The sequence below is a fragment of the Mytilus edulis genome, chromosome 14, assembly GCF_963676685.1.
Source record: "Mytilus edulis chromosome 14, xbMytEdul2.2, whole genome shotgun sequence".
In the NCBI taxonomy this organism is placed as follows: Eukaryota; Metazoa; Mollusca; class Bivalvia; order Mytilida; family Mytilidae; genus Mytilus; species Mytilus edulis.
In genome coordinates, this window is record NC_092357.1 from 64,931,846 (window position 1) to 65,076,024 (window position 144,179).

At 32.5% G+C, this 144,179-nt stretch overlaps 2 protein-coding genes and 1 long non-coding RNA gene across 6 annotated transcripts; 1 reads left to right on the forward strand and 2 right to left on the reverse strand.

The window, feature by feature from the left end:
• The first annotated feature begins 3,222 nt into the window (after positions 1-3,222).
• On the forward strand, positions 3,223-65,566 carry LOC139503845 (uncharacterized). Of its 4 annotated transcripts, XM_071293786.1 has the most exons (4): positions 3,226-3,351; positions 5,821-5,916; positions 7,815-8,471; positions 10,286-10,766. In XM_071293786.1, the coding sequence occupies exons 1-4, from the start codon at positions 3,309-3,311 to the stop codon at positions 10,747-10,749; spliced, it is 1,260 nt and encodes a 419-aa protein (XP_071149887.1). In that variant the 5' UTR covers positions 3,226-3,308; the 3' UTR covers positions 10,750-10,766. The 4 variants fall into 4 exon arrangements, with proteins under 4 accessions (XP_071149890.1, XP_071149887.1, XP_071149889.1 ...); XM_071293789.1 differs by lacking the exon at positions 5,821-5,916 and having other exon boundaries at positions 3,223-3,351; XM_071293788.1 differs by lacking the exons at positions 5,821-5,916; positions 7,815-8,471; positions 10,286-10,766 and adding exons at positions 62,525-63,181; positions 65,084-65,566 and having other exon boundaries at positions 3,227-3,351.
• LOC139503846 (uncharacterized protein KIAA1958-like) lies at positions 14,257-16,635 on the reverse strand. The gene is made up of 4 exons (XM_071293791.1): positions 16,267-16,635; positions 15,796-15,953; positions 15,347-15,493; positions 14,257-15,064 (listed from the first exon to the last, which is right to left on the reverse strand). The coding sequence occupies exons 1-4, from the start codon at positions 16,458-16,460 to the stop codon at positions 14,370-14,372; spliced, it is 1,194 nt and encodes a 397-aa protein (XP_071149892.1). The 5' UTR covers positions 16,461-16,635; the 3' UTR covers positions 14,257-14,369.
• Positions 65,567-131,434: 65,868 nt separating the features above from the next.
• LOC139502626 (uncharacterized) lies at positions 131,435-140,327 on the reverse strand. The gene is made up of 3 exons (XR_011658900.1): positions 140,229-140,327; positions 133,925-134,275; positions 131,435-131,507 (listed from the first exon to the last, which is right to left on the reverse strand). It is a non-coding gene; the product is annotated as an uncharacterized lncRNA (long non-coding RNA).
• Positions 140,328-144,179: the final 3,852 nt, after the last annotated feature.

The following is a 144,179-nucleotide window of genomic DNA, read 5'->3' on the forward strand; positions in this document are numbered from 1 at the left end:
CTTCACAGCTGAGGCAAGATCTATGGTTAATCAATTCAAAATTATATATATATTAATCTTTTATATTCTTTTAAAGTTTATAGTTTTACGTTTGAATGTCATGAGTAGTCCGCTAGCTCTTTCTATTAAAAAAAAAGAGGCGGAAGATCTTAAGCGGACATCCCAAGCTCTAGAGAAACTGACAAAGTCATTGCAAAAAAAAGATAATATATAGATATGATCAAATTTAAAAGAAAATTAAATAACGAAATATTCACACCAAAGGAAAGAAAAGGGAGTCTATGCCATTAAGCGCCAAATTATGAAAAAATTGTCTGGACAAAAAAATTCACAATTTGTCTTCATACAAAAAATCCGTCATCATTGGAATAAACGAGACATCTGATATAATGCATTTTATTAAAAACAAAACTCTCATAGACGCAAATATAAGAGATGGGGTGCTTACAAAATGTGATCAATGATATGTGGTTATCTCCTTATATATTAGAAGTATATGTACTATGCGGGAGTTTATCAAAGAATGTACTTTATGATAACGCGACAAGTGGACAATGCAAACAAACACGGCATCATGTATAAATATATATACAAATCAATGATGTTACTTTGAAAAGAACCTCAAAATTGTTTGCAAATAATTTAACATTACGAAAAAGTGTTCCTATAAAATTGTTTATTGAAATATTCATGAAAATTAAATATAAATACGAAAGAGCGTATGGGTTGAATGTAGTTATCTATAAACATATAATTACATTAGATGTATGTTTCGTTATAATACGTTATTCTGATTGGATAATTAGCAATCTCGTGATATTCCTTAATCGATTGCATTACACAATGCAACTTTTCATTCATGATGACACGAGGTCCCACAATAAAGTGCACAGGTAAATGAAATAAAAACTTGATAAAAGGCGTGTTTTCATGATTCTATAGGTAAACATGTAATTATAAGTATTGAATGCTTTTTTTTTGTAACTTTATAGGGTTGTAAAAGCGTTGACCGTGCGCACATTTTTAGTATGAAGCGCTTCCGCGCTTCATACTAAATGTACTTCGGTCAACGCTTGTACACCCCAATAAATTTACAAAAAAGAGCATTCAATTCTTAAAATGAATGCCACAACGAAATAAACAGGCGTATTCGTTCTAGGTGGAATTTTAAAGAAAGGATGAGACACCAATTTTCTTCTCTTGTGGAGATAGATTATGTACATGTATTTCATTCCCTCCATTTGAAAAACAATTCTTCTATCAACAAATTTGTAAGAAAAAAATATTTACTTTACAGATTTTTTTTTAATTTGAAGAATAAAAATCAAGGCATAAAAGTGTCAAAGCGTATAGGGCAAAAAAAAAGGCTACTATTTTATTATAATATGTGGATTCTTAAAATATTACCCTATACCCTTTTAAGCATATATCTGTTAGAAGAGCTTTCATATTTGAAGCAGATGCTATATATATGGTATAAACGGTAACAGAGAATCTCTTATTGATAAAACTGCTTGTCCACCATGTCCACTATTTCAAACAAGTTCCGAGTTTGAATGTTTAATAAATAAATGGAAATTGTACGTCTTTATATAACCAGTAAAGGAATGGTCAGTTCGTTTTCAACTAACTAACATAATTTTAAGTGGTTTTGAATTTCAAAGAGAGGACACACTTAAACTTCATCCAAACTAAGGTTAAATGCCTAACTTTCTTTTCTCTATTTTTCCGGGAATAAGTCGTTCAACTCTGCATTCATTTGGTAAGATTTCTCTTTGTGGAACAATTCTCTCTTCTTTTATAAATCTTTTCTGTCCAAAGCACAACTCTCTCCAATTGATTTCCTTTTTTATAGTACGTAATTGCATATGACGCGTCATCGTCGATTTTCAGTTATAAAATGTAACATAACTTATAATACGGTTAATCTTTTGCCGATATTTCAGATAAATGTCATTTTTATTATCATTTTCCTATTCTGCACACATAATTTCTGACACTCTATCGGCTAAGTCGACCACCTACTCTTAAAATTGAGTATGGAAATGGGGAATGTGTCAAAGAGACAACAACCCGACCAAATAAAAAACAACAGCAGAGGGTCACCAACACGTTTATCATGTTTATTATGTCTATACGTGTACCTGAAACTCTCTTTGACATGTTTTAATTAACAAATCTAAACTTTATTGATGCGTGTGTGTGTAATCTAATCACGGAGGAAACAATATTGCATGATTATTATTTTTATTAAAACGACAGTATAAAACATTTGAAAATATTCGTTTAAATTTAAACATATTGCCTATTTTGCGTTTTATTTTATTCGAATGTAACAGGTATATGCATTAATTGTGTATTGCAACGAGTCTTTTCCTCGCTAAATACATACGATCAAGATTTTATGTCATGCTTGTTGAATCATTTCAGTTTATCAATACTGTTGAGGTGACGTCGTATTTGTCAATATATTTACATTGAATCAATAATATAAATCAAAACATAAAGTTATTCCTGATTAAAATTTCGAACTAATTTAATATTAAAGGCGTAAAGAACCTTAGGTGACCCCACAGTTTAAATTCTATAATAAGTAAGTAGTGAGCAGTTGTCGTTACAGACACACGTTCACCTAATCTGCCCCAGTCAATGGGATAATTTAAGGTTGTCAATCAATGGCCACAGCTACACTGTTTTGAATATGATTCTATATAATTCAAATTATGTAACAACTATTATGTGTGTAATTGATACAAAAAAAGTCATATCAATTTTTTTTTGCCGTGAAATTAACGCAATTTCAGAATGGCGGGTTTTAATATCAGTCCCATTGTTGTCTTAAGAAAGTAGCAACAACTGTCGTTTCTAAGGGCTTGCTTTCCGACTGAGCAAAGATGTAATACCCATCTATCTATGACATATTAGTCATGAAGTAAACATTGTAATACTTTTTTGAAAAATATTGATTTTAGTGAAAATGATAGGATTTTTTTTTTAGTGGTAACTCATTTTGAGATACAAATCGGGATATCTATGTACATGTACATAGTTTTAGCATAATTTGTTGTTATAATTTAAATAATTAATTAAATATATAACAGAAACTTCCTTAAAACATCACGTTATTTTGGAACAAATTCAGCAAAACTAAAAACAAATCTTATTATTTTAAATTGTTATTTTAAGGTCTAGTCAACCTGTTTTAACCCCCTGAATAATGTTACGCGCCAAATATTTCATGTAAATTACGTGCATGGCATTTAATAGGATACTAGAAATAAACAAAATCGTAACCGATACTGCCCAGGATGTCGTGCGTAAGAGTTATATTCGCTCTATGTTTCGTGGAAGGTTAGTTCTACTGTATCTTGTTAGAATATATATATTGTATAATAATGACTTTGTATTCATTATGTTCCTTGTGGGACCATGATTTGATTAAACTTTAACATATTTTAATAATAATAATTACCAAATGCCTTTTACATGTGTTGCCCCGTCTGTATGTAGATGAGAACGCAGAAGCTGAAACAGTTTTGAAAAGGGAGTGTGGGGGGAACTTGTCAATGTTACTTAGGAGCTTGACATGTTAAAATGCATTTACCATATATGTTGCTCCATAAGAATAGCCTGGGCCCCTGTCCCTTCCTTTATGCACTTGAAAGGTGTAGAGGACATTTACCTTCAGTAATGCTTAATGTTCATAATTACTATTAGTGTCGGATCCAGGGGGCCGTAAAGATCGTACATCCACTTATGATACCCCCCCCCCCCCCCCTTCCAAATATCCTTGCGTTATTAGACAAAACTGATTAGACAAAAATGATTGTTTGAGTACAGACCAGTCAGGAGTCTACTTCGTCAAAATTATCTCCCCATTACGCCAGTTCATTTTCACAATCGTAGAAATGGAAGCCATTGTAGGGATGACGCGCTACTAATATTGCTCTTGGAAACCGATAAATTTATCCATATTGCACCATTACGATCCTTATATGTCAGTTATATTTTAAAAGACAAATGTATCAACTAGCTAATGAGCATCAGTTAATAATCTTGTCTGCATTGATTCAACTTAAAACTATTGTCTGATCGGTTGTCAGGTGGAATTTTCGAAAATTCATAAACATTTAAAAAAATTCTAATTAAATATTTCGTGGAAGGGCAGACGAGATTTTTTTAGTGTATAAGACTATAAACCCTAGTAATCACATACAAAAAATTAGAATTTTTCGAAGATATGCAACTTGAAAGACTGTCGTCAAGTACTTTCAGTAAAAAAATAGCTATTCGAACACACCTTCTCTGTTTTTGTGACTCATTAAATAGGTATTTCACTTGATCCATATATTTCATCTTTTAGTACTGTGATTTTTTTGTGTTATAAAGTCAACCTGTAGCTTTAATATATAAAAATGATAGAATCTGAGGCGAGACGATGTATGAAATATTCTTACTTTGTACGATATCAAGACAAAATACTCAACTCAAACACGCCCTTACTTAAAAAGGTGCACTCGATTTTCTCTTTTCGATACAATTGTTACCCATTTTTGGAATTTTTTCTTCAGTCACACAATGGAAGGGCAGACACGAAAATTACTGAACTAATAGATTGATATGTTTTCAGTCCGTGGTAATTTTTTCATAAAAATCGGAGGTTATGCATTTTCTTCATCCAACTTGAAAGATACCCATGTCGTCGACTTGATATCTAGTTGTTCTGCTTAACTATGTACTAGATAAATTGAAAAATTATGCAAATGGTGTTTTGAAAATTAAAACACCTCGTAATTGAGAAGAAAATTGCAATTTTGTTTGTTTCTATTAACTTTTAAAAATTTTGTCACTATAGTAAACAATACAGTAAACATTTATCGCCTTCTCTAACAAAGAGCTTCGATTCTTTTGTTCTATTTCAACCTGGTTTCCGACTGAGACACACCTATGCAACTAGAAAATATATTTCCATTTGATACGGTCCACTCGATTAGTTTAAATCGCCTATAATAGTTGTGTAACTGAATTCCTATTGACCCAACGCTCATGCACTGCAATTATCAAATAATCAATAAAAACAAATACAAACTTATCTATATTGGCATCAACCGTAATGAACGAACAAAGACGCAATAGTTGCTGAAATCAGCTTCATTTTGGTCTAGGTCGGACTTTTTATTGGTTTTGCTATTTTCTATTTATATTTTTTTGCACAACTATCAAAAAATAACACGGATTAAATAAGATTTAAAAAAGTCTTTTTCAACAATATAAATAGAAATTACGAAAAGAAAAGTAAGGGTTAGTGGGCAAAATTTGTATTGGCAATATCATGCATAAAAATCAGAAATTCCTAATATCTGACAAAGTAGACCGAATTCTTCTGTCCCTATAATGCATATATTTCCTAATTTACAATTGCTTTTTATTGATTTTGCTATTTTGCTATTTTTTATTTTTTTATATTGCACAACATATGCATTATAGGGACAGAAGAATTCGGTCTACTGACAAAGTAAAACAAAAACAATAATAGCGAACCTTTAACTTTTGTTCTGCATCCGGACAATAAGCAAATAAAACTTAATCCATAATTTATTCATATGCATGTAAGATGAAATTCCTCGTATAAATTTGACATTGATGCATTGATTTACATTGTCCAATTTATTTCTGGTTATTACTGGATAATTTATACATCCTCTTGCATAAATTAAAGATACACCATTACAACAGATGTGGGTTTTATTTCATACGCAATTGTATATATACTAAGATGACATATGAGAAATAATATGAGAAATTTAATTATTTTCTTAGTTTTCGGCCTACTTTTCATGATTGGAATCAAACAATTTGGAATTAATTTAGAACTATTTGATGCACGAGCGGAACAGTCCATATTTGACATAAGGGGTAAGTATCCAGGTTTTATTTTTCAAAAGTGGAGGAATCATATTTGTTCCTCAATATTATTTATTTTTTAAACCTATATTATGAAAACTAGTATTTGAAATAATTAAAAAGCATAATTCATTAATGACTCTAAAAAAATTCTGAATTTGTAGATCGGATGTAGTGACTGCTGTATACCAAATTATTTTCGCGGACACTTTTTTTTTCACTTCGCCCTTTCCAGTCTACCGGGGCACGAGTTGATATCGCAAATGTTTTATCTTCGTGGTGTATTTATTTGAGGAAACTTTTTAAGATCCTACAGTGATTGATTTTTTATTTATTTTTTTATTCGCGAAAGTCGCAAAAATAAATCACACGCGAAAATTAGTTGGCTTACTGTACATGCTAGAAGCACACAAATAGACATCAACAGTGCCACTGCTCCTCTTTTTTTAAAAGTAGTCTAAAGGAGTTACCTCACTGTGAAATTAGTTGATTACAGCTATTTCCCTAATGCATGTAGTTTAAAGGTTTGATTGGCTTGCTTGCATTGTTTTTATACCTATTTGCTTTTAATTGAGTTTTAAATTATAATTAACAGATAGATTTGAGGTTAGTTTGTTTGATGTTATTGAATGCTTGAGCAAATATTGATACAAACAAAGCAAGTAAGCCAACCAAACCTTCAACCTACATATTACGTTAGGAAAACAGCTGTAAGTATAATTGCCAATGTGTCAGTAAATATTTAGCAAAGAGCACCGATAACGCATCAGAACAGATGTTCGTCTAATTTCCCATGCATTATGTTCATGCACACAATGGCCGTTTCCAAAATGCTTTTGAATCTGTTCTAAAAATAATTAAAATTACAACTTCTTGTTTATGTTACGACGCGACCTCACTTTGGCATCACTCGATAACTTAAGTATGTTACATGTAACACGATGACATATAGATTCCATCACTGCAACAAGTCTGTACGATATTTCACCACTCGAGACAGTTAATTTTGATATTTAAACCACGAGGCTTGCCTTTAAACTGGACAATACTGGCAAATAATTAAAGCCGTACATCAAATACAGATAACAGATTTATATGGGAAAAAAGGTTATGAATACAATAGATTTTCTTTTCAGATAGTCATGAATATGCATATATATCTTGCCACAAGACTTTAAGGAAAACGAAAACAAATTATGATGATCAAAATTAATTTGGTTTCATTCATAATTTTAACAAAAATATGTCATCCGGATTGTCTTTTAAATGAGTTTTTTTTTGTATTATCACATGGTTAAACGTGAAGGTATTCAGTATTTTGTATAATATATCAGTCAGATTGTCTATTTCCTTCTCTTTTTCATACATATTTTCTCTTTCCTTCTCTCTCTGATATCTATTTTCTTGTTTCAGATAACCAGAGGGCTCTAGATAGTGCGTTCCATTTTTATCTTTTTTATATCATGGTTTTAATTATGTCAAATTATTTGGTATTTTGTTCAATATATCAGTCAGATTGTCTATTTCCTTCTCTTGTTCATATATGTTTCAGATAACCAGAGAGCTCCTGATTGTAGTTCCAGTTTTATTTATTCTATTTTATGGTTATCATAGTTATATATAAAATTATGTAGCATTTTGTATAATATATCAGTCGCATTTTCTATTTCCTTCTCTGTTTCATATATATTTTCTCTTTCCTTCTCTCTCTCATATCTTTTTTCTTGTTTTAGATAAACAGAGAGCTCTTGATTGTTGTTTCAGTTTTATTTTTCTATTTTATGGTTATCATAGTTATATATAAAATTATGTAGCATTTTGTTTAATTTTGTATCAGTCGCATTTTCTATTTCCTACTCTGTTTCATATATATTTTCTCTTCCATTCTCTCTCTCATATCTATTTTCTAGTTTCAGATAACCAGAGAGCTTCAGATGGTGGTTCCACTCCTGTACGCGTATCTAACAACACTGCTTTGTTAAGGGACAAGACATATGAACCAAAGAACACTACTTTAACCAATCATGTTCATGAAGAAAGAACAAAAAATCAAACTTCGTTTAGATGTCCGGAGGAAAATTCGGATAACTGGAATTTTAATTGTAAAATACCATGCGCAAATATGCCGGATAAAATAAATGTGTCGGAGCATGCGCAACCTCGTATCAATTGTCAGACGATGCAGCCTGTTATGGAACTTGAAAATGTGACTGGAATGGAACCAGTTCAGGTTTTTCCAGAAAATTCCGAATGCCTCCAGACATTTGTAATGGAGAATTGTCACGATAAAGAACCGGTCCCAAACTTAGTTCATTACATTTGGTTTTCTAAACGAGAAATGAATTTTTATCATTTTCTTAGCTTTCTTAGTGCAAGTAGATTTTTAGACCCGTGTCTTATTTTGGTACATGGAGACCATCTTCCATTCGGAAGATACTGGGAATATCTATTGACTTTGGTGCCAAATATGGTGCATGTTCAAAGAAGTCCCCCGGAAGATATATTCGGAAAACCGTTTGGCTATATTGAACACAAAGCTGATATCGCCAGAATACAGGCTTTACAGAGTGAGTACATGGTGGCACATACCTATTATTTTCACACCGATCACTCATACGTATTTGCCTCACACCGATAGCACATACATGTACCTATATTGCCTCACACCGTTCGCACATACCTTTGTTTGCCTCACACCGTTCGCCCAAACCTTTTTTTCTCACAACGATCGCACAAACCTTGTGGCCTCAAACCGATCGCACATACATACTTGCCTCACATCAATCACACATAACTATTTGTCTCACACCGATCACACATACATATTTGCTTCACACCGATCGCACATACCTTTTTTGTCTCACAACGAAAGCACATACTTTTTTCTCAACGATCGCACAAACCTATTTGTCTCACACCGATCAAACATACCTATTTGTCTCGCACAGGTTGCACATACCTACTTGCCTCACACCGATACTTTGTAGCACATACCTATTTGCCTTCAAACCGATCACACATACCTATTTGTCTCACACCGGTCACACATACATACTTTCCTCACATCGATCACACATACCTATTTGTCTCACATTGGTCGTCGCACATACCTACTTGCCTCACACCGATACATTATAGCACATACCTATTTGCCTCAAATCGATCGCACATACCTATATGCCTCACACCAATCACACATATCTATTTGACCTCATACCGATCACACATACCAATTTGTCTCACACCGATCACACATACATATTTGCCTCACACCGATCACACATAAATATTTCTCACACCGATAGCACATACCTACTTGTCTCATACCGATCGCACATACCTATTTACCTCATACTGATCACACATACCTATTTACCTCATACCGATCACTCATACATATTTGCCTCACACCGATCTCACATACATATTTGCTTCACAACGATCGCACATACCAATTTGCCTCTCACCGATCACACATACCTATTCGCCTTCACACCAGTCAGATATACATATATGTCTCACACCGATCACAAAAACCTATTTGTCTCACACCGATCAAACATACCTATTTGCCTTCATACCGATCACACATACCTATTTGCCTTCACACAGATCGAACATATCCATTGTCTCACATCGATCACAAAAACCTATTTGTCTCACATCGATCACACATACCTATTTGTCTCACACCGATCACACATACCTATTTGTCTCACACCTATCACACATACCTATTTGTCTCACACCTATCACACATACCTATTTGCCTTCACACCGATCGCACATACATATTTGTCTCACACCAGTCACACATACCTATATGTCTCACACCAATCACACACACCCATTTGTCTCACACTGATCACACATACCGATTTGTCTCACATCGGTCGCACACACCGATTACACATACCTATTTGCCTCATAGCGATCGCACATACCATTTTGTCTTTAACGAGTCGCACTTACCTTTTTGACTTCACAGCGATCGCACACTTTTTTTTCTCTCACAACGATCGCACATACATATTGGCCTTACACCGATCACACATACCTATTTACCTCACACCGATCATGCAATAACGTTACGAAAAGGCATGCGATAATAACCGGAAGCAGTTAATTTATATGTTGATAGTATGATAAAATCATTACATTTCCAAAATGATGCTTAGTGGGTGGACTCGACGCGTATGATAGAAGAGATCATAGAAAATGTGATTGTTTTTATTGATTAATTTTTCACCTCATTTTAATATTCAACTTTGTTCTACTGAAATGACTTATCAAACTATGTCTGTGTGCATATGACATCTTCTTGTATCACGTGACACCTACTTGTATCACTTGACATCTACTTATATTATCTCTGTTGCAGGGTTTGGAGGAATTTACATTGACACAGATGAGATTATACTTCGATCTCTGGATCCACTACGAAAATATCCAGTTACTTTGAGTCGTGCAGTTGATTATAATCTCAGTAATGGTCTAATTCTTGCAGAGAGAAACGCAACTTTCCTAAACATTTGGTATTCCCAATACAAAACGTACGACAAAAGTCAGTGGGGATATCATTCAACAATTGTGCCTTTTTTGTTATCTAAAAAGTACCCGGACTTAATTCATGTTGAAAATAAAACGTTTGTAAGACCTAGTTGGCAACAGCTTCCGCTGCTGTTTGAGAAGAATTTCGATTGGTCGAAAAACTATGGTATACATTTATATATTCGATTTTATAAATTTACACACGATTTTAATGATATCAAATATCTAAATACAACAGTTGGATCAGTAGGCAGACATGTGTTGTATGGAAGTAAAGAACTCTGTGAAAAATAATAATAAAAAAAAAACTATATTGAAGTTGCTCTTGTGGATATATATGTACTAGTATGCTGTATTATAGGTATCACTTTTTTTGCTATCTGTATAAAAGAAGGACGAAAGATACCAAAGGGACAGTCAACCTCTTAAATCGAAAATAAACCAACAACGCCTTGCTAGAAATGAAAAAAGACAAACAGACACTCATTAGAACACATGACACAACATAGAAAACTTAAAGAAAAAACAACACGAACCCCACCAAAACTAGGGGATATCTCAGGTGCTCCGGAAGGGTAAGCAGATCCTGCTCTACATGTGGCACTCTTCGTGTTTCTTATGTGATAGCAAATATACACGGGTCAATTTGTGAAATAAAACTTTAGCTAGTCTTCTTTTCGTTGAACGGCATATCTATATTTTGTACTAGCTGGGATATGCACGTGGCTCATGAACAGGTCGAGAACTCTAGATTTCTTTACGTCAGAATATATTTGCATAGTAATTTCCCAAACACAAGGCCAATACGGCCTTGACAAACTGACCAATCGACTCACTGAGCTACAATGCATTGTGGGCTACTACGAGTTTACTACATACTTAAAGCACGTGGAATTAGTGGAAGAACTGTCAACTAATATAGTGTCTGTGATTCTCAAAATATATGTTTTTGTTCTGCGAATGTGATCATTGTAAAATATATAACATAATCTTCAATTTACATGTTCAGATTAAAAAATTATTGTTTACGGGCTTCACTATTCGACTTTCTTTTTCGCCTTGTTAAAGTTGTGGAACAGGTTTTTTCCATAGTACCTGTGCAATAATTTTACGGAAATTTCAGATGATATGACCACTGTCCACTATGAAATTTTTTTGAGCTCTTTTAAACCTGTATAATGTCATTCCAAAATCATTTCTGCCTAGAAAAACACGAAAACTTTCATTGAAACACTTCTTTCTGTACTGGATGTGTAATATTTTTTTTTATCAGGACCTGAACTAAAAGTAAGAACATCATACTATTCAGTATGCTAAAAATAAGTGTTATGAAAGCGGCAGGGGCGGATCCAGCCATTTTAAAAAAGGGGGTCCTAACCCTGGACAAAAAAAAAGGGGGGTTCCAACTACATGTCCACATCCAAATGACATCCAAATGCATTGATCGTCCAAAAATAAGGGGTCCATCCACCGGAATCCCCCCTGGATCCGCCACTGAGCAGATACGGTATATAGCTCAATACATTTTGTATAGTTTCATCCATCGATAATGTCCGTTTGTTGCTAATTTCATCACAAAATATACCTCAGAGGTTTTTCATCGTTCGGCTGCTGTCCTGTTGACATATGTAAAATATCTCCAATATTTAGTCTCTGGATAATAGTGGGTGCTATATTACCTATTATTTTTTTCTTCTAAAACGTGCTTTGTATGTAGAAATAAAAAGATGATGTACGAGTGCCAAATGAGACATCTTTCAAACAAAGACATAATCTAGTAAAGTAAATAGTTATAGGTTCAATGATGAAAAGTAAGCTATAAATGACCCCAAAATTACTTGTGTAAAACAATCCAAACAAAAAAACAAAAACAAAACAAAAAACCGGCCCAATTAAATATAGAAAAGGAGAAGAAATCTATCCCATCAAAAAAAAAAAATATATAGGTTTGTATAAGAGCCTGTAATTCAGTGGTTGTCGTTTGTTAATGTGTTGTTTTTCGTTCATTTTTTTTTATATAATTAAGGCCGTTAGTTCTAGTTTGATTTGTTTTACATTGTCATATCGGGGCCTTTTATGGCTGACTATGCGGTATGGGCTTTGCTCATTGTTGAAGGCCATACGATGATCTATAAATGTTAATTTCTGTGTCATTTTGGTCTCTTGCGGACAGGTGTCTCATTCAAGGGGGGGGGGGGGGGTATCTACGTCATCACGCAGGGTGTCGGCGATTGAAATTGGACCACCATTTTGTCGCTTCAAGGTAAGAATGTTACTTATTATGGTGTCGGCGATTGAAATTGGACCACCATTTTGTCGCTTCAAGGTAAGAATGTTACTTATTATGCCAGTTATATGAGGGTTATGATTATACAAAATAGTCCACCAAAGACTATATAAAGTAGGAAAATAAATGAGCCATCGCTCAATATTATTGGTTATCTCAATTTTGCAAACACTTCGATACCAGTTTTAGGAATTGGGTCAACATGCAGGATATCGGCAAAAATGGTGGTCCAATTTCAATCGCCGACACCCTGCATGATGACGTAGATTCCCCCCCCCCCCCACTTGTCATTGGCAATCGTACCGCATCTTCTTTTTTATTATAGATCCAACGCTTCAATTTTCACAGAACATATCAGATTTTCCACCATGTCGCAAATACATATGGATAACATCATTACAGCTTATTTACTATTGCATGTAGAGCAAATCTTTGGTAAGCTTGCTTGTTTTGTTTGTGATATTGTACAAAATATAAAATATACAAGTTAAACTATGCCTATAGATATAGTTTGAAGATGTCAATTTTATTTCCAAAGCTTGTATAGACAACTATACAAACAAAGCAAGCAAGCCATCCAAAGTTTTACTTTGCAGGGATAAGAAATCAGCTGTTATGATTTTATTCAGTTTGGTAAATGTCCGAGCCCGTTAAAAAAAGAAAACAAACTGAAACTACAGTTGCTGACTTCACTACCTTCAAAACAAAGGGAACAGTTTGGAAGTCCCATATACTGAAATGTGACAAAATAAATACTTATAGATTTTTTTAACACTGCCATGTATGTAAATATTTCTTCGCCTTTTTCACGGCCGACACTCGGCTAACCGAGAGATTGGTCGGTTAATCTATATTGAGTATGCGGCTATATGGGCGATTGGTCTGTTAATCAGGTTGGTTATACGTCTGTTAAGAGTAAAACGCTTAAATTAATGTTAAACTCTATTAAATATACAGATTTTTGGCATGTTATAAGAACTAAATCAAAAAAAGAAAAGTGTCTGACAAAATGTTATCTATCATAGAACATTTTGCACTTGTAAAAACATTTCATAGTCTCGGCAGTTTTCAGTAAAACTAAAAGGCGTCGCGCAAGCATGTAGTATTAATGCTTATACGCATAGCAATTTTTTTTAATAAAAGGCGAAACAAACAAATTTAGATATCATTTAAAGGACAACAAATAGTACTGTGGTTCTAAAAAATAAATTGTAAAATAACGTGAATAATACCACGTTTTAGTGAAAATTATTGGAATAATATGGTATTATTGCGTAACAATTTTCATATTGGCTTAGTTATAGGTCCGAGGGTACCATATTGGCCTGAGGCGAAGCCGAAGGCCAATATGGCTGCCCGAGGACCTATAACTAAGCCAATATGAAAATTGTTACGCAATGATACCTTTATTAATTAACCAGTCCAATATGAACTCTAGCCGGGCCAATATGAAGATTGAAAATAGTGTGAAAATCTGACATTCAGGGCTTCAATAGTAGTGATTTGAATATGTATCAATGAAAATTGAGGATTTTAATCAAAACAATAAAATAGTAACAATTTTATTAAATAATCAACAGTAAATAAACACAACAAGTAAAAAACATGTTTTTATCTAGTTTTCAGATTAAAGCTCTTGGCTGCAGTTTATAGTATTCTTTCTTTCCCCTGAGTATATGTTAATATTGAAAACACCACCTGTTATAGTTGCACCTGCAAACATGGCCATTGGGTTGTCATGTTTGTTAGCAGTTTGATTATTTGTATTTGATACATTTGCATTTAAATTATTATGAACTAATGTATTTGAGTTTGAAAGTTCACAAGGTTCCTCTGAATCTGATGTCGTCTGTAAATCTGAGTTCGGCAACATGACCTTAGATATTGTGTGAGAAGCTTGTTGCTGTTGTTCAATAGACGGTACTGAATAATGAGTTAAGGTACTAATGCCTTTCCAGCCTCCTAATTGAGCAACTTCATTGGCAGGTCTACCATTTTGAAGTAGTGTGGTAGCAAAAGTTTTACGTCCCGAATGATTAACCTTTCTTCCTTGAAGATCTCCTTTTTCTGCCATATTTTTTACCATTTTACCTAATTTATCTTTGCCTATGGTTTGGCGAGTGTACCATATTTCCTCATGTTTATTATCTAAAGGCCTCAAATAAAATCTATGTTCATCAGTTAATGTGTCTTGAGGTCTATGCCGTTTGTATTCCTTGTAAACATGAATAGGGCAATTACTTCCTCCTTCCCCGAAAATCTTTGGCGTAATATCCCGGAAATCCCTGCTTTTTGCTCCACTACGGGTTTTGGTGCTTCTTTCTGAAAAAAGTATGCTTATGTCAATATTTAAAGAAGAATTATCCTTCCTGTCTGTACAAAACTTTCACTTTTATATAACAAAAAACATGTATTGCATAGTAAATAAGATTTGTTTTGATAAATATAAAACAATGGTTAATATCCTTAAAAGCACAAATTACCAACTTTTGTCAGGACTGTTGTACATGTACATCCATTATCCACAGAAGTATATATTCTGTGATTTCTAAAAGATTTAAAATATCAACTATTTAAATGATGGAAATCATAACATAATCTCACCATTAAATTCCAAATACTCCTTTCCATCAGATGTAGCTTTTAACTTGACATCTCCCCATGTCATGTTAACATGGTCTTGTCGACCTCGTAGACCAAAGTATGTTGCATTATTTAAAAACACAGCATTCAGTAATGCATCAGGGTTTTCTGGAAAAAGAAAAAAAAAGAACTTAACTAAAATACATGTATCTTAATGTAAATATCCAACTTAAAATAGTATTTAAAGGACAAATACTGTATCAAAATGCAAAAGACCTCTGGAGACACTCTCATTGTTCAAGACCTTATGTGTATTTTAAACATTTTTTATTAGAACAACCATTTAATAATCAGGGATGGATAGAGGGCGACAAGGAAATAAAATAATTTGTTTGCCACAAGGTTAGAAAAATGTTTAATTAAAAGTTACTGACTGACACGCTGGAATACAACATTTTTTTTAAACTTACGTGTTCCAATAACGCCTTTCTCCCTCAAGATTTGGATTTCCTCAGTCGTCAAAGGTTCAGCTCTGTTTGGCTTACTGCCCTTGCCCAATGACTTTAATGCCTTTCGCTTCGCTTCTAATACCCGTCTTGTGTGGTTGAACTCAGGATCCTTTTTAATACTGAAACATTAAAGAAAAGATATGCATAATATCTGACATGTAATTTTTGTATGTACATGTTTTATACTTATAGCAAAGAGAAACCAAGGAATATTCATTGTACACAAGCTTAAGATCATCAAAACCACATTGACCCAGATGATATATATAGTTTTTACCAAAAAAAATGACACAAGGCTAAAATTAAAATATTGGCACTGAATATTCGAGTCATAATGCTTGACAGAATAATGCAAAGGCTATCATGCTATATCAAGACAAGGGAGTTACATGTCTCACAGATATCAAATAATCTACATGAAAATAATCGTACCTTATACTACTTTTTGAGTCCTTCAAATGTCTATCCAAGCTGTTGAACATAGAGGATAAAGAGTCAGGCTCATATTCGTCACCATTTTTCTTCAGGACTCCAAGAAAAAATCTTGATAACAGACTGTCCAAGTCTTTGGCAGGTATTTCCACTGAATCACGCATTTCTCCAACAGATATGAAAAAATCCAGCATCACTTTCAAGTCACTCTTTGTTTTAGTTTTTGTGTTCTTGTTAACACTTAAAGCTAGAAAAGAGTCAGTGTCTTCATCAGTGACAGAGCGAAACCTCTTGCTACTCGAGCTATTTTCTTTGTCTGATTCGTCAATCTCATGATTCTGTGCATTTTCAATGTCCTGCAGAATTTCATTTGGGAGTCTTTAGTCTTTAGTAAGTGTCCCAAATGACACTGTAAACACTTGTGTACGTTTCCTCTTTTGTAGTTTCTTCACATATGTAATGTTCACTCATGTACTTAATTGAAATTGTGGCTGCTGCTTAAAAAATTTTGACTTAATTTTGATATAGATTTATAGTGTTTTTTGCTGTATAGTGTTTTTGAATCTACCAGACTCCGTTAAATAATTTTCCAGATGGCACAATATCTCATTTCGATTGTCTCTATTAATGTCTTCTTCATCGATTCCTAATAAGGTGTCTAAATCCATGTGTATATTTCCTGTAATAAAGTAAATAGATGTTCTCATTCTCTCTCTAGCCTCCTCATAGTTAGAACAATGTAAAAGATAGTGTTCTACAGTTTCTGGCTCTCCACAGGAACAGTTTTTGTCTGATGATGGTATAATTTTGGATTTATAATCATTTAGATCACAATAACCTGTTCTCAAACTAGTAGTAATTGAAAACGACCATTTGGATGGTAAATCTTTTGGTATTTTCTGACAGACATTTTGATGATAATTGTAATAATTTCTGCCACGTTGACTTGATTCCCATTGGTTCTGCCATTTTCTTAAAACACTTTCTCTTGCTGCACGTTTTATATCCTGCCTGGTTACTTCTGATGGTTCTTCTATTTTTTCAGCTTCTTTAGCTCCTTTTTTGGCCAGTGAATCAGCAATGTCATTTCCTTGGATATCAGCATGACCAGGTGTCCATTCAAAATTTAATGGAATTCCATTCATCTTTAATACTTTCATGTTTTTCTTAATTTCTCTTATGACTTTGATGTAATTCTCTGATTTCCAGTTTAAAGTTAAAATTCCAATTGAGGTCTGACTATCTGAAAAAAGTGTAATTGAGTCTGTGTTTTGTCTGTTTTCTGATATTAAAAAGTGGTCAACAACAAGTTTAATGGCGATCAGTTCTCCGAGTAGTATTGATCCTTTCTTGGATACAGCTTTACTAATTTCAATTTGTGGTTGATTATTTGATGGAAAGATGACAGCACCTGCTCCTACAGGGCCAGGACTACCAAGACAGGACCCATCATTAAATGCTATACATGAATTTGCAGGAAGATGACTTAGTTTTTCCATTATAATGAGTTTTCCAACATTTTTTTGGTCTGTTGATCTTGATTTGGAATTTCCAAGGTTTTTCCAATAATCTGGAGGAGATTTATATCTTCGTATCCCATTAAACTCAAATTCTGCTTCTATACCATTTACATCAACACCTGTACATACCTTCATGTCTTCTGCCTGAAGAATCATTTTTCCCACTGGAGATACATATTTTTCAGGGATGTCAATTGTTTTCCAGTCATCCAGGATTTGTTTTATTGGAATGGAGATATCATACGAATTAATTTTTGCAAGTGTACGAGTTGCAATTTCTTCTCTACGCAGATGTATTGGTAGGATTCCAGAAACTACTTCCAAAGTCTCTACACTTGATGTTGGAGTAACATTAAGGCATATAGCTAATCCCTTTCGTTGAATTTTGTTCAGTTTGTCTGTTATATTGGTTTCACAGGTCTGCCAAACACTACTTGCATATTCTAAGCTGGAAAGGACAATACTTTGGTAAATTTGAAGTAGAATTTTTGTAGAAACTTTTGCAACTCCTTTGATCATTCTAAGTAGGCTAATTGCTTTATGTGCCTTTTGTTCCACATTTTCGATGTGTTTGAGAAATGATAGTTTTTCATCTAACGTGACTCCTAATATTTTTGGATTACAGTTATATTTTAACAATTTACCTTCTAGTTGTAAATTCATTTTCTTTATTGGACCATTCCTTGAAAAGATACAATATTCTGTTTTCTCAATACTCAAATTAATTCTCCATTTTTTGGTCCAATCCTGGATTATGTTAAGATCCTTTTGTACCTGTTTCTCCATGTCATTCAAGTTCTTTCCATTTATCCATACAGTACCATCATCAGCAAATTTACACTTTTTACATGATAGGTTAGCAAAAATGTCTTTGATAAAGATATTAAAAAGAAGTGGAGCTATAACTGATCCTTGTGGGAGACCTATTTTGGTTTCAAACCAGCTTCCTTTATGGTTGTTAATCACACACCTTGCTTGTCTTTCCTTTAAAAAATTGTTAATCCAATTCCAGATGTTACCTTTAACACCGTTATCATAAAGTTTTGTGAGAAGTCCTTCCCTCCAAACACTGTCGTATGCTTTTTCAAGATCAATAAAGACTGCTAATATAAATTCGTTGTTATTGAAGGCATTAAAGATGTTTTGAGTTAAACTTAACAAGGCATTTTCAGTAGAGCGATAGTGGCGAAACCCTTCTTGTTCTGGATCCAATATGGAGTTGGTCTCTATATAACCTTCTAGTCTAGATGTTACTACTCTTTCCATAACTTTACCCAGTATACTTGTGAGACTAATTGGACGATATGAAGAAGGGTTATTATATGTTGACTTTCCCATTTTCCTTATAAATTTAACATTTGCTAGTTTCCAAGGTTTTGGAAGTTTTCCTTCTTCCCAAGATTTGTTAAACACATATGACAACACATTGTATAAGCTACCATAACACTTTTTACATGATAGGTTAGCAAAAATGTCTTTGATAAAGATATTAAAAAGAATATTAATAAGCTACCATAACTCTTAGTTCTCTAGAAATTAATAAATTTAAATTTGTCACTGGACAATCAAATTTCCTTCCCCATTGACATCCGCGAGATTTCTCTTGATGTACTCTGCCTCCCTATTAGATAAATCGTCGTAGTGAAAATAGTCTTCAACTAACGCATCCATCGCATCATCTATATTTTTTATAGAGCTATTGCTCCATCGTTTTGTTGTCATTTTCTCCTGTCAGACGACACTAGCCGTAGTTCTCTAGAGTTATCGGGATTTCAACCGATTAGTCTAGAGCTAATCGAATATGCTAATATTGGGCTTGCTAAACCCGGGCCAATACGGAAAAATCCGTATTGGCCTTATAGGACAAAATTATCGATTTGGCAGTTTTACTCGTATTTAGTCAAATAAGCTCCAGTTAATTAATAAAGTCTGTTAATGGGTTGGACAATTGAAGTTGTGTCAGTTAAGAGTTATTTAGCCACGACAATAATTTTGCTACCTTTATATTTTCCCCTTGAAAAATTTAAGAATGAGATGTTACTGAGTAAACAAAAATGACAATACGGTGCCACAGTATCCTAGAAAGAGCATTTTTATTTTGACTTTCTTTGCATTTTATTGAAGGGTGTGTCACTTCAATAAAGCGTGATATGGATTGGCCTCTAGAATATGCATGAATTTTTTATTGACGTTTTCAATCAGCCTTACTTTTTGTTTCTGTTCGAAGTAGCACGTTCTCAATTCCGACTGAAAGTGTCTTTCTAATACAACACAGGGTACATATAACGTGTTCTCGTTCACATATGAACATGGTATTTGTCACTGGACGTTAAACCCTGATTCGTCAGCATCATCCAATTTGTTCTTTTCTTCTATTACTTAATCATATGTTGTTTACAAATCACTCTAAAGAAGTAAACGGAAAGGAGCGAATGCAGCTACATTTGGTTATTTTAAGTTTCAATTTATTTTATTCCGTTTAGTTCCTTTCTACATAAGTGCAGAGGAGTACTACAGTTGTCTATGGTGGCCGGTGAAGTCCATTTCGCCTTTTCGCGATTTCGGCTGTCATATTCTATAGGGCGAAAACGCGAAATCGCGAAGTCTAAAACGCGAAGTCGAAAACGAGAAATCGGTTTCGCGTTTTTGCGTTTTCGACTTTGCAATTTCGCGTTTTCGCCATATAGAATATGTAAGGCGAAAACGCTAAAGCGCTAAAACGCAAAATGGCATTAACCTGTCACCATAGTTGTCCGCATGTAAACTTCTAGATTTTGTCACCAATATAAGTACATCGCAATCCGTTACTGTTTCAACAGCCATCGGTGTTTCATGTGTGTGTTCTTAAACAAGTATTATTTTTCTCTCGTTTTAGCAATGTACATGTATCACTCTCTACTGTCCTTAAATAATTATTCTATATTCTGCGTTTCCATCCAGATTCTCGTGTATACTAGAGGGTCCGGATTGGGGGTATTGTTTATTTCTGTATTCTTTAAATTGTTATGTCATTTTTTTTTACATTTTATTTATCTTACTCATTATTCTTTCTTTATTTTTCATATTTTGTCATCCCAATATATGTTACTTACTGATGTTTAGTTACATTACGACGTTTATCTCTGATTTATATAAGTTGGTTACCAATGTAGATGACAAATTTGTGTCATTCATGACAATTAAACAGAATCAACATGATATATGCGATCATTCTTGGATGAAATTAATATTACTTTAATATTACACTTTTTGAAACCATTTTTATCAATTTTCAATTTCATGAGTTGTTTCCGTATATGTTATGTTTCATTGCTCGTGTGTTGTTTTCGTATATTGTAGCCGCTCGCCTTGAGCCTACTCATTTGATCCGATAACACCCTGTATATCAATAAAATTATACTTTTATTGTCATTCATAACTCTTAACAGACCAATTAACAGACCGGGTTTTATACATCCGACCCATTAACAGACCAGGTTTAAAATAAAGATTGATTTATGTCACCAAAATACAGATTTTCGTGTAGATTTTTCACACAATGATATCAATATGGTTAACAAACATAATGCCTTTCTTTTTTCGATGTTCAAAATATTGAATACAACTAAATTTAACCAATGTGTCATTTTGTGTACATTTTATGTGTGTGAAATATGTATAAATTTATTGATGAGTAACCCGCCTTTTCATTTTATAGATCGTACATCGAAGCTAGAAAAATAATAATTACACCACTGAATTCAGTGCATTGAACTGTTTTGTTAGACATGAATACTTTTTATGATTGAAATATATTTAGAAAGTTATACAATGAAACAAGCTGAAATTGCAATGATTTTCTCGACCACCTGATTAACAGACTTTAGCCAACCCGATTAACAAACCAACCGCCGATATAGCCGCATACTCAATATAGATTAACCGACCAATCTCTCGGTTAGCCGAGTGTCGGCCGTGTTTTTTACGAACATAAAATTCAAGGATCACACATTTGCCTTTAATTATCTATACGAAAATTGCTGTACTCGCGAAAATTAGAACAGGCTGTTATCGACGGCTTACTTTACACGAGTAAGATGGTCTCATGGGTAATTGTGTTTTTCGCTGTTGTTTCGTTGCTGTCTGGTGGACGAATAAATGAAATCTCTGTGCCACCATCAAACATGTTAATGGCTTTATATCAAGCAATTCAAACCCTTTTTTCTTCGCATAGAAACAACTCTTTGTTAATCTGAGCATGGAAGTAATACTTTATATCACGAACTATAAATGAGGATACACAAAATGAAACACTAAGCGATATTGTGAATCCCGCATGGCACGAAAAAATGTGTTGTAGTTCAGTAAATAACACGTGTTCTTGGTTGATTGTAAACACGTAGCAGTCCATCATGCATTGTGACTCATTTAGTGGATTGGTCAAAAACCAAGGTAAAAATAAATTGCGTCACATGTAAATAAACAATTACATGTGCGAGAACATAATTATGCTAATTTATGCATTTCCATATAAGGTAGTGGTCCCGACCTGATAAAGTCTTCTAAGTTTTCATCCAAGTCATAGTATATTTCAAATTTCCACCCTTTGTGTTTGATTGTTCTTCGATGATGACAATAGCCAATCATACTGGTATTGTGTCATACAACCACTTTAAATAAAATAAAATAGACCAAAATAGCCAGTAAATTAACGAAACTAATAGCATTCACTTTTTAAACGCTCTGCTTTGGTGTTACACACTGTTTGACAGTTCAGTTGTATATATTTACTAAGACGTCAGAAGTATATATTTTGGGAAGTTTGTTTTATTGGGTATAGTTTCAGCATTTAATCTGGCTACATCTTGTTGATGAGTCACATGTTTAAAGTTAGAAATAATCTTTTCAAAAAACATAAAATCATAAATTCCGCCATTTGGTGATTCTTATACCACATAAGAAGCTTTGATTAATCTTTATTACAAGATTCTATGAACCCCGTCAACAATGAAAATTCGCAAGCCAATTTTAAGGAATGCATATACAATTTATGTATGGTGTCAACATGAGCAACACGACGGTTGCAACATGTGTGATAGAAACTGCTAACTCAACCGGACCATCTGAGATCACCCCATGTTGTTAGTGGGGTTCGTGTGGTGTTGCTTAGTCTTTAGTTTTCTTTGTTGTGTCTTGTGTACTGTTTGTCTTTTTCATGTTTAGCCATGGCGTTGTCAGTTTATTTTCGATCTATGAGTTTGACTGTCCCCCTGGGATCTTTCGTCCCTCTTGTCGCGTGGAAAAAAATGATACGTTCATTTAATGTTTTCCTCTGACTTATTAATCTCAATATACATTATCTTGTTGTCCTTTGCTTATGTTTGTTGTTTGGTTGCTGTAGTATTGACATGATTGACTTCGACTACAAACCTGGTAGAATATTATTTTTCAAGTCCGATCTCAAATGATTTTGAATCTTTTAGAAATATTTTGAAATTTAGAGTTCATGTTTGAACACACATCAGTTTCTGTAATTGATAATTTTAAAATAGATTCTCCTTGGCAATTATACAACATCTACCCATTAGTATATTGTAAAATTGATCAACAAGAGTAAACGGTTAAGTTTACTCTACATTATTATCTTTGAAGGGTGTTGAACTATCACTGTGGGGTACATGTATCTATATACAAACAAGAATGACTATATATATATTGTCTCTTTTGAAAAACATCAAAAAAGATGGTAACTTTTTACAAACAGATTTGAATTGTCTCCCCTATCATACAAAATTGCGTTAAAAGTCTATTGAGAAGGCTTACCCTGACGTCAAAAAGTTTTGAATGATTTTTCTTCTTAATAAAAAGGACATGAAATGTTTTTCTTGATAAATTTTTATTTGTTCGTTGTTATACAAGGATGCCAATCATACGTGTGACAAATAAACATCATAAACAACAAGAAAAGAGGTTTGAATGCAGCACATGTATATTTATAGCAATTATAGCATGTCCTCACTCAGAAACTGTTTTATAGAGGGACCTGTTTTCAATAAAACCATGTATTTAAACAATGGTCACCCTAAGCACAACAAATGTGTACCCCTTACGCAATTTAAGGTTTGAATGACTATTAAGTGGATTTCTGGTTTTAACAATGTATTGGTTGGTTGTTATCAGCTCAGCTTTCATGGTCGATTTATCATTTAAAATATTAGATAATGTATTATAGGTAAATTATGTGTAATTTGTTAATTGATGGACACATCTTAGATATCATTGTGAGTAGTACATGAAGTAGGGGAAGCGGGTGTTTTGGCAACTTTTTGTTAATGTTTTACCTTTGGGAGAGGATACCCACGAGCATAGTACCCTCTGACGTCATCATTAGATTGATTGATTGATTGCTGTTTGCTTTACGCCGCATGAGTGCAAAACGGCTATATCAAATATTTTTACAATTTACAGTTTTAAAATCAGACAAAATGTCTATCAATAAACTTTTATATTTTACAATATATTCGAACTTTCTTCAAGAATGAAAAATATTTGTAATTGGAACACTATTAAATAAATCATACATATTGTTGACATTGAAATGCTTCATACGAATATAAAAAAAATTCAATACAATTTATGACACAAATTTATTGAGTTTATTCATTTGTTTGAAGGATAATATAAAAAAAAAAGAAGATGTGGTATGATTGCCAATGAGACAACTCTCCACAAGAGACCAAAAATGACACAGAAATTAACAACTATAGGTCACCGTTCGGCATTCAACAATGAGCAAAGCCCATACCGCATAGTCCGCTATAAAGGCCCCGAAATAACGATGTACAAAAAAACAATTAAAACGAGAAACTAACGGCCTTTTATGAAAGGTCATTATAAAGTGTTACTAATTACGGCTAATAACGTGGTGTTATTGTTTTATATGCAGATCTTTATCATCTTTCTATGTTTTATTTATACTAGAACACACCCGCTAAATCGCGGGCATATACAGCTTGTAGACTGTTGTAGGATGATTTTTTGTAAAAGATATTATGTATGGAGAATTTCATAAAAGGTATCAAAAGCCCTCTCCCTTTATCCAATTTGAAAGTCCGATATTTGTTTCCTTTCTGTTAAATTCAATTATTTTCGTGTGTCTGGCCTCAGACCACAATTATTCTTCTCCTTTGCTACAATGCTTCTTTTGGTGAAAGTCAAATCAAATTAACAATTTGCACCGTTTCAAACATGAAATAAATGTAACTGCTTATATATAGACCATTATTAGTCTAATAAAATATGCTTCTAGGACAATCCATCAGTGTTTTCTTTTTCTTTTGAGAGCCTTATTAACATGCCAATGGTAGGATATGAATCATGTATAAATGACTAAGGCTAATTTGAGGGGTGGTCGGACGGGTCCTGATACCGAAATCCCGGCCTTTAAACCATGAAATCCTGAGATGCAGAATTTAAAGAAATGCATATCCCAAAATCCTGAAATCGAAAAATATATTCCCGGATCCCGTAAGGATCAATCCCCAAATCCCGAGCTTAAAAACACCCGATCCAGACGCCCCGATAAAGGTCCTGTCTATTTCTAATCTCTACCTTACTTTCATTTTTGCCAAATCACTATTTTCCCTTTCAACAATGAATTGTTATGCCCCATTTATGGGCAATATGTTTTCTAGTCTGTACATCCGTTCGTTCGTTCGTTCGTCCGTACGTGTCTGTCCCGCTTCAGGTTAACGTTTTTGGTCAGCTTTCTTTTCAATTTTCTAACTATGCTAGTCTTCCATCAAAGATTGTGACCCATGCCTATACTGCTTGTGGCCAGAACATGCGGATTGAACCTGATACTTGCATACAAACAAACACCATTGAAGGTACATCATTTATTACGTAACCGGAACTCAGCATATTGTATACTAGTATAACATAGTACAAAGGGAGACAAGCAGTTCACATACATTGTACCAACATATAACAGAGTTATCTCTCTTTCTACACTCATATATACTAAAGCATACATAGCAAACACTACATCTCTTCCTTCTTTTTTAGATTTGAAAACATCTTGACATTTTTTTTTTTTTTTTACAAATAAAAAATTCAAATAAAAATTGAACTACTCTATGTCAATTTTGTTTAAACATAAAAAATTCAAATAAACAACATTGTCAATAATGTGTCAACAACAAAAACAAAATGTTATTAATACCTTTATAACATAAATCATGTATCTTATAATTGTTCATAATAATAGTACATATTATTTCAAAACAAAATCGTCAAACTTTGACGGTAACCTTTTCAATCTGACTGGTCTATCTTTCATACTACAAGTTTCATCTCGACTAGAACTTAAACACTTATTTTCATCAAAATTGCTAGATTCATTTAAATTCTCAAAATCATCTTTGTGACTAGTAATAATTTCAGACTCTGTATTAACTACATTTTTGTTTGCATCAGATTGTGAACAAGATACATCATTATTTTCTCTCTCAATAAATATCTTTTAAAAATGTGTGACATTTCTCCTGTATTGAACACCTTGGTCAGATTTAACCAATACACTATTACCAATTTTCTCAACCACTTTAAAAGGGGATGGAACAAAAGGTGTAGACATTTTATTCCCACGGTCTTGCCTGACTAGAACTTGATCGTCAACACCAATATCACTCTCGCACGCACCACGACGTTTATTAGTATATATTTTTCTTTTTTCCTTTTGTTCGGCGTCTCGGTCGCGTACTTCAAAATCATTAATATTATAATCAATTAACTCGGGTAACTTTGTTCTGATTTTTCGACCAAAAAGTAATTCGGACGGACTTACTCCTGTTGTAGAATGTGCGGTACATGATTAGACATTTATTCAATTCTAATTTCCAGTCGTGACCTTCGGCTTGCGCAATTTTGACACGCTTCATTATCGAACGATTTTGGCGCTCTACTTCGCCATTAGCTTGTGGCCATAACGGAGTTTTTCTATGATGAACTATACCATGTTCGGACATAAAGTTCATAAAATGTTAACTGACAAACTGGGGTCCATTATCGGTGTGAATAACGGCAATCCATGAGTCAAGCAAAATTTTGAAATCAATGACGTAATATTTTCTGACGAAATATACTTAGTAACAGCGACTTGAAAATAGCGGCTATAATAATCAACTAAAACAATCATATAATGATTTCTCGGTAACGGTCCCAACAGATCAGCAGCTTAGTGTTGCCACGGGGCAGAGGGCAACTCTGTACGCTTTAACGGTTCGGGTTTACTAGGCTGACTAACCAATTGACGACCGTAACAGCTTTGACAGAACTCAATACTTTTGTCTATCCCTGGCCACCAGACCCTACTTCGTAAACGCGTTTTCATGACAACAATGCCAGGGTGACCTTCATGAGCAAGCTGAAGTACCTGTTCCCGTAAACTAATAGGTATCACGATACGAGTACCCCGAAGTACTAATTGACCAATAGCGAACAGTTCACTTCGAATCGGTAGATATTCTTTGAACTCGATACGGTGTCACTGACTGTGAACAAGACATTCTCGGACAGCCTTCAATTCAGGACCATATGCATTCTCGGACGCTCTTTCGATTTCGCGTGTTGTCATCGCAACCGGTGTTGATTCTTGAGCTACATATTTAACGTATTCCTCAGTTACATTTTCCCGATTGTCACGTGTTTTTCCTTCTTTGATCAAACGTGATAGCGAGTCGGCTATATTTTTCGGTCCGGGAATATACCGTACAGTATATGTATATGGTTGCATACGGAGAACCCAGCGCTTAATTCGAGCACATACTTTCGACTGTGTAGAGTATATACACTCAAGCGGTTTATGATCCGTTAAGAGCTCGAACTGGCTTCCATAGATATAACATGAAACCTTTCACACACCCATACCAAGGCTAGAGCCTCCTTTTCGGTCTGCGAATACCTGCGTTCCGTATCGCTTAAACTCCTACTCGCGTAAGAAATAATGCGCATCTCACCGTTTTGTTCTTGTATGAGCGAGGCTCCGGGTCCAACTGGAGATTAACTTAGTCAGTGCCGACTTGTCATGATAACCTAAAGTTTCCGCATTGGCAAGACGACGCTTTAGCTCATCGAACGACCTTTGTTCATCTTTACCCAATGTGAACGTAGAATCTTTACGAGTAAGTGCACGCAGCGGATCTGAAATAGTAGCTAAGTCAGAAATAAATCTAGCACTATAATTAACAAGACCTAAGAAACTACGAACTTCTGCTGAAGTTCTTGGCTCACGTGCTTCAACAACAGCTTTGACTTTCACATCTGCTGGCCCAATACCCCGACCAGACAAAACATGACCAATGAATACTACTTTGGACATATTAAATTCACATTTATCATTGTTTAAAGTAATACCTTTGCCTTGCAGTACCCTAACAACATTTTCAAGATACTTATCATGTTCAACCTGGTTCCTAGCATGTACAATATATGCACCTTCTCCGGCACCTTCCGGCAATGTGTTAAGGGGTATATTTTCCAGGATTAATATTTTTCATCTTTTGAACAATGTTTTTTTCCTGTTGGCACCAACTACGTTCCTTTAAGGCGAGTATGCATACTAAAAAGTATTTTCAACATGTATTTGATTACAAACACACTGAGGTATCTTTAAGGATATTTGCTACTCTGTAAGTGTTTTAAAATAACAGGCTTTTTTCAAGATTGTTACAAACTGATAGTAAATATAGATATAGAAACTTTAAAAGAATAAAAAATAAAGAGTTCGTGTGCTTGCCTTGCTTTCCAGATATAAGCCATTGAAAATTTAACGGGAACTGTCTCTCTCTATCTTTTTCATTTTTGTCGAGGCTGCAACTTTTGTTGCAGAAAGCTTGACATAGGGATAGTGATCCGGCGGTGGTGGCGTTAGCTACCTTTTTTTGTAAGTGATATCATACAGTCTATACGCTTTTGAAACTCACCCTGTTTAACCACACTTTCTTTGTAAGAGTTATCTCCCCAAACACTGTTTTTCGTGTTATCAGATCTTCTCCGCAACCGTAAAAGAAACAGACAAATTTATTTTTCAAAATTGCTCGTTATATCCTCAGGATGTTAGGTTTTATTTTGACCGAAGCTTTACAAAGACCCCATATGAGAGTAATTTCCTCTTTTGAATTGAAATAAGTGAAATAAAATTGTAACTAGAAAACCATAAGTGATAGAGGCCTAGGGTATTTTGATTTGAGGTCCTTCGTCCAAAAAATGGAAATGAGGTCAAGGTCAAAGGTCAAGGTCATGATTAAAATTTTGATATTGTCTTGTTATCTCTTATTTTCAGAAATCATATAAGATATCGACAAAATATTTTCACAAAATTGTTAGTTACGACACATAAATTTTAGTCGAAAGGGAACGTAGACATTTGACGCGAGTTTCCCCCCTTTTTATATCTAATATCATACTTATGGTAATATAACAATATAAAGTAGAGGACTAGAGTCTTTAGATTTGAGTTCCTTGGTTTATGACCTTGAAATTGAGCTCAAGGTCATATGCTAATTCAATGTTCTAGATTTTGACCTTTGCTCTTACCTCATATGTAGGCATCAGAACACAATTATTCTTCCCCTTGGCTACAATGATTTTTTTAGTTAAAGTCAAATTGAATTAAAAAATTTGCACCGCTACAAACATGAAATAAATTTAACTGCTTATAGACCATTATTATTCTAATAAAATATGCTTGTCCCAGGACAATCCATCAGTGCTTTTTCTTTTGAGGGCCCTATTAGCATGCCAATTGTAGGATTTGAATCTTGAAAAAATGACGAAGGCTGATTTCTACCCTACTTTCATTTTGGCCAAATCACTACTTTCACTTTCAACAATAATTTTTTCCACATGTTTTACTTATTTCAATATATATGCAACTGATAGGACCACTTAAATAGTAAACATTTTAAAGAAAACAGTAGACAGATTACTTGGGAAGAAATACCCCATATAATAATTGGGAACTATATTCCTAGACCACGAACAAAGTGAATTAAATGTGATCTGAGGCCTGGACACATGATAAAGCCATTGGACTTTTTGCATTAGGTTGTAAGAAATGTGACCTTAAAAAAGACAACCGGAAGTGACCTTTTGTAACCGGAAGTAGCTATTTTTGTACTAAATCAATGTAAAAGTTTATAGAACCATATATTTTTGGAATCAGTGTCAAGTAAGCTATCAATACCTGAAGTAAACTTTTTAACTGGAAGAAAAAGATTATCTCTCTTTTTGACCTCATTTTCATGGTTCATTGATAAACGTTTAGTTGTTTTGGTTAAGTTTATGTGACAGTTGTAAAAAAACAACTTTATATTTAGGACTATCAACATAATATCAATGATAAGAAAAGAAGGCGAGACATTTCAGCGTGTGCACTCTTGTTTTAACATTGGCACCTTTTTTTCTTTCTAACAAAAAATTCTGTGGTTGAAGTCTATAAACCCTTATTATCTGACACACACACAAAAACAAATAATGTTTTTTTTTTTCCGAAGATATGCATTTTTACCATCCAACTCCAACTTAAAAGACTGTCGTCTAATACTTTAAGTAAAAAAAAATAGCTATTCGAACACACCTACTCTGGTTTTTGTGATTCATTAGAAAGGTATTTCACTTGACCCATATATTTCACCTTTTAGTACTGTGAATTTCTAATGTTATAAAACACGATCTATTATTAAAAGGTACACTTTTAGATACCATGTTACCCATTTTTCAGAATTTTTTCTTGAGTCACTTGATGGAAGGGCAGACACGAAAATTGCTGAACTTATAGATTGATATGTTCTCCATCCGTAGTAATATTTTAACAAAAATCGTAGATTATGCATTTTCTACATCCAACTTGATAGATACCCATGTCGCCGACTTGATATCTGATTGATCTGCTTAACTTTGTAATTATAGATAATTGAAAACTTATGCAAAGGGTGTTTTTAAAGTAAAATACTTCGTAATGTAGCAGAATATTTTCATTTTATTTCTTTCTATTAATTTTCAAAAAATGTGTTACTATAGTAAAAACATTACAACCAACATTTAACGCCTTCTCTAACAAAGAGCTTCGATTCTTTTGTTCTATTTCAAACGGGTTTCCACCTGGTCAAATTCATTTCTCACAATCGATTAATGTGTCGTGGTTATTACTGGACTGGCATTCTTATTGCATAAATCAAAGATACACCATTACATAATATGTTGCAGCAGTTGTTGGTTTTATTTCATACGCAATTGTATATATACTAAGATGAAATCAGAAATAATATGAGAAATTTAATTATTTTCTTAGTTTTCGGCTTACTTTTCATGATTGGAATCAAACAATTTGGAATTAATTTAGAACTATTTGATGCACGAGCGGAACAGTCCATATTTGACATAAGGGGTTAGTATCCCGGTTTTTTTTCAAAGGTTTAGAGGAAGCATATTGATTCCTCAATTTATTTATTTTCTAAACCTATATTATGAAAACTAGTATTTGAGCAATTAAATAGCAGAATTCATTAATGACTCTAAAAAAATTCTGAATGTGTAGATCGGATGTAATGGCTACTGTAAACCAATTTATTTTTGCGGCCACTTTTTTTCAGTTTTCGCCCTTTCCAGTCTACTGGGTTACGATTTGATATCGCAATGTTCAATCTTCTTGGTGTATTTAAATGAGGAAAGATCCTGCTTTAACATATTCACAGTGATTGATGATTTTTATGTATTTTTTTTATCTCGAAAATCGCAAAAATAAATCGCACGCGAAAATTAGTTGGTTTACTGTACATGCTAGACGCACACAAATAGACATCAACAGTGCCACTGCTCGTCGTTTTTAAAAGTAGTATAAAGGAGTTACCTCACTGTGAAATTAGTTGATTTCAGCTATTTTCCTAATGTATGTAGTTTAAAGGTTTGATTGGCTTGCTTGCATTGTTTTTATACCTATTTGCTTTTTAATTGAGTTTTAAATTATAATTAACAGATAGATTAGTTTAGTTTGTTTGATGTTATTGAATGCTTGAGCAAACATTCATACAAACAACTAAAGGAAGCCAACCAAACCTTTAAACTACATGCATTAGGAAAATAGCTGTAAGTATAATTGCGAAAATGTCAGTGAATATTTAGCAAAGAGCAGCAATAACGCATCCGAACATGCTGTTTGTCCAATTTCCTATGAATTTTGTTCACACAAGAGCCGTTTCCAAAATGATTTTGAATCTTTTCTAAAAGTGATTAAAATTACATCTTCTTTTTAATGTTACGACCTCACTTTGGCACCACTCAATAACTTATGTATGATAACACGATGACATATAGATTCCATCACCGCAACAAGTCTGTTACGATATTTCACCACTCGAGGTAGTTAACATTTTATATTTGAAGCACGAGGCTTGCCTTTAAACTGGACAATACCGGCAAATAATTGAAGCCGTTTCTCAAGTACAGATAACAGATTTATATGGGGGGAAAAGGGTACAAATACAATAGATTTTTTTCAGATAGTCATGAATATGCATATCTTGCCACAAGACTTTAAGGAAAACGAACACAAATTATGATGATCAAAATTAATTTGGTTTCATTCATAATTTTAACAAAAATATGTCATCCGGATTGTCTTTTAAATGGTTTTTTTTTCTATTATCACATGGTTAAACGTGAAGTTATTCAGCATTTTGTATAATATATCTATGTATCGATAATGAATAAATCTTTAGAATCATATTCAAAACAGTGTAGCTGTGACCATTGATTGACAACCTTAAATTATCCCACTACGGAAATATCCAGTTACTTTGAGTCGTGCAGTTGATTATAATCTCAGTAATGGTCTAATTCTTGCAGAGAGAAACGCAACTTTCCTAAACATTTGGTATTCCCAATACAAAACGTACGACAAAAGTCAGTGGGGATATCATTCAACAATTGTGCCTTTTTTGTTATCTAAAAAGTACCCGGACTTAATTCATGTTGAAAATAAAACGTTTGTAAGACCTAGTTGGCAACAGCTTCCGCTGCTGTTTGAGAAGAATTTCGATTGGTCGAAAAACTATGGTATACATTTATATATTCGATTTTATAAATTTACACACGATTTTAACGATATCAAATATCTAAATACAACAGTTGGATCAGTAGCCAGACATGTGTTGTATGGAAGTAAAGAACTCTGTGAAAAATAATAATAAAAAAAAATCTATATTGATGTTGCTCTTGTGGATATATATGTACTAGTATGCTGTATTATTGGTATCACTTTTTTTGCTATCTGTATAAAAGAAGGACGAAAGATACCAAAGGGACAGTCAACCTCTTAAATCGAAAATAAACCGACAACGCCTTGCTAGAAATGAAAAGGACAAACAGACACTCATTAGAACACATGACACAACATAGAAAACTTAAAGAAAAAACAACACGAACCCCACCAAAACAAGGGGAGATCTCAGGTGCTCCGGAAGGGTAAGCAGATCCTGCTCTACATGTGGCACTTGTCGTGTTTCTTATGTGATAGCAAATATACACTGGTCAATTTGTGATAGAAAACTTTAGCTAGTCATCTTTTCGTTGAACGGCATATCTATATTTTGTACTAGCTGAGATATGCACGTGGCTCATGAAGTCTTCTAAGTTTTCATCCAAGTCATAGTATATTTCAAATTTCCACCCTTTTATTTGTGTTTGATTGTTCCTCGATGATGACAATTGCCAATCATACTGGTATTGTGTCATACAACAACCTTAAATAAAATAGACCAAAATAGCCAGTAAATTAACGAAACTAATAGCATTCACTTTTTAAACGCTCTGCTTTGGTGTTACATGTACACACTGTTTGACAGTTCAGTTGTATATAGAATCATATTCAAAACAGTGTAGCTGTGGCCATTGATTGACAACCTTAAATTATCCCATTGACTGGGGCAGATTATGTGAACGTTTGTCTGTAACAACCGCTGATCACTATGTACTTGTTAAAAGGCACTTAAACTGTGGGGTCACAAAAGGTTCTCAACACCTAAATAAAGAAATTAGAAAAACTAATCAGGAATAACACGATGTTTTGATTTATATCAATAATATAAATCAAACCATAAAGTTATTCCTGATTAATTTTTCGAACTATTTTAATATTAAAGGCGTTAAGAACCTTTGGTGACCCCACAGTTTAAATTCAATAATAAGTAAATAGTGAGCAGTTGTCGTTACAGACACACGTTCACATAATCTGCCCCAGTCAATGGGATAATTTAAGGTTGTCAATCAATGGCCACAGCTACACTGTTTTGGATATGATTCTATTTACTAAGACGTCCAATCTAATTAAAAACCGATCTCTCACCGCTCCTGTTTCTGATATGTCGCGTGGGAGATCTAACGAAACCCGCTTTGAGGTCACATGTGAGTGACCTCGTAGGTGTGTCTTTTTCGACCAATGAAATTGAGTCTTTCACGATCTTGGAAGTTTAACGTAAGGCAAAGGGATGTAACTCATTTTATTTACGACGAAATCGTCAGTCAAAATAATTCATAAACTTTTTTGATTGGCTTATTAATAGGTCGTCAACTCATTTGCATATCTTTATAAATTCATAACTTTTAGTTCACTCACATGTGACCTCAAAGCCGGTTTCGTTAGATCTCCCACGCGACATATCAGAAACAGGAGCGATGAGAGATCGGTTTTTAATTAGATTGTAAGACGTCGGAAGTATATATTTTGGGAAGTTTGTTTTATTGGGTATAGTTTCAGTATTTAATTTGGTTACATCTTGTTGATGAGTCACGTGTTTAAAGAAAGAATCTTTTCAAAGAACATAAAATCATAATTTCCGCCATTTGGTTATTCTTATACCACATAAGAAGCTTTGATTAATCTTTATTACAAGATTCTATGACCCGTCGACAATGAAAATTCGCAAGCCAATTTTAAGGAATGCATTTACAATGTATGTATGGTGTCAACATGAGCAACACGACGAGTGCAACATGTTGGACAGAAACTGCTTACTCCACCGGACCACCTGATATCACCCCCAGTTTTTAGTGGGGTTCGTGTGGCGTTGCTTAGTCTTTAGTTTTCTATGTTGTGTCTTGTGTACTATTATTTGTCTGTTTATCTTTTTCATATTTAGCCATGGCGTTGTCAGTTTATTTTCAATCTATGAGTTTAACTGTCCCACTGGTATGTTTCTTCCCTCTTGTCGCGTGAAAAAAAAATGATATGTTCATTTCATGTTTTCCTCTGACTTATTAATCTCAATATACATTATCTCTAGGTGTCCTTTGCTTATGTTTGTTGTTTGGTTGCTGTAGCATTGACATGATTGACTTCGACTACAAACCTGGTAAAATATTATTTTTCAAGTCCGATCTCATATGATTTTGAATCTTTTAGAAATATTTTGAAATTTAGAGTTCATGTTTGCACACACATCTATCTGTAATAGATCATTTTCAAGATAGATTATCCTTGGCATGTAAACTTCATCTACCAATTCATATATTGTAAAATTAACCAACAAGAGTAATTTTTTAAAGTTTACTCTACATTATTATCTTTGAAGGGTATTGAACCATCACTCTTGAGTCATGTATTTAGATACAAAAAGAATGACTATATATATATTGTCACTTTTAAAAATCATCATAAAAGATGGTAACTTTTTACAAACAAATTTGAATTGTCTCCCCATCATACAAAACTGTGTTAAAAGTCTCCTCAGGTATAATTAATTCAAAGAAACAGCTTACCCTGACGTCAAAAAGTTTGAATGATTTTTCTTCTTAATAAAAAGGACATAAATTAAAATGTTTCTCCTGATAATTTTTTATTTGTTCGTTGTTATACAAGGATGCCAATCATACGTGTGACAAATATACATCATAAACAACAAGAAAAGAGGTTTGAATGCAGCACATGTATATTTACACAAGCAAATATAGTATGTCCTCACTTGATATGTTCCTTCAGAAACTGTTTTATAGAGGAACTGTTTTCAATTAAACAATAGATTTACACAATGGTCACCCTAAGCACAACAAATGTATACCCCTTACGCAATTTAAGGTTTGAATGACTATTAAGTGGATTTCTGGTTTTAACAATGTATTGGTTGGTTGTTATCAGCTAGCGTCAGCTTTCATGGTCGATTTATCATTTAAATTATTAGATAATGTATTAAAGGTAAATTATGTGTAATTTGTTAATTATAGTAGGGTAAGCGGGTGTTTTGGCAACTTTTTGTTAATGTTTTACCTTTGGGAGAGGATACCCACGAGCATAGTACCCTCTGACGTCAGCATTAGATTGATTGATTAATTGCTGTTTGCTTTACGCCGCATGAGTGCAAAAAGGTTATATCAAATATTTTTACAATTTACAGTTTTAAAATAAGACAAAATGTCTATCAATAAACTTTTATGTTTTATAATATATTCGAACTTTCTTCAAGAATGAAAAATATTTGTAATTGGAACACTATTAAATAAATCATACATATTGTTGACATTGAAATGCTTCATACGAATATAAAAAAAAAATCAATACAATTTATGACACTAATTTATTGAGTTTATTCATTTGTTTGAAGGATAATATAAAAACAGAAGATGTGGTATGATTGCCAATGAGACAACTCTCCACAAGTCACTTAGAGACCAAAATGACACAGAAATTAACAACTATAGGTCACCGTTCGGCATTCAACAATGAGCAAAGCCCATACCGCATAGTCCGCTATAAAGGCCCCGAAATAACGATGTACAAAAAAACAATTAAAACGAGAAACTAACTGCTCTATGTCAATTTTGTTTAAACATAAAAATTCAAATAAACAACATTGTCAATAACGTGTCAACAACCAAAAGAAAATGTTATTAATACCTTTATAACATAAATCATGTATCTTATAATTGTTCATAATAATACATATTATTTCAAAACAAAATCGTCAAACTTTGACGGTAACCTTTTCAATCTGACTGGTCTATCTTTCATACTACAAGTTTCATCTCGACTAGAACTTAAACACTTATTTTCATCAAAATTGCTAGATTCATTTAAATTCTCAAAATCATCTTTGTGACTTGTAATAATTTCAGACTCTGTATTAACTACATTTTTGTTTGCATCAGATTGTGAACAAGATACATGATTATTTTCTCTCTCAATAAATTTCTTTTAAAAATGTGTCACATTTCTCCTGTATTGAACACCTTGGTCAGATTTAACCAATGCACTATTACCAATTTTCTCAACCACTTTAAAACACGGTCGACACTCGGCTAACCGAGAGATTGGTCGGTTAATCTATATTGAGTATGTGGCTATATCGGCGGTGGGTCTGTTAATCGGGTTGGCTAAAGTCTGTTAATCAGGTGTTATCGAGGAAATCATTGAAAATTCTGCATGTTTCATTGTATAACTTTTTAAATATATTTTTATCATAAAAATTATTCATGTCTAACAAAACAATTCAGTGTACTGGATCCAGTGGTGTAGTTATTATTTTTCTAGCTTCGATGTACGATCTATAAAATGAAAAGGCGTGTTACTCATCAATAAATTTCATACACATTTTACACACACAAAATGTACACAAAAAGACACGTTGGTTGAACTTACTTGCATGCGATATTTTGAACATCGAACAAAGACAGGCATTATGTTTGTCAACCAAGTTGATATCATTGTGTGAAAAATCTACACAAAAATCTGTATTTTGGTGACATAAATCGATCTTTATTTAAAACCTGGTCTGTTAATGGGTCGGATGTATAAAACCTGGTCTGTTAATTGGTCTGTTAAGAGTTATGAATGGCAATAAAAGTATAATTTTATTGCTGTATGGGGTGTTATCGGATCAAATGGGTAGGCTCAAGACGAGTGGCTAAAATATACGGAAACAACACATGAGCAATGAAACATAATATATACGGAAACAACACATGAGCAGTGAAACATAATATATACGGAAACACTGACATGAACAATGAATTTAGGCCATGAATATTGAAAACTGATATAAAAAAGTGTAATATTAAAGTATTATTATACATCATGTTAAAATGCCATATTTTGATTGCCTAATACGAAGTTGTTAATTTACTCTATCACATGGCTGAGCGGGTGACAATTTTTTGGAATGTCACCCTCTCGGCTAGACCAATCAAAAATAGGCAGTTTAAACGACAATGAATTGAATCTACATCAAGTTATTTTATAGACAATGTAAAAAGTTCTAATTTACTATACAACGAAGCGTGGAACGACTCAAACTTATTTCTTTTACAATTGTTGGAAAAACGTATTTCACTTGTTAATATTTTTACTTTAAAACCTATAAATCATTGTGTGTTATGCTTATTGTTGATATTAAACGCATTCGTTCACCATCGATGGGTTTCAACTGGTGATGTACATTTCATCATGTTTATTGTGATGTATATTTCTCAGTCAGATATGAGGCCTTTTGAAAGGGGTATTTACCCAAAATTTAAATAAAATAAATAACAATAACAAAATAACAACAATTGAAAATATTTTTTTTCTTGATAGCAGTGCTTTTTTCCCCGTTTCGGGCCTAATCCTTGTATCGTTGATATGTCAAGTCAATGCACTACTATTGTCTATTTACTTCACTTCTGATGATTTTTCAAATACCCGTTACGCTGTCAAGTACGTGACTACATAGAAAAATACTTTATAATAAAACTCATCTGTTAAAGAAAATGATGATAGGACATTCAGTATTATAAATCGAATATCACATATCTGAGAGGGTGATAGAGCAGATCGGTATCCCTCGAAAAAACATTGTCAACCTTGGCTTCGCCGCGGTTGACAATGTTTTCTCGGGACCCAATCAGCTCTATCACCCTCTCAGCTATGTGTTTTTATATCTTATCACATATTTGTTACGGATACGGATAAATTTTTAAGATTTACCTGTTGTTACGGCCAGAAATCGCCTTTAAATTGTAGCCAACAAAAGACACAAATCAATAGTAAAATTTAACAATATTTAATATACAAAAGTTTACAAAAGGTATTACACAAATATTACTGTTAACTTAACTGTCAAAATATGAGTCCAATTTGTTATCTTTATCTGTATCCGGAAATCTTTCGGAATCCAATCTGAATATTATGTTCACTACTAAGGTCACAATCCAGTATGATGTTGTTTGTAGAATAAAAGTGTCAATCCAAATGCCGTGAATACTAATGTCTATCAATGTCTAAGTCCAAGTTTAATTATGAGAGTTTAACTTTAGTGTCTGTATATATATAGTGTTGTCATGGAAAATTCTAGAACACTCTATAATGGAACATTGTGGAAAATCCTGGAAAGTTACAACGGAAGTTTCTGGAATAACGTAGAAGTTTAAATTACGCATCTTTTATAAGGATCATTCTAGAAAGTTCCAATCATTCCTAAACTGCACAGTTATAAGATTATTTGGTAAACAACTATCAGGCCATACAACACAAATAAGGCTAACATAAATAAACATAATAATTACAATATCATAACACCTCCCCCTTTAAAAGAAGTTTTAGTGTAACAAAAACTTATCATGAATAATATGAACAAAAATACATAATATATACAAAGTGATTTAATAAGCTCTAGATAAAGCATCAGCTATTACATTATCTTTACCCTTAATATGTTTTACAATTACATCATATTCCTGTAACAATAAACTCCACCTAGTCAACCTCTGATTCTTGTTTCTCATTTTATGCATGAAGGTGAGAGGATTATGATCAGTATAAACAAGAATAGGATATACAGTGGGATTCAAATATACATCAAAATGTTGAAGTGCTGACAACATTGCAAAACACTCTTTTTCAATAGTTGAATAATTTTTTCTGATGTTTATCTAATTTCTTAGAAAAATATGATATAGGTTTTTCAACATTATCATCTGTCTCTTGATATAAAACAGCTCCAATTCCTACATCGCTTGCATCAACGGCAAGTTTAAATTGTTTTTCAAAGTTTGGAGTAATCAGAACTGGACTATTAATTAAAAGTGATTTGCTATTTTCAAATGCTTTTTGACAATTTTTGCTCCAGATAAATTTAGAATCTTTCCGTAAAAGATGAGTCAATGGTTGAACAACAGTAGCAAAATTTGAACAAAATTTTCTGTAAAATCCAATCATGCCTAAATATCTCATAAGTTGTTTTCTATTTGTAGGAGGTGGAAATTTGGAAATAGCTTCCACTTTACCCATAATAGGTTTTACTTGACCTTGGCCAACTGTATGCCCTAAATAATCAACAGTGGCCTGACAAAATTCACTTTTACCAAGATTAACAGTCAAATTTGATTTTGACAATCTATCAAAAGTATCATACAAATGTTTTAAATGCTGTTCCCAGTTATCACTACATACAATAAGATCATCAATATAAGCATAACAACAGTCTAAATCTTTTATAACATTATTGATCATTCTTTGAAATGTAGCTGGAGCCCTTTTCATGCCAAATGGCATTACAGTATATTGAAATAAGCCATCTGGTGTAACAAAAGCTGATATTTCACGAGCTCTCTGTGTCAGTGGAACTTGCCAATAACCTTTCAATAAATCAAATTTGCTCACAAATTTTGCTTGACCAATGTTGTCAATACAATCGTCTATCCTTGGAATCGGATAGGAATCCGATTTTGAGACTGAATTTACTTTTCTGAAATCAGTCACGAAACGAAAAGTTTTATCTGGTTTTGGCACAAGGAGACAAGGAGAGCTCCATTCACTGTTACTCGGCTCAATAATATCATTGTCAAGCATATATTTAATTTCTTTTCTCATAACTTCAAGTTTGAGTGGATTGAGCCTGTAAGGATGTTGCTTAATTGGAGAAGCATCTCCGACATCAACATCATGACAAACAGCAGTGGTTTTGTTTGGCACATCTGGAAAAAGATTTTTAAAAGAAATTACCAAAGTTTTTATTTCTTCTCTACGATCAAAAGACAGATGTGCAAGTTTTGAATCTAAATTTGACAAAATTTCTGAATCTTTCAATCTAACTGTCTCTTCCATAGTTTTACAACTAAAAGTTGGTTCAATTACATCTGGTTTGTCATGATTGTTCTCAAAGTTAACCATGCCTAAAGTGGCAACTGGTTTACTATCACATAGTACATTAGTACGCTCAAAATATGGTTTTAACATATTAATATGACACACTCTATTTTGTCTGCGCCGACCTGGAGTTTTTACAATATAATTAAAATCATTAATTTTATTCTCTATTGTATAAGGACCACAATATTTAGCCTGTAAAGGATGTCCAGGGACAGGCAGAAATACAAGTACCTTATCACCAGGCTCAAAAACTCTGTACCTGGCAGCTTTATCATACCATATTTTCATCTTGTTCTGTACATTTTTTAAGTTTTTCTGAGCAATTTGACAAGCAGTATACAATTTTTCTTTAAAGCTAGATACATAGTCTAAAAGATTCAAGTCAGTATGTTCAGTAAGCCACTTTTCCTTAATCAATTTTAACGGTCCCCTTACAGTATGGTCAAATACCAACTCAAAGGGACTAAATCCAAGGGATTCTTGAACAGCCTCTCGGACTGCAAAAAGTAGAAAGTGAACTCCATCATCCCAGTCTCTGTCAAATTGAAGACAAAAAGTTCTAATCATGTTCTTCAATGTTTGATGAAAACGTTCTAAGGCACCTTGAGATTCTGGATGGTACGCACTTGATCTATACTGAGCAATCCCTAACTGGTACACGACTTGCTGAAATAAACCTGACATGAAATTTGATCCCTGGTCGGACTGTATAGACTTAGGAAGTCCTACTAATGTGAAAAATTTGATCAAAGCTTTGACGATAGTAGGTGTCTTGATATTTCTGAGCGGAATAGCTTCAGGAAAGCGGGTAGATGTACACATGATTGTCAATAAATATGCATTTCCAGTCTTGGTCTTTGGTAAAGGTCCAACACAGTCAATTAGAACTCTGCTGAAAGGTTCGTCAAAGGCTGGAATAGGCAGAAGTGGTGCTGGTGGTATTTTCTGGTTAGGTTTACCAACAACCTGGCATATATGGCATGATTTGCAGTATTCTGCGACATCATTTCGAAGTCTGGGCCAGTAGAAATGCTGCAAGATCTTAAAGCAAGTCTTCCTTATACCTAAGTGCCCAGCCAAGGGGGTGTCATGGGCAAGACCAATAATTTCTTGCCTATAAACTTTAGGCACCACCACTTGGTATAGCACTCTCCATTCCTCCTCTGGGGTGGCATCAGGAGGCCTCCACTTCCTCATTAAAATGCCGTCCTGATGGTAATAGCATTCGGCCACTTTGTCTGCTTCCTCCTGTGGTTGAGCTCTCTGGCTGAGCTGAAGAACCTCAGGGTCTTTATGTTGTTCTTCAGATAAATTCTTTCGGTCTAATGAATGGCTGTTAACGTCTGGCCATGGCATAATAACATTCTTGTTAACACTAGGTGGTCTTGTAATGGCCTTTTCTGAGCTACCAGGACCTTCAATGTCAGCTATAAAAGTGTCAGAAAGGTCCATGTAATCAAACTTGTCTTCTTGCAAATTCTGATTTTGTTGTTTTCTAGCCATCGCCCTAGTAACAACACAAGCTGGATACAATTCAGCATCATCTTCAGGTGATTTAACATCCACCACCGGTTCACTGGTAACAATTGGTTCAGCAACCACTTTGTTCCTAGCTAGATCATTTCCTAGCAATAATGTAACACCCTCAACAGGGAGATTAGGACGAACACCTACAACAACTGGTCCAGTTATCAAATCTGACTTCAGATAAATACGATGGAGAGGAACATCTATACAACCTAACTCTACACCTTGTAACAAAACGGAGGCACCAACAGAAGTATTCTCGGACAAAGGCAACACACCTTCTAACAATAAAGTCTGAGAAGCTCCAGTGTCCCGTAAAATCTTAATAGGCTGAAGAGTGGTATCATCAACAATAGAAACAAACCCATCAGACATAAAGGGTTTGTATTCCTCCATGTAATCACAAAAACTGGACTTAAAAGCCTGACGCGCAGGGCATTCCAATGTACTGGTATTATAAGGTGTCGTACAAGCACTGGTCTTCGGCTTATTATCTCGTTCATTCTTCTTCTGGAGTCTAAAACAATCAGCCATCAGGTGACCAATCTTCTTACAATAAGCACAAGTCAGTGACTTCTTCTCAAAAGTATCAAATTTTGGACTAGACATATTATAACTGGACTGACTCTTATTCTGTGCAACAGGCTTACTATCAGTACGCTCATTGCTTTGATTTTTGTAATTTCCACTGGAAGTATTGACATTTTGACCCTTGAAACTTCTTTTATGTGAAAGAGTATAATTATCTGAAATTACAGCTGCATCATGTATTGACTCAACAGTTTTGTCGTCTAAATGTGTTTTTAAGTCTAAATGAACACATAGTTTGAACTCTTCTAATAATATCAATTGTCTTAGGTTATCAAAATTGTTATCTGTTTTCTTTGACGTAAGCCATTTGTCAAATACTATGGATTCATTTATTTTCGTGGGTACCAATTTTCGTGGATAAGGGAAAACTTGGATGTTCGTGGATATTTAATTTCGTGGTTTTGATGCAGTCTTCCTATAAGCCCATAGCAAATTTGTCATTCGTGGAACATTTAATTTCGTGGTTTACCTGTAACCACGAAACCCACGAAAATTGGTACCCAACGAAAATTAATGAATCCACAGTAGATCTTCTTTTTCCCGAGCAAATTCCACATATGTTTGTGAATCAAACTTTTTATAAGATCTAAATTTCTGTCTATATGCTTCTGGTACCAGCTCATAAGCTTTCAAAACCCTCTGTTTTACCGTGTCATAATCGGAACTTTTTTCTGATGGAAGTGCGGAGTATATTTCAGCGGCCTTCCCCTCAAAAACACTTTGCAGCATCGTAGTCCAATACGGCATAGGCCATTTCAAATTGTTAGCAATTTTCTCAAACTGTGGAAAATATTTATCAACTGTTTTTTCACAAAATTTTGGAACCAAACGTATGTTTTTTGCTGCATCAAAATAATCTGATTTCGAGTGAACTTTAGTGTTGCTTTCTTCTTTGACCATTTCAATTTTCAGTTTCTCCATCTCTAGCCTTTCCCTCATTTCAAGTTCTTTTAATTTCTCCCTCTCCTTCATTTCCAGTTCTTTTAATTTAAATTCATCTTCTTTTTCTTTTTTCTCCATTTCTAACCTTTCCTTCATTTCCAGTTCTGCCTGTTTTAATTTAAATTCATCTTCTTTTCTTTTCTCCATCTCCTTCATTTCCATTTCTTTTAATTTAAGTTCATGTTCTAATTCAAGCTGTTTTAACTTAAAGGCGTCAACATTTTCAACCTTAAGATCAAGAGCCTCTTCACCTAAAATTTCTTCGTCAACTAATTTGTCTATAACCAAATTTTTTATAATTTGTTTTCTCATAGATACTTTGAAAACTAATTTCAGTTGTTTAGCAAGCAACACTAGTTCCTCTTTCTTTAAATTATCAAAACTCTCCAGGTCTGGCGTTTTCAAAAATTTACCAGCATCAAATGCCATTTTGTAGAATTTTGTTGGCTAGTTATAATAAAAATATTAAACAAATTTTGAGTAAAATATGTTCAGTCTCCCGGACGAGCCCCCAATTTCTGTTACGGCCAGAAATCGCCTTTAAATTGTAGCCAACAAAAGACACAAATCAATAGTAAAATTTAACAATATTTAATATACAAAAGTTTACAAAAGGTATTACACAAATATTACTGTTAACTTAACTGTCAAAATATGAGTCCAATTTGTTATCTTTATCTGTATCCGGAAATCTTTCGGAATCCAATCTGAATATTATGTTCACTACTAAGGTCACAATCCAGTATGATGTTGTTTGTAGAATAAAAGTGTCAATCCAAATGCCGTGAATACTAATGTCTATCAATGTCTAAGTCCAAGTTTAATTATGAGAGTTTAACTTTAGTGTCTGTATATATATAGTGTTGTCATGGAAAATTCTAGAACACTCTATAATGGAACATTGTGGAAAATCCTGGAAAGTTACAACGGAAGTTTCTGGAATAACGTAGAAGTTTAAATTACGCATCTTTTATAAGGATCATTCTAGAAAGTTCCAATCATTCCTAAACTGCACAGTTATAAGATTATTTGGTAAACAACTATCAGGCCATACAACACAAATAAGGCTAACATAAATAAACATAATAATTACAATATCATAACACTGTTATGTTTCATTAAATTGTTATACATGTTATAATTGAACTTTTTTTCCATCTTTTCTGCAACACTTAAATATGTGATAAATAGCTTAAAGATTATAACATGTTTTTCCATATTTGCCCTGGTATCATCCCTCGACCCATATCGGCCCTCGGGATGATACCAGGGCTAATATAGAAAAGGGCATGTTATAATCTATACATATTGATTTCATCCAAAAATGGTCGCATATATCACGTGGATTCTGTTTAGGTTGTCATGAATGACACTAATTTATATCTACATTGGTATTAACCAGTATATAAATCAGAGATAAACGTCATAATGTAACTAAACATCAGTAAGTAAAATATATTGGGATGCTAGAATATATAAAGAATAAAGAAATAATAATGAGTAAGATAAAATAAAATGTAGAGAAAAGTAACAGACAATTTAAAGACTATATAGAAATAAACAACACCCCAATCCGGACCCTCATTGTATACACGAGAATCTGGATGGAAACACAGAATATATAGAATAATAGATAAGGACAGTTGGAAGTGATGCATTAATAAAAAAAAAGATAGAAAAAAATAATAACTGTTTGAGAATAAAGACATGAAACACCCCTGGGTGTTGAAACAGTAACGGATTGCTATGGACTCATATTGGTAATAAGGCAGCAACCATTTGATTTTCTGGGGGGGGGGGGGGGGGGGCTATGGTTTTTTTTGGAAAAAAAGTTTGTTTCCAGATTTTGGTGAAAAAAATAATTTGTTTTGGACCCTGAGTAAAAAAAATTGTTTGTTTGACCCTTAGCTGCCACTATATGTAATGCTAAAATTGAAAGAAAAAAATTGTCTTCGGTTTGTCGCTAAAAAAATAGATTGTTCTTCGCCGAAGGCGAAAAAAAAAGTTTGCACAGAAAAAAAAACCATAGCCCCCCCAGAAAATCAAATGGTTGCTGCCTAAATGCTAAAAGTTTACATGCGGACAACTGCAGTTCTCCTCTGAACGTATGTAGAAAGGAACTACACTCACACCACATCTTCCTATATCTATAAACGGAATAAAATGAATTAAAACTTAAGATAACCAAATGTAGCTGCATTCGCTCCTTTCCATTTACTTCTTTAGACTGATTTGTAAACAACAGATGATTCAGTAATAGAAGAAAAGAACCAATCGGATGATGTTGACGATTTAGAGTTTAACGTTCAGTGACAAATATCATGTGCATATGAGAACGACAACACGTTATATGTACCCTGTGTTGTATTAAAAAAGACACGTTCGGACGGATTTGAGAACGTGCTACTTTGAACAGACACAAAAATTAAGGCTGAAGAAAACGTTAATAATAGATTCATGCATATTCCAGCAGGCAATCCATATCCATATATTGAAGTGACACACGCCTTAATAAAATGCAAAGGAAGTCAAAATAAAAATGTTCTTACTAGAAGGATACTGTTGCAGCGTATTGTTATTTTTTTTTACTCAAGAGCATCTCATTCTTAATTTTTTCAAAGGGAAAATATAAAGGTTGCACAACTATTGTCGTGGCTAAATAACTCTTAACTGACACAATTTCAATTGTCCAACCCATTAACAGACTTTATTCCCATAATGTTCACTAAAACGTGGTATTACTCACGTTATATTACAATTATGAAATATTTACTAATTTCGATTGATATTTTAGAACCAAAGTACGATTTTGTGTCCTTTAAATGATATATAAAATTGTTTTTTTTGCCTTTCATTACAAAAATTGCTATGCGTATAAGCATAAATACTACATACTTGCGCGACGCCTTTTAGTTTTACTGAAAACTGCGCAGACTATGAAATGTTTTTACAGTTGGAAAATGTTGTATGATATATATCATTTTGTCAGACACTTTTCTTTTTTTGATTTGATTCTTATAATGTACCTAAAATCTGTATATTAAATAGATTTTAATATTTAAATTGTGCGTTTTACTCTTAACAGACGTATAACCAACCCGATCAACAAACCAACCGCCGATATAGCCGTATACTCAATATAGATTAACCGACCTATCTCTAGGTTAGCCGAGTGTCGGCCGTGTAAAAGGGGATGGAACAAAAGGTGTAGACATTTTATTCCCACGGTCTTGCCTGACTAGAACTTGATCGTCAACACCAATATCACTCTCGCACGCACCACGACGTTTATTAGTATATATTTTTCTTTTTTCCTTTTGTTCGGCGTCTCGGTCTCGTACTTCAAAATCATTAATTATATTATAATCAATCAACTCGGGTAACTTTGTTCTGATTTTTCGACCAAAAAGTAGTTCGGACGGACTTACTCCTGTTGTAGAATGTGCAGTACTACGGTACATGATTAGACATGTATTCAATTCTAATTTCCAGTCGCGACCTTCGGCTTGCGCAATTTTGACACGCTTCATTATCGAACGATTTTGGCGCTCTACTTCGCCATTAGCTTGTGGCCATAACGGAGTTTTTTTATGATGAACTATACCATGTTCGGACATAAAGTTCATAAAATGTTAACTGACAAACTGGGGTCCATTATCGGTGTGAATAACGGCAATCCGTGAGTCAAGCAAAATTTTGAAATCAACGACGTAATATTTTCTGACGAAATATTCTTAGTAACAGCGACTTGAAAATAGCGGCTATAATAATCAACTAAAACAATCATATAATAATTTCTCGGTAACGGTCCCAACAGATCAGCAGCTTAGTGTTGCCACAGGGCAGAGGGCAACTCTGTACGCTTTAACGGTTCGGGTTTACTAGGCTGACTAACCAATTGACGACCGTAACAGCTTCGACAAAACTTCTCAATACTTTTGTCTATCCCTGGCCACCAGACCCTACTTCGTAAACGCGTTTTCATGACAACAATGCCAGGGTGACCTCCATGAGCAAGCTGAAGTACCTGTTCCCGTAAACTAATAGGTATCACGATACGAGTACCCCAATTACTAATTGACCAATAGCGCACACTTCACTTCGAATCGGTAGATATTCTTTGAACTCGATACGGTGCCACTGACTGTGAACAAGACATTCTCGGACAGCCTTCAATTCAGGACCATATGCATTCTCGGACGCTCTTTCGATTTCGCGTGTTGTCCTCGCAACCGGTGTTGATTCTTGAGCTACATATTTAACGTATTCATCAGTTACAGTTTCCCGATTGTCACGTGTTTTTCCTTCTTTGATCAAACGTGATAGCGAGTCGGCTATAATTTTCGGTCCGGGAATATACCGTACAGTATATCTATATGGTTGCATACGGAGAACCCAGCGCTCAATTCGAGCACATACTTTCGACTTTGTATAGTATATACACTCAAGCGGTTTATGATCCGTTAAGAGCTCGAACTGGCTTCCATAGATATAAACATGAAACCTTTCACACGCCCATACCAAGGCTAGAGCCTCCTTTTCGGTCTGCGAATACCTGCGTTCCGTATCGCTTAAACTCCTACTCGCGTAAGAAATAATGCGATATCACCGTTTTGTTCTTGTATGAGCGAGGCTCCGGGTCCAACTGGACTAGCATCTGCGATTAACTTAGTCAGTGCCGACTTGTCATGATAACCTAAAGTTTCCGCATTGGCAAGACGACGCTTAAGCTCATCGAGCGACCTTTGTTCATCTTTACCCAATGTGAACGTAGAATCTTTACGAGTAAGTGCACGCAGCGGATCTGAAATAGTAGCTAAGTCAGAAATAAATCTAGCACTATAATTAACAAGACCTAAGAAACTACGAACTTCTGCTGAAGTTCTTGGCTCACGTGCTTCAACAACAGCTTTGACTTTCACATCTGCTGGCCCAATACCCCGACCAGACAAAACATGACCAATGAATACTACTTTGGACATATTAAATTCACATTTATCATTGTCTAAAGCAATACCTTTGTCTTGCAGTACCCTAACAACATTTTCAAGATACTTATCATGTTCAAGCTGGTTACTAGCATGTACAATAATATCATCCATAATGTTATGAACACCCTCACAACCCTGAAGGACTTGTTGCATGCTATTTTGATATAATTCAGGGGCATAACTAATACCACTGTGTATCATCGCCACCGGAAATTGGGTACTAACGAAGCGGAGAGAAATAGAAAAAAAAGTAAACAAGTTAAGAATTCATTCAATTTAAAGCATTTCCACTCATTTGATGAGGGTGCCGCTTTAGAAATGGTTTTCGAATATATAATTCTTTAAATTATTAGGCCGATAAGTACAAAATTAATACAAGATTTTGTGTAATACTCCAAAACTTGCCACATAGTACCGGAAAATTTCGAGTTCGATCGTCCTCTTTCGCCCCATTCTCAAGATATTGAACTGTTTTTCATTATTTTTCTAGACACGTTTTTAGATTTTTATAGTGTGGCATCATATTTACTGAAATTTGTTGTCAAAAAGATGTATTTTAAAGAATATAGACCATAAAAAATAAAGTCTAGGGTACGGCAACTTGCTCGTGTTGACAATTTTACTGTATGGCAACTTGTTTTCAACTGTATGGCAACTTGCTAATTTTAGAATATTCATTTACCGTCCTTTCAAAGAAAATAAAGTATTAAGTTCAAATATCTAAGGTGAGGGGATGTACCTTTTTATGTTAAACTGTTTTTGTCCTTTTCAAGGTTTTGTTTAAAACTGTTATTTGAGATAAATTTAAACTGTTAACTGTTTTTGACCCACTGTCTGTAATCTGTTCTGTTAAAATTTGCAATGTTGTTAACTGTTTATTTGAAATTGGGATTCCTGTTATCTGTTACGTAATACTTAAAGTGTTCACTGTTTTTGACATAATTTTCTCTGTAAACTTATCTTAACTGTTATTTACAAGAATCACATTAAAATTTGCTGTCTATCTCTTTCTTTACGTTGCTTCCGCAAAGGAAAGACATAAACAGCATATATGTAACTGTCTTTAAAAGTCTTTGAGTATAGTAAATCCTTGATAAAATTGAGAATGGAAATGAGGAAAATGTTAAAGAATCAGAAGCCCGACCAAATAGAAGAAAACAACCCAACGTAGAGAGAAAATTGTGCACTAGGGTGGGGTGGCAATACACATAGGAAAAAAACTTAAAATTGAAACTCATAATTTTTAAACACCCTCTTTCCCTTCCTTCCTAACAAATAATGCTTAATATTTGAGTTATGCATGTGTATATTTATGGAAAGAGAATCGTCCATAGATTTGATTTCCAATAGTTATAATGGTGAAATATAATCTCTTTGTTTTTGTGTAACCATGGCAACAATCAGCATTTATTTAATACCAAATATTGCAAAAAAGGGGTTGAACATGTCACACAAAGGTCTCAAAAATTTGGTCCAAAGAAAAATTTCAATCAATTAGAGTGATACCTTTCCTGAAACCATAGACATATATATCTATCAAGAGGTAAAAAAAATCATATGCATTTCCGCTGGTTTTTCCATAAAATTAAATTAAAAATATCGAGCGTCAAATCTTTGTTAAAAAACAATACAAAATTTCTAAATCTATGGCTGTACGGATTGGAAAATATGGTCAGTCAAACTGAAAAATGGCTTATAAAACATGCTACAAACAAACCATATGTTCATATAAACCCACTAGGAAGTCTATTATACTTCAACTATCTAAAAATCAATTTAATTGTACAAAAACTTTCATATTTAGAAAATTCACCATGGCCATAATATGAAACTAAACTTGTAACTGTGTATTGGTATACATGAAGCTGTCTCCTAAGTGAGCAATCATTTAACTACAAAAAGGGGGTAGAAGTTCAATGTTTGTTTCCTGAAACATATAAATGAACCAAAATTTAAAAATTAGATAAAAACAAGACTATATAGCAGAGGTTACGGACTCAAGTTGGGACAGGTGCAACAAATGCGGCAGTGTTAAACATGTTTTGGGATATCTCAAGGCCCCCCTATACGTCTAAGCAATGTAGTTATTTCGGGCTTCTATTTGTAATGTATCCAAAACTTTAAAAGGAAGGGCCACTTCTTACCCAGCTAAAACCCTGGTCAGTCCTATGATGAAAATAATTCAGATGTATATGGAATGTTTGATAAGTTACATTGACCCTGAATGGAGTACCTGAATGGAATGGTGAAAAATGAAGTACCTTTTCAATTTGCAATCCGTAAAATAACTGAACAGTGTGGCCTGGTAGAAGAGGCCGAAAAATGAGGACTTGGTTCTCAAATTGATGTCAAATTTGCTAGTCTAAGACTTCGGAAATGTAAAGATGGACCAAGGCTTTTTTTATATCACCTCAGAGTTCATAATTGGGACTTGGAGATGAAAGAGTGCTTCAACTTGTGACACCTTACATGTTACTTTCTGATTAATACACTGGTTTTGATAATTTTAAATAAAAATCAGTAAACTTTCGTAATTCCTTTTAATAAAATCATGTAAGCAAAGAGTCGTATGAATACCCTGAGATGTTACCATAATTTATGAGAGCCCCCGCCATAAAAGAAATAATGTTCGCGCTCTATAGTATTCACTCATTCTTTTTGTTTGTTACACTTTCCTACGTCATGCATGACGATAACCCAAGTTTGCTACGACTGATTGACATAAAACATTTACTCAACAATACACATAACCAGAAGAAGCCTCCCTTTTGCTGTTTAAAGCATTTTCGATTATTCATGATAAAGTCATTTTTCTTGGAGTCAATCACTCCGTCTCCTTTTCCATCCGTTCAATTGTCTGTCCATGTGTCAATAAAAAAATATGGTACTTGCGTGTGTATTCTGAAAATTAGTCAGCTTTATAAAAGATTCCTTATAAAGCTTGGCATTTCTGCGACTTTGTACAGTGGTATTCAAACTTTTGAATACATTGAAGATATGCACTTCAGAGGCGGATTTAGGGGGGAAGCAGGGGGCACGGGTTGCTTATATAGCAAATCACTGAAGCGTGACTGGAGCGGGCCCCCTCTTATGCAGTCAGTGGGCCCTCACTTATGAAAATTTCTGAATCCGCCAGTGCACTTCCCCTTTTCATTGCTTTTGGGTTCGTTTGGAAAAAAGGGTAAATTAAAGTTGCTGTTAACTGTTATCAGTATTTAAAATTTGTTGTTAACTGTTTTTACCAAAATAGAGGTGTTGTTAACATGTTAACGGACCCCCTATTGCGCCCCACCCCCTCCCCCAATATAATTATGCATTAGACAAAATGCATAAGATAGAAATACCATTCGCTTGACAGAATTTAAGATGTATACACATTATCACTGGTGGTAAGCGGATGGTCGTAACTAAATGTTACGACCATCCGGAAATGGGAGACAACTCTAGGGATAAGTTTTTCTTTTCCGATTTTCGTGCAGTAAAAGGTTCATTTGAGTCAAACCGCTTGTCTCGTACATACTATTCGGTGGTTCGGAGATATTGAAACCAAATTTGATGCATTAAAACATTCCAATTTTCGTAAAATAGTCATTCAAAAATTCGAGCATGATGGTCGTAACTAAAAAAACAAAAATGTTGAGGATGGTCGTAACGAAAATTTGTGATGGTCGTAACTCTGTTTTAAATAAGACCAAATAAGGCAAGTCAAGAGTTTTAAACGTGTCTTTTATTGTATGCATATATTATATGTTGTATTTCTGAAGATTTTTTACAATGTAAAATAAAGCAATTTCAATCCGTGTAACACTTATCAATGAAAATTTTAAAAAAAGTTTTCAAATATTAGTTTGCCGGGGAAATTTTGATTAAAGTTTCAAATTGGTTTAAAATTACAAATTTTTAAAATGTTTTGGACCGAACAAGGCAAGTCAAGAGTTTTAAACGTGTCTTTTATTATATGAATATTATATATTGTGAAGTTGTTTTCACCAATGATAAAATCTAAAGGGGGTGAAGAGAGGGGTACCTGTAAAGTGCGAAACGGAAGAAAATTGGAACGAATCGAACGAAACAATTCAAAATGAAATGACAGTCATATATACTGAAAATATAATGTATAAAACTAACCAGAGGCAAATAGTTGAATTAATGTATAAGCGATTAAATTCATTAACAATATAAATATCTCAAAAGTGGAGAATTCATTTTAAAACAAGAAACACAGCCTTGGTTATGATAATTCTTAGTTAGAAATAAAAAGCACGAAATGTATCAAATCATTTTTAATTACAAAATAAATGATTTTAAGGAAAGGCATTTTTAGTAAAATGAACATCACATGAAATAACAGTATCCTGTTTTTTTTTTCTTCTTTAGATTTTGCATCTTTATTAAAGATAAACATTGTAAAAACTTTTTGAGGATGTACCTACTAGTTGATTTTTTTAAAATCTACAATTTAAAATTGATACATTAAGTCGAAAGAGCATTAGTAAGGAGTCAAAATAATCTGAAAGTTAATATTGATAGGTTATGAAGGTCGTTATCTAGACTAGACCATTCCCGCGAATTCGCAGGTCCGTACTGAGTTAAAGAACATACGCTTTATTTTTAGCCAGGATTTTTAGAAGTCATATTGTTGTTTGGTGAAATCAAGCTGATAATAAGGTGGACAGTTATGTCCATTACGAAGTCCATGAGTAGCGTGTAGACATTCATACAATATAAACATATAACATACACATAATGTTCAATCTGCATACCGTGGGGTTTGTATGTGATAGTTGCCGCAGTACATTTAGTTCTACCTAAGTCTCTGACATATTATACTGGTTACAAGCTTAAGCCTGGCATCAAACTAGTATTTTATTTTACTCTTAAAGTCAGCGCGTGTAGAAGTGTAAAATATATATATCAACAATATTCCTACTTTCGAGATTAATACAATTTCCATTGCGACACAATGGATTCAGTTTTCATTCCGTACCAATACTTAGAACTAATATCAATGATATACCGCTATATATAATCGTTATGTAATCGATAAACAATTATTTTTAGACAGCACGTTTAAAAAATCCTGGGTTGAGTGCAATATCGTAGCGGCTACGTAGCTGCTATCAATATCTATGTAGCAACTAGTCTATAGCTACACGTTCAATAGTCAAAATCTAAGTAGCACTATACGTAGCTGCTACGATATTGAACTCAACCCAGGACTCCAAATTGTATTTATGGATTTAATTTCCGCATGAACCACCAAAAGCCGAATATTTGAAGGCCTATAGTTTATAAGAACTGCAATAGCTGATTAAAAGTTAACGATGATTGTTCAGAATTGTACGTTTAATAATTTCATCTGCCGACATGATTGCAGAAAAAAAGTCGAAAATAAAAAAAAAATATGAGGGAACACACGTGCATTTGATAATTTTATGCCTTAAAGTACAGTAACAAAATATATTAATACTCAACCCTAACATACTTTTTGGCTTAATGTGAGTTGATAAGTCTTCACTGTTGCTCCTAAATGATGAGCGTTTTGAATACATCAGAACTGTGTGTGTTTAACAATTCTCTAGCTCAATTTCTGCATACCATTATCATGGTAACAAATAATATTGTTTGTAAAAAATCAAATATGACATCTGAGTTTATTACTTTTACTTTTAAAATACATTAATAAAAGTTTGTTTAAATACTCGAGTTACGGTCATCTTTCAAAGTTACGACCATCATCCAAAATATTATAGTTGAATTTACGACCATCGCACATTTAAAGTTACGACCATCATGCTCTAACTTTTGAATGACTATTTTACGAAAATTGGAATGATTTTGTCTATCAAATTTGGTTTCAATACCAACTCACTCACGATAAGTGTATATGAGACAAGCGGTTTGGCTCAAATGAACCTTTTACTGCACGAAAATATGAAAAGAAAAACTTATCCCTAGAGTTGTCTCCCATCTCCGGATGGTCGTAACTTTTAGTTACGACCATCCGCTTACCACCAGTGATTATATATTTTCAAAAAGAAACTGACAAGAAAATTAATTCGAATGCAATTCACGATTTATTTCTTACTTTTACAAATGAATCATTTCAGAAATTAAATAATCAAACAGTGTATTTAACCCAGCACATACTTTATGTGTCTGTCCAAATTATCGATCCTGTGGTTCGGTGCACGTTGTCGTTGGTTCATCTTTATCAAATTTGTTGTTTTTCATAAATTGTTTTGTTATGCCGTTAGTTTTCTTGTAGAATCCTTCCACATTTTTCGGTCGGTGCTTTTTAAAGCCGACTATAAGGTACGAGTTTTCGTTGTTGAAGGTCGTACGATAGCATATAATTGCTTACATACACTTTATTTGATCCTGATGGATAGTTATCTTATTTGCTATCATACCACATCTCCACTGCCTGGTTTTATCTAAAAAAAAAATAAACAAAAAAACTAGCACCAACAAAAGATGAATGGGCGGTTTATTTTATTGAACTTTCAAAATTTCACTTTAAAATAAAAATAACAACAAATAAGACAACAGTCGTCATAGTATAACGATATATGAATGTATTTAGGATAATATGGTTGAAAATATATTTGTATATTTGTAAGCCTGTAAAGCTTTGATATCAACAAAATATCGTCACTCGATATTATCTAAACAGTGATTAATTTCCTCTTAAAATTATAATATATTGCAAGACGCCGTACAGACAAAAGTTGTTATTTTGCAATTCGCCGTACAACGACCTGCAATTCGCCGTACAATAAACAAACAATGTTTTTGTCCGTATTCTTTAAAAAAACATCTTTTTGACAACAAATTTCAGTAAATATGATGACACACTCTAATAATCTAAAACGTGTCTGGAAAAATAATGAAAAACAGTTCAATATCGTAAGAATGGGGCGACAGAGGACGATCGACCTCAAAATTTTCCGGTACTAAGTGGCAAGTTTTGGAGTATAACACAAAATCTTGTATTAATTTTGTACTTATCGGCCTAATAATCTAAAGAGTTATATATCAGAAAATCAATTTTGAAGCGGCCCCCTCATCAAATGAGTGGAAAAGTTTTAAATTGAATGAATTCTTAACTTGTTTACTTTTTTTTCTATTTCTCTCCGCTTCGTTAGTACCAAATTTCCGGTGGCGATGATACACAGTGAATACCAAACATAAGGCGTTTATACATAAACAACCCTTTATGAGTTACAAAAGTAGTTATTTCCCTAGACTCTGGTTTTAACTCAATTTGGCGATAGGCCCAAGTTACATCAAGCTTACTAAACACTTTACTAGAGTTCATATCTTGCAATAGTTCATGTATTGTAGGAATCGGATGTCGTACTCGTTTCACAGCTGTATTAGCCTGGCGCATGTGAACACATAGTCTGATGTCATCACCTGAACGTTTTGGCACGACTACTACTGGAGAAACCCATTGACTAGGTTCATTGACATGTTCAATTATATCTAAATCAAAAAGTTCATCTAACTTCTTGCCAAGTTTATCGCGCATATAAACAGGTTCCTTTATAAAACAGTCTTTAGAGCTGAGGACAGGGGACTCTTAGTTACTTTTACTTGTATATATATAGATATGTGTGTGTTTAACTCAGTTATTTTATTGTTGCTGTTACTTTTGTTTATGTCACAAGTATAATGTTACTTATATGACAAATAAAGATTATTATATTAAACGGTACCCTCCTCATAGGCTGAATAACGGGTTCAACATCTGGGTCGATAGGTATCTGTAACTGAAATGATTTCAATTTACCAACTCCTGTAAAACATTCTGGATACTTGTCCTCAATTGTTCCAGGTTCACTAACATTGTGAACAACCTGCAGCACACCTAACTGTTCTGCTGTATTATGACTTAACAAAGCCTGACCTTTGCCTTCAATAACAACAAATTCAATATCCTTTAAAGTTCTATTGTTACATTGTACAGTAGGTTCCTCACTACCATATGCGAATAAACTCTTTGTAGACTTGGACGAAACACATTTCACACGATTATCTTTTAAATAATTCCATAAATTTATTCCCATGATGTTACATGATGCTCCAGAATCAATTATCATTTTCAAATCCACATTCCCTCTATTGACAACAATATTTTCACACAAAGAATTTATCTGATTTACACCGATCATGCTGAATACATCATCTGTGTTATTCTGTGGTTGTTCAACAACTTGACCAATCTTTCCGTGTTTTGATTTATCCTTAGTTTTACAAACTTTATCAAAATGACCAACGATTTTACACTTCCTGCATTTCTTCCCCGAGCTGGACAGTTTGGGTCAGTCCTAATGTCACCTTCACGTCCACAACTGTAGCAAGTTGCTGTACATGTAGACTTGTTACCTGAATTAAAACTTTTGTTTACAGAATTAAAACTGTTCTTTCCATACTGTTTACCTTTTGACTGTATCATGTTGACTTGACCTTGACCTTCAATTGATCAGTTTAGCTTGTCGTTCTGAGTCTTCCATAGCTAAAATTGCAATACTTCTAACATTTGTTAAAGTAAGTGTCCTACCTTTCTCGAGTAATTTACGTCTGCATGAGATGGTGACTTAAACATTTATCAATAATTTGATCTCGTATTCTTTTATCAATTGCATTTTGATTGTCGATATCACATGTATCAGCTCTCTGTTGAAGACGCGTTATAAATTGTTCAATTGTCTCTGAAGAAGACTGAATCATAGATCGAAAAATTGATCGTTCATAAGGGGCATTTGAAAGTGGTGTGAAATAAGCATCTGGCGCACTCACCGCCTTCTCATATGCACCTTCTCCGGCACCTTCCGGCAATGTGTTAGGGGGTATATTTTCCAGGATTAATATTTTTCATCTTTTGTACAATGTTTTTTTCCTGTTGGCACCAACTACGTTCCTTTAAGGCGAGTATGCATACTAAATAGTATTTTCAACATGTATTTAATTACAAACACACTGAGGTATCTTTAAGGATATTTGCTACTCTGTAAGTGTTTTAAAATAACAGGCTTTTTTCAAGATTGTTACAAACTGATAGTAGATAGATATAGAAACTTTAAAAGAATAAAAAATAAAGGGTCCGTGTGCTTCTTGCTTTCCAGATATAAGCCATTGAAAATTTAAAGGGAACTGTCTCTCTCTATCTTTTTCATTTTTGTCGAGCCTGCAACTTTTGTTGCAGAAAGCTTGACATAGGGATAGTGATCCGGCGGTGGTGGCGTTAGCTACCTTTTTGTATGTGATATCATACAGTCTATACGCTTTTGAAACTCGCCCTGTTTAACCACACTTTCTTTGTAAGAGTTATCTCCCCAAACACTGTTTTTCGTGTTATCAGATCTTCTCCGCAACCGTAAAAGAAACAGACAAATTTATTTTTCAAAATTGCTCGTTATACCCTCAGGATGTTAGGTTTTATTTTGACCAAAGCTTTACAAAGACCCCATATGAGAGTAATTTCCCCTTTTGTATTGAAATAAGTGAAATAAATTTGTAACTAGAAAACCATAAGTGATAGAGGCCTAGGGTATTTTTATTTGAGGTCCTTGGTCCAAAAAATGGAAATGAGGTCAAGGTCAAAGGTCAAGGTCATGATTAAAATTTTGATATTGTCTTGTTATCTCTTATTTTCAGAAATCATATAAGATATCGACAAAATATTTTCACAAAATTGTTAGTTAAGACACATAAATTTTAGTCGAAAGGGAAAGTAGACATTTGACGCGAGTTTCCCCCCTTTTTATATCTAATATCATACTTATGGTAATATAACAATATAAAGTAGAGGCCTAGAGTCTTTAGATTTGAGTTCCTTGGTTTATGACCTTGAAATTGAGCTCAAGGTCATATGCTAATTCAATGTTCTAGATTTTGACCTTTGCTCTTACCTCATATGTAGGCATCAGAACATAATTATTCTTCCCCTTGGCTACAATGATTTTTTTAGTTAAAGTCAAATTGAATTAAAAAATTTGCACCGCTACAAACATGAAATAAATTTAACTGCTTATAGACCATTATTATTCTAATAAAATATGCTTGTCCCAGGACAATCCATCAGTGCTTTTTCTTTTGAGGGCCCTATTAGCATGCCAATGGTAGGATTTGAATCTTGAATAAATGACGAAGGCTGATTTCTACCCTACTTTCATTTTGGCCAAATCACTACTTTCACTTTCAACAATTATTTTTTTCCACATGTTTTACTTATTTCAATATATATGCAACTGATAGGACCACTTAAATAGTAAACATTTTAAAGAAAACAGTAGACATATTACTTGGGAAGAAATACCCCATATAATAATTGGGAACTATATTCCTAGACCACGAACAAAGGGAATTAAATGTGATCTGAGGCCTGGACACATGATAAAGCCATTGGACTTTTTGCATTAGGTTGTAAGAAATGTGACCTTAAAAAAGACAACCGGAAGTGACCTTTTGTAACCGGAAGTAGCTATTTTTTGTACTAAATCAATGTAAAAGTTTATAGAACCATATATTTTTGGAATCAGTGTCAAGTAAGCTATCAATACCTGAAGTAAACTTTTTAACTGGAAGAAAAAGATTATCTCCCTTTTTGACCTCATTTTCATGGTTCATTGATAAACGTTTAGTTGTTTTGGTTAAGTTTATGTGACAGTTGTAAAAAAACAACTTTATATTTAGGACTATCAACATAATATCAATGATAAGAAAAGAAGGCGAGACATTTCAGCGTGTGCACTCTTGTTTAAACATTGGCACCTTTTTTTCTTTCTAACAAAAAATTCTGTGGTTGAAGTCTATAAACCCTTATTATCTGACACACACACAAAAACAAATAATGTTTTTTTCGAAGATATGCATTTTTACCATCCAACTCCAACTTAAAAGACTGTCGTCTAATACTTTAAGTAAAAAAAATAGCTATTCGAACACACCTACTCTGGTTTTTGTGATTCATTAGAAAGGTATTTCACTTGACCCATATATTTCATCTTTTAGTACTGTGAATTTCGTATGTTATAAAACACGCCCTATTATTAAAAGGTACACTTTTCGATACCATGTTACCCATTTTTCAGAATTTTTTCATGAGTCACTTGATGGAAGGGCAGACACGAAAATTGCTGAACTTATAGATTGATATGTTCTCCATCCGTAGAAATATTTTAACAAAAATCGTAGATTATGCATTTTCTACATCCAACTTGATAGATACCCATGTCGCCGACTTGATATCTGATTGATCTGCTTAACTTTGTAATAGATAATTGAAAACTTATGCAAATGGTGTTTTTAAAGTAAAATACATTTTATTTCTTTCTATTAATTTTCAAAAAATGTGTTACTATAGTAGAAACATTACAACCAACATTTAACGCCTTCTCTAACAAAGAGCTTCGATTCTTTTGTTCTATTTCAAACGGGTTTCCACCTGGTCAAATTCATTTCTCACAATCGATTAATGTGTCGTGGTTATTACTGGACTGGTATTCTTATTGCATAAATCAAAGATACACCATTATGTTGCAGCAGATGTTGGTTTTATTTCATACGCAATTGTATATATACTAAGATGAAATCAGAAATAATATGAGAAATTTAATTATTTTCTTAGTTTTCGGCTTACTTTTCATGATTGGAATCAAACAATTTTGAATTAATTTAGAACTATTTGATGCACGAGCGGAACAGTCCATATTTGACATAAGGGGTTAGTATCCAGGTTTTTTTTCAAAGGTTTAGAGGAAGCATATTGATTCCTCAATTTATTTATTTTCTAAACCTATATTATGAAAACTAGTATTTGAGCAATTAAATAGCAGAATTCATTAATGACTCTAAAAAAATTCTGAATGTGTAGATCGGATGTAATGGCTACTGTAAACCAATTTATTTTTGCGGCCACTTTTTTTCAGTTTTCGCCCTTTCCAGTCTACTGGGTTACGATTTGATATCGCAATGTTCAATCTTCTTGGTGTATTTAAATGAGGAAAGATCCTGCTTTAACATATTCACAGTGATTGATGATTTTTTATGTATTTTTTTTATCTCGAAAATCGCAAAAATAAATCGCACGCGAAAATTAGTTGGTTTACTGTACATGCTAGAAGCACACAAATAGACATCAACAGTGCCACTGCTCGTCGTTTTTAAAAGTAGTATAAAGGAGTTACCTCACTGTGAAATTAGTTGATTTCAGCTATTTTCCTAATGCATGTAGTTTAAAGGTTTGATTGGCTTGCTTGCATTGTTTTTATACCTATTTGCTTTTTAATTGAGTTTTAAATTATAATTAACAGATAGATTACTTTAGTTTGTTTGATGTTATTGAATGCTTGAGCAAACATTCATACAAACAAATAAAGGAAGCCAACCAAACCTTTAAACTACATGCATTAGGAAAATAGCTGTAAATATAATTGCGAAAATGTCAGTGAATATTTAGCAAAGAGCAGCAATAACGCATCCGAACATGCTGTTTGTCTAATTTCCCATGAATTTTGTTCACACAAGGGCCGTTTCCAAAATGATTGTGAATCTTTTCTAAAAGTGATTAAAATTACATCTTCTTTTTAATGTAACGAACTCACTTTGGCACCACTCAATAACTTATGTATGATAACACGATGACATATAGATTCCATCACTGCAACAAGTCCGTTACGATATTTCACCACTTGAGGTAGTTAACATTTTATATTTGAAGCACGAGGCTTGCCTTTAAACTGGACAATACCGGCAAATAATTGAAGCCGTTTATCAAGTACAGATAACAGATTTATGTGGGAAAGAGGGTACGAATACAAAAGATTTTCTTTTCAGATAGTCATGAATATGCATATATATCTTGCCACAAAACTTTAAGGAAAACGAAAACAAATTATGATGATCAAAATTAATTTGGTTTCATTCATAATTTTAACAAAAATATGTCATCCGGATTGTCTTTTAAATGGTTTTTTTTCTATTATCACATGGTTAAACGTGAAGTTATTCAGCATTTTGTATAATATATCAGTAGGATTGTCTATTTTCTTCTCTTTTTATATATATTTTCTCTTTCATTGTCGATTTTAAAAGCTCACTAGAATGAATAAATCTTTAATTTGATTTGATTCGATTTCTTTCCTTCTCTCTTTCATATCTATTTTCTTGTTTCATATAACCGGAGAGCTGTAGATGGAAGGTACAGTTTTTTATTAAATTGTTTGAATTAAATGGTTATACGTTTAATTATTTAGCATTTTGTATAATATATCAGTCAGATTGTCTATTTCCTTCTCTTTTTCATATATATTTTCTCTTTCCTTCTCTCTCTCATATCTATTTTCTTGTTTCCGATATCCAGAGGGCTCTAGATAGTGCGTTCCATTTTTATCTTTTTTATTTAATGGTTTTAATTATGTCAAATTATTTAGTATTTTGTTCAATATATCAGTTAGATTGTCTATTTCCTTCTCTTTTTCATACATATTTTCTCTTTCCTTCTCTCTCTCATATCTCTTTTCTAGTTTCAAATAACCAGAGAGCTCTTGATGTTGGTTCCAGTCCTGTACGCATATCTAACAACACTGCTTTGTTAAGGGACAAGACATATGAACCAAAGAACACTTCTTTAACCAATCATGTTCATGAAGAAAGAACAAAAAATCAAATTTCGTTTAGATGTCCGGAGGAAAATTCGGATAACTGGAATTTTAATTGTAAAATACCATGCGCAAATATGCCGGATAAAACAAATATGTCGGAGCATGCGCAACCTCGTATCAATTGTCAGACGATGCAGCCTGTTATGGAACTTGAAAATGTGACGGGAATGGAACCAGTTCAGGTTTTTCCAGAAAATTCCGAATGCCTCCAGACATTTGTAATGGAGAATTGTCACGATAAAGAACCGGTCCCAAACTTAGTTCATTACATTTGGTTTTCTAAACGAGAAATGAATTTTTATCATTTTCTTAGCTTTCTTAGTGCAAGTAGATTTTTAGACCCGTGTCTTATTTTGGTACATGGAGACCATCTTCCATTTGGAACATACTGGGAATATCTATTGACTTTGGTGCCAAATATAATGCATGTTCAAAGAAGTCCACCGGAAGATATATTCGGAAAACCCTTTGGTTATATTGAACATAAAGCTGATATCGCCAGAATACAGGCTTTACAGAGTGAGTACATGGTCGCACATACCTATTATTTTCACACCGATCACACATACGTATTTGCCTCACACCGATAGCACATACCTATATTGCCTCACACCGTTCGCACATACCTTTGTTTGCCTCACACCGTTCGCCCAAACCTTTTTTTCTCACAACGATCGCACAAACCTTGTGGCCTCAAACCGATCTCACATACATACTTGCCTCACATCAATCACACATAACTATTTGTCTCACGCCGATCACACATACATATTTGCTTCACAACGATCGCACAAACCTATTTGTCTCACACCGATCAAATTTACCTATTTGTCTCACACAGGTTGACATACCTACTTGCCTCACACCGATACATTGTAGCACATACCTATTTGCCTTCACACCGATCACACATATCTATTTGTCTCACACCGGTCGCACATACATACTTGCCTCACACCGATCACACATACCTATTTGTCTCACATTGGTCGTCGCACATACCTACTTGCCTCACACCGATACATTGTAGCACATACCTATTTGCCTCAAACCGATCGCACATACCTATATGCCTCACACCAATCACACATATCTATTTGACCTCATACCGATCACACATACCAATTTGTCTCACACCGATCACACATACCTATTTGCCTCACACCGATAGCACATACCTATTTTCCTCAAACCGATCGCACATACCTATATGCCTCATACCAATCACACATATCTATTTGACCTCATACCGATCACACATACCAATTTTTCTCACACCGATCACACATAAATATTTGTCTCACACCGATAGCACATACCTATTTGTCTCATACCGATCGCACATACCTATTTACCTCATACCGATCACACATACCTATTTACCTCATACCGATCACACATACCTATTTGCCTCACACCAATCTCACCTACATATTTGCCTCACAACGATCGCACATACCAATTTGCCTCTCACCGATCACACATACCTATTCGCCCTCACACCAGTCAGATATACCTATATGTCTCACACCAATCACACACACCTATTTGTCTCACACCGATATCACATACCTATTTGTCTCACACCGATCAAACATACCTATTTGCCTTCATACCGATCACACATACCTATTTGCCTTCACACAGATCGAACATACCCATTGTCTCACACCGATCACAAAAACATATTTGTCTCACATTCATCACACATACCTATTTGTCTCACGCCGATCACACATACCTATTGGTCTCACGCCGATCACACATACCTATTTGTCTCACACCTATCACACATACCTATTTGCCTTCACACCGATCGTACATACATATTTGTCCCACACCAGTCACACATACCTATATGTCTCACACCAATCACACACACACCTATTTGTCTCACACTGATCACACATACCGAGTTGTCTCACATCGGTCCCACATACCGATTTGCCTCACACCGATTACACATACCTATTTGCCTCATTTCGATCACACATACCATTTTGTCTTTCACGAGTCGCACATACCTTTTTGACTTCACAGCGATCGCACACTTTTTTTTTCTCTCACAACGATCGCACATACATATTGGCCTTACACCGATCACACATACCTATTTACCTCACACCGATCATGCAATAACGTTACTAAAAGGCATGTGATAATAACCGGAAGCAGTTAATTTATATGTTGATAGTATGATAAAATCATTACATTTCCAAAATGATGCTTAGTGGGCGGACTCGATGCGTATGATAGAAAATGTGATGGTTTTATTGATTAATTTTTCACCTCATTTTAATAATCAACCTTGTTCTACTGAAACGACTTATCAATCTATGTCTGGGTGCACATGACATCTTCTTGTATCACGTGACACCTACTTGTATCACTTGACATCTACTTGTATTATCTCTGTTGCAGGGTTTGGAGGAATTTACATTGACACAGATGAGATTATACTTAGATCTCTGGATCCACTACGGAAATATCCAGTTACTTTGAGTCGTGCAGTTGATTATAATCTCAGTAATGGTCTAATTCTTGCAGAGAGAAACGCAACTTTCCTAAACATTTGGTATTCCCAATACAAAACGTACGACAAAAGTCAGTGGGGATATCATTCAACAATTGTGCCTTTTTTGTTATCTAAAAAGTACCCGGACTTAATTCATGTTGAAAATAAAACGTTTGTAAGACCTAGTTGGCAACAGCTTCCGCTGCTGTTTGAGAAGAATTTCGATTGGTCGAAAAACTATGGTATACATTTATATATTCGATTTTATAAATTTACACACGATTTTAATGATATCAAATATCTAAATACAACAATTGGATCAGTAGCCAGACATGTGTTGTATGGAAGTAAAGAACTCTGTGAAAAATAATAATAAAAAAAAATTATATATATTGATGTTGCTCTTGTGGATATATATGTACTAGTATGCTGTATAATAGGTATCACTTTTTTGGCTATCTGTATAAAAGGACGAAAGATACCAAAGGGACAGTCAACCTCTTAAATCGAAAACAAACCGACAACGCCTTGCTATAAATGAAAAAGACAAACAGACACTCATTAGAACACATGACACAACATAGAAAACTAAAGAAAAAACAACACGAACCCCACCAAAACTAGGGGAGATCTCAGGTGCTCCGGAAGGGTAAGCAGATCCTGCTCTACATGTGGCACCCGTCGTGTTTCTTATGTGATAGCAAATATACACGGGTCAATTTGTGATAGAAAACTTTAGCTAGTCATCTTTTCGTTGCACGGCATATCTATATTTTGTACTAGCTGGGATATGCACGTGGCTCATGAAGTCTTCTAAGTTTTCATCCAAGTCATAGTATATTTCAAATTTCCACCCATTGTGTTTAATTGTTCTTCGATGATGACAATTGCCAATCATACTGGTATTGTGTCATACAACCACTTTAAAATAAAATAGACCAAAATAGCCAGTAAATTAACGAAACTAATAGCATTCACTTTTTAAACGCTCTGCTTTGGTGTTACACACTGTTTAACAGTTCAGTTGTATATATTTACTAAGACGTCAGAAGTATATATACTAGTCAACAAAAGAAACGATACACGACTTTGAAATAAAATTCATCAAAAAGTATTTAATATAAAAAAAAATGAGATATACTATTTTAAAAAGCTTTCATTTGCAATGTATGCACATGTGATAATGAAAATCAAAACTCGTCGGAAAGTATCTAAATTCCGTGTAAATGATCAAAGAGTGCAAATTAGTTTTGCCTAAAGTTGAAAAAAAACCAACACATAATTTTCTAAGCACTAAGTTAAATTTCAAATTTGTTTGAAAATATTCAATATGATAATCAAGTTATGTTCATGATGTAACTAATGGGTTGAAATATTGATTTTTCAAATTTTTGGGAAAAAAAGTGTTTTTTGAAATCTCAAAAAATGCAAAAAAAAACATTTTTTATTTTCGTCTCAAATCAATGCTTTAGATATGAAAACAACACACAGTAAATTTTGAACCTTTCGGATTAGTTTTAAGATTGTTACCACTTTTTGAATATCACTTTACACATACTGTCTATGGTAAATCAGTTGATAATGTATACATTTTAACGATTTCTCGTAGGACCAAACTTTGCTTAACAAATAAACGAAGAAACTGTATGATTTTTAAAAACAAATTGATGGCAAACACTGTCTTTACCTTTAAATGAGAGGTTGACATCATTAGTTGGAACTTCTGTTTTTAAAATTGTCGTTTTTTGTAAATTTTGTAAAAAAAAAATTATTGCGAAAAAAAGTCACAAATTTTTTTTTTTTAACACGGATTTATATTTCCATAATGATTAAGTATTACTACCTTCAATATTGGTCCAATGAACGGAAAACTTTATCTTTAATTTGAAAAAAAGTCTTGTATTGTTTCTTTTGTTGACTAGTATATTTTGGGAAATTTGTTTTATTGGGTATAGTTTCAGCATTTAATCTGGTTACATCTTGTTGATGAGTCACATTTTTAAAGAAAGAATCTTTTCAAAAAACATAAAATCATATAATTCCGCCATTTGATGATTCTTATACCACATAAGAAGCTTTGATTAATCTTTATTACAAGATTCCATGAACCCCGTCGACAATGAAAATTCGCAAGCCTTTATTAAGGAATGCATTTACAATGTATGTATGGTGTCAACATGAGCAACACGACGGGTGCAACATGTTGGACAGAAACTGCTTACTCCACCGGACCACCTGATATCACCCCCAGTTTTTAGTGGGGTTCGTGTGGTGTTGCTTAGTCTTTAGTTTTGTATGTTGTGTTTTGTGTACAGTAACTATTATTTGTCTGTTTGTCTTTTTTCATGTTAAGCCATGGCGTTGTCAGTTTATTTTCGATCTATGAGTTTGACTGTCCCACTGGTATGTTTCGTCCCTCTTGTCGCTTGGAAAAAAATGATATGTCCATTTCATGTTTTCCTCTGACTTATTAATCTCAATATACCTTATCTCTAGTTGTCCTTTGCTTATGTTTGTTGTTTGGTTGCTGTAGCATTGACATGATTGACTTCGACTGCAAACCTGGTAAATTATTATTTTTCAAATCCGATCTCAAATGATGTTGAATAATTTAGAAATATTTTGAAATTTAGAGTTCATGTTTGCACACACAAATATCTGTAATAGATAATTTTCAAGATAGATTATCCTTGGCATGTAAACTACATCTACCAATTCATATGTAGTACAATTGATCAACAAGAGAAACGGTTAAGATTACTCTACATTATTATCTTTGAAGGGTATTAAACTATCACTTTTGAGTACATGTATCTATATACAAAAAGAATGTCTCTTAGCTATATATATATATATTGTCACTGTTGACAAACATCATACAGATGGTAACTTTTTACAAACAAATTTGAATTGTCTCTCCTATCATACGAAACTGTGTTAAAAGTCTCTTCAGATATAAATTTAAAAAAAAACGGCTTACTCTGACTCCAAAAAGTTGTGAATGATTTTTCTTTTTAATTGTGGAGTGACAAATCGGAAAAAGATGCTTATTTAAAGAGTTTAATGGACCGAAATACCTCACGGCTGAAAATTCACATGAAGATAGAGTAAACATTATACTTTCATTTTAGCCCTGTCGTAGAGTTTTCCCGCGGTGCAGTTTTTTGTAAAATCACAAGTGTGATTTTCAGATTTTTTTCTTCTTCATTTTCAAACCTGGGAACGCTTATAAAAAATGTCCGAATGAAGATAATATTATCATCAAAAAAATTGGTATCAGATGAAAGAGTGTTGTATGAGCTTTTATTTGACATCAAACTTTCATATCATATGAACATATAGACGATTTTCAAATGTATGTAACATTTTTTTTCAATCTTACCGTCTGTCAAAGTATATTACATTTTCTTTTATATATCACCAATAGTAAATTTTCACACAAAAAAGTGGAACAACCAATATTTAAGAAGTTTTGATAGATAAAAGTTTGATAGAACATACAAATAAACTTTTACAAGCATTTTTATAAAACTCATCGCATGGCAGTATTACTAATCAATTTTCTCCCCGATAAGTCATGTAACGTTCCCCTCTCCTATTCTCCACTGTCATAAAATGCAATGAATTTAATATTTGTGTCAATAGTTGTATCTATATGCTTGAATAAGTACAGATGCTAAGGTTTAATAACTTTTGATGTGCTTTTATTCTTGTTTTTCGAAAAGACTAATTTTAAACCACATTGAAACAACTAAAAAATTCCGGAAAGTTATTGTTAGTGCTAATTCAATTTAATAAGAACGAGTAAAGTAGCTTAGATTGTGCTATTAAGCCTTTACAAGTCAAAGAAGAAAACATTTCATACATTTGAATAAGTGAGAAAAAAAAAAACATGCGTGTAACGATGAATCGACTTTCGTTAAAACACGCTTCATGCCATTACCATGATTACCACGACTGGTAAAAAATGTCTATTCTGGAGGCAAAAGTCATACAAGCTAAGCAATTAAGGCATATCGAGTCATTTGAGCGTACCGATTTTGTTTTAAATGACGCAAAATATCAGACAGGCCCTCCAGTGGTAAGTTTACTCTTCATAAATAACTTCAAGGACAAGCCGCTTCAACATTCAGCATGCATTGTTAACTACTTGATGAAATTAAAAATAATTTGCTTCTTATGCTTCAAATTAATTGGGGCATGATGTTGCTTTTCAAATACTAATAAAAAGTCGACATGATGATCTATTTGCACAAGAAAGAAAAAACCTTTTTCGTTGTCGTATAGTTTGTCAGTTACATTTTGTTTACTGATATTGTATTTTGCGAAAAAAAATATGTGAAAAAACTGTTTACAATTGTTCGAAATTTCAAATTATTTTTATCCTTACAATGTATTCCAAACTCTCTCATAAATATTTTGCATGGTTAGTAGATGACAATTATTTTCACATGGATAATGATTACAATGCACTCTCATTTGATACTGAATGGAAATGTATACTTTAGCTGAGTGTGTGATATTCCTTTATGAAAAACAAGTACACCCCTGATCAGATAGATAGTATTGGTATTGTTCAAAGTCGTTATGTAAAATGGTACAACAGTTATTGAGATTTGGCCCATATGACTGCTTTAAAACCATGATAGAAAAAAGTATGTAGTATGATTGCCAATTAGACAAATCTCCACAAAATACCAAATATTACACATACATGTACAACAATGGGTCACCGTACGGCCTTCAACAATAAGCAAAGCCCTTACCGCATAGTCAGCAATAAAGGATTCGAATTGTCATATGTTATACAATTCAAACGAAAAAACAACGGCACATAAAATTAATGTACAAAATAATAAACAAACAACAAAAATGTAACAGCAACAAATGATAACAACTGAACAACAAGCTCCTGATTTGGGACAGCCACATACAGAATGTGGCGAGGTTAAAGATGTCAGCGGGCGCCCAACACTCCCCTTACATCGGGCATTGTTGTATATAAAAAGAAGATGTGGTATGATTACCAATGGAACAACTCTCCACAAGAGACTAAAGACACAGATATTTACAACTATAGGTTATCGCACAACCTAAAACAATATTATAAGCAAATCCCATACCACTAAGTCAGCTATTAAAGGCGTCAAAGGGACAATAAGGTTTATTACAAATGCTGGAAGATCCAAATTGTTCTTCCACACGGCCGACACTCGGCTAACCGAGAGATTGGTCGGTTAATCTATATTGAGTATGTGGCTATATCGGCGGTTTGTCTGTTAATCGGGTTGGCTAAAGTCTGTTAATCAGGTGTTATCGAGAAAATCATTGAAAGTTCAGCATGCTTCATTGTATAACTTTCTAAATATATTTTCATCATAAAAAGTATTCATGTCTAACAAAACAATTCAATGTACTGAATTCAGTGGTGTAATTATTTTTTTTCTAGCTTCGATGTACGATCTATAAAATGAAAAGGCGGGTTACTCATCAATAAATTTATACACATTTTACACACATAAAATGTACACAAAATGACACATTGGTTAAATTTACTTGCACTCAATATTTTGAACATCGAAAAAAGAAAGGCATTATGTTTGTTTACCATATTGATATCATTGTGTGAAAAATCTACACGAAAATCTGTAGTTTGGTGACATAAATCAATCTTTATTTAAAACCTGGTCTGTTAATGGGTCGGATGTATAAAACCCGGTCTGTTAATTGGTCTGTTGAGAGTTATGAATGGCAATAAAAGTATAATTTTATTGCTATATGGGGTGTTATCAGATCAAATGAGTAGGCTCAAGACGAACGGCTAAAATATACGAAAACAACACATGAGCAATGAAACATAACATATGTACGGAAACAACACATGAAATTGAAAATTGATAAAACGGTTTCAAAAAGTATAATATTAAAGTAATATTAATTTAATCCAAGAATGATCGCATATATCATGTTGATTCTGTTTAATTGTCATGAATGACACACATTTGTCATCTACATTGGTAACCAGTATATAAATCAGAGATAAACGTTGTAATGTAACTAAACATCAGTAAGTAAAATATATTGGGATGACAAAATATGAAAAATAAAGAAAGAATAATGAGTAAGATAAATAAAATGTAGAAAAAAATGACATAACAATTTAAAGAATTATACAGAAATAAACAATACCACCAATCCGGACCCTCATGGTATACACGAGAATCTGGATGGAAACGCAGAATATAGAATAATAGCAAAGGACAGTAGAGAGTGATGTATTGTTAAAAACGAGAGAAAAATAATACTTGTTTAAGAATACACACATGAAACACCGATGGCTGTTGAAGCAGTAACGGATTGCGATGTACTTATATTGGTGACAAATTCTAGAAGTTTACATACGGACAACTATGGTGACAGGTTAATGCCATTTTGCGTTTTAGCGCTTTAGCGTTTTCGCCTTACATATTCTATATGGCGAAAACACGAAATTGCGAAGTCGAAAACAGGAAAACGCGAAACCGATTTCTCGTTTTCGACTTCGCGTCGCGTTTTCGCGTTTTTGACTTCGCGATTTCGCCTTTTCGCGATTTCGCGTTTTCGCCCTATAGAATATGAAAGGCGAAATCGCGAAAACGCGAAATGGACTTCACCGGCCTCCATAGACAACTGTACTTCTCCTCTGCACTTATGTAGAAAGGAACTAAACGGAATAAAAGGAATTGAAACTTAAAATAACCAAATGTAGCTGCATTCGCTCCTTTCCGTTTACTTCTTTAGAGTGATTTGTAAACAACATATGATTAAGTAATAGAAGAAAAAAACCAATTGGATGATGCTGACGAATTAGGGTTTAACGTCCAGTGACAAATATCATGTTCATATGTGAACGGGAACACGTTATATGTACCCTGTGTTGTATTAGAAAGACACCACTGGGGTAAAGCTGATGACCGTAACTGCATTCACGGTCATCCCAAGATGTCGGATGAAAAATTAGGTCAGTTTCTGTATTGTCTGTTAAAGTGTTTCTATATCACATTCTTTACAAATCATACATTGAAACGATGTAAATTTATAAAAGAATCACTCGGAAATCACTAATTACTTCCGAGAAATGTGCATGAAACGGGAAATTCGATTTGAAAAAATCGTTAAGATGACCGTAAATCATAATCAAAACATTTTCAAGATGACCGTAACATAAAACAAGGATGACCGTGATTGGCAAAAAGATGACCGTGATTGGCAAAAAGATGACCCTAACTTGTAAAGGATGACCGTAATTTGTAAAGACTGACTGTAATTTATATAGGACGACCGTAACTTTTAAAGGATGACCATCAATTCTAAGAAATATCCGTATTGTATGTATTCAAAGCTTTTTTGTTGAGTTTGTCGATCTCAATAGGGGCTCGGTTAGCGGATATAAATATGTTTCATAAATTTCTTTTTTAAAACTATAATATAATTGGCCATATTTAGGATTTATAACAATGATAGTAAATTGCATATTTCTCGTAAACAATGAAATATTTATTGATATTGACGTTAAAATTTTAACACAAATTGACAGCGATACGACGAAAATATGAAGAAACATGAATGTGTCCCTAGTACACGGATGCCTCATCTACACTATCATTTTCAATGTTTAGTGGACTATGAAAATGAGATAAAACTGTAATTTGGCATTAGAATTAAAAAGATCATACCATAGGGAAAATGTGTACTAAGTTTCAATTTTATTTAACTTGAAGCTTGACAAACGGACAAATAAACAGACGAACGGACGAACGTACGCACAGACCAGAAAAACATAATGCCAATAAATGGAGCTTTAAAAACATTAATAATACATACGAATATTTGGTAATGGAGCCCATGAGTATGGTTCCAGAGGAAGCAGATTAAAATCTTAATTTGTCTTGATATATGCAGGCGGAAACACTTTTGAAATAGAACAAAAGAATAGAAGCTCTGTGTTTATCGAGAAAGCGATAAATGTTAACTGTAATGTTTGATATAGTAACAAAATTTTAAAAAGTTAATAGAAACAAATAAAACGACAATTTTCTTATTTTAAAAACACGTTTGCATAAGTTTTCAATGTATCTATTACATAGTAATGCAAAACAATAAGATATCAAGTCGACGACATGGTTCTTATTGGGGCCTTTTATAGCTGACTGTAATAACTTTCTATTAGATAGTTTACTAAAACTGCAAAAAAGGGCAGCAAGAATAATTTTAGACGAACATGATTACACCAAACCTTCAAGAGAATTATTTCACGAATGTGACATTGTGCCAATCACACAAAGGTACTTTATCACAAATCAATACTAATGTATAAGGCAAAACATGGCTTAGCTCCCGAATATATGTCCAGTCTTATTGTATCAGCTTCTGCAAACCAAAAATATAATACGAGATTTTCATCCTCAGATTATTTTATTATTCCAAAACCAAATACAGAGTTGTATAAGTCTAGTTTCTCGTACAATGGACCAAAAGTGTGGAATGCTCTTCCTAATTCAATAAAAAAATCAAATACAGTATCCGAATTTAAACATAAATACAAATCTATGTACTTTTAACATTACCATCATATTTTTACTGTAATGCCATATCATAATTGTTTATTGTATTTTAAATTGTACATAATCTTTATTTACCATTATTATTGATGCATTGTTTATTTGTAATGTAATTATTATTGTAAGCCTTATTGAAAATTGGTGTAATCCAAATGAGTTACTCTCTCTAAATAAAGATATTATTATTATTATTATTATTATGCGGTATGGGCTTTGCTCATTGTTGAAGGCCTTACGGTTACCTATAGTTGTTAATGTTTGTGTCATTTTGGTCTTTTCTGGATAGTTCTCTCATTGGCAATAATACCACATCTTCTTTTTTATATATAGTATCTATAAGATGGATGTAGAAAATGCATAACCTCCGATTTTTTTTTATCACGGATGGAGAACATATCAATCTTTTAGTTCAGAAATTTTCGTGTCTGCCCTTCCATTATGTAAATCAAGAAAAAATTCCCCAAAACAGGTAACGATTGTATCGAAAAGAGAAAAATCGAGTGCACCTTTATATGTTGGCGCATGTTTGGGGGTGTATATTTGTCTTTAAAACGTACAAAGCAAGAGTATTTTATATAGCATCTCGCTTCAGATTCTATCATTATTATATATCAAAGCTACAGGTTGACTTTATAACGTAAAAAAATGACAGTACGAAAAGATGAAATATATGGGTCAAGTGAGATACCTATCTAATGAATCACAAAAACAGAGTAGGTGTGTTCGAATAGCTATTTTTTCTAAAAGTACTTGACGACAGTCTTTTAATTTGGATGATGAAAATGGATATCTTCGAAAAAATATGATTTTCTTGTGTGTGATAACTAGGGTTTATAATCTTCAACCACTGAAAATGTTTAGTGTCTTTAGTCTGCCCTTCCACGAAATATTAAATTAGAATTTTTTTAAATGCTTAAGAATTTTCAAAAATTCCATCTGACATCCGAACAGACTTTTTTTTTTAAGTTGAATCAATGCAGACAAGATCATTAACTAATGCTCATTAGCTAGTAGATACATTTGTCTTTTAAAATATAACTGACATATAACGCAGTGGCGGATCCGGGGGGGGGGGGGGGGGGGGGTTCCGGGGGTGCGCACCCCCCCTTTATTTTTGCCGATCAATGCATTTGTATCGGGACATATGTTTTGCACCCCCCCTGCACCCCCCCTTTGCCCTGGGTTAGCACCCCCCCCCTTTCGAAAATTCCTGCATCCGCCCCTGTAACGATCGATCGTAATGGTGCTATGTGGATAAATTTATCAGTTTTCAAGAGCAAAATTGGCAGAGCGTCATCCCTACAATGGCTTCCATTTCTACGATTGTGAGCATGAACTGGCGTAATGGGGAGATAATTTTGAAGAAGTAGAATCCTGACTGTATGAATAACATTTCTGTATATATACAAATTGACAACGTTCCGCATTGTGATACGCTTTTCGTACAATACTATTTTATTCTACTTTGCTGGAGCTCACCTTCACTAGTTTATTCGAATGATATTTTCAAAATATTTCTGTTATTTTATTTGCACGACAAAATGAAAGACGATATAATATCAATGGGTGTACATGCAATTTTTTGGCATTTTTAAAAATGTGTATATATTATATGTCATTAAAAGGAATCCCAGAATCAGGGCAGTTGAAGGCTGTGCACCGCATTTTTTTCATTATGCTTGTAAGGTATCATTTTATCGCGCTTTTGTAGCATGTTTTCCCTTCCTGTTCATTTGCATGTCTTTTGGCAAATTCATTTTAAAAATTAAACCCGCTACTGTAAAAAAGTTACATATGGTAATCTTTGCATTTGAAGCACGTCTTATTTTCTTCTACCTATAGGATAAAACTCTCATATTAATATGTGTATACCAACACGATTAATCATTTGATACAAAAAGATAGTTATATAAATGCGGATATTTCTTAGAATTGAGGGTCATCCTTTAAAAGTTACGGTCATCATTTACAAATTACGGTCATCTTAAAAGCAGTTACGGTCAGCCTTGTTATGAATCGCTGATTCTGTTACGGTCATCTCGATTGTGATTTACGGTCATCTTGGCGATTTTTTCAAATCGAATTTCCCGTTTCATGCACATTTCTCAGAAGTAATTAGTGATTTCCGAGTGATTCTTTTATAAATTTACATCGTTTCAATGTATGATTTGTAAAGAAAATGATATAGAAACACTTTAACAGACAATACAGAAACTGACCTAATTTTTCATCCGACATCTTGGGATGACCGTGAATGCAGTTACGGTCATCAGCTTTACCCCAGTGAAGACACGCTCAGTCGCAATGGAGAACGTACTACTTCGAACAGACACAAACATTAAGGCTGATTGAAAACGTCAATAAAAAATTCATGCATATTCCAGAGGTCAATCCATATCACGCTATATTGAAGTGACACACCCTTCAATAAAATGCAAAAAAAGTCAAAATAAAAATGCTCTTTCTAGGATACTGTGGCACCGTATTGTCATTTTTGTTTACTCAGGAACATCTAATTCTTAAATTTTTCAAGGGGAAAATATAAAGGTAGCAAAATTATTGTCGTGGCTAAATAATTTTAACTGACACAATTTCAATTGTACAACCCATTAACAGACTTTATTCCCATAATTTTAACTAAAACGTGGTATTATTCACGTTATTTTACAATTATGAAATATTTACTAATGTCAATTTATCTTTTAGAACCACAGTACTATTTTTTGTCCTTTAAATGATATCTAAATTTGTTTGTTTCGCCTTTTATTTAAAAAAATGCTATGCGTATAAGCATAAATACTGCATACTTGCGCCACGCCTTTTAGTTTTACTAAAAACTGCGCAGACTAAGAAATGTTGTTACAAGTGCAAAATGTTCTATGATAGATATCATTTTGTCAGACACTTTTCTTTTTTTGATTTGGTTCTTATAACATGCAAAAAATTTGTATATTTAATAGAGTTTAACATTAAATTAAGCATTTTACTCTTAACAGACGTATAACCAACCCGATTAACAGACCAATCGCCCATATAGCCGCATACTCAATATAGATTAACCGACCAATCTCTCGGTTAGTCGAGTGTCGGCCGTGTTCCAGTCATTAAATGCAGATCAATTAGAGATTATAAGAAATGTCTTTGAGCACCTGAAAATAAACATGGGTTAATAAGATTTGTAGGTACATTATAACTAAACACTATCGCACTACAATAATTTTGATTTGCTAGAACATGACGACATATTTCTAGTGGGACCTTTTCAAAATCTATAGACTGTGAAGTACTTTTATGTAGGATCTGTAAGTGACTTAAGAAACAGATATACGAATTATTCTGCCGCCTCATTTTGACAATTAAGAGATATTTAAAAGTTATTCCAGGCGTGGCTTCATCTTGAAATCATGACAGTTATGTTTTATTTCTGATAAGGTTTTTTCCTCAGATGTCAAAAATAATGAATTGTGATTTAGACTGGATGCGTTTCTTCAACCAAAGCTACAAGACTGACAGTTTGTACCTATTCACGACATTTGCAAGTTAGTTATTGGACCCTGATGTCTGGCACACCAACAGCAGCTCGCTCTCTTACAGGTGCGACACGTCTTCTGTAATTGAAATTGGCAAAGGACAAAATTACAAGGGGTCGGAAAAAACATGCATGTATAAAACTTTGTCATTCTAACTGGTTCTTATATTCACACTCATGTTGCAGTGAAAATCAGTATCAGTTCACCGCTGATCAAAATGACCCCAGAAGCAATGGTCAATCAGTACATGGTGGTCTGAATAAACTCATGGGTATTGTTGGCACCATACAATGACATCCAACTTTTTTTTCTTCCAAGTCTGCTATTTATGCCATTGTTTATAGATATAAGAAGATGTGGTATGAGTTCCAATGCGAAAACACTCCATCCAGGTCATAATTGTAAAAGTTAACCATTATAGGTCAAAGTACGGTCTTAAAAGCTAAGACTCGACTCCCACCAAACAGTACGGGCTCCAAACAATTATTGCAACGGTTTAATTAATATAAAAAACGAGAAACGAGAAACATTTATGAACCACATCAACAAATGTTAACCATATTATGTCGTGTTTTATAAAAAAAAAGGGGGACACATCTTCTCAATGTGATATTGGTCTAGTACTGATTTATTTATCAATATAGAAACAAACTTCATATATTATAGTGTAATGAACATGCAGACTATTTTGTATAGTTCTAACATCATTTTAAGTTTGAATAATCAGCCAAGAATTTTCATTTGTTTTTCATAGCTTCATGGACCGGGTGTTAACTTTACAGTTCTTATTTCTCCTCTGTTCTTTATGGCATTTTAACAAAACTTCCCCAAAAATATCTTTATAGGTGGCCATATATTAATTATTGCATAGCTAAATCTTAATTATGAATATTTTTTGTCGATAATTTCCGTAGATAAAGATATTTGTTTTATTTTCTTACATGTTGTAAGCGAGGGTACGTATCACTAATATCTGGTAATCAGACATAAATATGACTAGCTGTATTTGTGGAGCATTCCTAGCGCATGCTTCTATCGAAAAAAAATATCATTTAACATAAGAGACTACCGAGAAATTGTCCCAAATGTCTAAAATTCTCGATTTTTAAAAATCCCCCTTTTGACCTTTGACCGCAGTTTTCAAAAATCTGCACCACTTTGACACTCTATAGCTACGACAATTTTTTGTCAACGGATATTATATTTTTCTACAAAATAAGACCTGATTTATCACCGTTCTATAATAGAAAAGACATGAAATGTTTCTCCTAATACATATGTATGGGTAAAATGGGTAAAAAGGGGTCTTATGATAATGTTTGACTACGATAAAACCGAGGCATCATTATAAAGTTTAGAGACACTACTAAAAAGTCGTATCTGATTGTTTGTTTTCCTTAGCCATGTTTTATAAAACTTCGATATAATCATGTGGCGATTGATATCCATCCTCAGACTGACGATCTTCGTCTTCCTTGTCGGATTCTTCATTTTCGTTTTCTTCACCTACATTCAGCTCTTCATTTTGAACATGATCAATTTCTTCATAGTGGGATATTTGTTCAGTAGTAACATATCTGTTTTCATTTGACTCGTGGGGATATGCCCCAAAATATCTATAAAAAAAGAAAAATGCTTATATATTTTGAAAAATACCTGCATAAATAAAGCATCAAGAGGTATAGGGGGAGGGTTGAGATCTCACAAACATGTTTAACCCCGCCGCATTTTTGCGCCTGTCCCAAGTCAGGAGCCTCTTGCCTTTGTTAGTCTTGTATTATTTTAATTTTAGTTTCTTGTGTACAATTTGGAAATTAGTACGGCGTTCATTACCACTGAACTAGTATATATTTGTTTAGGGGCCAGCTGAAGGACGCCTCCTGGTGCGGGAATTTCTCGCTACATTGAAGACCTGTTGGTGACCTTCTGCTGTTGTTTTTTTCTATGGTCGGGTTCTTGTCTCTTTGGCACATTCCCCATTTCCATTCTCAATTTTATATATCATCAACAAACTTAAACAATATTGAAAGAATGACCATGGTAATCAGGATGCGACGAACCTGTGTGTGTGTTTATTTTGGAAATTACTAATTCATACTATATGAAAATACGCCTATGCATATTATATGTGGTCGATACCACTGCAGGTAGACGTTTCGTCCCAAATGGTATCACCAGCCCAGTAGTCAACACTTAAGCGTTTAAGTGTTGACATGCATATCAATGATGTGGTCATTTTTATAAATTTCCTGTTTGGAAACCTTTAATTATTTTCGAAAAACTAAGGATTTTCTTATTCCAGGCATAGACTACCTTAGCCGTATTTTGCACAACTTTTTGGAATTTTGAATCCTCAATGCTCTTCAACTTTGTACTTATTTTGCTTTATAAATATTTTGATATGAGCGTCACTGTCTTATGTAGACGAAACGTGCGTCTGGCGTACTAAATTATAATCCTGGTACATTTGATAACTATATTATACGACTCTAACAGATTCATACTTTACTCATGAAAGATAATTGCATATAAAAAAACAAACAAAACGAAAACTTCAGCACATAAAATGTTTAATATATACTGAGTGCCAATGAAAACGCAACACTAAGTTTTTTAGAAATAACTTTTTTATAAAAAATAATATTTTGTTTACAGTAATTGTTAAAGACAGTTAAAGGGTTTATCCAAAGATAAAACTCAACCAAAAATGTTTAATTACCACGATTCGAATGCAATACATTAATGCAACACAACGCTAAAATTCACTAACTCACAGTCTCGATAACGAATGTGTTCACCGCGTGCTGCAACGCAAGCTCTACAACGACGTGGCATTGACCTGACCAGACGTCGGATACGGTGTTGTGGAATGTTTGTCCATTCTTCTCGCAATGCAATTTCGAGTTGGCGCAGCGTAACTGGTGGTGGCTGTCGTCGTCTTACGGCTTGTCCAATTTGATCCCATAGGTGTTCTATTGGACTCAAATCCGGCGAAAAAGCTGGCCATGGTAATGTCTGAACATGGTAGTTGTTGATAAACGCAGTTGTGAGTCGTGCGGAGTGTGCACGAGCGTTATCTTGCTGAAAAAGATTAACATCTTGATGTCCAGCCATGAACGGTATAACGGTCGGTCGTAAAACTTCATCAATGTAGCGTTGAGCGTTTAAATTGCCATTGATAGTGATGAGAGGAGTTTTATGGTTGAATGATATTCCCCCCCATACCATGACACTACCACCACCCCAACGATCTGTCTCTTGGTTACACGAATCTGCATACCGTTCTCCTCTTCGTCTCCACACACGAGTTCGTCCATCACTACGGCGAAGATGGAATCTTGATTCGTCCGTCCATAGGACAGTTGTCCATTGCCTGTGTGACCATCTCTGACGCTGTTGTGTCCATCTTAAGCGATTTTGGCGTCGTACTGCTGTCAGCATGTTACCACGGAAAGGCCTCCGTGCCCTCAATCCACTGCTGCGCAAACGGCGTCTTACCGTGTTTGCTCCAATTTGTCTCCTATGGACGCCGACAGTCTCCCGTGCTGTTTGGACAGCCGTACGGAACCGATCTCGCAGATGCTGAAGACGAATGAATCGGTCCTGCTGGGCAGTAGTTGCTCTCTGTCTTCCGGGACGTGGTCTATCATTCAAAGACCCAGTTTGGTTGAATCTTTGGATAAGTCTCGTAATTGTTGAGGCTGAACAATGCATTCTGCGTGCAATTTCACGACTTGAAATGCCTCCTTGCACCATGCCCCAAACTTCATGTCTCTGGTTGTCTAAAAGTCTTGGCTTCTACGGCTTAGTTTATTGCAGCGGCTAACAAAAAAGGATGGGAAAGTTCAATTCTTAAGCGAGGCTTTCCAAAACACACAATGAGAAAATCACTCGTGCGTTAAATAGCGGTGCACTCGACTCATCCCCCTTTTTTGTAACCAAGCACGTAACTTTTTTTCTAAAATCATTCAAGCGTAAAGATTTCGAAAGAAGTCTGACGATTCAATTTCTATCCGATATAGGTAATCGTTTAAAAAAAAATAATTATATATTTTAAAATATTTGAAATTTACAAGTGTTGCGTTTTCATTGGCACTCAGTATATTTTTTCCCGTTAACTTAAAAGAACAATACTTACATTGATCTAACATCACCTCGCTGACCATGTCCTGTTGAATACAAATGTCCATTATATATATGATATATTACGTCATTAGTTTTTACGATATACTAGTATATATTTTTAAGACAATATGACAATATGAAGATGCAACAACCTAAAACAAATTGTAAAAAAAAAACAGTTGAAGAATACTCCATGAATACGACTACTTCACAGTAAATGCATTTTATTTGAAAAATTCGTTTTGATCGTGTGAAAAGTCTGATAGTCATGGTCATATTTTTTGTCGAGTTTAAGACGAGTTCACTGCGGCATCTTCAGCTCAATTTGTTAGCATTTAATGTATGTTTGTTCAGTATCCTCCAATACAGAACATTATGTTTTCCAGGTAGATTACATTTTTAATGTTATTTTTAACATTGCCATAAAAGCGGGAAGTTTGGCATGCTACCAAATTAGGTCCAACCCACCATTTTCTTCTTCAAATGTCGTGTACCAAGTCAGGAAAATGGCCATCATTATATTATAGTTCGTTTCTGTGTGTGTTACATTTTAATGTTGTGTTTCTGTTGTGTCGTTGTTCTCCTCTTACATTTGATGCGTGTCCCTCAGTTTTAGTTTGTAATCTGGATTCCGGACAGCGGTATACTACTATTGCCTTTATTTATATACAACTACTGAACATGACCAGTGTGAACAAACACTATACGGATCGTAATTGACTGCAATCGAATTGTCTGAACAGTATTGAAAATATCGCAATGGAGATGCCCAACAATTGAAGAATATTACTGAACATGACGTAGAAGGTGAGAATAACCTATTTTGCCACTGCTGCATTTGGTTATTGTATTATTTGCTCTCTTACCACATCTTCTTATTTATATTAACCATGTGATTTACCGTTGTGCAAATATTTAGACTTTTTCCCTTATCTGCGCAGTATCGTATTTTACTAATGAGCTTCTTCCGAATTCAATATACTGTTATCATCATTGTATACTTGCATTCGAATATTTTAACAGTTTTAATTTCTATCAACTTAAAAGCATTAGGCAGCGTTTTTATCATTATCAAATTTCTATTGAGTCACTAAACATCTTTGTTATACGTCTGTTGGGTTTTGTCCCTTGGTTGGTATCCCTCTCTTTACAGATATTTGAAGTATAAAGATGTGTTACACTTACGATTTATTTTGGTCAATCTAACTATAACAGCAATCAAGATGATTAGTATCAATATTCCACAGATGGCATATATAACATTCTGCAGGTTCAATTTACCTGTAATTATAAGGTCTAAAATAACAAAGAAATAAGAAACAAAGAAAAGATATAAAAAAGGATTTCAATAAGAACAGTATTCTATTATTACAACAAAATCAGGTAATAAACGAGTTGACCAAACAATACCGAACTCCGAGGAAAAGAAATAAAGAGAAAGTCATAAAATCAAACAAAATAAAAAGTTAGATAATATCAAGCAACTGCACGAACAAAACATAATTGAAGTTGTGACTTGGTACCTACATTTTTCAAAGAAAATAGTGGATTGAATCTGGATCTTAAACTAGATTTACCTCAATCCTGTATTACAATTGAAAATAGTACCGTTATATATTGACAAAATTGTGCAAACAACTCGAAATGACATCAATTAATAATTTGACAATAATAAATCAATTGTTATGAGAATTACCATGACATTTTAGAAACAACATTCACTTGGAATGATTTTCAACAGTTTTTTCTGTTTCTTTCAACTACCACGAGTCAGTTTGATTTCAAATTTCTTGGTTTCTGGTGAAGGTAAAATCAGAGCGGACAAAAAAAATATACCGCACCCAATTGATCACCTGTTATTTTCCTTTTCTAATTACTTTTCTTACTTTTTGCTAGATAAAATTAGAAACTAATGATAACAAATAACTTTGGGAAATTCATTTCAGGTAGAATTGGCCTTGAATGAATTAAAGTTGCTCTTACGTATTAGTCTAAACGTGTGTAGATATGTATATACATGTTTATTCTTGAAATTCAAAATTGGGTTTGGTAAAGCTTTGATTGTGTTGATGGAGGATGATATAAAACATTTTCTGGACAAAACAAATTTACATATATTACATATATCGCCATCATCATCTCTAGAACAACGAGCTTACTCTGATTACTGTTTCTGTTAATAACATAGATTTTCGTCACATTCCCGAACTCATTTTGAACTGAAATTGAGATCGTTGTAATTTCCTCTCTTGAAAAGTTTTGCATCTTAAGAATTGCTTTGTATCCTGCTGTTGCAATTGCTTTTCCGTGCATTTCTCTCCGTATGGATGTTGTTACTAACATTTGTGCAAATCTAGTTGAGTTGTGTACTTGATGTTTTCCCACATACCACTCAATATATAAAGGCGGAGGTGTTGAATACAGCTTAACAGAAACTGTTAAGACTGGTTTCTCGAAAATATCTGCAGCTCCAACATAAGGTTGGCCTGCAATATAAATACACTACTGTTCTTAATTAACGTTATAACGTATAATTCAAAAACATGTTTAACCCCGTATGTTTCACTATTTGTTGGGTAGAATTCAGAATCGTGAGAATTCCTTTTTAAGTTTTTGCTGTATGCTCTATTTCTTATTTGTTTATCCTTTTAGTATATATCCAACCGTTGCTTTTTTCTACTTTAATTGCTTCAAAATTTGTAATCCCTCTTGTAGATAACTATACGGTTTGTATTCGTTTAATGTCATATACCGTACAATGTTTTTTTTTGTGCTGTTGACATCAATGTCGCTTCTTTATTTGGGCAAAGTAGTAACAATTGTCCATGATCCCAGCATGTACGTAAATGCAGATTACCAAAGCATATTATACACCTATTGACTGGGTATGAGGGTAATAGCAAGTTTGTTGTCCTTGAGATCACAACTATTGCTCGAGGCAAAGCCGACAGCAATAGTTGGTATGCAAAGGGACAACAAACATATTATTACCCGCACAACCAGTTATTAGGTGTTTTATTATACTGAATAACACAGTCATTAAGTGTTTTTATATACCAAATTAACTAATTTTCTAAAAGTGTACATATATCATCTGAAAGAAAAGAAAACAATGTCACATAACTTGATATGCACAAGATGAACTAAACGTTGTTTTACTAATAGTTTTTCTTGTATTTGTAAATATTTCATTAATTGCAATCAAGACTTCAAAAATACTTGTATTAACTTTTCCGTGCATATAGTACATTTAAGCTAAAATACACCAAACGCAAATTCTCTTTTATAATACGACTACCGAACCCATATTATGAATAAGGTACTATATTTTAGATCTTTAAACAAGCACGCGAAGATTTTCTCTCTTTTATAATTGCTTCTTGTTAGTGGAATTACAATCGACACAAACTGATTATACCGTTTACAATATTATAGTTTGACATTGCCAAGCAATATAGTGAAGGACATCATTATTGTCCAATGAAAAATAAGCATAAAAAAGTACGGGAAAGATAATTATGAAACTATTAACCAGGGTAATAATTGATTGATTGTTGGTTGCTTTACGCCGCATTAGCACAAAAAGGCTATATCGCGGCGAACCAGGGTAATATTCTTTGAAACTATTGACTGGCAAATAGTCTGTGGAATGAAATAGCACAACTATTTCATTATTTTTTTTTATAGAAAAAACATACTGAGGTATAATTATACTGTTTGCTACAATTCAGATATTGTTCTTCCATTTTTAGTATCTCAATCTAGCAACAACCTTAAAGTCATATGAAACGAGTGACTGGTGAAAAATAATGTTTATCCAATTATTAAACCAATGCTTGAAATATCATAAACTTAGTATTCTGTGCACGATTTTATAATGTCTTGCGGAAGCATATCGTACAATGTATAATTGTCGATTTCTGTTTGTTTCTGTCAGTTATCATATGAAAATATGGCATAACATGTGCAATAAGATAATAGTTTATTTGAACGAACGATCCATCTGTATTGCTATCCACTGATTTTTTTTAGAGATATTCACGCGAAGGTATTCATATGAATTTAAGTAGGGTGTATTTGATACAATCATCGTTAAATGTTCGACGATACTTTTTGTTTAAAGAACGCTGTAGATACGGTGTGGTTTTGAGGCATTACATTCTTATATATGTATACTTTATTATTGAAAATAATTATCAAAGGTACCAGGATTATAATTTAGTTCGCCTGACGCGCGTTCGTCTACATAAGACTCAACAGTTACGCTCATAATAAAATATTAATAAAGCCAAACAAGTATAAAGTTGAAGAGCATTTATGAGGATCCAAAATTCCAAAAAGCAATAAACAACTGTTACTATATCTCTTATACAATGGTAAGTAAAACAAGCTAAAATTCCCAGATTCAACCGGTTATTTTATTCAGAAAATGCCTGGACAAGGTTAGGAATAAGACATTGTTTTCCTCCGTTCTGCTGGTAAGTATATGCGAGCTTTAGATTTATAAAGTTCTTATTAACCTCCACTTTTGATTGTAAATAGGGGAGTGTTATGTGTGATTAGACTTTTTTCTATGTGATAGGAGTTTTCGAACATGTTTGAAAAGTTGAAAATGTGATGATACGAGCAAGCGTTTCACGAAATTAATGTAAGTTAAAATTGTTTTCTCCAACTAGAATGATCATATTCAAATAAAACCAATTTGAAAATTTCAGTTACTAAAGATTAAGGAAATGATAAGGGTCAAAGCTGAAGATTAAAACGCCCTGACTTTGGATGAACAAAATTGTCCTGTTCTTGTCATACACGGAATTTTCCTAATGACCAGGCAAACATCGTTCCATATCAAGAACTAAACTTCACATGTAGGATTTTATTGTCAAAAAACCACTACAGTTGACTTCAAATTAATGTTTTATTAAAATACATAGGCTTCGTTTAAACTTACTAATTCATTTAGTCTCTTTTACAATACTTCAGAAATTTGTCTTATTGGCAATTGTATCATCTGTCATCAATACGAAATTCATCTGACAAGATAACTAGATGCTAACCTAATCAAAATAGTTATTTATACTTAACTAAATAACAAGACAATCAAAATTTAAACTATAAATCTACCCTATTATGCTTGTACTCGTGGACACTTACGTATGAAACTATCTTAATTCAATTATGAATTATCCTTATATACAAAATGTACTGCTTTAACAATGTTATAAATCACAAAACATACATTAACCAACCTTTAATAGCTACAATTGTTGACATGTTACTCCAAAAATTGTTGCCTTTTTCTCTGGAATGCGCTTGACATACATATTCCCCTCCATCTTCGAAGTTGCATTTGTTCAATTCGATTGTTGATGTACTTGACGTTTGTGTTCCATTTAAAAATCTGATGAAATTACTTTTGTACAAATGTATCCATAATCCAAAGTGGTTAAATGGTATTTCACTACTTGCATTACAAACAATGGTAATGGTTGTTGATTGATTGCAAACAAACATGTTATTCAATGAAAGGACTGGTGCTTCTACAAAAAGATGCAGTGAAACAAAGTAAATATATAACGTTCTTTGAACAAGGTATTATTCGGCGGTATATAATGTATATGCATATTTCATATAAGTCTAATAAATCGTTCTTCAAATGCTTTGTGTTCTCACCCGTGGTATAATTCGAATTTTTTCATATGTCAGCTGATAGGCAACGGCATTATTGATTTGACCGGTACCAATCCTACTTCCATGTCGTATGTTGTTTTTAATGGTTCACCTGGCGTCACAAGGTGCAAATGACGTCTTTGAACGATGACGTTATTATTTAAAGAATTAATGGAATAATAAATAAATGAGAAACTGAATGCTGTCAAAACATGAAAACATAGACAAACGATGTTAAGAATCTGTATTAAGGAAGTTCGCTACTCAGTTTAAAAAATAGCTTTTCATAAAACTAGTATATATTGATAGACAATTAATTAAGGAATCAAAAAAGCAATAAATATATAGAGTTCAATATGCTTGTTTTCGAGATGTAAGCCATTGGAATTTTGGCGGCAAAATGATATCTCTTGATTTTTCACAGCTTCATCATTAACAGGTAAAATTTCTCAAAAACTAATAAAAAATAATTAAGACTTTATAAGACGTTTACAAATGGCTCATAATAATACATGCAAAAGATTTATAAAAAGAAAAATTGGGGTCAATGGGCAAAACATTTTAAGGCATTCAAATGGATAAAACCAGAGGATTCTGAAAATCTGACAAAAATTCCAATACATGACAAGCGAGCATCCTTAAATCAAAATAAATCTGTCCTAAAATGTTTTTCTTTGCTGTCTACGTCAATAAACACCATGTTAACAGTGTAGTCAATGACGGGGTAGCATTTCGTTTTGTTGAATCAATTGCTATCTTTGACCGCTTAGAAGATAAATCGTACAGATGAACTTGAATTCATAATGATTTTGTCATGGGTTAGCTCTTTATGCTGATATTTTATCCCTAGTTGTTGATCGTTGTTACATTTTTAGAATATAAGGCCAACTCGTGGTAAAATCACTGTTGATTCAAACTCCCATGGATAACTTTTTAAGTATTCCAATTAAAAACCAATAATGTTATTGCAACTCTATCTTTACACCTTAACACATTTAACTGAGACGTATTATAATGTTTATTATTTCTTTATGATTTTTTTTTCATCTCTTTTATTATCAGCTTGTTTGCAAAATCAAAATTAAAACTTAAAAAAAATCTGTTTTTCTGTATTCTATTATTCAGAAGATATTTTGGGGTCTTTTATGGGATTTTTTTTGTAAATTATATCAAACATTAAACCATTTGAATGTCTTGTAATATAATATAGTCAAGTTCTTAATAATCTCACTTACTGCTGACTTCTAGTGTCAAAGACGTTGAGCTTTGTAAATTATTGTACCTTAACTTGCATGTACATATTTTATTATTCATTGAGGACGTCACTTGAAATGATAATATTGATGTGATGTGAGTTTCATTTCTTATTGTAGAAATAGGTCTCAAATGAAAACAATCCCATTCTAGTTGAAAGACTGTTCCTTTAACTAATGCAGAGCATTTTGTGTTGACGTAATCAGAAGCAAACAAGGGCTGGTCTTTGTCTTGTGCAACTACAGGTTGGTCTAGATCTTTAATAAAGAACATATGTCGAAGCTAATACGTCTCAAAATAAAAAAAAACAACAAAAAAACCACGATTTCAAAGAGTTATATTAATTGACATTACAATCCTTATTTATGAAAAACAAAATTCAATTAACTGTTGTTTGATAGTTATCTTCTTTATAATCGTTATACATGTTATACATCTTATTCGATGCAAAAGTCCAAAAGAAACATTTTTGGTAATATCTATCAATTAATTTTGAATTTAATTCGTCTCAATCCTCAACAGAAACGTTTACTCCAATATACACCTTCCCAAGTGCCTATGACGAAAGTTTACTTAGGTAACATTTTTTGATAAAAAAATACCTGGTTTTTTCAAATCAGATTTTAATTATGTGTCTTGCACATATGTGTACTTCAGTTTTACGGGAGGTCTGGCATGCCGCAAAACCAGGTTCAACCCACCATTTATATTTTAAAATGCCCTGTACCTACTCATTGAAATGGCCATTGTTATATTATAGTTCGTTTCTGTGTGTGTAAAATTTTAATGTTGTGTTTCTGTTGTGTCGTAGTTCTCTTATATTTGATTTGTTTCCCTTAGTTTTAGTTTGTAACCCGGGTTTGTCTATCGATTTCTGAACAGCGGTATACTACTGTTGACTTTATCTAAAATTAAAACAAAAGGTATCAAAGTCTTCTAAATAAGCAAAATGAGGTTGAAGTCTTGAATTATAACCCTACTTAAAATGTTTATTAAACATTTCATACGCTGATGTTTATATGTGTATCATTTCTCAATGCTTCACAAGTTTTGTTCTTTTATAAAAAAATTACAATTGATTTCACTCAAATCTTTTATTCCATTGTATTGAGTTGTGCCAAAAACATATATTCATTGTTTGCGTTTGGTTTCTGTCTGTTTATGTTTCTAGTTTTCTTCTTATCATTATTACTGCATGGCATTTTAAAGCGCATCATAAAATACTACAATTACCCTAAGTGTTTTTTTTTATGTTAAAACAAATAAACATAAATTCGTACATACACTACAAGGTAAAAATAGACAAAAATATGCTGAAAAACAACTATAAAAAGTAAAGACTCTGAAACAATTCATCAACTTAAACATGTTAAATAACTATTAATTTAAAGAATAATAATAAATACGTTAACATTTCAATACTTGTGATCTAACCTCAATATTTTTTTCAAAACTGCTGAATGCTACTACTACTTGTATGATGTCGGTTTTAATTTTTAGACTACTATACGATATATGCTATATTTTTTTTGTAGGCCTTTGTTTTTTAATATGCGACTTTTTGTCTTTGTGTGATAATTGTGTTATTTTCATTCATACATTGTACTTATCGATGGGAATTTCAGCCTTTCTACATTTCTTGATTTGTGATGTTCAACTTCTTAATTTGTAGATACAAATTGTTAATTTATAGCATGTGTTTTAACTTGAATTTCTAAATTTAATTACTTTGTTTTAGTCACGTTTTTCGAGATCGCGTCATTGTAATTGTTACCGCTGTCAGCAAATGTGAAGTTCCGTTTTTTAAAAAGAACTACAAGTTACAAATCAACATGTTACAAATCAAGAAGTTTTACAAGTCTAGAATAAAACGGTTTCACAATATTGCACTCGAGGTCTTAGTGGAGCCATGTCAACTTTCACCTTCGCCAATTTGTACTCAACATACTCATTTTACGCATTAAAGATTTCAGAAATAAATATTTGGTTTTCATACCAGAAATATCTATGTAATCATTTGTCCCTAGATGAAAGTTAGTATATGAAATTGTTTGAACAATGATTTATTTCATATACATAAAATTATTGAACATACATAATCACACAATATTCTAATCAGTGATCATTAGTCAGAAGCGGGGGACGGTATGGGATATTATGGGGGTTGATTCCCCGTTGTTGGTTGACTGCTTATGCTTTTGTACGGGGAAATATGGTTGGAACACTCATTTATATTTGACTTGAAAGTGTTGGTACCACCGTTTAAGAATGGCTGAATTTGTGCCTGATTCGTGAATAATAGGCTCTAACATACAAAAAATAGGTAGGAATCGGGTTGCTCTAATGAATAAACCGAAACTGGTGAATGAATCAATAATGTACTTTGGACACTATAATCCATTCAGGATTGATCAACTTTGTTAAAACTTAAAAAGAAAAAAAGATTGGGGGGAAATAAGGGCAACATGTATGCTCTGTCAATTTTAATCATGGTTTGTATTTGTTTTAGTATCTGTGTAAATCTTTTGGAATATGTGTAACTGATGTGTTTGCCTGTTGCTTCAAAAGATTAGATAAGCATTCCTTTATAAAATAACTAGAAAATAGTCTTAAACACATGTTCGACGCAAAATTCGGTAATCATATCCTATAAAGTTTATTTCACTAATCTTTGCGTTAGATATCTGTTCAAGAAGATTGTTTATAGTTTATATATGACATATAGAAAAAGAAGATGTGGTATGATTACTAATAAGACAGTTCTCCAAAAGAAAATGACACAGAAATTAACAGCTATAGGTCACCGTATGGCCAATAAGCAAAGTCCATACCGCACAGTCGGCTATAAAAGGCGTCATCTGAAAAATGGAAAACAATTTATACGAGAAATTAACGGCCTATCTAAAAAATTTTAACGAAAAACAAATATGAAACGCATCAACATACGACAACCTCTGAATCACGACATCTGGCTTGGGACAGGCAAATACATACATAATGTGGCTGGGTTAAACATTATATCTGGATCCCAACCCTCCCCTAACCTGCTTGGACAGTGATGTAAAAGAACGACTTACAAAAATCAGATGAATACATATAGAAATAAAGCTTTTAGTATCTTTTTGATTGATTGATTGATTGATTGGTTGTGTTTAAACGTCACTTTTGATCACAACTTTTGGGCCATTTCGTGGCAGTCAGTTATTGTTTGTGGAGGAGGCCGGAGTGCCGGGAGAAAAACCCCGACCTTCGATAGGGAAAATGACAGCATGTATCTTTTTGGAGCGTCAAAATCAGCACAAGGATTAAACATAATAAAACTAATACAATTGTCTATTAGGTCTAAAGTATCTATGTCAGTTAACACCGCTCCATAAGCAAGTTATCAATGAAATCCGGAGAAATCGATTTTTATTGTTTAGCCCACAAACATATAAGAAACTAATCTTTAAGCTATCAATGTTCAATTTTTATTTATGACTTATAGTTCTATTTAATACTGGTCGATTTCTTTTAGGAAAAAATGATTTGCATTCTACCTCTATTTGCAAGCGGTTGGAAGAGAACTTAGGTTCGGTAAACAAGAAGACACTCACTGTCACTGAATTTTGCTATTTAGGATATCACCACACTGGACCCTTTTTTGTATTGGGTACTACTTGGTAGAAATACGAGTTGGTAAATATTGGGTAAGAGTTAGAGAAGGTATGAGTTTACATGGCACCACAGCGACCTCGTGTGGAATTTTGTGAAACCATTTTATTCTAGACTTGTAAAACTACAAATCTTGTAAAACTGGGTTTGTAACATGTTGCGTCCTTTACAAAAACACATGGAACTTCTCATTGGCTGATAGCAGTAACAATTACACTGAGGCGATCTATCAAAACATGACTCAAGCAAATAAATGACATTTCACAAATTTAGAAATATAGAAATGCATGTAACGAATGAAAAAAATACATTAACACATTAAAGCATTGTATTTATTTATCCAAAAGTTACATTTCACAAATCAAGAAATGTAGAAATTCATGTAACGGATGGAAAAAATACATGTTACAAATAAAAAAAAATCATTTTACTTATTAAGAAATTGCATGTTACAAATTAAGACATTTCATTTCACAAATAAAGAATTGTATAATTATGGCGAATACTCCATTCGATACATACTAAGTCTGCTTATTTCTTAATTCTATAAGTATCTGTAAAATTATAGTATAAATAAACATATTTTCTTACCAATGACGTTGACAATAATACAATCAGTCATTTCTAAACTAAATTCAAACTCCATTTTGCATTGTATCGAAACGTTACCAGCATAATCAAGTCCAGTATGTTTCATGAAGTATGACGTGCCATCTTCTGAACAATGACACTGATCAGGGTCACATATACCATTATCAACTGATGAACGGCAACCATTTATATCTTTGTTGATAGTGTTATAAATATCACCATTTACATAAAATGTTACTAGTTTGACTGCTAACGCTATATTTGAAAAGCATGTTAACCACATTTGTCCGCCTGTTTTTGTCAATGCAGCTCCTCTGATACGAATGCCTTTGCGGTAATTTTCAATAGCTATATTTCAATGAAAAATGAAAAAAACCAAGGTAAACAATTTGTAAACAATAAATAAAAACATATTTAAAATCATCGGATATATATTTCGAACATAATTAACAAAGTGTCTTTTGTCCGTATGTAGGATTCGCAGTTTCTCCAAACATCTATATAAATAAGGGGAAGTAAACATTACACATAGAGTATTCATCATCTTTTAATATGCTTTAGACTGCGATATATCGCTGGAAAAATATCCTAGTTATTTTGGTTGTATATGTTTTGGTGTCCATTATAAATACAACAGTATCATTGAATACAAATTAAGTTACCTTTTTCTTTGATAATATTTACATCAACGTATCTAACTTCTAAATTTCTACCATAATGGCAAGACCATTTTCCATTCAAATGTTGATCCACAGGACCTCTTATCTCAAGAAAGGTCTCCAAAGACGTTATGTTTTGATAAATCAGTCTGTTAGGGTTGTAATTTGTACAAAATGCATATTTGTACGGAAGAAGGCAATATCCCTGCTCTTCATTGTATTGGTTGAAAAAAGAAATTTTTGCATCAATCCTGGTGGTTTGACACCGAAACTTTAAAATGTTGTTGTACACTCGCCATGTTAGACACATGGAACTTTCATATTGAAGAACACCTAAAACAAAATGAAATCATGTTGCATTATATTAAACACTTACTACCAAACAATAATACAACATTTACAAAATACATTTATAGATTTATATTATTGTGAAATCATTTTAACCAAAAATTGGATTTTAACTTACTTGAAAAAAATATAAAACTATTCAAAAAACCCATTTGTGGTTTTGTTAACAATAATGGGGAAATATTAATTAACTCCAGCAAATATTATTGTTTCCTGTAAAATTAAAAATCCATTGAATTGATATGAATTCCTTCCTGTTATAATTGTATATTACCATTATTAATGTTGATTTTAAATACAATTGTAAATAGAATATGCATTTTATATTCATTGTTATTAAAGTGCAATTTATATACATGTACATAAATCATTGTTGTTATTTGTATTTTTTTCATTAGATATGAATGTTCATTTGTCAATGTAAAAGTTACGTATGCCACAACAAATAATGTAAATTTTACTCAATAATGCAAAGAGATAACTGATTATTTCACTTCCATTTCACTTTATTTGACCGTCAAACTATTTGACTCAAGTGCCAGTGATTAACTCTAAATAGATTGAATTGATTATAGTAAATTGTAAGCCTGTCATGATGATGTTTGACACAGAACTAATAGATAATAATTATATCTGTAGAAGAGAATTGATAAGAAGTAGTGGATTCGTAAACGAAAGTGAACGAGCGACTTTAGTCGCGAGTTGATGATCTTTTCTGAATCCACTACTTCTTATCAATTCTCTAGCTTAACCCATTTCTAGTAAAACGACTTTCTGTTTGATGATCTGACAATGAATCAACGGAATCATGAAAATAATTTCGTATTTTGTCTTTTTTATTCCCTTATAGCTGGAAATACTTAGATCCACACGGTTCACATTAGATCAATTTAACTTAAATGTATTACCAGATGTTATATTTGTAAATAATTATTTCATTCTATGTTTAATCATTACAATTTTTTTATATTGATTAGATTTAGTATTGATAATTCATTCAAAAAGAAATATAACTAATATATGGAATTTTTTGAATCTGTTTTTGAAAGTTAAAAAAAAAAAAGATTACCAACATTTAGAAACCTTTTAGAGACATTCCCTGTAAGCATCAACATGGATTGGCCACGGCTATCTGCAGATTTTATTCATTCTTTATAAATTAGTTGACTGTTGTATGAAACTTTGAAAATTAAGTCTAGTCTTGTATAAATGTTTCCTTGGTTACCATAGCAACCACATAAACATTTGGTATAATTCAACTGGGTTATTGTTAAAAAATTGCAATTTTACGTACTTTTAGATCATGTCTGAAAAGAAACACTGTGTATGATATTTAAAAACACTTGTATTTTTTCATTTTTTAATTGTTCAATCATTTATCTTTAAAATGATATATTATAGTATCAAATTAACTGTTATTCAAATATTGGAATCAGTCGTCATAGTAGGGGGGAACCATTGTATTTGGAGAAATGTTAAATTTCTAAAATTAAGGGTTTTTTGAGGGAGTAAAATGATATAACGCAATTTTACACAGTCTTGTGAGTATGGTCTACTTAAACCTTAGCATGTTAGCTAACTTTAGGAAAAAAAATTCGAATGAGTAAATTTGATAGTGAAATTTAAACCCCTTTTGAAAAAGACAGATATTGTCATTTTATTCAAAATTTCTTCTTTTTAATGACTGACTTCAAATCTTTGACTTCTATTTGATATAAATAATATGACTTCAAAAAATGTATTTGTTCAAGAACAATACTTAAAATTCAGTTACAGATGGAGAAACTGTGCAAAAATAGTCCACATTTTCGTTAGCTATCTTTCCGGTTTTAGCCAGCCCTATTTTGGAGCTCTTCAGACAAAATGTCAGAAAAGAGTCAAATTTCAGCATAAATATGCAGACAGAACTTTCAAAACATGGTAATCCGATATGGCCCTACATTCCTGCTTTTGTGAACAATTTGAAAATTAGTTACTTGTTCAGAAAATTTAAAACCTTTATCCACATTCACAGAAACTGATACATATGAAATGTTAACGGAGGCTGGAATACTGCCAGATACATTTGAACATTTATGTGTGTGCAGTGCATATTTTTCATTTTATTCGAGAAATAATCAAAATAGAAAAAGACGTAAATTGTGTGAAGTGCCAATATCCCTCAGTTCTCATCCAAAAAGCCAAAATGTACATGAGAGAGGGAGGAAGACCAAATCAATATATATTGTCGGAGTTCAGAAGATTAGAGAACATTGGGGAATCATTATTCAAGTCAATATTAGTAAGTATTCTATCAGAGTTTTCAAAGGCAAATCATCGTTTTTTAACTTCCAAATCATAAGGTTGGGGTCCAGGGGCACGTATAATAGATGTGTTGGGGCGAAAATATATGCCAGTCGACTGGTAATAAAACGGTATATGTTAAACGTTGATAGCACTATTAGTATTAATACAGTGTATAACGTACACCCGTTGAATGGCATATCAGTGGCCGATCCAGAACTTTTGATAAAGCGGGACCCATTGACTGACCTAGAAAGGAAGGGGGCTCAATTCATGCTTCAGTGATTCCCTAAATAAGCAAACAAAGTTTTCCCACAAGAGGGGACATTGTTTGATTGCCAATAAAAGGACTATCACAAGGAAGTCTCATTGGGGGGTTCTGATCCCAGGTCCTGATTACTGTTTTGTCAGATTCTCGTATCGCGCTTAAACTATGTATGTAAGCAATTCTCATTTTATTTGTAATTTCCCATGTTCCACTAGACTTCATTTCTGGCACAATAATTTGACTTTCACGTATCATGTTTACAAAAAATGGACATTCCCGTGTTACGCTTAGACCCCAATTAGACCCATTCACACATGTTCAATAATGAATTTACGAACATTATAGGCCACTGTACAGCTTTCAGCGATGAGAAAATTATCCATACCATATAGTTGGTTAAAGAAGACACTTACATGAATAAAATAAAACAATTTAAATGAGAAAACTAATGGCCTAATTTGTAACAAAACAATTAATGAGTAGCAATTTTACGCACAAAATTTATAAAGTGTTACGTCTCATTGTGTACAACTAATTCATGCATACGAGAGGTAATATTCGTATTTAAAAATAAAGTGTGTAACCACAATTAAATTCCTAACATCTTATATACTAAATTTAGTCCTGGTATCTATGATGAGTTTATTTATTGATCACAACAATAAAATTCAATGAATGTAAAACGAACCAAACAAAAAGGTCCTAATTTTTATTTTACAGGAAATTCATTTAAAGATTGATGTTTTTTTTTTAATTTCAAATGAAGACAAAAAAGGTGACACGAACCACGTTATAGCAAAATAACATTATATCTTACACTCTGCAATGCATGTATGATCAAAATGAACCTAATAAGAATATGCATGTAATGTTTGTCACTGGATGCAATCAATTCATCATACATACAATGTAGTACACTTTCAGGCTTAACTATGTTGAGAAACACGTGTCCTAAGGAGAAATAATACTAAAGATCCTAATGTCATCATTGAGATGTCAATAAAATATCTTGTATTATAAACTGATATTATAATCGTATTAAATCATAATTTTAAAGTATTCTTATCTTTAATAGGTATTTGCATTAACTGTAGAAGAAAACTTTTAGACAACATAGAAGAGCCAACGAAATTTCATATCATTACAGCAGATAAGGTAACTAAAAAACAAAACCAACCCTGCCTATAATTAAAAAAAACACCATGAAATTCTGGGGTTTATGGAAGCATTAAGAAAATTTCATAGCAGCATGTATTGAGTATATACTATAATTGATAATTTTAAATCAGTTTAACATAGGATTAAAAGTGCATACTACACCTATTTTATATTTTTAAATTAAAGTCGATTTAGAGGTCCTCATTGCTTTTATACCAAGAATTAAATACAACAGTTGAAGAACAATCTCAATGTATGCCAGTAAAGTTAAATTGCAGTACAAAAATCATTTGAGGTTACTTTTTTCCTTTTTTTGGCAGTTGGACAAAATTTTTTGATATTATCCAACAAATAATTAAATACATATAGGATATATATATCGATTATGTGTTTACAACTCGTCTAAACATCAACCCAACAATGTTAGATCTGTAAAATTATCTATTATGTGTTTATATAAATGAAATTTGTATATATCAATATAAATGTATATATTGTATACATGGTATATACATGTATTTATGTAACTGCAACAATTGTTAACCTTGTTAAACGATATTACATTTGTACATCCTTTTATATAACTTAAATTTTAGGATGATTTTGAAAAGGATACCAGTAACCAAGACAATCATACAACCTAAGGGCAACGACATACGATTTAGTAAGTTGTATATTTTATGTAAATTTTGGACATATATATTCATAATTTTGTAAAAATTGTGTTTAGGGAATTATTGTCTATTATAGGAAATCACAATAATTTTGTAATTGGGATGTTTCATATATGCATCTACATGGGTCAGATTCTCAAGTATCCTGCTTTTGTTGCGTTAAAAGCTATACTACAATTATATAGATGTAACAAGATGTGATATGAGTGTCAATGAGACAACTCTCCATCCAAGTCACAATTATAAAAGTAAACCATTATAGATTAAGGTACAATCTTCAACACAGAACCTAGGCTCACACTGAAAAGCAAGCAACAAAGGGCCCTAAAAAATACTAGTGTAAAATCATTCAAAGGGGAAAACTAACGGTCTTATCTATATAAAATACGAAAAACTTAGGAACCACATAAACAGACTAGTCTTGTAAGCTCTATGTTATATTGCAGAGTAAAATCAATAATCTTACAGTGTAGGAAAATATTAAAAAAATAAATTGTGCTATGAAATAGGAGAAAAGCTAGATGAGTCTTGCTTTACAACATCTTTCTAAAACTTGTTATTTAATTTTCATCTTTTCCTACACTGTACTTAAATTGTATTTGTATATACACATAAATTAATTGAATAATATGTGTAACTTAATAGCAACAATCACAGATTAAGTTATATACTTGCAATGAACAAATGGTATACACGCTCATATGATCATGCATTGTACATTAGAGTATGATGTTTACTGAATGTCCAGTGGCAAATTTTCATGCAATTTCAGGACAAGACAATTCAGTATGATTAAAGATGAAAGTCAAGAATATGTTAATTTAACAGTGTTTCATAAAACAAACAAAAAACACTATTAATTGACCTTTAGTTTAGACTCACTCTTTTCCATTCATTCTTACAACGCAGGATTTATTTTGTTATTCATGATAATTTTCAAAGTTCATATATGGTAACTGACCAATCAAGTCAGAATACTATTTCCTCAAGTCAGAATACTATTTCCTCAAGTCAGAACACAGCTAGTACAATAGAGGACTATAATAGAGAACATTATGTCGATCTTTTGAACAATTATTTGAACTCCAGAAAGGTATTAGCGATTAGTTTGCCAATTCAGAGATGGAGGGACAGCAGTAAGAGGACAAAGAGAAGATACCAGGGTTTGTTTAAGGAATGCTTCTACACCATAATTGACACATTTTTCCCAGGGGAATAGGATGATATATTTAACAATATATGTGAAGATGATGAACACCAGGATGAGGATGATAATGGTAACAGTTAATTGATAACCGCTCTTGTTGAATCGTATGAAAAATCTTCTGTCTGGCAAGTAAGGAGACAAGTTTGATCTGTTCTGGCAATAACACTCAGCTTTAGACAGCTTATCAATTATTTACCAGGATTGACTGAATATAGATACTATGTTGCACAGAAACATAGCATATTATACGGTTGTGCAATACCACCAATTGAAACATGTAAAACTAGAAATAAAATGGATCAGGAAAAGCTTTCCAATTTCTTGGATTTTATTACTTCCAGTCACATCATCAAGGATCTGCCATTGGAGAAAGACATCTGAAGTTATCATCAGGGGAAGTTATGAATGCCCCTAATATAATAAGATGCATGGGACCTGCGGCCATCATTCAACTGTACCAGGCATATTGTGAGGAGAATGAGATCAGTTTACTAGGTAATTATTTAACCTTATCAAGTTAGTATAAAAAAAGATGTGGTATGATTGCCAATGAGACAACTATCCACAAAAGATCAAAATGACACAGACATTAACAACCATAGGTCACCGTACGGCCTTCAACAATGAGCAAAGTCAATACCGCATAGTCAGCTATAGTAGTTCATATATAAAGCTAATTGAAAAACTGCTTTTGATTTAAATCATATAAATATTACTTGAAGATAATTAATACTAAGCAAATTGTACTGTAATCATCATATAAAATTAAAAGAACGGAGGAAGATGTGATGCCAATAAGACAAATATCCATTAAGACCAAAGGAAATGATGAGATATATTACAGGTGACCTTATACCTTTCATCAATAAGCAGCTATCATACTTGAAGCTTTAAAGGAACTTTTTAGTAAAGAGGTATTTGAAGATGGGTGGATGTGAAAACTCATTAAATTCTATAATGAGATTTTTCAGAGCTCTAATTTCTAGCTTTAAAGAAAAAATTGGTGAAAAATTTCATAAATGTACTTCGATAAATGACTTTTTTTAATGTTTCAGTTAGTAGCACAATGTTTAGGATACTTTCGGAATGTTCAGCTACTGTCAGAAAGTCACTGGAGGGACTAGACTACTTTGTTGCTGAAGGAAGCAGGGGATTTCAGGTATTTTATAATATTATTTTGGTACACTGTATCAAACTTGTCTACATATGTACTAGTATTAACATATAATCCTGATAAACCAAGAATACATGTGTTGTTAATGTAAACATCAACAAAGTCATAGGCAAAAGAGCAATAAACAGATTATCAATGGGAAATACTCTCATTTGATAAAATCAGTGATAATTTATAAAATGTTGCCATAAGGTTGAAATAACTGGACAATTAGGTCACTAGAACTAACATTTTACATTTCAGAAACCTTGGTATGTATAACATATGAGTTTAAATGTCCTACCATTTGATTTGATCTCACGGTGTTCTAATTTATGTAAACATGTGTATTGACATATATATATTGAAAAAAAACTCATTATTTTTTTTGGCTTCTATATTCAGGATCTTCAAGATATTGTTCTGTCAGAAGGATACCCAGAAACATCAAATGGGACTGAATTGAACAGACTGTTGTTAGAAGAAAAACGATATATGAAAACAGATTACAAGGTACATTATTCAATATGTAATAACACAAGATATTATCTCAGAAATTGAACCAAATTTCTTGACTAATATGGTCAATAATCATCTTTGAGGTGTTCAATTGCAATGATCATATTGTCAGGCAACATATTGAATATAGGAGTAATATAAACAAGAATATTTATTTTCTTTGGTTACATCTTCTGACATCAGACTCGGACTTCTGTTGAACTGAATTTTAATGTGCGTATTGTTATGCGTTTACTTTTCTACATTGGCTGGAGGTATAGGGGGAGGGTTGAGATCTCACAAACATGTTTAACCCCGCCGCATTTTTGCGCCTGTCCCAAGTCAGGAGCCTCTGGCCTTTGTTAGTCTTGTATTATTTTAATTTTAGTTTCTTGTGTACAATTTGGAAATTAGTATGGCGTTCATTATCACTGAACTAGTATATATTTGTATAGGGGCCAGTTGAAGGACGCTTCTGGGTGCGGGAATCTCTCGCTACATTGAAGACCTGTTGGTGACCTTCTGCTGTTGTTTTTTTCTATGGTCGGGTTGTTGTCTCTTTGGCACATTCACCATTTCAATTCTCAATTTTAAGAATGTAAATATTTGAATGTCTCCCTTGCTTTACTGGCCATTGATTTTATGTTAAAAGTCTTAAAGATAAAGATTTTACTACAAATATCACATAAACTTGACATTTTTTAAAGAGTCATGACAATGAGGTCAAGGTCAGATAAGTCATGTCAAACAGACATTGAACACCTTACACCTATTACACACACCAACATAGTTGACATTTTGATTGTGGTAATTGAAAACAGACCAAACACAAAAACTTATCATTGAACAATGAAAATGAGGTCAAGGTTAAATTATGCCTGTCAGGCAGACATTTACGCCTAACAATCTTTACTTGTACTAGATATTGTTGACTATTATTTTTGAAACAGACCAGACATAATAAAAATGACAGTACAAATTCCTGATTTATTTGTGAGGAGTTGATTACCATCAAAATTTTGTGAAATGATAAATATATCTTAGTGCTGCAAAATAATTCTCCTTATATAACTAAACTTACAACACCTTACTTTTAAGTTCAATTTACGGTTTATTTTATAGGTTCAAGTGTCAGGAGAGAATGATGTAGCTGACCATTGTAAAAAAGTTGCTTTATCAAGTACTAAAGAGGAACACTTCAAGGATAAATGCAACCAAGATCACAATAAGGTTTGTGAATCTTGTGAGCAGCTGAAGGAATTATTACATGGAATTTTGAAAGAGGTAGAAATAGCTAATTTAACAGATCAACAGACAAGAGATGATATTGTATAAAGAGCTCAGCAAGCAGTGGAAAGCATTTTCCTTTGGAAGAGTCATATCTTAAAAGCACGAAACCAAGAAGCTGCGAAATCATTTCTTTTCAATTCAATGAAAGAAGATGCAATTTGTGTTGTATTTGATTGGGCCATGAAGTATCTATCCCGCAAATATAGAGAAGATCAACTTGATTGGTTTGGTAAAATAGGCATATCATGGCACATTTCTGTTTGCTTCCGAAGAAATACAGAAGAGTTGCAATCTCTGACCTTTGTTCACATATTCGATTCATAGATTTCACAGGACTCAAAAACAATATCAGCAACAATTTGTGATGTTCTTAACAATGTTTTAAAAAACAATCCAGACGTCAAATCTATACACCTGTGGTCAGATAATTCTGCATGTTATATATGTGCTGACACTTTAATCAACATCAATAACAACAAGCCTTCAAAGGGACACATTGCATCATATAACTTCTGTGAAGCCCAAGACGGAAAAGGAGCCTGTGATAGAGCAGCTGCTACATTCCAAAGTGGAAGTAAGAGATATGTTAAACAAGGGAATAATGTTGTGAATGCTAAGCAGATAAAAGCAGTAAGTATTCAGGAATTAATTCTTTTAATTTCTAGACAATCATGTTGTAATTTCTACAATTTTTAAACTATATATGGCAGATGGCAGAATTTAACTTTTGGTGATGAAATAGGAATATGTTGTATAATTGCATATGATACAAATATCGACTCAATACCTGAGAGCTTTTTAAATTTACAGGCTTTATAAACCACATTGATGTTAAATAGAAAAGATGATACCCCATTATAATAATAACTTTACAAATATCGGCTTTGTATCCCATTTTACAATATTATAAGTCCAGTTATACTTCAAATCTGATATTTGTATCTATGAAAGAGTGGTGTTAAAGTTCATATAATTTTTGGTTATAAAAACCCATACTTAATCATGTTAATGATTTATCAGTAATACAATAGATAATTTAATCTGAGACATTACTCTAGATAAAAGGAAGAATTTTAGTCTGATACTCAATTAAAAAGTCTTACAAAGCTTTACTGTTTGATATCTTATTTAAATTCACCAAACCAGAACATTAGAAAGATGGCTGCCCTTGTAGAAAGCACTGACTTTTCTATTGATTGAAAAAAATTTTTATTATTGAAAAATACAAATATTAGATAATTTGTCTTTTTTTATTTCAGGCCATTGAAAGAACTAAAAAAATGTTAAATGCCAAATTAAAGTTGTGAAGATCCAAACCAGAGACACTGCTACGAAGATTTAAGCTTCTATACCTGGCATAACATCATACAACAACTTTGTGTTTGAAAATGGAGGACTTAGAGTTTTGGAAAGCATATGGTATAGGGCCAGGTATGCAAATTATGAGAAAAGTTAATTAAAATGGTCTTTTTAACATTTATCAACTTTGCTTTAACAGCAGTAAAATGTATGGGGTATATATTTATTTTTACCTATTTCTGTCCTTTTTATATGACTGCAAACAAATTTGCTGTTGTATATTGGTATCACGCAGTTGTTGTATTCGTTGGTTTTTGCACAATAACTTTAGTATACGTAAATAGAAGCCTATGAAATTTAAACACAAGATTTATGACACCAAAAAAATGTTAGGATTAATTTGGAGGATTATGGTCCAAACAGTGTAGGAATTGGGGGTAAAAAAAAGGCACACAAAGTATTCTTCTAGTTTACAGACAATAACTCATGGAATGGTGTATGGATCTAATTGAAATTATACCACAGGTTTCTATACCGCAAAGGCGAAGCAATTTATTTTGTTTGTCTGCCTTACATTTTGTATAAAATTGTTTGATGATTCCACTCAACAAACCAATTTTAAGATTGGCTTTTACATTGAGAAGGGGTGTTACTACATGTACTACAAATGCCTAATGACATGTTGTGGAATTATTTGGCATGTTAGTTGGCGGTGCACATATTGTGTCTGTCGTAACCTTTTGCTGTTTCAAGCTTTTATCAGAATTTTGTTTTTCTTAATTTACCATAGATCTAATGACAGAAAGTGTATTATTTTGTATGGGAGCACCACTTGTATATTTTTTATACAGCCGGTTTCATTTGTACTTTACTTCCCTGATGACTGAATCAAGTATCTGTAGCACATCATTTATACTATGCATAACTAGTTTTCAAGACCAGAACACAAGAATAAAAGAACTATATTTCGCAGGTAGAATACATGTATGTTAAAACTATTATGCAAACAAATATGTGATTGTGATATGTTTTAATAAAAATTTAAACTATATGATTTTATGTCTGCTTATTTCATGGACTACAATAGTAAAGACCAGTCAGTATGCTGTATGTCCATTGTTAGTTGAGGAGGAAAGTTGCACTGAAGATTTATTATCCTTTGGATGTGTAAAAAAGATAAAAAATGAGGAAAATAATGAGGAGAGTTTATTCACATGTCCTACAGATGGATGTATGAACAGTTTTTCAAGATACAAAGATCAAGAATTGCATCTTCATGTGAATAACTGCACTTTGGTTCCAGAAAAGCAATGCAAGATAGATTTAACCAAAACACTTTATGTTTTAAAAAATTGAAAACCAGTGAGACCCGACTTGTTGTTAATTTTTCTGACACAGTTCAAAGCTCTGGTGAAAGAGACTTAGATCAAGGATGTGCTTTGCGGAAACAACGAAAAACCATTTGCTTCAACGATAAGCAAAAGAAATTTCTAGATGAGAAGTTCAAACAGGGAACCGTAACAGGAAACAAAGCTGATCCTACTGAAGTCGCTAATGAAATGAGACATAAAAAACTAGCAAATGAAGACAGAATGTTTGAAATTAGTGAATTCCTTCCTTCGTAACAAATAAATAGCTACTTTTCTGGGACATGAAGGAACTTAAAAAGCAGTTCAGATCAAGATCAACTAGCAGCAGCTCAGTTTCAACAAAATCTTACAAATTTAAATACTTCAGTCTTGTCTAAGCTGTCTGCAACCAATAAAGGGCATATAATACAGATATCAATTTTGTAGATTTATTTCCTACATAATTTTGACACAACTTTTCTTTATGATTTGAAATCTTAATATGCGTATAAAAAATACCTTCATGACTAACTTTTTAAAGATATTACCATTTGATTTTGAATGTTTGAGGTTAAAAGATAAAGAAAATCATATTTCAAATCTTTGCTGAAAAAAAATCAAATATTTCAAAGAAAAGAAAAATTCACTTAGTATTTGGTACATCAAGAGTTGAATATTCTTTAAATAGGCTTTTAAGAAAGTTTCAAAGTTAAAAGATACCCTTTAGTAACATAAAATTGTTTTGAATTTTGCAATGTGTAAAAATTACTCTTGCTGTTTTATTATTTGCCCATACATTGGGTGCAAATATATGAACCAGCTTCTATTTTCCAAAGTATATGTAAATTTGTATATATACATCTGAAACCATTTATTGTCTCCTATGTTGTCATTTGACACGACTTTATAATTTCGTCTGTCATATGTCCGCTTACCTTTTATATATTTTGATATCTTTCTTATAAAACCTGAATGTACACAGAATGAAATCCACAAGGCTACATCAATTTTTTTTTAACTATTTATTTTTTTCTGGAATAGAGAGGGGTGGGTGGCTTTATTGTTATTGATTTCTTTTTAATATATTGAATATTATTGAAACATAAGAGGAGATGTCCTCACTATGTCAGTATATTTTGCTATTCTTAATTGCATTTATATGTCCCTTCTATCTGTATAAACTGAAATTTGACAACATTTCATATAAACCATACGTTTTGATTGGTCCATAAAGTATTTGCAATAAAAAGGGAGGGGACTTTCAGTTATCTAAAACTAATCAAGGCATTGGAACATTGTGGAATAAACAAGCAAATGTTAATAGAAAGAAAAAGTTATTCATTTAATGATTTTTTAGATTGAAGATTGTTTTTTTCTTTACAAAATGTGGTTTTAAAGGAAAAGCATACACAAAAGTTTGTATTGTGTACGTTAGTGGTAAAACTAGTTTTCCTCAGAAAAGCAGATATAATTTTGATTTGTTTTCTATGTTAAACTGTTATTTTTTAAATATTGCTAATTAAATATTTCATTTTTTCACAAAAATAAGTCTTAGACAAATTTTAGCTAATAAATTTTGTATCCTACAATATAAAAAAAATCAATTCATGAAGTTTTATGCTAAATGACCTTGAACTAAAGACAATGACCTTGAACTATTTTTCTTATAAATTGCTTTCATTCATTCTAATTCAATAATGTTTTAAACTGCATATGTTTCACTAGTTATAATAGTATGCATGTCAATGCTTACTGTAATTAAGGACAATCTATGGGGTATGAGAGATTAAATTTTGACTTAATTTTCTCACATTTCATGAAAAATTCAAAATTTTTAAATTTTTGTAAACAAAATTCAGTAAATTCACTCATTCTACATTTTTTTACACATAATTGTTGAATAACTTAATTTTTACTGGGTTATTAACAATTTGGCTGGAAAAATCGCGAAAATATTTTTTTTTAATTTGAAAATGTGGAGGTTCTTTATACTTTTTGAAAATACGCAAAATTCACTGAATAATTTCCAATTTTTAGCTTTTTATATTTCTTGTTGTTTTTGCATATTTGAGTAGACCTTATCTTATTCTTTTCATGTGTAAACAGTATATTAATATTTCAGATCAATAAAATATGATAATTTCATTACAAAAATACCAGTTTTTTGCTTTTTTTACCATTTCTAAGCAAGTTCAAAGGGCAAAATTTATGACTATGCGTAACCATGGCAATAACATAGAATTTGTTCAAATTTAAATTTTTTTTTATATTTAGGTTAACATGGTTAAGACCACCATATAAAACAAAAATTACTTAAATCTGAAAATTTGAGTGGCCATCAATATTCCTTATCCTTTGATGCTTACAGAGAATGTGTCTTAATATTTACATATATTAGTATTTAAAATTTAAAATCTGCCATTTGACTGAGTTCATAATAAAGATAAAAAAAATTTGACTGAGTTTATAACACATTCAAAATGACTATACGCGTTTTGAATCTAATTGAAGTGGAAATGTCACAGTAACACCACATCAATATACATACCAGTTGATGATAAGATATTGCATATTTACATGACGATATCGTGATAGAGGTATTTAGTCGGATCTTAAGAAGTACTTGTGATTTGTTTAAAACCGGTATTAATAAAAATAAACAAACAAATGTCAAATTACTGTTCAGGACTTATTTCAATCTGTATTTGGGTAAGATGATGCAAGCATACGATTTTTATTGCGTCTTACACTTTGAGAAGCAAATAATCTTTAACTTCTTTATTAAAATATTGTGAAAAAAAACGTTAATTATTAGCTATGAAAGTCAAGTGGCTCGAGCATTTTTCTGAGAAAGTTTTAAAAAAATCAAAGAAATATGTTTTACAGTGGGTTAGTTTTCATTAGTCTTCACTATCCTATAGATTAACAACTTTTGGTTATTATAATTTAGAATTTTCATTGAAGGTGAAACACGAATGCACAGTTAATTAATTATATTGATGTGTCATTTGTATGCAAGAGTGACATTCCTTTGTATTATGTGCCGATTCGAAAAAAAGTTATGCGTGTATTGTCTCCCTTCAACAGGTTCATTATTTTATAATTAGGTATAGATTTCTGATATAATTTAGAATAATAACAAAATGTAACATTTCAATATATTTCAGTTTTTGATATTGGTGTATCAAAAACATTGGTGTACGAATATAATTTCATAAGTTTGAAACGTTTAAAATGATCACATACCAATATAAAGAACCGTTCATCATTTTTGGAAAAATACTATGAATGAAAGTCGAATTATTTAACTCCCCTTCATGATAGATTGATTGGGAAATAAATCAGACTTATCTAATATTAATCACAGAGAGGGTCTAGCAAGCAATTTTTGATTGAAGCTTATTCAACGTTAAAACAGTTTTCCACCATAAACGAATGTTACTTTATACAAATATAAGGACTTTGTTATCTAAATCTACAAATCTTATTAGATATTATGATTTTTTTTATTACAACAGATTAATATGCGATAAGATAGATACAATGATTATTCTTGATTGAAAAATTATCAATAAATTTTATGTAAACTGGTTCCCTTTCATTATGTTTTGATTATTGTTACGTTCTTACATTTGTCATCCATCGACAATCTGTTCATGAACTTTTATTATTTGTTGTACTTTTTCTGAAAACCAAGCATAATTGCTTTTGAAACAAATGTACAATATATACATGATATAATTATGTCAATTTTGCAAAGTATCATGTAAGCTGTCCATAGCTATGTCTAGTCGTTGGCACCCTAAGACATAACTGTGATATTAACAGTGCCAAGTTCAAGCCTAATAACCGGAATAATATTTTTGTAATGTTTTTCTCTACCAAAATATTGTTTTTAATCTTAGAGGTATCTATATTTAATTTTTACTATAAAGTTGACGATTTTGTTTCTTGTTTTGCCGTGAAAGAAGGGGTTTTACAGTCGTGACTTATCGCACTCTATTCACATTAGAGTCAGTTAAATATTGATGTTTATTTGGACCATTTATAATAAAAAAATAAATAAATAAAGTGATCATATGGAAAAATGTATGGTATGATTTCATTTTGATACTAAAACCAAAAGTAAGCATTTGGTATGATGAAAAAGGAAAGACCTTTTACGTTAAACGTGATAAGTGTAATATGTACCTGGATGTTTATTTTATTAATGAATTGTACTAATAAGTGATGTTTACAATTCTTTCATTTTATGTTCACCTGGGTTTATATATTTTATTTGATAACAAAAAGACAGAAATACAGTTTATTGACATGCATTGACAGATATACACTATGTGCAGATAAGAGTGAGATTTAAATAATAATTTATATCAGCACTCGTGGTGTAGTGGTATCATGCATAGACTACAGACTTTTACGACGAAAATACGCGCGAGTTCAAACCTTTCATTAGTCACTTGTTTTTGAGGGGATAATATATCGTAAGTTAAAAGTTTAAAGCTATGATTTAAGTTATCTTAAGTTAACACGGTGGTTAGTGGATTCTTGAAAAATAAGTAGTAGAGAATTGATAAGAAGTAGTGAATTCGTAAACGATAATCAACTCGCAACTTAGAGAATTGATAAGAAGAAGGGGATTCGTAAACGATAATCAACGAGCGACTTAATCGTGTACGAATTCACTACTTCTTATCAATTCTCTAGCTTAACTTTGATATATATATATTGATATGAGCGTCACTGATGAGTCTTATGTAGACGAAACGCGCGTCTGGCGTACTAAATTATAATCCTGATACCTTTGATAACTATTAACCCATTTCTTGTAAAAGGACTTTCTGTTTCATGATTTCACAATGAATCAACGATATTTCATGAAAATAATTTCGTATTTTGTCTTCTTTATTCAATAATAACTGGAAATGATTAGATCCACGCGGTTCACAATTTTATCTAAGTTAATATAAGTTCAATTTAACTTAAACGGGTTGTTATCTCCCCGTATCAATACCAGATTTTACATTTGTATTTAACTATTTCATTGAATGTTTAATCAGTACAAATTATTTATGTTAAATAGAGTTTAGTATTTATTATTGATATACATAACTTGTTTATCTTTTTTTGGAAAGTTAAAAAGATTTAATTACCAAAATTTATAAAACTTTAATTTTCACATATATAGTATTCAGCAACCGAGTTGGCCAGGCATAGCTGTTAAAAACTGCCATATATATGTGCTCACTACACATATGAAACGATCTAAAATATTTAAATTGAGGAGTAAATGCCATGTTTATACCACTTCTCAAGGCTGAAGATGCTGATGAAATAGATAAAATTGTTGGTCCTGATTGAACAATTATACATAAATTATGTATTTACTGTTTCCCTTTCATTATGTTTAGTTTATTTTAACGTTGTTACATTTGGCATCCATCGTCAATCAGTCAATCAAGTATTATTATTTGTGGTACACATTCTGAAGCCTAATCAGAATTGCTCTTGCGACATATGTATAATATAAAATTATGTCAATTTTGAGGTTTAACATGTAAGCAGTTCATTGTCGTGATCGTCTTGTCGTTGGCACCAATATCAATAACTGTGATATTGACAGTGCCAAGTTCAAACCTAGTACCCAGAAGGTACTTTTTTATTGTAATGTTTTTCTTTACCAAAATATTGTTTTGATATTAGAAGTATTTTATACTAGTATTTCATTTTTCATATAAAGTTGATGATTTTGTTTCTTGTTTTACAGTCCAAAAAATAGTTTTACAGTCGTAGCTTATCACACTTTACATGTATTTACATTAGTAAGTTCAATATTGATGTATATTTGGACCATTTATAATCAAACAAAGAAAAATTAATTGATAGAGCAATATCATTATAATTACTAAAACCCAAAGTAAGCATGTGCAAGATGAAAAGGAAAAATCCTTGTACGTTAAAAGTAACAAGTGTAATGCGTATATGGATGTTTATTTTATTAAGGCATTGTACTATAGTATTGATATATTTTATTATATAACATAAAAAGACAAAAATACAGTTTCTTGACATATGTTGACAGATATACGCTATAAGAGTGCTATTTAGATAATAACTTATATCAGCACTCGTGGTCTAGTGGTATCATGCATAGACTGCGGACTTCACTGACGAAAATACGCACAAGTTTGAACCTTTACAGACTCCCCTCCCCCCATTTCGTCTTTGTTAAGTTTTATAATGTACAAGGCAAGATAGGTTATAGTATCTAAATGTATTGAGGCTGCACAAGTGAACTATTTGTATTAACTATTTTCTATTTGTCATTTTTTCTATTTGTATTTATTTTTACGTATTTGTAAAAACTGTTTTCATTTATTTCGATGATTGTGTATGTGCTGTTGATATACACTTTTTATTTTATTGAACAGACCTTTTAATAAAAAAACACCAGAGCAATATATCTATACATGCGTCCCGCAAATATATGTTTGCACTAACATAGAACTTTTTTCCTGAAGTTCTTTATATTGCATCTACATACATGTACTTTGATCTCCTTGTAGAACCTATTGGAAAAACTCAAATAAAATGTTAAGAGATTAAAATGTCCTTATTCAGGTGTCGATACAAATAGACCGTCTTAGTCTTTTTTCAATTATGATTGACCAATAATTAAGAGATTTTTTTTTCTATTGCCCCAATTATGAAATTAAATCTTAACTTGTAAAATGTCTGCATGTATACAGCCGTGTTATTCTGATGCATGTATCTATAAAAACTACAGCATAAATTTCTGTACAAACATAAATGTATGCTTTTGGTTCCGTACATTCAACAGATTTTACCAGAAAAATAAACCAAACGTTATCTTTGCTAAGGAAGTAACTTTTTTTTAATTAGGGGTTAATGAACTGGACATATAAAGACTATATTAATATTTGAAATAGATTAATCTGAAAAAAATGACATTAGTTATACAACATCTTCGGCTAGGGTGGAAGTTTACATCGAAACTGTTGTCGAAATTCTTTTAATCTTTTTAAAATGTCGGTAATGTCTTTATTTCCTATTAAGTATACCAAATATACTGCCAGGACAGAACATCAGCTTATTTACTTGCGAAATTCTTAAGCAGTCTCTAAAACCGGTTCTCGATATAAAATCTGGATATTTGAAAAAAAGTCGATTGTAATGATACCAAGCTTATCTTTAGTACATACAACGCTTATACGGAGATTAATTAGAGGCGCTAAAATTAAAATTTTCGATAGGTCAAATCCATTACGAGGTTAATAAATCTAAAATTCTATCAGAATGTATCGCTGCCTTAATCCGTCTAAATCTTAAAAAAGTGGAGGTATATATTAATAACATATTATGCATAGTAAATTAACGATGTAGAATAATAAGCGAAAATCCATAAATAGTTCAATATGTTTAGGTAACTTTTATAGGTAAACAAAACACAGTTAATTATTAATTCCGATACAAAACTATTTGTACTATAATGTTCATTAAACTCATCATAGATACTAGGATTGGAATTTTGCGACAGACTCGCATTTTGTCTACAAAAGACTTATCAGTGACGCTCGAATCAAAAAAAGTTAAAAAAAAGCCAAATAAAGTACGAAGTTGAAGAGCATTGAGGACAACTCATTTCCTTGATTTATAAGTGATTTTTAAGGACTTATAATCAATGATCTATTTCATGAAAAACATTCTTATACCAGAGAAATGTAAATTCTTAATTGAATAATCAAATTAGCATTCGGTTAATTTCAAGCGCTATTTGTTTACACAAGATTTTCTGTGATTTTGTTGAAGGGCAGTTTTTATATTGACGTTTGGTGTTACCGGAGAATAATTGACAAATTCATATGTTTCGTTTCATAATCTTAGGTTGGATTAATTTTATCCATAAAATGATGTATTAAAGTAAAATAGCAAATCCAACGAAAATATCAAAATGGAAAGTTTCAAAACAAAATTGCAAAAATGCAAAATCAGAATCTTTAACAATTAAAACGAATGGATAATAACTGATCTAATCCTGACTTGTTACAGCCATTCTTCACTTGGCAATCCTGTTTTTTAGCTAGCTCTGTAAAATAAGAAGGTGGTTGGGCCATACCATATCAAAGTTATATTGTATAAAATCAGCAAAACCTCAGTACACATTTTTGCTGCCACCATAAATAAAATTTTGTAGTTTTTATAATAATTTTTGACAGATCTATTTGAAATTTAAGATTAGTATATTCATTACTATGAATAAAGTCGATTGTAGTATACCGCTTTCCAATAGTCATAAATCGATGAAACGCAAACAAATCCGAATCATAAACCAAAAGCGAGAAAAACACATCAACTTTAAGATTAAGTAACCTGCAAAAACACTGAACTGCTACAGAAACAAACGTCACCAAAAATATCAACTAATAAATTTCTGACTTGGTACTGGATAAAATGATGCATTGAACCTTGTTTAATGGCTGGTCAAATCTCATGTTTATTAGGCATTGTTTCAAAATGACAGTCTCTACGTAACCTGAATGGAAGCAAGTCATTTCGTACCTTGACCATTTCGTATCTCTGCCATTTCGTACCCGAGTTTGCCATTTCGTACCTAACATTTAAAATGTCGTACAAACGATAACATCCATTTCGTACCCTATGGGCCAAATGCATCTACCATTGTGTACCTCAATGACTTAATACATGTTAAAAATTTCGTAAACTAGTTCATGTTTTTAATGTTTTTTAATATATAACATAAATATAACTATACATGTGGACGTAAACAATATATACAGACCGATGATTATTATGATTAAGCAGGAATGGCATACATATAAATCTTCCATGAGGTACGAAATTGTATATATGAATATAAATGTTCCATGAGGTACAAAATTGTATATATGAATATAAATGTTCCATGAGGTACGAAATGGCAGACATGTAAATTTTCCATGAGGTACGACAAAGCACATTAATAAAACACATATTAATCTTACGATATCAGGTATTAAATTACATGTACATGTTAATCTTACGAATGTAAGTACGAATGACATATGTGTAAATCGTCAATGGTGTACGAAAAGATATACATACAGACCTTCTATTAGGTTCGGAAAAATCTTCAATAAATATGAATGAAACATACAGTTGTCTAAGTTCATTTAAACTAGTTGTATTTTTCAAAACAATATTACGTATTAAGTGAGTGAAATTTATCCGAAAACAAGTATTCATTTATTTTGTCGATTACTAGTATGATAAAATTAAAGAGAATCACATATGATAACGATGACAGATTATGATTACTCTGTCCCTGGTACAGGTATTCTTTTATTTCGATCAATGCATGTTTATCAACGACTGTATACAGCATATGAAAAAAAGTATATGTTTAGTGACACGTTAGCTACTTAGTTTCTTGATGGACAATATATTTCATTATTATATTAAGGCTGAATCATACCGAAACTTCTTGGAAAAAGATAAGAAGTTAGAAACATCTTTTAACTTTACCATGTTTACGGTTCGCTATATAGATGATGTTCTATCGCTAAAGCATATATAATCAGATGACTATGTTGAATAGATCTATCGATCCCATCGACTTAGGAATAAAGGATACTATAGATACAGTTAAGTCTGCTTCATATATTGACTTACACCTAGAAATTGACAATGAGGGTCGGTTGAAAACAAAACTTAACGACAAAAGAGATGGTTTCAGAAAATTTCCATTTCTATTTTGCAACATTCCAGCAGCACCTGCATGCGGAGTATATATCTCCCAAATGATATAATATCCGTATTTTCTATGATGATCTCATTTATAGGGGATTGCTGATTACAGGGAAGCTATTAAACCAAAAGTTCCAAATGACGAAGTTGAAAAATTGTACGAACTACAATATTCTTCCCTTTTCATGAATGTGACCTACCAAATAAGACTACTGCAAAAGTACTTTTATTCGTGGGGAACCAACTTTTGTGGTTTTCATGGATGACTTTATCCACGAATTTAAGTGTCCAACGAAATAAAACAACCGTTGTCCAAATCAATACATGGACAGATCCCCATGTAGCTATAGGTTTTACTACTGATATGATCTAGACAATCTATTAAATATCGCAAAATCTGAGAGTACTATAATAGTTGCGCTATGAACTCCAACTGCAGGCATGATTACACATATTTAATCCTTTAAAACCTAAAATGTACAACTTTTCATCTTTTAGTTCTCATAAAACATACCTTTTTATCAATGAAAGTCAGATTTCTGGTATTGATAATATGCTATGATAAAGTGTTCATTTTATGTCCTCGCAATTCTCGTATGTATGTGAAATAATAATTAAATGCTGGGGTATCTTTTGTTAAGAATTATTTCACAATTCAAGATAGGTTTTTGTATTTGTTTATGTAACTATTTTCTTTAGGTGACATGTCAATGGCTTAATTTACACCTTTGATGGTCTTTAATCTGTTGATCCCTAGATCTCATGTCAATTAGTGTGATCACTACAATTTACACAGGTCAATGTTTTCTTTGCAATGTCCTTCAATCCAGACAATTTGTAACCTTCACTTTAAATGGCATAAATTTTTCAATTTTGTTTTTAGAAAACTAAAATCCAACAATAAAAAACCCACGAACATGTAAATATTTCTCAATCCACGAAAATTGATACCCACGAATTAAATTACTTTCACAGTATTTTTGGAATTTTCAATAACTTAAGCAAGACGAGCAGTAGAGAATAATCTGTTTACCCTTCGGCAGCATCTGAGATCCCCCCAAAGTTTTTGATGGGGTTCGTGTTTCTTAGTCTTTAGTTTTCTATGGTGTGTCTTCTGTGCTATTAATTGCTGAGTAGAAAATATTGTCCTTTATTGTATGCTCTAAGAAGCGCAATGCAACAAGTTATCAGCGTAATTTGATTGAACGTTCCTTACTATCTAGGTTTGACATGGTCTAGGCCAGTTTATATTAGAACATCATTCGTTACCCATTTTCATATATGCAAAATTAAGCTTCAATTTGATGTTCTTTAGTCAAAATTACTTCTTAAGATCTTGATAGTAATCCTAACTAACTTATATGACGTCATTGAAAATTAATACTGTGCTGAGATAATAAAGGCACACGAAAATTGCACGTGAAATTGTAAGCATGCAAAAGTCGACTAAATGACATTCCGATCTCGGATATCTGCATAGTATTACACCAAAGTAAAGATCTGGGAAAGTTGCATATAAATAAACTCATTATAGATACCAGGACTTAATTTTGTATACAAAGAAAAGATCTGGGAAAGTTGCATATAACAAAGAAAAGATCTGGGAAAGTTGTATATAACAAAGAATAGATCTGGGAACGTTGCATATAACAAAGAATAGATCTTGGAAAGTTGCATATAACACATAATATATCTTGGAAAGCTGCATATAGCAAATAGTAGATCTAAGAAAGTTGCATATAACAAAGAATATGAATGGGAAAGCTGCATATAACAAAGAATATATGTGGGAAAGCTGCATATAATTTAGAATATATCTGGAATAACTGTATATAACAAAGAATAGATCTGGAATAAGTGCATTTAACAAAGCATAGATCTGAAAAAGCTGCATTTAGTAAAGAAAAAATCTGGGACAGCTGCATATTACAAAGAATATATATGGGAAAGCTGCACATAACAAAGAATGTATCTGGAATAACTGCATATAACAAAGTATTGATCTGGGATAGCTGCATATAACAAAGACTAGATCTGGGATGACTCAATTTAACACATACTTATTTCTTTCGTGCTTGACAAAAATACACACACTTATCAAGATATCATCTCTCAGCTTAATTATGGAAAACTACTGATTCTGTCTTCTGCGTCTTTACGTCAATATAAGTATTGTTTTGGTTACGGAAACAGTATTTGTTTCACAAGTAGTCAGATTAAAGTCTAAAACTGTCATTTTGGTCTGAATCGATTAATTTACTGTTAGGAAAAATAGTAAGGACTTTTTAGATCTTAAGCAGCTGTTCTGACATGTCGTTTCAAGTCCGTTTAGTCATATCAAGATAATCAAGATGGAAGACTCTAGCGTTAAATCTAGTCTGTTAAGATTGTTTCGGACAAATTTAGACCAATCATAAAAAGTAACGTTCAAATTTTCAGATCGGGTTAATATCCGTTTAGTGTGTTAGAATGATATTAGGAGTTACGACCCTTCATGTGGATGATACATTCTAATAACAAAAAATGTGCAATATAAATGCACGCCTCTGGTGGCAGGAATTTCTCGCTGCATTGAAGTACTGTTGATGACCTTCTGTTGTTGTCTGTTATATGGACGGGCTGTTTTCCCTTTGACATATTCCCCATTTCCATTCTCAATTTTATAGAATAAAAAATATATTATTTTGAATTATTTAACGTAAAATCATTAGTTGACTTTGTATTTCTGTTTGTCTTATTTGAAAAGAATAAAAAATAAATGTACATTTATAAACTTTTGTTAATTTATTATGTTGAGTAAATAAATTATTCGCCAATAACTGTTTCTTGTTTTATTTCATTTATATAAATTCTGGTCTTAATTTGTCTATTTGTCTACTTATTCTTTAAAAAAAGTTATTTTTAACGTAACATTAAGAAAAGAGTAACAACAACATCTTATAAATTAAATATCTCCAAATCACCATTCTTGATTCAACTTCACCAGGAACAATCAACGGAAAATACCAATAATTATATATCAGATAATTTATATCGTGAATTTCGTTATCCTCTTAAAGCCGCATCAGGGAACCATGTGTGCACATATCTTTTGAAACTGATCTTAGGCCATGCAAGCAGAGTATTAAAGCTCTTAACAACATACCATAGCTTTGAGCTACAGAGTTCCTTCTAAACGAACTACTGTGTTTGGTCTTTTTCAAAATAGAAAAAATGAGGGTTGGATTTATATTGATTTTACAACGATTTGGCCCTTTTGGTCGACATATAGAACCTCGCTCTCGATAGCTAAAATCGCAGAATGAAGCCAACCGTGGTGTCGTTAAAGATATTATTCATGGAAGCCATAGAATGTTGGAAATTTACACATGGCCTGGGCCGTTATATTCGAATTTTATCCTGAACGTCTAATAGGACAAACCTTGTCATTAAAAAAATGAAGCAAATGTAGGTATGTTGTGTGTGTAGCTGATTTTTTTACCCCCTATTAGATAAAGCTCAACCATTTTAATAAATCTGTAGCTTGCGTGGATAATTTAGTGAATAACCGCTAGAAAAAAATCTGTTAAATTCTTCTAATTCTCAAACCAAATATTTACCATTTTTAATTACATGTTTTGTTCGTAACCTACCGTCAAATCCAAAGTTGATAATTCGTAACTAATGAGCCGCCATGCTGACTTGCTGATACAGTAAATATGCGAATAATGCAGTAGAATAGATAATGCGCCTGTCCCAAGTCAGGAGCTTCTGGCCCCTGTTAGTCTTGTATTATTTTTAATTTTAGTTTCTTGTGTACATTTTGGAGTTTAGTATGGCGTTCATTATCACTGAACTGGTATATATATTTGTTAAGGGGCCAGCTGAAGGACGACTCCGGGCTCGGGAAATTCTCGCTGCATTGAAGACCTGTTGGTGACCTTCTGCTGTTGTTTGCTCTATGGTCGGGTTGTTGTTTCTTTGACACATTCCTTATTTTATTTTATTGATTACTCCGAGCTTTCGCGCATAACTTCTTTTAATTATGCTTCCGAATAAAAATAAAGGTTATTTTGTCTGTTTTGATTGCAATTTTTACAACAATGAAATCTGCAAATGGGTTTGCAAATAGGTTACAATACATGTGGATTTACGTTGGAATTATAAAGTAACAACAATTATCATGTATATCTCCGAGTCTGTACAAAGTATAGATATATCAAGAATTTTATCACGGTGTTGTTTACAAAGCAAAAGAAGCACGTCATATAAGAATTTTAATTCAAGCCGCAAAGAACTACATCTAGTTAATAGTGGATCCATGAAATGGCAAAAAATGAAATGTAGTTACACAGTATATTGTAATTTTGGTACAAGTAAATGACAATTAAGAATATAGCATATTTTGCAATGTGACCTGCAAAAGTATGCATGTTATTCACATACGGGGTGTGTGGCCTCCAATATGTAGGTGGGTCAAAGCAGCCTATCCACAAACAACATAATGGCCATTGGAGTGATAGCTCTAAGAAGCCACTTCTCCAATTTGTCAGCATTTCAGACAGTCTGACGGCAAACTGATTATTCTTATTGCACGTAGTTCTAGTGATTGAACAGATCAATTACTGGAGGGACTCTGGAGTTCGTGTTGCTTATTCTTTAGTTTTCTATGTTGTTTCATGTGTACTATTGTTTGTCTGTTTGTTTTTTTCATTTGTAGCCATGGCGTTGTCAGTTTCTTTTCGATTTATGAGTTTGACTGCCCCTCTGGTATCTTTCGTCTCTCTTTTATATCATTTACACTTATTTTTAACATTTTGGATTGATGTATACACACGAATGTCTATTGATCATTGAATTTGACATTACAACTACACCATGCGCTAGGATGAAACATCATGAATAACAATCAAAATTGTCATGGCTTTTTATATTCCATAAAAAGTTGGCATTTGGGGATTACAAAGTCTTCTTATTGACTCCAAATTAATTTCTGTTGTCGATCGTTTTGGTAAAGGATAATACCGTGTGAAAATTTTTCAACACCAATGAAAAACTCAATTACCGAACGTTGGCTTTAAATTAAACAAATATATTCACCACTTTTTAATTCTACGACCAGGCAAACATTTAAGTTGAAACAGTTTTCTACACGAAAAATCATAATTCAGTCTGCAGGTAGGGTTGTTCATTACAGCTGAAATTTTGTTGGTGTGGTCACTGTACTGATTAGTTAGCTTACACACATGTGTCAGTTGTGCTTTTTCATGTGTCAAGGGTTTTCAGATATGTGTAATTCTATTATGTGTTCGTCTCACAAAGATACATGTAATTCTTAAGAATATTTTCAGTTTTGTAATGAAGAAAAATTACATAAATGGAATAGATGCAAATAACATGTATGTTTCTAAAAAATAAATGCGATTCACGAGCATTCATTGCATGTGTCACATGTATTTTCAAATATCTGTGTGGTACTTGCTGATTTTTTACGTGAAGTGTATGTGTTCGTGTCACGCATTTTAACGCATGTATATCACTAGATATTATAAGAGTATATTGGTATGAGTGCAGTCCATCCGAGTCACATTTGTAAAAGAAAACCATTATGGGTCAAAGTACAATCTTATACGCGGAGCCTTGGCTCTCACCATATGGCAAGCTAAAAAGGGCACCACACATGACCAGTTTTAAATCATTCAAACAAAAAAACCAACGGTATAATCTATATATAAAAGGGGAGAACAGAGAGACAGTTGAAAACCACATAAAAAAACGACAAATATTGAACATCAGATTCCTGGCTAAGAACATGTGCAAAAAAATGCAGCGGTAGCAAACGTTTTCATAGGTACACACCTGCACCTTTATCTGAAACAATAGTGTAACATATAGTGTTTTACATGCATGACCTGAAACACGCGAGCCAAACATGTAATACATCCGTTAAAAATGCATTTCAAGTCAATCCGTGACACATGCGTAGCATTTACTGTCTAAGTAGTATAAATTATTAACAAGTATTAGGTGAGCAGTGCAACATTTTAGTGAACGAAAGTATATATTTATATCGAAATAACGATAACTTGCTATCCCATGTATCAGAACACTTACCAGATTATTGAGATGATTGGAAATATTACATATGAGGTAGCATTCTACTGTTTTGATTGGATATGACAATCACGTGTTTTAAAGGTTATTTTACGTCTTTAACGCATTGTTTCTATGTTTCTATGTATATTGGTGGTCAATATAAATATTTTTCCAAATTTAGATATATGAAGTCATGACGTCACACATAACAACCACAGCAGACAAAAAAAAAAAACCACTGGATAATTCAAGAACTTTATGTTAAATGCAGACGCTAAATGTACAAGAAATAATGCAACAAGCTATGAAATTGATTAAAAATATTGATATTTTTAATGACATGAATTCTTGCCAAAAAAAAAAAAAAATACACAGAAAAAACATTGAACGTCATATGTAATATAGAATTAAGGACTTTCACTCAGTCAATACGTTATATATTGGCCTTTGAGTAAAAAGTCAATAATTGATAAATATAATAACCATTGAAATTTTCTCAGCTACATTTAGCCGTACTATTATCTCGACATTGCAAAGCTGACAATATTATAGTAATAAATTGTTTATGGTTCATCTTTGAGTATTCCAGTTTCGTTAAATGCTTTTAAACAATTTATTAATAGTCGTGTCCATTACCAATCCCAGCAAAACGTATTAATACCTTGGTCAATAAATGATTTATATATTGCTTCCTGTACAGAACTGTATTCCGTCATTTTGATTAGGTGTGTCTTTGCAAAAGAAATCCGCTATCTTCCTATGAAATTAAAATATAAAGTATTTTTTCTTTAGTTGAAAGAGTTAAACAATCATTTGATAAATTCGTGTAGATCTACTTAACGTTAATCAAGCGGTGTACCGATTAAGTTGTTATGAGTCAATATAACTACATTAAAACCTGAATGTAACAACTTTATCAATATAACTAAAAATCCAGAGCTCAATATGCAAAGTCTATAAATGAAAAGTTACAAAGTCTATTTTCGTATTAGTTTCAAGTAAAACAATATTATTCATGCATATGTTTTATTCTAATTGTCTGTGTACATGTAAAATAGCATTGAAAAGGCTACACAAAATAAAGTAACTCCAAGTTTTATCGAAACTATTTGATCATTTATTGATTTTATCTTTGATGAAAATATTATATACTTTCATGTTAAATATAAAGTAACATACATTCAATAAGATAATTCAAAGCCATGGTGTGTATCTAATACATCTAAAATCAATAAACGATACTTTTAAGATGAATGTAGTTCCAGTAAAGCGCATCGAATACACAAAATTTACTGTTAGTTCAATTAGATGATTTGGACGTCATAATATTTAATTTTAAGTTCAAGGATAAACGAATAGTATAAGCATTTATTTTTGCTTCTCGGTGTCATTGATGTTCCCTTGTTTTCCTCTTATAGTTAATGTGTGTCCCTAAGCGTTTGGTTTGTAACCAGGATTTGTTTTCTCTCAATCGAATTATGACTTTTAAACAGCGGTTTACTATTTTTGTCTTTATTCACTTATTGTTCGTTTCGAAATGGTGATTTTCTGGAGTACAGTATAACTGTTTATCATCATCACTTGCACATGTTTATGGCATGGACATACGTATTATAAATTTGTTGAAACCGGTGACACATCTGGTGCAATATCGACTGACCCTTCTAGAGGACCATAAACACCTGGTTTTCGGTTGGGTTTGTGTTGCTGACTCTTCAGTTTCTACGATGTGTTGTATGTGCTGATGTTTGTCTTTTGTCTTTTGTTTTCATTTTTATCATAGCGTTGTCAGTTTCGTTTCGACTTAAAAGTTTGATTGTACTTTTTCAAATTTTTGTCTCTCTTGAAAGAATTTTATCGTGTACAGAGATTGTTTGTCGAAGTACTATATTTTAAAAAAAATTTTATGATGAAAAATAAAGTAAAATTAAGAAAAGTGATAAAATAAAAAAAAGTAACCAAAAAAAGAAAAATTATTATAAGTTATTTTATTTTATTGCATGAATGTATTGTTGTAACCCGTTTAGGCAAATGTCCTAGCGGTTATATCCAGTCTTTTAATGTCCTCTAACTTTTGAACTCATGAGTATTAAATGAATTAAAGCTTACCACAAAACAGGTGCATGCATGCACTATTTACCGCATTTGCTATAAAATAAGCAACACGACGGGTGCCACACGTGGAGCAGGATCTATTTATCTTCCGGATTACCTGAGATCATCCCCTGTTTTGGTGAGGTTCATGTTGTTTAGTCTTTAATTTTCTATGTTGTGTCTTCTGTACTATTGTTTGTCTGTTTGTCTCTTTATTTTTAGCCATGGCTGTGTCAGTTTATTTTCAATCTATGAGTTTGACTGCCCCTCTAATATCTTTCGTCCCTCTTTTACGCTACGACCATTTTCCACATTTTGGTTGCTTTAATTTAGTTAGGTTTTTCATGAGGTTACTACTTATCCTTTTCCGAAAGCATTTTACAAAATAATTTATGTGTTGCCATTTGATATATTCAGGTAGATTTTGATGTTAGCGATAATCGGGGGAATGTTGTTTATGTGTCGTCTTCTGTTGTTTATTCACATTTTTTTTGTATCCCAAAAATAAACATGTTAGTTGACATAGATCTGAATGTAGTTGTAGTTATATTTTTTATCACCAAATGATGCTATCTTTCTTTTTCTGTGTAATCAAAACCGTGTTCTCATTTGAAGGGAGCGTGGGTGTACACAAGAGAAGTCATAATTAAATTGAATTGTCGATCGTATTTTTAACAACGGCATTGATCAAAATGATCATTTTAGTTGGTGTTTTTTGTGGTAATTTGAATATGATTGTCTTTAAAGTAAGTTACAACTTTGTAATTCATAATCAGCTGTCTTTTTAGAACGTCTCGGCTTCATGAAATTAAATCGTCTTTCTTTTAGACGTGTTTTATAGGACCGTCAAAGTGTAAATGGTCTAAATTTTCTATTCCTTTTTAAAGTTACACGCATTAATTAGCATTTTACTGATCACTAAGACTCATTATTAATATATGGAGAATATGTTACAAATTCAATAGAGCATGTCATGACATATTTTTTCAATACAAAGCACATTGTATACAGACATGGACATTAAGTTAATCTCCTTCTTTATATGAATATATATATACATGGATCCTTACCTGTGAAACTTAGTTTTAAACATACATATGCCTGAAGCAGCACCAAACACTAGAGCAACTGTAATAATACCCACCACTGCACCTAATGAAATATTATCGAAGAACTTTAATTAGTAGGATTTAATCGTCGAAACTCATTTGTTATATCACAATAAATCTTTACATAATATTGACTGGTGTTTATATAAATTTGACTGGAGATTATATAAATTTTAACTGCTTCTGTTAAACAGCAGAATACTATTTAAAATTGATTTAAAACCATACAAGTAACCTAAAGTCCTCATTTTTCCTTCAATATAAATATCATTGCTGTTAGGACATTCAGCTACACATTTTGTGTATAAAACGCATTTTCTGCTTTTTAGTTCCCATAAAATATGCTAACCAAGTAAATAAAGAAACAGATTTATACGCCTAATTGTTTGACTTCATCGGTCTTCTAAGTATCCGAGTCTATGACAAACGATATGAATTTTCAAATTTTCATTTTCTCTCACCTTACCAGCAACATCCTCTTAATATGTTTAGGCACTTAAATTTGCTCCCCCGCCTTTGTAAAAACGGCATAGCTGTCTAAACAAAAAAGTTGAACTATAATTTTGTTGAATGACGCCTCTCCTTTTCTCAAAAGGATTTTTGGAAAGTTCCAATACCTTATAGATATGTTTACAGTGTAACAATCGGGTCAACTTTCTCCGCAGACACAAGTGGCGTTTTCCAAAGTCTGACTAGCAGCTGTTGGATACCGAGTAAGTTGGGATGTGTATATCCCATATGTAGGTATAAATTGTACTAAGGTGGTAGAAGTTGCTAATTTAAAAATACAGTTCGTCTCGTTTGTCGTTTGACGAAACGTGCGTCTGGCGTGCTAAATTATAATCCTGGTACCTTTGATAACTATTGTCATATGTTGCGTCTTATGTACTATTATTTGTCTAATTGTTTTTTCCTTTTTTTAGCCATGGCGTTGTCGGTTTATTTTCAATCTATGAGTTTGAATGTCCCTCTGATTCTTTCGTCCCTTTTTTATGAAAGCCGTGCTATAATGACAGAAACATTTTGCTCCAGTTTTTCTTTGTTTCACTCTTTCATTTTGGGATATATGTAGCAATATCAAACAAATGTCAAAATATATAATGTCAAGCAAAATATGTATTGTTAACTTACCGAACAGCTTATTTCTTATGTTATAGGACTGATAACTCAAAAAAAAAAAACAAAAAACAATACCATAGTCCGTTGACACAATTTTAAAGCATAGCTGTAAATATGAACGTACAATTTGACAAAACCCATATGTCGAACACTTTTGTTTAATAACTTGTTCTTGTTAAGGGCATACGTTACAGTTTTGATCCAATACTGAAATTTTTAATAAAAAGTTGCAAAAAGGCTATTTTCACCTACTTAAATCAAATATGTTATAAAATATATACCTTCGTCTGCTGCTTTTTGAGTAAAATGAGGTCGTTATTTCAGATATTTGCCCAAATTTCGGATTTGTGGACGTATTTTTTCTTTCGACAGAAATGCACAAATTTTTGTTTTAAAAGATAAACATAAGCTGTTTTTTTGTTAAATTATTTATAATTTCTCTTGTACATAAGTATCCTATAAATTCATGATTTTTTTTAGATCAGAATAAACAAAAAATTAAGCAAACATTCATGAATGTAGATAAAAACGCCATTTTATGCTGTATATTTATGAAATTGATACAAAGAAAAAGCATTATTGACTTTTTCATCAATCCTCATACGTAATTAAACCGAATGTCATTTAAAAAAAGAGGGGTCCATGACCTCGTTTAAAAATTAAATCAGTTTAAATGATAAAAATCAGTCGAAAAATGCATCTTTTTCCCGATACAGCCCTTCGATGGTGTAAACTTCCAAAAAAACAAACGTGTATGGTGTAATGGTGTATGGCATATGGTGCAATGGTGTATGGTGTATGGTGTATGGTGTAAGGGGAATGGTGTAATGGTGTATGAGAAATGGTGTGATTGTGTAACGTGCGATCGGGAATGTTGTAAATGGGGGTATACGACATTTCATTGGTTGCAAACGAAGTTTTTTTATTTTATTTTTTCGGATTGTAAGGATAAAAATAATAATAGTCTTAATATTTGAAATGTAATTGCATTATGGGTAATTTCAGATCGTGTAGATAGACTATGGAGTGGTGTATGGTGTAAAGTGTAAGGTGTATGGTGCAAATGTGTAACGTGTATGGTGTAATGGTACAAGGTGTATGGTGTAATGGTGTATGGTGTATGGTGTAATGGTGTATAGTGTTAGTGGGAAGTTTACACCCTCCAAGGACTGTATGTCACAGTAAAAACATTTTACGTTAGTAACGTCATTACCTCCCCTGTAACTGTATCTTATGCCCTTAAATCCGAATATGGCCTTGATCTTTGACATAATACTGAATTTTTAGCCAATGGATCAAGAAAGACTTCAGGTCACTTTGACTGAAATTATTTCATACAGATTCTAAAAAAGGTATTACTTGTACATGATGAGCTAGCATATTTACCTAACAAGATATAAATACTGGTAGTCAAATCTTAACAAGAATTTGTGATAATTTAAAAATGTCCAACATAGATTTAAATGTAAACAAAGACAAAATGTTTAGGCTGTTATAAATATTAATTTATATTAAGGTAAGTTGATGCAAGCATACGAGGTCATATTGTGTCTTATATTGTTAAAGGTATTTAGTGTTTACCAACCATATTATACCAATGTGTTAACATGTTAATTATGAACTATGAAAATCAACTAGTCCGTACATTTTTCCAAATAGGTTTAAAAAAATTCAAACAAAAAAATGTCACTGTGGGTTAGCATTGATTTGCTGTCACTAATCTGTAGATTTACAACTGTTGGTTAGTATGATAACTTAGAATCGGCCTTGTAGGTGGAGCACGAGTTCGTGTTAATGGATTCATTTGCAAGGGTTACGTTCTTTTTTACTATGTTTGATTCCAAAATAGTTAATGTGTTGATTATCTACCTTGAACAGGGTCATAATTTCATCTTGTTATTTTATTGAGTTTTAAATTGTTACAAAAGGAGTCGTGTCAGTAAGACCCCTTTTTGGTCTCAAAATAAAGCAATTTACAAAATTGTTAAAAGTAAACTTTTAGTTATTAATTGGCCAGTAGAATGCTTCTGCTATATAAATATGGGCTGTTTTTTGACAAGACAATGCAAATTTATCGGGTACTAGCACCATAAAGTCATTCTAAATTACTGAAATCTTCACAATTCTAGCATTTTATGTCATGTGTACTATTGTTTTTCTGTTTTTCTGTTTGTCTTGTTCATTTTTAGCCATGGCGTTGTCAGTTTGTTTTAGATTTATGAGTTTGACTGTCCCTTTGGTATCTTTCGTCCCTCTTTTAGTTGAAGTTTAGACGGTTTTCGTGTAAAATGAAAGTGGCCGCATTCGTGTTCATCCTTAATATTGAAATGTAAGTTGTATTTTATTATAATACATAACATATCTAAAGGTTGAGGATGAACACGAATGCGGCCACTTTTATTTTTGACAAAAAACATCTGAAAAGTGACATTTTCGGCATATTTGGTAGATTTTTCATATTTGGGCTTGAATCGGATCGTTTTTAATGACTAAATCAGTTATAATCTTTCACATAAACTTATTGAATCAAATGAAATAGACACTAAAGTGTTCTAAAAGTGGTCAAAATCTTTCGTCAGATGAACCTGATATTTGAGGCCAAAATCGGTCCTTACCGGACCTACTCCTTTTAAAAATGTACTTGATCTTAGTATTTTTTTGGGTTTAATAAAGATATTTATGTATATCATTAATTTCATTTATTTGTTTTGTAATGTTAAAAAATAATATATACCAACATATGAATATATTTTCTTATTTAAAAAATATTTTTTTGCTTTATATATATATAACAAGTCAAAAAAAGTACAACATCACCATTAAATAACTATAAAATGAACAAATATTAGATATTTCGGATAACAGATATCCTTCTTCGGTAATGGCACGATGTCAAATGAATCATGTCAATATATTCAGGTTGAGACACTATCATAATCTTGAAAGTTTATACAATTCTAGATTTTAATTAACATTTAACATTGGTACCTTTTTTCTCTTAAAAATTATAAAAAAGAAAACGGATTTAAAAGATTTTAATAGTAAATTAATTATAAATGAAATGCAATAACATAATGATAACACATAGGGGTTAGAAGGCCAGGTCTTTATTGGTCATCCATTGATAAAACTATAGTGTTCGGAATATCTGCCGAAATGTAAAAAAAAATCAAGAGTAGTGAACATCCCTAACAGAAAAGCGCAAGTGTTGCTGTCTATACTTGATTTATCTGAAGTTTTCTTGGTAACATCAAAACGAATTTGAAGTGAGTTTTACCATAGAGATACAGGAACGTTTCAACTTCTAAAAGGATAAAATGTTGGTTCATATATGCTGGCGAATACCTATAACCGGCCGATCATAAAAATTGCAAAACTGAAAAAAACTGTTGTCATTTAAAGTTTACTCTTGTAGCTTAAGTCGTCCAGCCTGTCGACACCATCGGGTTTTGCTCTAGTTTGCACTTTATTTGTCTTTGTGCAATTATGTCCCATTTTTTGTCAGACTCTTGCCATAGCCAGTATTTACATTTTTTTTACTTTTAGTTGTTCTTCAAGCGGTCCGATTTAATCTAGAGAGACATTGTTGTCGCATGAAACCAATATAGGGTTGTTATTATTCTATTTACCACAGTATTTATATTTTACTTGATGAGTATTATATGGGGAAGATATCCATGTGCTATAATGTTAATTTTTACTGTACGAAACTTGTTTTGTAGACGTCATTGTCAATATACGGTCTTCATTTACTAGGTTGTGCTTTCACAAAAAAATACTTCAAAAGAGTTTTTAGGAAAACGCCTTAAATCGAAACTACATGCGATTTAATGTCACCATTACGAGGAACTTTACCAATACAATGTGACATTCAAATTCATTCAAACTCCATGAAATTTGATATCCCCCAAACAATAATGAATTGACGAGTGTAACTATTAGTTGTGGAACACTTACTTAAAGCAAAACAAATAAAATATCTAACGGTTTTATTATAGTTTATGTACTAGTAGCTATGTATAGAAAGGACATTTTAATGCTCAGACATAAATTTCATTAGGCTGTAATTTAGTTACAAAATTACTGATAATTTGATTTTTCTGAACCCTTTGAAACACTTAGATAATAATTTTTAATTCAAAGCAAACGGTGTCGGTCAGTTTTATTAAGTTTTATTAAATGAGATTCATTGAGTTTGACCTTGGTATATTCCTTTAGATGAAAACGAATACAACATGTTTTGGTTAAACATAACTGCAAACATTTGATCAACATTTCAAAATCAATGAACTTTAACTGTTCCAGAGGAAAAGATACATTGAGCACTAACATACAATAATTAAAACCGTAGTTTACTCTAGCACATTCACCAGTCGCGGTCATACAAATGATACATACGCTGGGTTATAAAAAGATTAAAATGATATCAGTAATTTTGTTTAAATTGCCTTACGACTTTAAAAATGTTTGAATATCTAATCAAATGTAAAATCACTCCATAAAACAAATATCTGTTATTATGCTTTGTTTTATAAAATGGCATTGTCAGATTTACGATCGATGAGTTTGCATATCTGTATGTTATATTTTTCCTCTCTTCATTGACAGTGGGTCTGATTACTTTCAATGCAATTGATAAAATTTCAATTATTTTAACTAGTGTACGATTAAATTAATGATACCATTTCTTAAAGAAGCTAATTGAATTATTGATTCCATTGGCAAGTAATCATGATTACAATTGATTACGACGAATTTTAGAATAACCCATTTGAGTGATTTAATGAGCATGATAAATAAACGTTATTTAACAGTATCAAATAACATGTACGTGTATATTCATATTTCATAATATTTTAAAATGCTTAAAGTAAACAAAACTTATTTAGCAAGTAATATGTATTAGGGTTGGCAAAAACCTCAATTAGATGAATATGGCCCAGCCTAGTTTTTACCGTGTTCTACTAGGTGATAATGGATAATATAAAATGATAATTTTAAAGAGGAATCAGTGATTTATCACACATGCAATGCATTAAAGATATTTATAAAATGTATCATATTATCTTAATTTATAGATTCACTTGTTTGAGACTTATAAAGTGTATAAATCTGAGAAGTATAATTCTAGCAACCAGAAGGATGTACATGAAGACATATTAGACAAATGTGAAAAACATTCTCAATTATCCTCCTTAAAATCTCTATATATGTATTCTATAAATGTTCATGACATATCCCCTTATAGTGTTTACTTAGCAATATGATTGTATAACAATTGAAAGTTACAATGCACTGAAACACAGCAATAAAATGCTATTTTCTTTCAAGGTTTTGATTATTGAAACAAAGCTTGAAAATAAACAAGGTATCCTGAAATTTGCAAAATTTTATGGTATGGTTTACAAATCAACAACAACAAATCGATTGCCTACATAGAACTATTGACCAAAAGGTAGAAATTAAATGTTCACTCTTTGAAAATGACTATAAACAGTAACCTGTATAAAATGTATACATCAATCAATAATACCAACAACTTCAATAAGTCTTCACTATTGTGTGTAACAATAAGCTTAAAAATCATATTGCTCTGAGTGTAACCCGTTCCTGTGAGTATTGCCCTGCACAAGAAAAAGCAGGTTTTCTCACCTGGGTTTTCCTGCCTGGATAACACTTTGCCAACCTTATAAATTTATTAGATATGAACAATTTAGAGGTCCGTTTAAGGGTGCTTCATGGTAAAAATCCATTGTTTGTAATGTATGATTTTGCCATTTCTTTCTATACATGAACTTTATTATATACTCTATAAAAGAACATAAACGAACAGGGTCACCGTTCAATTCAACGCAAAATTTACACATTTTTGTTATGATACTGTTTTTCTGTTGGACTAATACATGAAGTAGAGGTTATATCTAAATAAAAAAGAACTAAGTTAAAAACATGACTTAAATTTACAATTGTGTAGTTTAATTCAGTACAGCTTATTTGAAAAAAAAATATTACAATATAGGTCACCAATGAGCTGAAAAAAGATATTTCAATTTTATAAATAATTGCATGTTTGCACTAAAGGGAGATAATTTAGAGCTTTTATATAAACATTTAAAAAGTCATCTGGGACCAAAAGGAAATCGATTTGTTGTTGTTAATTTGTGAACCATACCATAAAGTAGCAATTTACAGTGTAGTAAATAAAATTTTTAATTAAAAAAATGTTATGATATTTTGATCATAGACACAATTAAAAATTAGTTCGTTATCAGAATGTAATCACGAAGATTATGATTATAATTTACTTTTAGGAGTAATTGATTAAATAAAATGACATCTAATCAGATTGTTGGCTGATTGTTGGCATAATTACAATGATTGATTGATTACAGCTGATAAATGATTAAAATTACAAGTAATTTTAGAATTGTACCTAACACCTGCTTGTATGCAAGATAATGCTCTGCTACCTACCTGATGAAAGTTTATTTGAAATTTTAATTTCTGGATCTGCTTCAACGCTTTTCAATTCAGTGATGACAGTTTCGAAAACTTCAAATTCTAAAATCAATATATTCTAATGAACATCAGATATAACATTGTTACATTCCTTACTGTATATAGATATAAAACAATAAAGACTTTAATAATATCACTACGTGGTAGCTCTTAATTTTACAGTAGTGGCCAGGTAGTTAGTATGAATGTTTCAACTATCACTTTAACATAACATTTTAAAAACCTCTTTTTGGAAAAGTATAACAAATGAAAAAGAATCAGCAGTACATAGCAGAATAGGAGTATGTAAACTAGAAATCATTTTCTCATCTTTTTTCTTCAAATGTATGCCTTTTCCAAAAACATGTACACTTGTCATCAGCTGCATGCATAACTACTTAATATTTAGTGTTCACCGTGTAAATTTTTCAAAGATTTTTTTGGGGGTGTTTGTTTGTAAAACATGTAGACTACAAAATGTGGTCTGCATTACTTAAGAGTCACGAGAGTGTCAGCATGTCCTCGTGTAGTTAAAAATATTGGTGCGTACCAAAACGTCAGTGTTTTTTATACATCAGACTGGCTTATGTAAAAAAAATTAATGACCGTATCAACCAAAAACTGACTATAATTGCACCTTTTTAGATACATATATTTGTCAGCATAATCATGATACTAGTAGCTTGTTTAGTACAAATGACCGAAAATTGGAACACAATGACTATACATTTTGTCCTCATTAATTTAAAGTGACAGCATGTCCTCTTTTTATTCAAAACTATAACGCGTACCAGTAATTGCCCGTATAACACGATTATTTGAATGTATCAACCATAACTGACCATAATTAATCTTTATTTCGTTAACTGTATATGGCCGCATAATAAATCAATAATTTTGTTTATGTCTGGATGGATTTTATAATACATAGGCCAGCAGTATTCGGAATCAATGACTATAAGATGTTCTCAACATCAATTTAAAGTTCTAGTTTGTCCTCTTTTTATTCAAAGTAAAGATCTCTACAATTTATTCAATAGATTTGAAAAAATATTGACATTATCAACCAAAACCTACTATATTTGAACTCTTGCACTTTACTTTTCAAATTTATAAAACATCCTGATAAATCAGTAATTTTATTTATGCTGCGATAGACTGTATAATACTAAGGTTAGTAGTATTGGAACACAATGACTACACAATTTGTTCGCATCAATTTAAAGTGCCAGCATGTCCTCTTTTTATTTAAACTAATGAAGCATACTAATGATTTTTTAGTTTTTATACCTTAGGCTGGCTCGTATAACAAACATGTATTGACCGCTTCAACAAAAAAATGACCATAATTGCACTGTATTATGTAAATTGATATTGCCACATAATACATCAGTAATTTACTTTATGCCAGGATGGATTATATGATACAAATGACAGCACTAATGACACACCAACAAATTTCCGAGTCATTTTAGAGTGCCAGCATGTCCTCTTTTATTCAATCTAATGATGCATACCAATAATTTAGTAGTTTTGATACCTTAGGCTGATTTGTATAACAAAATGTATTATGCCAGGATGGGTTATATGTTACAGCAATAATAGCACACACAAAAATGCCGCATCATAGTAAAGTGCCAGCATGTCCTCTTTTATTCAAATTAATGAGGCGTCGCAAAAAATCAGAAGTTTTGATATCTCAAGCTAAATTGTATAACAGAACTATTTGACCGCTTGTTTTACTAATAAATAATTAAGTAGTAGACTTGTCCATATGTTTTGTCTAAAGCAAACTTGTCAACATATCTGCAGCAGTCCTAAAAAACAGTCTTGTCTATCAACGACGAAATTAACTTTCTTGTCTTCTATAAACTTCTTAATTTAACTTGGAAGGCAGTCATAAAGTCTACTCCAAGTTAACTTTTGTACAGGTTAGGACTACACCCATCTGTATTGTCTCAATTTATTCAAACAACCACAACTGAATTGTGCAAAAACAATACAAAAATTTAAACAGATCACGGAGCTAATTACAATATATCTTGGGTAACTCGGCAGGGATGTATATTATGGACTAAAAATTTGCAGGATGTAACACAAACAATTCGAGTCTGGACCCGCATTTGTTTTCTTCTAATCGATTTATGACTTTTGATCAGTGGTATATTAGTGTTTCCTTTATTTCTATTTCCACTAGCACAGCTTGAACATAACATTTTCTAGAACTCACTTCGGGAACTGAGTACTGTAACAAATGAAACTGAATCAACAGTTCATATCAAAATAGGAGCAAGTTAACGACAAATCAACAAGAGATTTTGGAAATACAATTGCATCTTCTGCATTGAAAATGTTTCTTAATAAATTGGCAATGTAAGATATCTGTAGAATTTGTAGGTGTCAAAATGGTACAGATTCATTTAGAGCAAGAAAGAAATTAATAGATAGATATAAAAAAAGTTATACATCGACAATCTTACCTTCCCCAATAGACTTTATTGCTGTTCTTAAACTATAAACCACATTTTTTAATGCAATTCTGGTTTCGCACCCATATGTGGTGTTTGGAATTCTAGATGTTGACGTGATATTCAATTTAAATGTTTTACAATCTTTGGAGCAATTACAAATATTGAATTTACACGTTCCTCTTTTATGGTGGCAAGTTTCATTCTGTAATCGAATAGTATCCTCCGTTTTATCATTTTTGTGAAACTCCATCCAGCATCCATTTGTTCCAATGTTTGTGTTACAACTTAGATGGACAACATTTTCATTGCCAGTTTTCATTCTTGACCCATACAAGGTAATGTTTGGCATTTTACCCAAATCTGCAAAGCAATTATTATATTACTTAGCTATCAATATTGATATAATCATGACGAGACGCATATGTAATCAAAAGATCATAATTTTTTTACTTATGAATTTTGCTAGCTCTTTTAAGTTTTTTTCCTCCATTTTTTAAAATTTATGCTATGTTGACAAAACAGTATTGGTTTTATTGATTGTTGAATTTTATCCGGGGACATCTTCATTCGCTGCATTAATCTACCTTTTTTAGTATTTTTGTTTATATGAGCGTCCCTGATGAGTCTTATGTAGACGAAACGCGCGTCTGGCGTACTAAATTATAATCCTGGTACCTTTATTAATTATTATTAGTCGCTATTGTATGTTTGTCTCGTCGAAAATCATACTTATCTATACATTTAACATCAGTTTTACGCGAACCTAAAATGTGTTTATTTTGAAGTAAACCACGGCATATTTGATGTAATATATTTTTAAACTTGAAACTGAAACATCTTATTTCATATCTTATGCTGATTTGTAGATATCCAGGACAATCATTCGAAAATTGACAATGTTTTATCATGACTAACTGCACACAATTTTGACAAAATAAATGTAGTTTAAACATTTAAATAAAGGCAACAGTTGTATACCGCTGTTCAAAATTCACAAATCGATAGAGAAAAAAACAAATCAGAGTTACCAACTAAAACTGAGGGAATCGCATCAATTTTAAGAGAACTACGACACAACATAAATACAACATTAAAATGTAACACACTTAAAAACGAACTTTAATATAACAATGGCCATTTCCTTGACTTGGTACATGGCATTTTAAGATAAAAATGGTGGGTTGAACCTGGTTTTGTAGCATGCTAAACCTCACGCTTAAATGACAATGTTAATTATAACATTAAAATGACAGCATTACATGACAGGACTAAAATACAAGTATATTGGAAAAAATATAGCACTGAGAAACAAACGATTAATAGCCAACAACAGGTACCTGGTCGAAAGTTCAATACGCCTGATGCGCGCCTAGTCCACACAAGACTAACCAGCGACGCCCAGATGAAAAAAGTTTGAGAGCCAAATTAAGAATAAAGCTGAAAAGCAATGAGGACCAAAAGTTTTAAAAAGTTTTAACCTATACGTCCATGGTTATCCACCTCGGACAAGAACATCCTTATTATTAAGAATAATACGTACTTTTGCAAACAGTAAATTTTATAAAATGACTATATAATAGATATACATGATTAAACTGAAGTGGTGACTAGCTATAGAACAAAAACGGATAAATTACAATAAATCACAGTCTTGTTAGCCATAACCAGTGTTACGCTCAAAGTGACGTCACATTTGAATTTCTAAAACGAGTTCCAAAAATTAAGAAAGAATTAAGATCAAATTCAATATTAGATTGTATGACTTATCTAACGTTTATTATTACCAATAAAAATTACAATATTAATCAAATTGTAGTAGTAAATAGATAATTAATTGTATTAATTAGCTTTGTCGGTGTTCCTCTGTATAAAACTGTAAACCAAATATATAGTGTAAATTTCGTTGATCCAAACTAAAATCTAATAAATGAACTGGATTATCAACTGTCTTTACCATAACACACGAATAAAACAGAAAAACATAAGATGTATAATTACAAATGTTAAGACATTTTACAAAATCCGATGACAAAAACAATTATAACATCAAAACTAAATAAATGAATTTGGGATGGAAAAGTACCGTGCCACGTCTTGTAGCAATGCGAATTCACACTCAGCAAAACAGTCACAATCGGGAATAAAACGATTAGATGACGTAATGACAAACCATAATCTATCACGTGGTAAAAATGTCCATAGTTGGTTTGGACAAAGATACATTGTATGGATCAATCAATTCGTGATGGTGTCCATAACATTAACCGTGTTTTTGTGTTCAAATTGACTACTTAGTAACGTCTTCTCCAAAACAGCAAAATATAAACACATTTACTAATGAACACATCAAATATTTCATCCTAACAAATAATTTAGGCAAAACGACATGAAACAAAAGCAAACTTGGAGAAGCGTGTCTCTCATAAAAATGCGTGGGATCTAAATATCATTTGCAAGTTTCAGGAGATGATGTGAACTACACATTAGTAAGTTTAGAATTATTTGAAACTTAATCTTATATTCTTTCTTTAAAGTCCATTGGATCGTTATTGATACCATAACATAAGAGATTTATCAAGATCATTAGGTCATTGGCATTACATATATGCAGAAATTTCTTAATCACATGTGTTGTTAACAGAATTAAGGTCGCCAAAGCAGTGAAAATCGTTTGGTATTCTTAAATACTGTTGACATTAAAGACATTAATTTTAATATAGTAAATAGTGTTCAACATATTCATTGATAAAACCACATGAGCAATTGGCATTTTGTATCAAATTTGCTTTGAACAAGTTAGTATGCAGTGCGCTACATCTGTTACGTAGCTGTGTGTGTAAAACAGAATACGAAGAATATTCTGAAAAACCATATCTCAGAGATTTTTTTTTATTTCTGTAGTATAGTTTATGCAAATCTAACTAAAAAAAAACAACGTAGGAATGTGTCTAATACTTAAGTCTAAAAACATCCACAAAAAAATAGATGACGGAAAAAACTGTGCATAAGCTGATAAACGATTTATAGGAATAGTAATATTTTGACCTTTACGCAAATTATAATAACTAATATATGATACAATATCCGGAACCAAATTGTGTAAATAATCTAGCGCTTTGTTATTAATGATCTTATGAAACATAGATATATTTTTAATCTGCCGTCTGACGCTTAATTTTTCCAATCCCGTGTCAAAAAAGATACTGTTCCTGCTAGCGTAACTTGTTTATCCCGTAACTATTCGAGCATTTTAATATTTTCCAACCGATCAGAATGTACTTGCCCACAGTCAACCAAAACTTCTGATGAATACTCCAAAATTGGCCGAATAAAAGTCATATAAATGTTTTTCAAATATTCTCTCCTAAGTCTAGATTTTAGTTCTTGTTAAACATTAAGCTGCTTTGAATTTTTTCTATTAGCTTATCAACTACATTGACAATCACTACTAAATAGGACACCAAGTTGGTATGCGTATGAACTGGCTCTAATATAAAGCCATCAAAAGAAAAAGAAAAAATCCTTTTTAGAGTGTTCATACTGAATATCATTATATCTAGTTTATTTTGGTTAAACTTCACTAGCCATATTTTTTACCACTCGCTTAAATAATCAAGACCTGTCCTGGTTAATTTCTTAAAATGGATTCATTGAGGTATCATCTGCGAAAAGCCTTCCAAATCCAGAAAACCATCAGGTTTATCAATAATATATATCAAAAACAAAAACGGTCCTAAAAACCGAACCCTGAGACACACCAGCGTTTAATTTTCCAAATTTTGAAAGTTTCGAGGATTATGCCAGGCAATGGGCTAAGCGCGAGAAGGAAGACGTAGACACTCTTTCCGAATGTATTAAGGCAGTGAGGTCGTTGATACAAATCAGAATTAGGAAACTGAATGGGTCCATCAATGTCCATGCTACGTCAATCTTTAAAGACCCAAATGTTGCAAAACACCTATCCGACCTCCATGACAAATATGTTGTTGTCCCCGCAGATAAAGCCCAAAATAACATCGTTTTTGTGTGTAAAAGTCATTACATCAACTGCTTGATAAACGAATTAGGTATTGACAATTCACTTGGAAACTCAACATATACCCTCACGACACTTACCAAAGAGGAAATCCTGGATAATCATAGGTCTGTTATATGTTCCTTTGGAATTTCAACCAAAGATGAAGAACTGGATCTTCCATCACTGTATTGGATACCTAAACTACATAAGTGTCCTTAAAAACAACGGTATATTGCTGGGTCTTCCAAGTGCTCCACGAAACCTCTTTCTAAATTATTAACATCTATTTTATCAGCAATCAAAGACGGGCTTCAAAGTTATTGTGAAACTGCCTATTCGAGAGGTGGCGTGAATCAGATGTGGATACTTAAAAATGCAAAAGATCTTTTAGAGTACATACAATCTAACTCTCTTTCATCTTGTAACAGTATTAAAACATTTGACTTTTCTACTCTTTACACAAGTATTTCACATTCCAAACTTAAAGACAAATTGAAAGAGTTGGTATTACTTTGCTTCATAAAAAAGAATGGCCAACGTAGATACAAGTATTTTGTCTTTGGGAGGGATAAATCCTACTTTGTAAAGAATCACTCTGATTCAAACAAAAAATTCTCTGAAACTTATATTATCAAGATGCTTGATTTCTTGATTGACAACATATTTGTTACGTTCAGAGGACGTGTTTTTCAACAGACTGTCGGCATTCCAATGGGAACAAACTGTGCCCCTCTACACGCCGACTTGTTTCTTTATCATTATGAGGCTGACGTCATGCAGGAACTTCTTAGGAAGAAAGATAAGAAGTTAGCAATATCCTTTAACTCTACTTTCCGCTATATAGATGATGTTCTTTCACTAAACAATTCAAAATTTGGTGACTATGTGGAACGCATCTATCCAATCGAACTAGAGATAAAGGATACTACAGATACAGTTAAGTCGGCTTCATATCTTGACTTACATCTAGAAATTGACAATGAGGGTCAGTTGAAAACAAAACTTTACGACAAAAGAGATGATTTCAGCTTTCCAATTGTGAACTTTCCATTTCTAAGTAGCAACATTCCAGCAGCAACTGCATACGGGGTATATATCTCCCAATTGATACGATATTCCCGTGCTTGCATTTCCTATCATGATTTTCTTGATAGAGGTTTGCTGCTCACAAGGAAGCTATTAAACCAAGAGTTCCAAATGGTGAAGTTGAAATCATCCCTTCGTAAATTTTACGGACGCCATCACGAGTTGGTTGACCGTTATGGAATAACCGTTTCACAAATGATATCGGATATGTTCCTTACGTCGTAACTACAATCCCCTTCCCTTTCATGAATATGACCTACCGAATTAGACTATTTACCGGATTTGTAATCACATAAGCAACACGACGGGTGCCACATGTGGAGCAGGATCTGCTTACCCTTCCGGAGCACCTGAGATCACCCCTAGTTTTTGGTGGGGTTCGTGTTGTTTATTCTTTAGTTTTCTATGTTGTGTCGTGTGTACTATTGATTTTCTGTTTGTCTTTTTCATTTTTACCCATGGCGTTGTCAGTTTGTTTTAGATTTATGAGTTTGACTGTCCCTTTGGTATCTTTCGTCCATCTTTTATGTTCAAAAGATGTACTTCTTTGTACTTCCAAAAAATTTCGAAGTCTGTCCGAATTTCTCGTTTTTCGGCGCAAATTTGAATCAAACCACATTTTTTTCATCACATCTTATAGTTATTTCCCTTGTAGTTATAGATGCAGGTGCTATATTAATAAAACTGTTAGTGAAATTGTGACGTATCTTCAATCATGGTCACTTATACCTTAATCAATATGTATAGTGTCTTTAACTAAAAGTTAACGTGTAAAGAATATGTCACTAAAATATGATCAAGTAGTGACGATCTACTTGTTCGTGTGTCAAAGTGCGTGGCTTTAACAATTATGTTAATCTGGCCATTTATAGATCTTACATACACACTTACTCACTTAAGCAACTTATATGATTATTTTCATCAGGAGCGTTTTTCAACATTCGATCATGGTATTGCAAGAAATAAACTGTAGATTGCCTTTTCGACCTATAATTCATATCAATCAAAATAGATCAAATTTTGATCTTTAACTCAAACCACATACTCTCTTTTTCATCATGCTCTATGTCTAAATGAAAACAAAATAAATTGCCAAACACTTTGAAATCAGATCTTTAAAAGGGTTAAAACAATTCTGAGAATGCTTTTGATTGAGTTTTAGTAACTAAAACACATACAATTTATTATTGAATATTTTATAGTAAATACCTTTTTGCTCACCCTTATTCGTTGTACACAGAGTAGCTACTAGTAAAGGAAACAAAAGCTTTGCTGTATTCATTTTAATCTGGACGAGTACGATAATCTGTAAACAAAAATTTAAAAGTCATAGTTTTTTCTGGTTTTTTTTCAAGCAAAACTTTAAGTTAAGGATTACGACAGAATTAGTAAGATCATACTTGATATTAATATCTTGTCTTAATAACTTTCCCTAGCTTTAATTTTAAGGCGACACAGCGAAACATATTTCTTTTGACTAAGTGTATTGCGTTAAGTAATATTTTAATATTACATATTAACATCAATTTTTTGTAATATTGGACCAAATATGAAATTTTTTGGCCAGATTATTTTTTTTTATTAATTTTTTTAAAGTTAAAATGGTCCAAACTTACAGTCAAATAAAAAAAATCAATAAAAAAAATCTGAATAGTCTGGTTGCCATGGAAACCACGTGACATCATATGTATATATTAGTATAGCATGGAGAATGGCTAACATTGTATTTTATGGTAAAAATGAGATAAAGCATATCATTTTTTGTTATTTTCATGGGTATAAGAGAAGATGCCAATCATTTAAACTGTTAACTGTCAAATTTTTCGAATAAAAACAGATTTTTGGTACATCAGGTGGTCCACTTGATACAAACATCGGCATGATTTTTGCCGATTTTGTCATTTTTCCCATCTGATTTTTTTCGAAAACGCAGAAATCCTCACATAAAGGACTATAAAATATAAAATCAATGATGTTTTATCAACAAAATGCTGTAAAAAATTCTTGGGTAAATGTTGCAGAAAGTTGCCAATAGAGGAATATAAGTCATTGTAATTCACCCTGAAATTCCCCCTTTTTTAGGTTCCATTTGTAAATAAATATTTCATATGAATATTTGCATGATAAAATAGCCCTTTCTTATGAAAACAACTATTTTCAAATGTATTGAGGGTAATTAGATCAGATTAAATATTCCAGCAATTAAAAAATGTCATGCTCAAACTAATCTGGATGTAATTTCGAAAAATGAGTTATTTCCATTTTTTGAAAAACTTCGTTCAAGAGATAGAAAAAAAAATGTAGCAGCAATAACATTTAAAAGACAACTTGATTATACTATTTCTGGATCATTATTCCTTATTTGACAGCTTTACAGCAATTATCATTGAAGTGTTCCACAGATAGTGACATACTGAATTATGAATGTTGCCTACAGGTCCATTTTAATACGACCGCAAAAATTGAAAATTTTTAGGTCGTATATTGGTATGATGTTGGCGTCGTCGTCGTCCGAAGACAATTGTTTTTCTCACTATAACTTTAGTATAAGTAAATATAAATCTATGAAATTTAAACACAAGGTTTATGACCATAAAAGGAAAGTTGGGATTGTTTTGGGGAGTTTTGGTCCCAACAGTTTAGGAATTAGGGGCCAAAAAGAGCTCAAATAAGCATTTTTCTTGGTTTTCGCTCAATAATTGTAGTATCAGTAAACAGAAATCTGTGAAATTTTAACATAAGGTTTATGATCACAAATGAAAATGGGATTGATTTTGGGAGTTTTGGTCCCAACATTTTAGGAATTAGGGACCAAAAAAGGTACCAAATAAGCATTTTTCTTGGTTTTTGCACAATTACTTTAGTATAAGTAAATAGAAATCTATGAAATTTTAACACAAGGTTTTTGATCACAAAAGGAATGTTGTGATTTTTGGAGTTTTTGTCCCAACAGTTTAGGAAAAAAGGGATCAAAAGGGTTCAAAATCAAACTTTGTTTTATTTCATCAAAAAGTGAATTAATGGGGTTCTTTGATATGCCAAATCTAACCGTGTATTAAGATTCTTAATTGTTGGTCCTGCTTTCAAATTGGTCTACATTAAGGTCCAAAGGGTTCAAAATTAAACTTAGTTTGATTTTAACAAAAAATGAATTCTTGGGGTTCTTTGATATGCTGAATCTAAACATGTATTTATATTTTTAATATTTGGGCCTGGTTATCAAATTGGTCCACATTGAGGTCTCAAGGGTCTAAAATAGAATATTATTTGATTTCATCAAAACTTGAATTCTTGGGGTTCTATGATATGCTGAATCTAACCATGTAAAACTATTTAGATTTTGGATATTGGCCCATAATCATGATAATAGGTAAATGTCCAATTTAAAATTTTTAAGTTTAAGTTCTTAGATCACAATCATTCTGTATCAGAAACCTATGTGTGTCAACTATTTATCAAAATCCAAATGCAGAGCTTAAATGTTGTGTCCATACTTCTCCCAACTGTTCAGGGTTAGACCTCTGCGGTCGTATAAAGCTGCGCATTGCGGAGCATCTGGTTAAAAGAATTTCCGGACATAATTTGCGACATTTAATACACTGAAATATCACATTGAAACTCTGAGTATTAAAAACTTTCAACTACGAAACACAAGGTACACGTTAGACAGAAGTTGACTTTATAAATCGTGTCACCGTCATCTGAAACATATTAAAAGCCTAATAGAGCTCAGAAAAAGAAAAACCACATGTGAAGTTCCCCATTTCTATTACGTCAGGAAAATAAATATCTAAGCAAGGAAAGGGAAATACTATAAGAAATTTCCAACGTATATGACGTATATCAGAGGTTAGTTATACGTCCTTGCCATAACCAATACATAACCCGTAGTGGGTACATACATTTCCTTCTGAGTTTTCTAATAAAAATTAGGCAGGTATGAAGGGTGTATTGCAATAAGTTATTAGTACTTACCTATTCTATTTATTTATTAAAAATCATTTTATTTCTTAATAAAAAATAAATTGTGAAGAGATATCAAGTGATGCTTTTAAAATGACAGACCATTGACACAAGGTTATCGTGGTGAAAATTTATATGCAAAAGGTGACTTGAATGAGAAACAAATATTTTGGCTAGTGAATGTATGCAAGTCTTCATATTGCATAAAACATGGAGATGAATAACATAGTTTTAACTTAAATGATGCAGATAAATCCAACTGATACAGACCTGGGAGTAGTAGATAATGTATGAGTATAGACTGAGTTAGTTAAAACATATTTTACTTGCTAAATTAAAGCAAAAAGGATTAGACACAAGTAAATCATACTTATGAAGTCTTCTCCATAATACAATATAAAATTACAATAATTGTATGATATAATGGACATGCATATAAGGAAAACAGTTTATAGAATAATACTAGCTTTCATACGTAAAAAAAGAGAAAAAGAAAGTTTAAAAAGGCATATGATTCTGTGACGGTGACGTGTGTACTGATGATGACAATGTCATTATGATGTTCCGTGCCAGTAACAATAACCTCTATCAAGGCATAAACAATCTGTTTGACCATTTTATGAAATTTTGAACATGTTTGAAAATTTGAATAATTTGTTCATTCGAAATTTCCATGTGTCCGCAAATTAATAGTTTTGTATCTAAAACAATGTTTTCGGATAGCCAGTTGAGATTATTAAATAAGGTTTTTCTACATAATGTGTATTTTGGACAAACAAAGAAGTAATGGTAGACATCATCAATATCTGACCCACAATGACAAGAAGGATCATTTATAAATTTATAATATAAGCTCTTAATAGATCATTGTTTAAGAATGAAGGGGAACATCTCAATTGCGTTAGATGATATTCAATTTCCTTGGGCCGTACAAATGAAACGTTTCAATTTTACATAATGGCCTATTTTTTTTTTAATTCTTTCTGTTATGCATTACTACTCTCTGTTTTCTGTCGTGTAGATAATCCTGAAACCAAGTTTCCGTCAATACCATAAGCTTTCATTTTACATATAAGGCCCCTATGCCTAACTTTGTTGAAGTTGAAGAGAAGTCACAAAATACAAAACAATTATAGACTGAAGATATACCACACGGAAAAAATAACACAAAAAATAAGCCAGTACTCAGAGAACATT

Excerpts from the sequence above, each read along its gene's own strand:
- LOC139503846 (XM_071293791.1), bottom strand. The coding sequence starts at position 16,460 with ATGCTGGATTTTTTCATATCTGTTGGAGAAATGCGTGATTCAGTGGAA. Across the intron at positions 15,494-15,795 it reads GAAAGGCGTTATTGGAACAC|AAAACCCTGATGCATTACTG; the intron begins GTAAGTTTAAAA and ends TTCTTTTTCCAG. Across the intron at positions 15,065-15,346 it reads GGAGTATTTGGAATTTAATG|AAAGAAGCACCAAAACCCGT; the intron begins GTGAGATTATGT and ends TACTTTTTTCAG.
- LOC139503845 (XM_071293786.1), top strand. The coding sequence starts at position 3,309 with ATGTCGTGCGTAAGAGTTATATTCGCTCTATGTTTCGTGGAAG. Across the intron at positions 3,352-5,820 it reads CGCTCTATGTTTCGTGGAAG|TTTTCGGCCTACTTTTCATG; the intron begins GTTAGTTCTACT and ends TTATTTTCTTAG. Across the intron at positions 5,917-7,814 it reads GTCCATATTTGACATAAGGG|TTTCAGATAACCAGAGAGCT; the intron begins GTAAGTATCCAG and ends TCTATTTTCTAG.